Source organism: Scyliorhinus canicula, chromosome 20, assembly GCF_902713615.1.
Source record: "Scyliorhinus canicula chromosome 20, sScyCan1.1, whole genome shotgun sequence".
NCBI classification, from domain to species: Eukaryota; Metazoa; Chordata; class Chondrichthyes; order Carcharhiniformes; family Scyliorhinidae; genus Scyliorhinus; species Scyliorhinus canicula.
Window position 1 is genome coordinate 23,570,236 of NC_052165.1, and position 144,179 is coordinate 23,714,414.

Consider the following 144,179-nt stretch of genomic DNA (forward strand, 5'->3'; position numbering starts at 1 on the left):
TTTTCCCAATGACCGATGTTAGGCTTACTGGTCTATAATTCCCTCTTTTCTCTCTACCTCCCTTTTTGAATATTGCAGTGACATTAACTACCCTCCAATCTGCAGGGACTGTTCCACCTATCCCTTTTCTTATTCCCTTTTCTACCTTTTGTTTTTCTCCTTGCTCCCTCTTTCTCCGACTCCTTACATAGGTTCCCATCCCCCTGGCATATTAGTTTAAACCCTCTCCAACAGTGCATTTTTTCTCTTAAATACCACAAATAAATTATTAGTTCATGCCAGAAACAAAAGTATAGATATATTTACCTTACCAATGTGATTATTAAAATCATCACAATAATCTACTTCTCAGAAATTAATCCTTATTTTATGTCTATCAATCAATTAAAATCAGTAATAATATAAATCTTGCTCATAAAAGTCGATTGTGATTGCTTGTTCTTATGACGCTTTATAGAATCCATAGAACCCCTGCAGTGCAGAAGGAGGCCATTTGGCCCATCGAGTCTGCATAGACCCTCTGAAAGAGCACTCTACCTATGCCCAGCCCCACGCATTATCCCTGTAACCCTGTAACCCCATCTAACCTATGCATCTTTGGACTGTAGGAGGAAACTGGAGCATCCGCAGAACCCCACGCAGCCACGGGGCAAAAGTGCAAACTTCACACAGTCACCCAAGGGCAGAATTGAACCTGAGTTCCTGGCACTGTGGGGCAGCATTGCTAACCATTCTCCCTGTGTTTGCGTGGGTTTCCTTTGGGTGCTCCAGTTTCCTTCCACAGGCCAAAGATGTGCGAGTTAGGTGGATTGGCCATGACCAATGCGCGAGGTTGTTGGGATGTTATGGGGGTGGGGTGGGCTGCTGTTGCCTGGGTGGAGTGCTCCCTCGAAGGGTTGATGCAGACTCGATGGACCGAATGGCCTCCTTCTGCACTGTAGGAATTCTATGCACCTCAGTAGTTGCTGCATGTCCCTTGTCTGAACTCAGGAGTGTTAGCAGAATGCATTAAACCAGGAGTGTGAACAATCTGCGATCACTGAAGTCACAAGGGTTAATCCGTGCATGCTCTGAGCTGGGTGATGTTAGCACTGTGTATCCTCTGAACCTAATAGGGTTGGCAAGGTGCATTCTTTGAACTTGGGAATGTGAATACTGTCAGTTCTCTGAAATCAGCGTTGTGTTAGGACTGTACCTTGTCTGAAATCTGTAGCCTGCCTGACAATGACTGGGTCAAATTACACATTAAAGGGAACTTGAATTACTGTGAAGCAGACAGGATCAAACTACACATTTCATAAAATGTACTGGCCTCAAAAACCCAATTCAGTCATGGTGAGGAAATTGCTCCTGGCACCACTTGGTGTGATACAGTGTGGTGAATGTGATTCACACGGTATTATAATCTGTATATATATGTGTCTATATTGTAAGTGCAGTTGCACTACCTGACCACAGAGTAGCTCTGGGAATACTCGAGAGTTGTACTGGGCTTCTCCTTTGGCTCCGCCCAGGACTCCTCCCCGGGAGCTGCTGTATAAAGATCAGTGCCACAGGTTCAGCCGGCCAGTTCACCGAAAGTTCAACGGCTAACAGGCTGGCTCTGTTGTAAGTATATTAAAACCACTATTCTAATCCTACAAGCACGTGTCCATAGAATTGTTGGTTCCAACATACAGTACGCCGGTGTTTTTCAAACTTTTTTGCCTGGGATCCATTTTTACCAACCGGCCATCCTTCGGGACCCACGCTGCTGACCTTTGGGACCCACGCTAGCCGATCTTTGTAACCCATGCCTGCCGACCTTCGCAACCCACGATTTTCTCTTACCTTTGATGCGACAGATGAGCCTGCTTGGTCCTCACGATCTCACAACAATCATGTTCACAGGAGGCGAGGAATATGAGCCCATCAGGTGCAGAGTTCAGCCGGTTCCTTTGTGCCGTCTTCATTTTTGTGAGGACAGAAAATCCACCTCGCACATGTAGGTCATTGTGAAGGGCAAAAAAAAAAAATGCTATTAGTCCTCAGAGATGCTATTCCAGAATGCTGACAGCCTCATTGATCAAAATTCAGTTTCGTCATTTGGAGCCGGCTGCAAGTTAATAATTGACTCTGGAGTCTCAATCGCAAAGGGATTTTTCACCCACTCCTCTCTCAAACTCTGAAACTTCTCCTCTGGGAAATAGTGACAAAAACTGTTGATCAGTCACCCAGTTGTGGCTGGATAAGGCTCGCCAGTCTATTGACCTTGACCAATACTGTTTTCTTTGATGTGTCAAAGCAGTGTGGGGAACATGTAGTAGTTTGGGCTGTGAACTCGCACTTACGAATGACTTTTCAAATGCACAGATTCCTTTTATGAGAGTGGATAGTTTAGAATAAGGGCCATAAAATAAAATCCATATAGTAAACCAAAGTTTCTGAAGTTTTGGCTGTGTTTATGGAACCAATACAAGCCAGGATTTACATCTTAGCTTTTGTAATTATTTTAATTGAATCTGCCACTATAGTACAAAAAAAGCCATGGGAGATCATTTGGATTAAAATTTTATTTGACCCATTTTCAGTCTTTCTGTTGCTTCCTCATTTCATGAGATTTATCATAGAACCATAGAATTCCTATAGTGCAGAAGGAGACCATTTGTCCATCGAGTCTGCACCGACCCTTCGAAAGACCACCCTATCTAGGCCCAATCCCCGTAACCTCACCTAAGCTGCACATCTTTGGACAATAAGGTGCAATTTCTCAAGACCAATCCACCTAACCTGTAGATTTTGATTGTGGGAGGAAACCAGAGCACCCGGAGGAAACCCACACAGACACGGGGAGAAAGTGCAAACTCTGCATAGTCACCCGAGGTCGGAATTGAACCTGGGTTCCTGGCGCTGTGAGGCAGCAGTGCTAACCAATATGAAACAGCCCACCCCCCCCCCCCCCACCCCTGCGATTCTCCAACCCGCGATGGGCCAAAGTCCCGCTGGTTGTTTGCCAGTCCCACCGGCGTACATTGGACTAGGACCCTTACCGGCAGGACCTGGCGGCACAGGCGGGCTCCGGGGTCCTGGGGGGGCGTGGGGCGATCTGGCCCCGGGGCATACCCCCACGGTGGCCTGGCCTGCGATCGGGGCCCACTGATCCCCGGGCGGGCCTGTGCCAGGGGGGCACTCTTTTCCTACACGTCGGCCATGTCAGCCTCCGTGATGGCTGACGCGTAGGAGAACCACCCCCCCCCCCCCCCCGCGCATGCACGGGGATGACGTCAGTAGTTGCTGACGCTCCCGCGCATGTGCGGACTCGCGTCGGCCAGCGGAGTCCCTTCGGCCCCGGCTGGCCTGGCGTCAAATGCCTTACACGCCGGCCGGCGGGGCGCAATCCACTCCGCCGCGACCTCGCCCCTGAAAGTGCGGAGGATTCTGCACCTTTGGGGCGGGCCGACGCTGGAGTGGTTCATGCCACTCTGTCCCACCGGGACCCCCCGCCCCGCCGGGCATGGGAGAATCCCACCCCACATTTCCATGGGGCAGGATGCAGCAGTGCATCATGGAGCATGCTCCAAAGGGAACGGGAATGGGTGGCAATGGATGTTAATCCATGTTGTCTGGCACCAAGGAACATGCAGTATTGGTAATAGTTCAATGATCTCACATAGGTGTTTAAGGTCAATGGTTGTGTCTTCACAAGACACCTAACCACTAAACCACCAGCCACTCATGCTTTTTAATGCATCCTATCCCCATTTCTCACTCAACAAGAATCCTCAGCAATCAGTAATCAAGTCTTACATTCAGATGCGCCATCTCACCCTCACACACATTCCAATGGCACGAGTCTTACGCCCAAATCTTGCTTCCTTCACATACCTTCACCTATTCAGTAACGGCAGGCATATAACCCAAACACAGTACAACATCAATTATTGACCAACAAGCATTACATCAAATAAGCCAGAGATGGTATGACCTCTTGCTTCCCATTCCACCAAACGTCCCTCAACACACCCTCCCCTTTTTATGTCCTGGTTACAGACATTAAAGAATTGCTGCCTGCCCAGCCGCAACAACATCAGGAAAAGGGAAGGCGTAATATAATTGATGAAGGAGTACCGACAATTGATTTGACATTTGCAACTTCCAGTTCAGATACTGGGACTACAAAACATTTGGAGGCGGGAGATGGGAGGGTCAACATCTGGTAAGTCTCTGTTTCCCTTGACGCTGTCCTCTCCTGCAACTCTCGCTGTTTTGCACACCATTGATGTCTAGCTCATTCAATCATCTAGCTCATATTCTGATATTCTTTCTCTAAGCATCTCTGTCTTTGGACCATCCACTCCTCCTTCAATACAATGGCTTGAATTTTCTGACTCTGCTGTAGTGGTGCCACAGGATGCAATGGGCCAGCTTCCATTGGCTTCAGACAGGATCAGACAATCTCAGGGCAAGAAAATCCCCACCTTTTGATTAAAATCCATGTTTTCGACCAAGCTATTGATCATCCACCGAACATCTCCTCTCTCGTCCGGTCTACATTTTTGTTTCAGATAAAACGTTTACTTTTTTTTGAAGATTCAGGTACCTCCTGTTATCATACTTGTTTGTAATATGTTGTTACTCTTTGCTTTACACTTCCAGATTGGTCTGATGGTTTGATTCAAAAGAAACTACCAATATTCAACTTAAAGCAAATAGGTTTAATTGAATAGTGAATTAAATAATATTGAGATGAGTTTGTTCACTCTTACAGAACTATAACTGGTGATTAAGTAATTCAGAATACGTATTAACTATATTTAACTACATGTGCTAACTATGCTATATCTCCCTAACACCCTGCTGTCTAATCACTCCGGGTTCGAAGAAAGCAAGATCCTCTGAGTTCACATATTTATACATGGATCTGGTGATGCCATCTATTGGTTGTCTTACACTATGATGTAGTCATTAACATTTTATATATCTTCATAATATACATATCACTACACCTCGTGCCTCTTCAAAAATGTTCTTCCCACTGATGACATCTTTCCCCCGCCCCTCCCCACCTTTCCCGGGAGATCTGGGTCACCCAACATGCTCGACCTGTCCCTGGCTCCATGCAGAAAATGGCCAGGTTTCCACCATCTAAAACTGGACAGCTGTTTAGTGTTTGCAACTTGCCAATAAAATTTTAAATGACGCTGCCGCTGTAAATGGTTCAGGCCTCTCGATAGTGGCTGCATGGCACTGTCTTTGCATCCAACGTTGACCAAAATTGAAAATGCCCATTATCCCGGCCCGTCGGGGGTAACGTTAGCTCTCACTGAACATGAGCAGTGAGAGAATGACAGCAGACCAAACACCTCATTCAATTTTCCTCCCATTGACTATATCAGCCTGGGAGTGTAACAAACAGGCGATTTGCTCGTGCCAGTTTTCTTGATCCCTGACGGAAGTTATCATCTCCTTCCATTAAACTTTAATGAATTACTGGCCATTCAACATTCCTCCTCTCCAAGGTGTATAAGATAGGCTTGTTCTTTATCGTGTCTTTTATTTTTATTGATCCATGGCAATTTGAGAATTTGGATGCAGTGAAAAATTCCAGATAATAAAAAAGCTGGCAGCAGTAAAAGTGACCATGAAACTGTCAAATTATCATGAAATCCTGACTGCTTCTCTAACAGCCTTTAGGGGAGGACTTTTAGCTCTGTCTAATAACTGTCAATGTACCATATTTCTTATGTATTTTTAATATAGTTGGCGCTGCTTGGGTATCATCAAATGATGGTTGACCTTTCCAGTTGAAAATGTTTGGATAATATTTGGAAAAATGTTTTTGATTAGGAATATATCTATATCTATCCATATGGAAGGCTGGTTTAGCTCAGTGGGCCAGACAGCTGGCTTTTGATGCAGAACAAGGCCAGCAGCGTTGGTTCAATTCCTGTACCAGCTCACCCGAACAGGCACCAGAATGTGGCAACTAGCAGATTTTCACAGTAACTTCATACTTGTAACAATAACATACTGACGGCGCACGGCGACGAACCGCAGTGGTTGTGCCGTACAACATGGCGCCGTCCATGCGTGGACCCAGCCTGCCAAAAACTGCCCCCTGGCCACCCCGGCCACCCCCCATCAGTCGCCTCAGCCCTCCTGGAGGCCCCCCCCCCAGCCAGCCGCACGGCTCCTGAACGACTGTGGTGCTGCTGGACACAGTCCGCAGCTGTAATGCCAGGTTCCCAAGCTCTCAGATCACACATCATCACACAGTCAGGAACTCGGCCCATCGGTGGGGAAAGCATTGGGCGAGGGCCTTCCGAAAACCCACCAATGCCGTTCCAAGGGCATGCGGCCCAAGACGCGATGACACCATTTCGGAGGGGGCAGAGAACAGAAAGCTGGCGTCAAACTGGCGGCGTACTCCATTTGGACGATTCTTCGCCCAATCGCCAATTACGATATCGGCGTCGGGCACTGGAGAATTCAGCCCTTAATCTTTCAATCTTGGAATTTGATGTTACATTTGAAATTGAATAAAAACAGTAATTATATTCCTTCAAAATGAATTAAAATATTGCTTGTGACCTGGGTAATTTTTATGAACAATTAAAAACAAGAAATTCTTTACTAAATTGATAATTCAATTCAATAATATTTTAGGCGAGATCTTCCGATTGTTCACATCAGTGGGATCTTCCAGTCCTGCCAACGGTGCTCCACCACTGTGGGTTTAACCAACGATGTGAGGTGAATTCAAAGGGAAATCTCGCCCCTGAGAAACTCGCCACAGGAAGACCAGAGAATCTCCCCTTTAAATTTTTTTTACATTTATTGTCACGTGTACCGTGATACAGTGAAAAGTATTGTTTTTTAAATTCACCTATATGTTTTTAGAATTCCCTTTATACCAACGAACCTTACGGGCCACTATTCTAAAAACCGCGAACAGGGAACTTCCTCCCTTACTCCAGTACAGGCCTCTGAGAGTGCTATTCGGGTCAAACTCTCCTTTCAAGTTATCCCCCGGTATAACTCCTACCTTCACTGAAGAATTTTACTTACTTACCCCTTAATGGCATCGATGTCACGGGTCCTGCGTTCTTAAGGAAGTGAAGTAAGCTAATAACCACTTTTTCAGGTTAAATTATTTTATTATTAACATACTCTTTTTATCTCATTAAATTAAAAACATTATTTACTTTTTGATGTTGTCTGGTTGGTTGGTGAGGCCTTCAGACTCTCTCTCTCTCTCTTTCACTTTCAAGCCTCCTGGTCATCTCTCCCGGTGCAGTTTTCTCTTTTCCTCCTCTTCTTTCTTCTGTGGCTGCTTCTCTCCTGCTGCTGCTCCGTCTTCCTTCTGGTCTGGTCTGGTCTGGTCTTTTTGGGCCTTCCCTCTGCTGGGCCTCTGCTCTTGCTGTCTTTCTTGCTTCTTCGGGTGCCGCTGGTGTTCTGCTTCTGGTGTCTTTGTTCTGCTTCTTGCCTCGTGGGGAGAAAAAGGGGAGGAGTCTGAAGTCCACGCTGGTTTCTTTGTTTCAGCTGTTCTGATCGGGACCTCTGATAAGGATCGGACTTCGGGTCTTAAAGGGGCAGTCCATCACAATTTTCCAACAACACAAAGAGATTTTTTAAAACTTTTTTCTTTTGCCTTTTTCCTGCTGCAGGTTGTAATAACCATTCTGATAGACTGAAATTGCTGCCCACAGTTTCTGTGCCCTTCAGCTGCCACCAACCTCTTGTGGGATCTTTCCCTGCACTCTCCCCGATCAGATGTTGGCAGACCTCTATGTTTCAAATGACACATTCTGTATTTTCCAGAACAGTATTGTTCTGCGTACAGTCCAGACAGATCATTCCATACATAAAAAACACAGGACATACATAAATACACAAAGTAATGACGTAGACACAGACATCACGTGAAGCATATGGAGTTCAGTGCGACAACAGTAGAGAAAATGCGTAGAGAGATTAATTCAGTCCATAAGAGGGCCATTCATGAGTGTGGTAACAGCGGGGAAGAAGCTGTTTTTGAATCCGTTAGTGTGTGTTTTCAGATTTTGTATCTCCTGCCCGATGGAAGAGGTTGGAAGAGAGAATATCCTGGGTGGGAAGGGTCTTTGATTGTGCTGCCCACTTTCCCAAGGCAGTTGGAGGTGTAGACAGAGCAAATGGATGAGAGGCAGGTTCACGTGATGGATTTGGGCTGTGTTCATTGAGCTCTCTGGAGTTTCTTACTGTCCTGGGCCGAGCAGTTGACATACCAGGCTGTGATGCAGCCAGATAGGATGCTTTCAAAGGGGGAATTCAGGTGGGCGAATGCTGAGATGGCCCATTTTTACTCAATAAGACTTCAACCTACTTCTGCACATGAGTGTTAGGCATCTAGCCATCCCCCCTCCCCAACATATCACCTATACCACCTCTATATTGCCCATGTCCCATTCAGATCCCTGAGTCTCCTCCATACACTCATGCCTTCTCATATCCTCTCATATCCACTATGTCCACACTATCGACTCACTCAGCATCAACTGTAAACAAAATCAATGAGCCCTAAGAATAAAAGTGGGAAATCTTTAAGATGCTCATGAAACAGTCAAAATAAACATCCATTCAAAAACATTTTTGAGAAACTTTAATCCTCTATGAGTTCATAAAACTGTCAAGTAAATACACAACCGTTCAAATAACATTTCAAAAAGTTTAGTCCCATTAAGTGCATCTAAAACAATAAAAATAAACAAGCGGTCATTCAAAAACCTCTTGAAAAGAACACAGCCTCCTAAGTACTCATAAATCTGTCAATAAAAATAAAACTCACCGTTCCCTTGATAATAATGTCAATAATCCCTGCTGAGCTGAATCTATTCATGGGTTTTGAAGCACAACCAAGCATTGATAAGCAAGTTCCTATGCAAAACTGAATAAACAAAGCCTAGGGAGTAAAATATATTGAAGTTTTTGAAGTATCTTGAACAGAAGGTCATTTATTACATTTCTTCGAAGGCTGAATGGATGGTTGGACCACATACATTAAAACATTTTGAAGGAGCCTGAACAGATGGTCAACTGTGGTACTTCTTCAAATACTGAACAGATGGTTGAACTGAATATATTAAAGTCTATCTAAGTAGTTTGAACAGATGGCCATCTGTGCGTTGCTTCAAAGGCTGAACAGATGGCTGGGCTGTGAATCAATATAATGATTAAAACACTGCGTACAAATGGCATGTTTAGATCTGAACTTCAATACTGTTGAACACAGAAGAGCATTTTATCCACAGAAGGGTCCCAGAGGACTGGAAAGTGGCTAATGTAGCACCACTGTTTAAGGAAGGGAGGAGAAGATGGGAAATTATAGGCCGGTTAGTCTGACTTCAGTCATTGGTAAGATTTTAGAGTCCATTATTAAAGGTGAGATCACGGAGTACTTGGAAATGCATGATAAAATAGGACTGAGTCAGCACAACTTTGTCAAAGGGAGGTTATGTCTGGCAAATCGGTTAGCATTCTTTGAAGAGGTAACAAGGAAGTTAGACAAAGCGGAACCAGTGGACGTGATTTATTTAGATTTCCAGAAGGCCTTTGACAAGGAGACTGCTAAATACGTTAAGAGCCCATGGTGATAAGAATAAGATCCTGGCATGGATAGAGGATTGGCTGACTGGCAGAAGGCAGAGAGTGGGGATAAAGCGACCTTTTTCGGGATGGCAGCTGGTGACTAGTGGTGAGCCTCAGGGGTCTGTGCTGGTGTCGTAATCAATATTTTTCCCGCTTCTGGACTGTGATAGGAAGATTCAACAACGCTCGTTAAGAAAACAAAACAAGACTTTATTTACGAATTACAATTGCATGCTGAATTGGCTGAAACTTGAAGTCGGAGAGCAGTCAAATACAAACTGCTGGGTCCGTCCCAAGTCTGCGCTAGTACAGACAAATAGGACAATATTTATACATTATAGAATCAAGATAACATGAATACAGCTTGGTCAGGAATTTGATCAAAAGTAAAACATAAGTAATAATCATTAAACTGGCGTCACCTTGCTGACCTTTAGAGGACTCGGGGTTTCAAATCATTATCTTGTGTATTTAGTCTGCTCTGGGGTGTGACGACTGAATTTTATCCGAGTTTAGAATCAGCAAGTTTTCGGGTCAAGTTGACCTTGGCTGCTTGTATTTGTGCCTTAGGTTATGCAAAGTCAGTTTAAATTTTATTGTACCAAGAAACTTGACTAGTTTTCCCATCATGTCATTATTTGCTTCGCACAATACCACACTGGGACCACAACTTTTCACAATATACATTAATGATCTGGAAGAAGAAACTGAAGGCACTGTTGCTAAGTTTGCAGATGACACAAAGATCTGTCGAGGGACAGGTAGTATTGAGGAAGCACGAGGAGTTGGACAGGCTAAGAGAGTGGGCAAAGAAGTGGCAGATTGAATACAATGTGAAAAAGTGTGAAGTTATGCACTTTGGAAGGAGGAATGAAAGCATAGACTATTTTCTAAATGGGGAAGTGCTGAGGAAATCAGAAGCACAAAGTCCTTGTTCACGATTCTCTTAAGGTTAATGTGCAGGTTCAGTCAGCTGTTAGGAAGGCAAATGCAATGTTAGCATTCATTCCGAGAGGGTTAGAATACAAGACTAGGGATGTACCTCTGAGGCTGTGTAAGGCTCTGGTCAGACTCCATTAGGAGTATTGTGAGCAGTTTTGGACCCCATATCTAAGGAAGGATGTGCTGGCATTGGAAAGTGTCCAAAGGAGGCTCACAAGAACCTGAAATGAAGAGCTTGTCATATGAGGAATGGTTGAGGACTCTGGGTCTGTACTCCTTGGAGATTAGAAGGATGAGGAGAGGATCTTATTGAAACTTACAGGATACTGCGAGGCCTGGATAGAGTAAACATGGAGAGGATATTTCCTCTTGTAGGAAAAACTAGAACCAGAGGCCACAATCTCAGATTAAAGGGACAATCCTTTAAAACAGAAAGGAGGAGGAATTTCTTCAGCCAGAGGGTGGTGAATCTGTGGAACTCTGCCTCAGAAGGCTGTGGAGGACAAACCACTGAGTGTCTTTAAGACAGAGATCGATAGGTTCTTGGGGATGAGAAAATATTAGCCATGATTGAATGGCGGGGCAGACTTGATGGGCCGAATGGCGTAGTTCTGCTCCTATGTCTTATGGTTTTATAGGGGGCATCTCACAAGGATGAGGATGAGCCGACTCTTTGAGGGATGGATGATGTTTGTGAATGCTGTGGAGGAGGCCCCGCAAATCACGTTCATATGTTTAGGTCCTGTACAAAACTGGAGGGGTATTAGAGGGAGGTCTTCAGGGATAGCTCGCAGGTTCTGCTCGCGAGACTCAAAACAGGTCCCCTGGAAACCATATTCAGGGTGTTGGATCAGCCATGGTTGGAAGCGGGTGCAGAGGCAGATGTCCGAGCCTTCGCCTTGCTGATCACCCGAAGGCGGGTCCTGGTGGGGTGGAGGTCAGTTTCTCCACTCTGTACCTCGGCATGGCGGGGAGACCTGCTGGGGTTATTAATGCTCAGGAAAGTGAGGTCCAAGTTGACGGGAAGGATGGAAGGCTTCTACAACTCATGGGCTTTGTCTATCATACATTTTCAAGAATTTGATGACATTGAATATTAGAGGGGGTGGGCGGTAGCAGGTGGGGGAGTGGGGGTTTGGAATGTATAATTTATTGGTGATTATGTATGGGTTGATGGTGGATTCCAGATTCTTTTTTTTTAGTGTTTTGTACTTAAAATGTTGAGGGATGTTTGGGATAAAGGGATTGTTTCTTTTTTGTCTTTTTTTTGTAAATTTAGAGCGGCCAATTCATTTTTTCCAATTAAGGGGCAATTTGGCATGGCCAATCCGGCTAGCCTGCACATCTTTTTGGCTTGTGGGGGCGAAACCCCACGGAAACACGGGGACAATGTGCAAACTCCACACAGACAGTGACCCAGAATCGAACCTTGGACCTCGGCGCCGTGAGGCAGCAGGGCTAACCCACTGCGCCACCGTGCTGCCCTGGGATAAAGGGATTGTTGGCCAGGTGACTGCCATTGCATTTGTTACTGTTAATTATTTGTTAGTGGGTGTAAATTTGTTGAAAATGTGAACAAGGATGAGAATAAAATAGTTTTTTAAAAACTACATGGGAATCCTGATACTTGTTTTCATGCATGTCAGGTCACGACCTTTATACATTTCCCGTACTGGTTAAAATGGCAGCTGGCGGGAATCAGGTGGCAACCTCAGAATTGCTGTACCCTCGCCCCCCCTCCCCCCCCCCCCCCCCCCCCCGCCCCGCTCAGCCCATCCTCCAGTCTCTTTCAAGCATAGGTTTGACCCACATTGACAACAGCGTCTGGCCCTTTGTCTAACTTTACAGGTACGCCATTAACATAGGATTTTGTCATCACCACCTGGATCAGTAATCTGACCTTTATCAAATTTAATTCCATTGACAACAACTGGTCTGAATTCTGCTGATTCATATATATTCAATGAAATGAGGTCTAAGTCAGATTTGTAAACCCATTATGAAAGAGCGTGGGCGGGTTTCTCTGTCCAGCCAGCCCGGTTTCCCGGCGCAATGCGCCCCCACCAACAGTGGGATTCTCTGTTCCCGCAGCCACCAATGGGATTTCCCACTGTGGGTCACCTCACACCTTTGGGAAACGCGCAGGCGTGGGTGCACTGCCGGCGGGGTGGAGGATCTCGTCGATGGAGAATCCCACAGTATATATTTTCCCATCAGTTTTTAATCGTCCAGCCCAAAGAAAGTTGGTATTTTGGGTCTGTTTCCGTGTTAGTCACATTACCCAAACCACTTCCAATTAACTTGAACTGATTATTTTAAATTAAACATTTTTGCGTAGTAACCAACAAAATAGCTTTCAAAACATGAATGATTATCGTATACCTATTAAACCTTTACGTGATATTCAGATTTCCAAGTGAGTCTCATGTGCGTTTTTGGAGCTGTTTGGAATATATTGCTACAAAGCTGCCATCAAAACAGTATGCAAAAGACAGAAAAATAAATATTGGATCCACAAAACAATCAATTATTTCTCATTGACATTCATGGTAAGCTATTAATTTTATACCAGTTGCTTTTGAGTACTGAATTCAAATATAGTTCTTGGCATATAAGAGAAAACAGACAGCAAACATTGAGTCATTCAAAACAAATGTATGGTTCTTAGGTGTCTAGGAATACTTTGTCTGGAATTATCTGGCCATTGCACTTCACTATTCCTGACGGCAGCGCACCCCCGCCCATGAGTTTCCCGGCACCATGGCACAGCTTCAATGGGAAATCTCATGACAAGCGGCAGGAGTATAGAATCCCACCACCGAGAAGCACAGGCTGGGGACCAGAGAATCCAGTCCTTTGCGTATGAACAAAGGAATTAGGAGCAGGAGTAGGCCACTCGGCCCCTCGAGCCTGGTCCGTCATTCAGTAAGGCCATGGCTGATCTGCCTATAACCCAACCCCACATTCCTTCCTACCCCCGATTATCTTTCACCCTCTTATTGATCAACACAGTAGGGCAGCACAGTAGTACAAGTGGATAGCACTGTGGCTTCACAGCGCCAGGGTCCCAGGTTCGATTCCCCGCTGGGTCACTGTCTGTGCGGAGTCTGCACGTTCTCCCCGTGTCTGCGTGGGTTTCCTCCGGGTACTCCGGCTTCCTCCCACAGTCCAAAGATGTGCAGGTTAGGTGGATTGGCCATGCTAAATTGCCCTTAGTGTCCAAAAAGGTTAGGAAGGGTTATTAGATCACAGGGATAGGGTGGAAGTGAGGGCTTGAGTGTGTCGGTGCAGACTCGGTGGGCCGAATGGCCTCCTACTGCACTGTATGTTCTATGTATGTGTCTATGTAACAATCGAGCTGGCTCAACCTTAAACATTTTGGTTGGATTTTTAATGCAGTCAGAGCACAGACATAATGAATATGTGTATTCTGTGCAGAGTGTATGTAATTCCTTTGCTGTGAACGATTGATGCATTTGCCCAACTATGGGGCCATCCGGGCGTGAAACTGACATTGCGAGTCAGCTGCCCATTACAATAAAATTCCCAGTTTCCTTTCAGAGCAGCTTGATACCAGTCGGCAACTCCAAAATCTACCTTGTGTTCATTACAAGATGTATCACGCAGAAACGGAATTCAGATAGTCCATTTAGAAAGTCAACTGCAAAGTTTCAAGGTGAAATGTTGAAATGTCGTCTCCCCCACCCCTCTTGCCCACCACCCAGCCATGAGGCATGCAAAGAACAAAGAACAGTACAGCACAGGAACGGCCCTTTGGCCTATCTAAACTAAAACCTTCTGCACCTCTGGGATCCATATCCCTCTATTCCCATCCTAATGATGTATTCGTCAAGATGCCTTTTAAAAAAAAATATTTTATTGACTGTATTTTCAAATATATACAGAAAAGAAACATGCAACAGTAAACAATACACAATTATCCCTAGCCCCCCATACCATCACCTCTCCCCTTTTTTACACCCAGGCCCCAAATGTCCACATCAAAACCCAAGTCAAGATGCTCTTAAAGGTCGCTATCGTATCTGCTTCCACCACCTTCCCCGGCAGGGCGTTCCAGGCACTCACCGCCCTCTCCATGAAATATTTGCCTTGCACATCTCCTCTAAACGTTGCCCCTCACACCTTAAACCTATGTCCCCTAATAAAAGTAATTGCCTCTTCTACCCTGGGAAAAAGTGTCAGATATCCACTCTGTCCATGCCATTCATAATTTTGACGTGGAGATGCCGGCGTTGGACTGGGGCGAGCACAGTAAGAAGTCTTACAACACCAGGTTAAAGTCCAACAGGTTTGTTTCAAACACGAGCTTTCGGAGCACTGCTCCTTCCTCAGGTGAATTCAGTGCTTAGTTCAGTTCTTACTGGATTCATAATTTTGTAAACTTCTATCAGGTCGCCCCTCAACCTCCATCGTTCCGGTGAAAACAATCCGAGCTTATCATAGAAGATGGGGTTTGTTTATTAATATAGTCCCCTGCATTAAATAAGGAACATATTGTGAGAACCAGTCACAAGCGATAATTTTTGTCATTCCAGAGGGATTCTGGACAGACTGAGGGGTGAGGGAGGATGGGGATAGGCAGGAAAATGGATTTCAAGCCACAATCAAATCAGCCATGAACTTATTGAATGGTGGAGCAGTGTTGATGGGCCAAATGGACTACTCTTTTTCCTATTTCTTATGTTGTGTATCACAGCGCCAGGGATCCGGGTTCAATTCCAACCTCGGGTGACTGTCTGTGTGGAGTTTGCACATTCTCCCTGTGTCTGCGTGGATTTACCCCGGGAGCTCCGGTTTCCGCCCACAGTCCAAAGACGTGCGGATTAGTGGATTGGCCATGCTAAATTGTCCTTTAGTGTCCAAAAATGGGCAGGTTAGGGGTTAAAGGGATAGGACGGGAGAGTGGACTTCGATAGGGTGTTTTTTCTGAAGGTGGATGCAGACTCGATGGGCCGAATGGCCTCCTTCTGCACTGTCGGAATTCTACGAATTCTAATTCTATGTACTTATTTCTTCCAAATATTTACTATGTAGATGTAATCCTCCACTCCTTCCTCCCTTCCATGGCCCAGCATCCCTCTTGTCTGCGGCAATAGATTCTTAATATGAATGCCAATCTTGGCTCTGTATCATCAGGAACAATGCCGTGGGACATCGGATAGGAGTGAAGAAAATAATTCCATTGACAAGTATGCCAGGACAGATTTGTGCTTGGTCAATTTGTCCTTGCTCAACCTTCGAACCCAACATTGTTACTTTCCCCTCCAGTCATGCTCTGCAAACAAGCGTAAGACCTTGAAACTAACTTTAGCCAAGTATAATTGCAGGAGTGTTCCCTGGGACTCATCAATTCTGGTTGGGCACCTGCAGTCTAATTACTGGCTTCAAACGCAGACCTGAGAATGTAGGTCATTTGGAGAATGCCCTTAGCATTAGTATGTGATTCTGTTCGATAATCACGATAGATTATATTTTGTCAATGGCAGCAGCTTAACGAAATAGCAGTAGCACACAGATATGCTGCAAGATCTTTGAAATGTCCCCGTGCTCTTCAGGGTCTCGTACATATAGCCATTTGTTTTAGTGAATGCAGATACTGCAATCTGACCTAGCTTCTTTCTCAGAGTCAAATAACAGCATCATGCAAATTTCAGAATGCATAGGACAAATTTTATGTTATAATTTTCCTTCGGGCAAAATAAGATGACCAAATCTGATGGCTGATTTTGCTGACAGTCCCACATGTCACGTTCGCTTATTAACCCATCAGCCAGAAACCATTTTTTTCTGAAACTAACTTGGCATAAATTGTACTGTATGCCTTCTTACATTGGCCTATAAACATATTGGTGTGAATTTTGTCAACATTGGCTGAACATTATTGATGCCTGAAGGGAGTAGATCATTTTACTTGTGGGGAAATTCAGCTGAATGTACTTTTCATTACTTGTGCACCTCTAAATTCTTACCCTAACTTTTCTCACACTTTGTGAATCCTTCTTGCATTCTGTTTAAGTGCCCACTTATACACCTGGCAGAGCTAAAAACCAGCAGCATACCAGTTGCAACTTCTTCCAGACCCTTCCATCAAGCAGAATGTTCAGAAGTCTGAAGACCCGCACACCCAGACATAGGAACAGCTTCTTCCCCACAGCTACAAGACTCCTCAACGACTCCCTCTCGGACTGATCTGTCCCCTGTAAGAACACTATTCACAACGCCATATGCTGCTCTTGCTCATGTATTTGCTTTGTTTGGCCCTTGTTCCGCACTGTAACCAATCACTGTTTGTCGATGTACCATTTGTCAATGTTCTCTGTTGATTATTCTCTTTGTCTAGGGGCTGTTTAGCACACTGGGCTAAATCACTGGCTTTGAAAGCAGACCAAGGCAGGTGAGCAGCACGGTTCGATTCTCATAACAGCCTCCCCAAACAGGCACCGGAATGTGGCGAACAGGGGCTTTTCACAGTAACTTCATTGAAGCCTACTCGTGACAATAAGTGATATTAATTTTCATATATGCACTGTGTACGTCCCTCGGCCATAGAAAAATATTTTTCACTGTACTTAGGTACATGTGACAATAAATCAAAACAAATCAAATCAAACTGGCCAGGATTCCCACTGGGAAGCCTGAGCTTTCTTTGGTGAGGCAGCTGCCAGGATCAGCTGACCTAGACAGAGGGGAAGAGGCTGGAAACTTTGAGCACAAAACTCTACAGCTAGGAAGTTGTTTTTAAAGTTTTATGTTTCCTTGCATACCCACGTGGACTTGCTCCTTACAAGATTCAGACTGGCTGATATCCAGACCATGACACTTCCTTATATAAACAGCATGGTAGCACAAGTGGATAGCACTATGGCTTCACAGCACCAGGGTCCCAGTTTCGATTGCTAAGTCACTGTCTGTGCGGAGTCTGCACGTTCTCCCCATGTCTGCGTGGGTTTCCTCCGGGTGCTCCGGTTTCCTCCCACAGTCCAAAGAGGTACAGGTTAGATGGATTGGCCATGATAAATTGCCCTTAGTGACCAAAAATGTTAGGGTGGGTTAGTGGCTTATGGGAATAGGGTGGAAGTGATGGCTTAAGTAGGTCGCTGCAGACTCAATTAGCCGAATGGGCCTCCTTCTGCACTTTATGTTCTATGTTCTATAACCGCTCTTGTGGAGAATAACAGCACTAAATGATGGAGCAAAGGGGACCAGTTACTGCTGTGAGACTTTGCAGCACCTCTCATTGCTGAAGGTTCCTATTTTCCCTTTGACACCAGTCACCTCCCTCTCCCTCAAATCAAGTGATACTCTCAAAACATCAGCCATTCTAATACATGCCATATCACTAAATCTTTTGGCTTCTGAATCACAATCACCTCTGGGAAGACCTAGAAGGAGAGGGGGCAGCAGGTACATGGGAACATTGCAGATTCCAAGCACCCTTCCAAATCACCTTGGACATATATTAGTGTTCAATTGTCACTGGGTCCCTACTAACTGTGGGAGTACATCCCCACATGGACAGCAGCCTCTGACTCGTTTTCTACTGCCTATTCAAGTTTTAATTGTACAATAACTGAATCTTTAAGTCTTTTCAGGTGGTGGGAAATAACTAGGAATTCACTTGTGTTCCTATGTATAGGAACAAACTGAAACTGTGCATGTAGGATTGGGAGGTACTTGTTTGTAATATGTGCCTCTGTAAATGAAAGCTTACACATGTGTAGATATTAGGCTCCAATTCTATCCTTCACCACCTATTTGAAATAGAGCACCAAGTACAATGTCAATTTTCGCATGGACCTTTCTCCCTTAGCCTCTGCAACAAGTGACTTCTTATCCTTTGTGATTTCAACCTACATTTCATCACGGTCGCACTTCTCGGACTTCACAATTAAGGAGCAATTTAGCGCGGCCAATCCACCTAACCTGCACATCTTTGGATTGTGGGGAGACACGGGGAGAATGTACAAACTCACCTTGACTATTCTAATACACTCCCACACTCTACCCTCTGTAAACCTGAGGTCATTCAGAACCCTGCTGACCATGTCCCAATTCACAAGTCCCATTCACCCATTACTCCTGCACCCTTTGGTCCACATTGGCTCCCAGTTAAGCAAGTCTTCAGTTTTAAATTTCTCATCCTTGTTTTTGATTCCCTCCATGGCCTTGCACCTCCCTGCCTCTGCACTCATCTAATCCTGGCCTCTTAACATCCCAATTTTCACGCTTCACAATTGGTGGCCACACTTTCTACGACCTCGCCTGTAAACTCTGGAATTCCTTCACTACACAACTCCATCTCTCTGCATCGCTTTTCCCTTTTGTGGCGCTCTTTAAAACCCATCTCTTCGACCAATCTTTTGGTCATCTGTCCTAATGTATTTAGTGTCAAATCTTGGTACATAATGCCTCTTTTAAAGCATCATGTAAATACAAGTTATTGTTGCAATGTTTCTAGAAAACTGTTCATCGCCACATTCGCAAGGGATAGACAACATATGAAGGCTTTCCAGCTACCCCCACATCTTATGAATGATTAAATAAGAAAATCTATGTTTTGAATAAATAAGAAAAAAGCTCTGTCAGAGATCAACTCAATCAATTAAAACTTCAGAATGCTGCTTAAGTAGTGAATTCCAATGTGGGCACAATTAACGTTCGATTTCTTAACTGTGCCTCCTCTGAACGCTCAATATGCCATTCTTTTTAAAAGATAAATGCTTCTCTTCAAATGGATTTTCTGCCCTCTCCATCCATCCCCAATCCTACCACCATTTTTCGGTTCCTGACAAAGCCCAATCCAGGCTCATTTCACTCACAGTGCATATGTAATCAGGGTTGATCCAGGATGTGTGTGTCAGATTGGCCTTTCCTAGTTGTGTGCAAGCATAGAACTCAGGCTGCCCTGGTCCCATAGCCCAGTGAAGAGTAAGAGAATCTACGTTATCATTTCCTGCAATGGTGATAGAAAGATCAGCTTTCACATTGCTTCTGGGCTGTAGTAGTGCAATAGTTAATGTCGTTGGGCAGCACAGTAGCACAGTGGTTAGCACTGCTGCCTCACAGCGCCGAGGACCCAGGTTCGATCCTGGCTCTGGGTCACTGTCCGTGTGGAGTTTGCACATTCTCCCTGTGTTTGCGTGGGTTCTGCCCCCTCAACCCAAATATGTGCAGGGTAGGTGGATTGGCCACGCTAAATTGCCCCTTAATTGGAAAAAATGAATTGGGTACTCTAAATTTATTTTTTTTAAATAGTTAATGTTGTTTACCAAGGTAACTAGTGCTTACAACTTTCTTAACATTTGGGTGTGTTTCCCCCACGTGGTGTGAATTGATATCCTCTGGAACCTTTCAAAATGGAAGTTGATAGCCACAGAAAAGACATCGAAGTAACAATCCCAGCTTTCTCTGTGTAAAATGGCTGGAAATGTTGCTCCAGAACTTAGCCAGTCTGCTCATTGTAAAACATTGTAAATCATGCATACTGATTAAGAAGACAAAGGTATTCATTCAACATCAAAATATATTCACACTGCATCAGAATATTTTGAATGGCAATTATTTCCTAACATTCCACTTTCCCCCCCAACATCCTTCCAACCACCACCTAGTACCCGCTCCCCCACCCCATGCACCTGACCCAGAAAATGTTTTTCAGTAAGAATCAAGCTGAATATAGCAAGCACTGAGGATGATTGAAAAAGGAGATAAGAAAGCAAAGAAAGGCGATGAATATAGATCAGAAAAAAATAGAACTCAAAAATCCTTTATAAACTGGTGGTTAAAGGAAGGGTGGGCAGCACTCAGAACAGTAAAGATAACTTTAGGGAGGCAGTGGACATTGCTGAGGCACTAAATGAGTATTTTGCATCTGTCTTCACCAGAGAAGACAATACTGCCAATTTAGCAGTATTGAAGGAGTCAGGAGTGACTCGGGGGTCCCCATCCACCATACCCCTGCCTGATTAAAGGTCCCCGCCACCAAACTCACCATGTTGGTGGGTAAAAGATTTCATCCACTAGGAAAAACGTTGAAGCTTTGCGAATCAAAGAAACTGAATTTGTTCCCTTTAAAGAAGAAACACTTAAAGGGAGATAATATTAAACTAGATAACATAAGATAAGATAAAATAAGATAAAGGTGTTCAAAATGATGCTCCTTGGGTAGAGCAAATAAGAGGAAATGTATTACGTGGCAGGAGGTTCGGTAATCAGAAGCATCGGGCGGAATATTCCCTGCATTTGACAAAGTGTGCCAGCGGGTGGGAAATGCGGCACTGAAGCCATTGGTACTAATGGTGGCATTCTCTGCCATATCATTGGGGACAGGGGGAAAGGCCTTAAAGGGATGAGTGGCAACAGCCAGCAACTTAGTTCTCTTAAGATCGGGCATCATTATTAAAGGCCACTCCAGGGCACAAAGGTTCACCAGGACCAACCCCCAGTATGCAACCTCCCCCCACACACAAACCCCCTGCAATTACCCGGGCACTGCACCCTGGTGCTGCTGCCAGGGGACAGTGCTCAGGCAATGCCCAAGCATGACCTTCTTCCACTCTGAGCGATGTGCTCACATGAGCTCCTCTGGGAGGCATGCCTGCACGGGAGACCAGTTGTGATTCGCGCCAGTCGATCCTCACGCTGATGTGAATAGATTTTCTTATGGTGGGGGAAGCATTCAGGAGTAGAGGCTTCATTAAGATATGTAACTATGTTGTAAAGATGTTCCTGACATCAAACATCGCGTGGGCGGGTGGGGGGAAGAGAATCGCGTCAAGCTCTTACATCAGCATGAAACGTGATTCGAGCCTCTTACAAGATTTCCCACTCATCGTCAAACCCGCCCAACAATCGCCTATTGTTAAACAATCAGTTTTTTGTGGTTTAACTCTTCAAAGTAATAAAAATGCTTTTTTGGGGTTCCGTCAGTACTCTTGGGAGGCCAAAGGGGCTTCTTGACCAGTAAAATTTGGGAAACCCTGGTTTAGATAATGAACAATAAGTAAGATACGGCTTATGGGGAAATAATATATGGAGGCTTTTAGGTTCATGTTATGCTCCTGATTCCCAGAGAAGCTTTGAGAAAATAGACATGGGATGCAGAACGTCTGCCCTCACCCTAACCCTCACCCTGACACCATCCTAATGGCACCAGTACTGCTTCAAGCTCCTCATGAGGTGTCTCCCCATGTGGGAGAACAGCAGAGGCAGAAGTAAATTTACTTCAATCCTCACCTTGCTTCTTCTGCCAGTTTCGGCAATGCAATCAATTTATTTGCAGTCTATAACAGAAAAATTTGGCTACTGAATTTATAATTAACAACTATCCCACCACCTACCCTCCCCCGACCCCATGCACTACTATTGCTGTCAATGAAGAAAATGTTGCCGATTAAGTATTTACATCATTCACATGGTACAAATGCCACCAAAAGCATCAGTGTTTGAAATGCTTCTAAAAGGGTTTACCAAAATTATTCTACCCCCAGGCAGGCAATTTACAGCCCCATCTGGATATGGATAGTATTTGTATTAATCATTAAAAAAGATGGAATAATACCTTGAAAGTCTTTGATGCCTGAGGTTAATTAATTATGGTTTCTAAGCAGTGAAACCACATTGAATTCTAACCCTACTAATCAACAAGCTGAGTTCAATTTCTCGGTCCTGTTGGGAGCCGGCATGGAGCAAGGTAGACGTGCAAATTCACATCTGTTTTCCCAGCACCACCATGTGCAGCACGGTAGCATAGTGGTTAGCACAGTGGATTCACAGCCCTAGGATCCCAGGTTTGATTCCCGGCTTGGGTCACTGTCTGCGGAGTCTGCACGTTCTCCACGTGTGTGCGTGGGTTTCCTCCGGGTGCTCCGGTTTCCTCCCACAGTCCAAATATGCAGAGGTTAGGTGGATTGGCCATGCTTACTTGCCCCTAGTGTCCAAAAAAAGGTAGGTGGAGTTGCAGTTTTAAGGTGGAGCTGTGTGTTTGGGAGGGTGCTCGTTCCAGGTAGCCTGTGCAGACTCGATGGGCCAAATGGCCTCCTTCTGCACTGTAAATTCTCTGAATTCTATGAATTCTAGACTGCTCATTGGTTGGTACGTGGACTCTCATTGGTAGGGACATTGCCAGGGAGAATCCACCAGTTGATGGTGACTGATAAGATCTTCTGGTCCCACCAAAGTCTGTGAGCTATAGCATGGCTCCCCACCGCCTCCCCCCGCTGCCCGCACCCCAGCCACCAGATCGACCCCAGCGGGACCAGAACATCCCGCCAGCAGAAGGGGCCAGAAAATCCCGCCCTCAGAAATTCACCTTAATTGTACTCGTTTTCATAGGGCAAAAGGATCACCCTGTGACACAAGGACACATGAAAGACTTGATGTTGGGCCAACTCACTTTTCAGGCATCTGGAGAAGACACCTAAGACAGATGTTAGGCCGCAAATGAAGGGCCTAATATCTGTTCCAGTGCCTGTATGGAAAATCGGGCTCTCCTGAGAGGAGCTGGAGGCGGGGGGGCAGCTCCATTTAGATTGTGTAGATGCAATTTAACCAGTGGCCCCAAATAGAAATATAAGTACAATAATTTTGAAAACTTTGATGAGAAGCCAGAGAGGCAATATTGCTCCTCCCGGTTCCACAGCCTTCCACTCACAAACCTTTCAACTGTTGCAGCCACATTGTCACCTTCACGTCCAAAACTGGACACCAGTCTCGTTCTACTCCATTGTTTTTCTGTGAAGACCCTCAAAGTGTTTTGTACATCTTGCCTATTAATATGTTCTATCTGTACGTACATAAGGAAGCATCCAAAATGTACATGTCAAATAAATGGAACTTTGATGCATTTGGAACATTTGATCAGTTGTAAATCACGGTATTTGTCATTCCGCCGTGGAGAATTCGATAGAACTATTTATTATGATGTTGCTGCCCCAATCCAAAGGGGAAATGATGCACTTGGCAGCTCTTTCAACCAAACAGCTGCATCCTAGCAGATACACTTTGAGTTGGATGACTGCCACATTCTGGCAATGCTGCTAAATGGAATCTGAAAGGTGCCAGGAATATTGAATGTAAGGGAAATGGTTTCCTTGACAGCCACCAGAAGACAATGGCTTCCTGGCTGTCACACACTCCATTGCATTCAGGGGGCTCCCTCTGCAAATTAATTGCTTGGTTTTTTTTTGCAGTTGTTCCCAGTTCATCACGTCGAACTCATCCACAATGGGCACAGCGATATCAGATCTTTTCCCCTCTGATGTTCCACTTTCTCTCTCAATTATATCATAGTCCATATTTACCACTGCAAGAAGTTCTGTCGTGGAGTTTACTCTAACCTATTGTCCACCTTCCAAATTACAATTGGTGAATTTACGATGTTTGATGTCAATTGCAAGGCCGATTTTCTTTTGCCGATCATGCCCATTTTCAATGTAAATGGGTCGTGAGGCAATTATAACTTGAAACAAAGGTCTATCCACTGGCTGCTCCAGCTTGATTTTCAAGTGGGCATTGAAACATGCGGCCAGCCATTCCCAGCCAAAACAGATGGCAGCCATAATTTGATTGAGACACCATGCCCAATGTAGAATGCTAATGCAAATTTGACGTGGTGTATCCGCTCACTGGTCCCTGGTAAGAAGCAACTGAATTCAGCAGTCCCTCCACACTAGTGTAATGACACACAACACTCAAAAAACCATGACTTATTAATGAAAGCCTCCTGAAAATCCACAGGCAAAACCCCATGCTTCTGCACAAACATTAACCAGCTCAACTCAAACCCCCTAAGGATTTAATTGCTACCCTTAAACTATCCTTAAAATTCAGCCCCAATATTTCTCCCATCTGGGTGACACTTAGAACTCCCAACACAGTTGGTCATTCCAGTGCGAGTTGGAGGTCTGTGAATCAGGTTGACCATTTCTGATTCTCCTTGATGACTCCAGAGCAAGATTCCAGCATCTAAGCCTTTTTATTAAAAAAACATGATCAAAAATATGAGAGCATATTTCCTGGATAATTTGGATGGTCACTGCTTGGCATCTTTAGAATCTCTTTCAGCCTGGTTCCTGCCTTGGTCTAGACAAACCCATTCATCGCGATGTTGATTCATGACCAAAACTATGGACCCCATTCAGGTGTGATGTCTCTGACTCCCAAGTTGATATATATGTGATAAAGTCCATTTCTCCTTAGCTGTTTTCGATGTTTGTTTGAATAATGGTTGTAGTCTGAGGCCATCAGCTCTTATGGTCTCCCGGTTTATTTGACTGGATTGTCTGATGGCCCATGTTTTGTCTTTGAAGTGGTAATGCTCTAGTCTCTTGGTTTTGGTATCGATCACAGTGCAGCATGCCTCTGTGGGTTGAGTTTGGCTTGTTTGTTTGCAGTGTTCATGTCCATGAAGCTTTTGGAATTTTATATTTAATAAAAGTCGAGTTGGAGGGGATTCTGATTCTGCAAACTCCACCAGAAGAGGTGACTCAATGTCCCCAATGCTGCAATCATTGTCTACGCAATCGGAATGTCTTTGCCTATTCATTTGTCACAGCTACCCAAACACAGGCCCATTCTGCAATTGTGAATCACAAGAATTGATTTGAAATGTAAAGGTGGAGGAAATACGTGGAGTAAAACACCAATATTGACCTTTTGGGCCAAGTGGTGCAGTTTATATGTTATCCATTTTATTATAGCCTGTAGGGATGAAGATACGTTTAAGTGAAAATGGCCATATATTTTAAATTGGACGTTTCTGTTACTGAGTATTAAATAGCATAAGAACTCAGAGCAGCAGTAGGCAATTCAGCCCCTCGAGCCTGCTCCATCATTCAGTACAATCATGACTGATCTCATCTCGGCCTCAACTCCCATTCTCCATAACCCTTCAACCCATCACTAATTAAAAGTATCTCCTCCTTAAGTTTAATCAATGTCCTGGCATCTACTGCACGCTGAGGGAGTGAATTCTACAGATTTACGACCCTTTGAGGGAAGTAATTTCTCTTCATCTCTGTTTTAAATCTGCTACCCCTTATTCTAAAACTATGACCTCTTGTTCGAAATTGCCCCACAGGAGGCAACATCCAGTCTACGTCTACATTGTCAATACCTTTGATCATCTTATATAGCTCAATTAGATTTCTTCTCATTCTTTTACACTCATAGAATCATAGAATCCCAACAGTGCAGAAGGTGACCATTTGGCCCATCGAATCCACACCAACCCTCCAAACGAACACACTACCTATGCCCATGTCCCCACTCTATCCCTGTAACTCCATCTAACCTTTTGGACAGTAAGGGGCAATTCAGCATGACCAATCCACCGAACTGGAACATCTTTGGACTACGGGAGGAAACCCTGGGGAACCCGGAGGAAACCCACACAGACATGGGGAGAGCATTCAGACTCCACACACACTCACCCAAGGCTGGAATTGAACCCGGCCCCTGGTGCTGTAAGGCAGCATGCTAACCACTGTGCCACCTCATATACTCGAGAGAGTATATGCCTAAACTGCTCAATCTGTCTTCATAACACAAACCCCTCATCTCTGGAATCAATCAAGTGAACCGCCTCTTACCTGCCTCCAATACAACTACATCCTTCCTCAGATAAGGGAACCAAAACTGTCCACCAGTACTCCAGGTGCGGCCTCAACAATGCCTTATACAATTACAGCAACACTTCCCTACTTTTATACTCTATTCCTTTAGCCATAAAGGCCAAAATCCCATTTGCCCTCCTCACCTGCTGTATCTGCATACAGGTGTTCTGCGATTCATGCACGAGGACGCCCAGATATCTCTGACCAAAGCACTCTGAAGTTTGTCTCTATTTAGATAATAAGCTGCCTTTCTGTTTTTCTGGGCAAAATGGATAACCTGACACTTATCCACATTAAACTCCTTCTGCCAACTTTTGGCCCACTCTCCTAACTATCTGTATTCATTTGCAAATTTATTTCCTCATTGCAACTTACTATCCCGCCTATTTTAGTGTTATCTGCAACTTGGGCTATAGCACCTTTTGCCCCTCCATCCAAGTCATTATTATACATTGTAAATAGTTGGGGCCGGAGATCTGAAACCACTAGTTATATCTTGGCAACCAGAAAAGCACCCATTTATCCAGATTCTATTGCCTTCTGTCGGGATGGATTTCAGAAATAAAATATATTGCTGATGCAGTTCCAGTTTCAATGGTTCATGTGAAACTGTTCACATAAATCCTCTTAAACCTTTATGTTGGTATTCTGCACTCAGATCTTACCTGGATTTTAGACTGACACAGTCAGGGTCATCAATTGATCCATTTTATGAAGTGCAATAGACAGATTAACTGGAGATGCACAACACAAATGAATTTGCAAGATTAAACATGCTCCAAAATTGACTTAAACACTTACAATGGGAGTAATATGCGATATAACATAGAAGGACGATGTGCCTCCTAACGTATCAACATTTTGGTGGATATGTACTGTAGCCACCGAAGTTGGCCATTCCCTGAATACAAAATGGAGGAACGCAAAGCATATAGGATAAAATGGACAATGTTTGCAGCGCCAGCAGGCTGCACCTAGCAGGTGTGGATTCTGTCTGCTAAGAAAGCAGACAGCACCGAAACGAACATTCTGCATACTAATGAGGCAATCACCGGGATAATTAGCATGTTAATGGAACGATTCCAGAGACAATGGACACAAATGGGGAAGCAACTGCAACATTGTAAAGGATACCAGACACTCAGGCACCAGCAAGGTTCGAAAACAAAGAGCCTGAAAGCTCGCCCAGTAGCTAAGGAACAGCCTCAGTATTGGGGGGATTCAAACATATCGATTGGGAAGAGACCCAATCGATTCCAAGCAGGTAAGGGAGTCCGCCCAAAGGGGCGCGGATCCCTGGGACCTATAAAAGACAGGTCCCACACATGGTTCAGTCTTCTTGTCCAGCCCTCCTCTCTCCTTGACCAGCCCTCCCCTGCGGACCAGCACCTCGACCAGCTTTTGCCAAGAAGACCTTGAAGGAGAGAGAGGAGAGGTTCGGACAGCAGCCGCCAGCAAGTAAGTGTCTCACAACAATCGCTACCAGAGATAGACACTCCTGACCCCTTTTAACTTATACCAACCTGAAGTCTGCAGACCAGAGCAGAGCAAGAGGCCTTGTTCCCTGACCCGGCAGTTCCTTTGAGATAAGTATTAGTTTATTTAGCGGTAGGAATAGCTTAATCCTTTTAGCATGTGCATGGGTAGTTATTATAATTGTATTATAATAAACTCAGTTGTTTGAACTTACTAATTGGTGTATGGTTTTATTGCTTTGAACTTCACCTTGAACTTGTGGCGGTATCTTAACGATACCTGGCGACTCCAGAGCTAAGTAAAGAAACAGAGCCAAATTGAGTGTTAAGCACACTCACCCAGAATGACCAACAGTACCTCAGGATTCCTTTCTCGTTGGATGTTCAGAGAAGGACCAACAGCAGCGGCAGCAGTATTTAACATTGTGCTCTAACGTGACTCTGTCAAGTATTTGGAACCTGTAACACTTAATTATTCTTGTTCACTGAATGTATATATACTCTGTCTAGTGCTTAAATATAACATGAAAGCAACCAATCACAAGCTTGAGTGACTTGTTTTTCTGCTCACATAGTTATTCAGTGGAGTATTGGCTAGCTGCTTCCAACAGAATGGAAGTCTGACCATTTTTAGAACTGTCAAAAATGCTCAGCAAGTCACTAAACATGGTTTCAAACCACTTTCACCCTATAGGCATGAAGTCCATTAAAGGAAAGGAGGAATGCAAAGCAGAGACCATGAATAAAGCTATTTATTATGTCAGAGACCACGGTCCTGTTAAAGGTTGTAAGCCTGAGCTCATAACTAGATGATAAGAAGAATGATTCTGCCTGGTTGAATAACTGTAGTTTGCATTTCTCTGCATTAAGATGCCTTTCACCATTCTTAAAACCATGGAGAAAGTTAGGGTCACCAATTGCATACTCACATACTCACTGTAGTTTCTTGAACAAAGAAAAAGGTGGCAGTGATGAGAAGGGACAAAAGTTGTTTTCAAAATCAGAAAAAGAGCACTTCAGGTTTCTGCCTGTGGGATCTTGCTGTACGTATATCAGCCACCCTGTCCACTGACAAAAGCAATTTCAAAATAACAAATTGCTTGTAAACCAGTTTGGGATATTTTTGAGGGATGGGCGAGGATGCTATGAAAATTTAATCATTTGGGTCTTTGAAGCCATACAACGAAATGTAGAATAATCCCCAGGTTTCATAGAATTTACAGTGCAGAAGGAGGCCATTCCGCCAATCGACTCTTGGAAAGAGCACCCGACCCAAGCCCACACCTCCACCCTATCCCCATAACCCAGTAACCCCACCCAACACTAAGGGCAATTTTGGACACTAAGGGCAATTTTAGCATAGCCAATCCAACCAACCTGCACACCTTTGTACTGAGTAGGAAACCGGAGCACCCGGAGGAAACCCACGCACACAAGGGGAGAACTTGCAAACTCCGCACAGACAGTGACCAAAGCCGGGAATCGAACCTGGGACCCTGGAGCTGTGAAGCAATTGTACTAACCGCAATGCTACCATGCTGTCCATTTACATACCATTTGTCTTTCTGTCCGCAATATCTTTGTCACTCACCACTTATCACTGGCCCCCAATCCAGCCCCACCGCTCCAGCCCCACACAACAGTATAAATCTGACCCTATTTCCAGTTCTCTCCAGCTGTGCCAAAGAGGTTTGGAGTTGTGACTTTTACTACGTAGGCTCCAAAATCCAGGAGGGCCAGTATAACAGGTCAAACTGTATGCTGGCCATGAAATTGCAAAGTACTCAGGGTAGGCTGTCCAGGTTGTTGGGGTGCATCATAAGCACCCACCCTACTGGATGAAGGGGTATAAGGGTGCATCATGAGCACCCACCATACTGGATGAACAGAAAGCCATAAAAATGCCATCCCTTTCCAATACTGCACAGGAGACCTGGGAAAGGTCTCTTCAAATCTAGAACAACCAAACACTCCAGCTCCAGAACCTGAGGTCAAGTCATCTTTGGATGCTAATTAAATCTTCAAGGCCGTCAATATATTTTTGATCAGGTGTGAGATATGGATCAATCGCAGTTAAGAGGTATGGGTCTACTTGAACAGCTAAATAGGTCTAAAAAGGACTGCATGGCCTATTCCTGCTCCTATATAACCGATTCCCTCCAGGATTAATTACCTGCTCCCTCCACATTTTGGAGTCTTTGCCAGGCAAATAATATCTAACACCTGTTCTCACGAAGCAGAGGTCCTTCAGGACGTGCCATGAGGTGGAGGAATGGAATTTGCCAGTGAATCCCAGGATGCTCCCCAGCCATGATGAAGGGAAGCCAATTGAAAGATCAACATACGGCCCCCCCCAGTGGAATATACCAGCATCATATGAGTGAGACAGAATCACAGAAAAACTTGTTCTGCCTAATTTAGTTGTATACTTTTAAAATGCTATGAACCTATGTGAAATAAACAGACCAGCTCATCCAGCTGTTTTGCAATTTGTCTAACTCATTTAATGACAATTCAGTACCTGCGTAGATAAACATACCTGGAATACAGTGGTGTATAAGGAGCAAACAAATCTTCTTCGTGATCACTCACTAATGCGTATGATTGTCCACCTGAGAAACTCTGTGTCACTGGTCATGGGTTCTGCGGGTCCTTGCGTGGTTGATAAACCCAATCCTCGAGCCATATCTTTGACCCCACATTTGGCAGATGTGTCCAAGAGGTGGAGGTAGTCCTTGTACTCGAGATCGCGCTGGCATTTCTTTCTCCGCCTCCATTTCCGGATCTCCCTTGCGTTCGCAAAGAATTGTGTCCATTCAATCAGGAGGTTCCTCAGGGTAGGTTTCTTCTTTCTGAAGAAGGGTCTCCCAGGCATATATGCTGCATTTCTTGAGGTAAACTTCCAGGTTGTCTTTGAAATTCTTCCTTTGTCCTCCTCTTGTTCAAGTCATCTTCCTTGAGTTGGGCGAAGAAGATTTGCTTTAGCAAATGGGATTTTGGTATCCTAAGCAGATGGTTGGCCCAGCAGAGTTGGCTTTGGATTATCATGGCCTTGAGCCCGTACTCTTGGCTCCTTCAAGGAAGCTGATATTAGTACACCTACCCTCCTACTTGATGTGTTGATGGCACCTCTCCAGAGCCTTGAACTGGTATCTGTAGGTAGTCCAGGTTTCTGAGCCACATAGAAGAGTTGGAAGGATGACTGCCTTGCACACGAGAATCGTAATATCTACACGGATCTCACAGTCACCAAAGACTCTCACCCATAGGCGCTCGTGGATTGGATACGATGTTGGATCTCCACGTCAATGTCAGCCTTAGGTGGTTCCCTGGGTAGGGAAAATGTTCCACTTGTGGGAGGGTTTCTTCATTGATATTGATGGAGGGAGAGATTGGACATTGTCCTGGCGCAGGTTAATAAAGGTCTTACGTCTTCTTGAGGTTGAGGTTGAGAGCAATTCTTCGTTGCGCGTCTGTGAAGGCGTCAAGCATCGTTTGGAGATTCTCTTCTAAAAGAGTGGAGATGGCTTTGTCATCCACACACTGAAGTTCCATGAATGATATCAGTGTTGTTTTCTTCTTCGATTTCAACCGGTTGAGATTGAACAGTTTTCCATTCACCCTGTAGACGATGTCCACTCCATTGAGAAGCTTGTTCTTGGCAAGGCGAAGGATAGTGACACCACCTGGTACATTTTGTCTGACTGCCCCGATCTCCCCCACTGCCCGCCCCCATTTCAGAGTGCCCCTATCATTTTCGACTCCTCCTCTCCCCAACTTTGGGTCTGATCCCTGGCAGTGCCAACCTCAGACCCAGGCACTTTGACACTGCCACCCTGGCAGAACCTCATCGTCCTGGCAGTGCCAGGATGCCCAGGTGGTACTGCCAGGATGCCAAGGTATCTGAGTGACAGTGGGAGTGCCAGGGTGCCACCCAGCCTTGTCGCCAAACATCCTGGGGTCTCTAATGGCCTGGGAGACCCTACCCCAAGTGCCATTATGACTGGTCCATGTTTATGGAAACCAGTACCAAATGGCACCCTGATGAAGTCTCCCAGGCAGGGCCGTTAGGTCCCAGGCTCCAGAAGAATCCTGCAAATGCATATTTAAATAAGCCATACGGCTCATTTAAATATGCTGATCTGGATCACGCAGAGTGAGAGCGAGATCCAGATCACAACGCCTCATGAGATTCCGTTAAATCTGGCAAAGCGTTTTGAGTGCCACAAATCCGATGAAAGACCACTCGCCAGATTCAACAGCTTCGTCCCAACACCAAGTCGGGTGCAACAAGGCTACTAAATTATGCCGCGTGTCTGTGTATTCCAAAGATGATTAATTAGCTCATGTCTGGAAGCTGGCTCAGCCATGGATCCATTGTCCAAGCAATTAATCTAAATGGCCCATCTGCAACAATTGAATACACCAGGTGATTGCTATTGGACATTCTGAATTCTCCCTGTGTACCCGAACAGGCACCGGAATGTGGAGACTAGGGGCTTTTCACAGCAACCTCATTGATTTTGATTTGATTTGATTTGATTTATTATTGTCTCATGTATTACTATACAGTGATAAGTACTGTTTCCAGCATGCTGTACAAACAATGCATATTGTACATAGGGAAGGAAGGAGAGACTGCAGAGTATAGTTTAAAAGAGTTCGAATGAAGTTTTAGAAGCATAGAACATGAGTAAAAGATAGAATTAGAAGGTATGCTGGGCACAGCTTGCAAGAAGTCGCCTTGCTCCAACACCATCTTGGAATGTAAATTGCAGTGTAACTGTGAGCCTACTTGTGACAATAAAGATTATTATTACTATTACTAAATTAGCTGGTGATCTCGAAGCACAGAGGTCATCATTGTCAATTAAATGAATTGAATTGTTTCACTTTATCTTCAAAAAGATTTGCATCTGTGTCCTCCCGGTAGACTTTAATTAATATTTTACTGCAGCGGCTCTTAACATTCTCATCCAAACTTTTATCAAAACGCACACAAAATAATTGAATAGTTTCCTTCAGAGATTCACTTTTACTCTGCAATTGTGCCATTATTGTGTCACAAATAACACCGACAGTCTCAATGATGATCTTCTCTTTCCCCTTTAAAGTAATTTTCTTGTCTCTAGTTTCATTAAAAGAATAAATTCCTGTGCCTTGTTCACTTCTCATCATCAAAGGGTTTTCCGTTACTGTTAGTGCCTCTGCTTCCACTGAGGTGCAGTCATTCCAAACTTCCATGACAAAACTTATAGCTGAGGCTAACAATTAGGAAGCATTCAATAAAGTAATTCTTCAAAGTAAATGGTTGCACAAAACAGTAAAAATTGCAATATTTTACTTTTCAAATTTCTCTGCCAAGTATTTTGCTTAAGCTTTCACACAAGGTTTTTCTGAATTTGATTTGGCTGTGTCTGATAATCATTCCTTTATATCGACAAAGTTCAGAAGACAAGCCTCTTAAAGAGAGTCCCAAGGAAATCAGCAGTTTGACTGTGGCAACATGCCACAGCACTTTCCACCAATAAGAACATTCCTTTTCAAACTGAGCTGATAATGCAGAATCAATTCTTCCAGATAATTTGCACCTTTTAACGAACGCACAATAACCTTAATATGCCGAGTTTCATGATCAGCAATATCTCTCCCAATAGTTCTCCAATACCTATCGACAAATGATTATTCCCCTTTATTAGGGTTAGGGAATAATCTGCAAACGTAACAGTAGACTACCTTAGAGCTTTCCGAAACAAATCAACCAATTTCCCCTTTCCATCGTGCCTTCACCCTCAGGAAATAGAACTCATGAAGATTTCTAAACTTCTTTCGGCCGCGAACCTTAAATTCTTTTCTCAAATTTTCAATGTTATCTATGTTCACTCGTCTGTTTATTACAAAATATTCAATCATACCCAGTGGAACAGATTTTTGCCAAAAGGGCACGTCTTCAGGGCAGGTTTCTTCCCTCACTTCAGCTGCAGAACAATGAGTTTCATCAATAACCAGGGGTGGGATTCTCCAACCCCCCGGGGGGTCGGAGAATCGCCCGGGGCCGGCGTCAATCCCGCCCCCGCCGTGTCCCGAATTTTCCGTCCCCGGAGATTCGGCGGGGCGGGAATCGCGCCGCACCAGTCAGCGGGTCCCCCCCCCACACCGGTCGGCGGGCCCCCCCGCGGCGATTCTCCAGCCCGCGATGGGTCAAAGTCCCGCTGCTGACAGGCCTCTCCCGCCGGCGTGGATAAAATCACCTACCTGACCGGCAGGATTGGCGACACGGGCGGGCTCCGGGGTCCTGGGGGGGGGGGGGGGGGGGGGGCGATCTGACCCTGAGGTGTGCCCCCACAGTGGCCTGGTCCGCGATCGGGGCCCACCGATCGGCCGGCGGGCCTGTGCCGTGGGGGCATTCTTTTTCTTCCGCCTTCACCATGGTCTTCACCATGGCGGAGGCGGAAGAGAACCCCTCCCCAACACATGCGCTGGTATGACGTCAGCAGCCGCTGATGCTCCGGCGCATACACGGACTTACGCCGGCCGGCGAAGTCCTTTCGGCCCCGGCTGCCATGAGAACCACTCCGCCGCGGGCCTAGCCCCTCAATATGAGGGCTTAGCCCCTAAAAGTGCGGAAACTTCCGCACCTTTGGGGCGGTCTGACGGCGGAGTGGTTCACTGCCACTCCGGCATGCCAGGACCCCCCGCCACACCGGGTAGAGGAGAATCCCGGCCCTGTAGTCCCATTCCCATTTCAGAGTCCACTTCCTCTTGTTCATGTTTTTCAGACGATGAGTTGTCTCAGGTTAAAGTCATCAGGCAAGTCACCAGAACCTTTGGCGGATGTTGTTGTTGAGGATAAATATTCAATTTGGGCATTGCACAATACTTAACCTTTTAAAGCAAAGGGCCAAAGTGTCTTTTTGTCTAGCTTTGTCCTCTTGCCTCACTTTCAACTTTCTGCTTTTTTGACTGCCAGATTCATCGGCCGGAAATCTGCGGCCATTCGCTGGTGGTGGTATTCCACGGTCCCAACGGCAGAGCTCCCCCGCCTGCGTGTTTCCCAGCGGTGTGGGGTGGCTTCGATGAGAATTCCCATTAACAACAGCGGGAACACTGGATCCCGCCGCCAGTGAGTGGCGTGCCACCCTATACTACCGGGAATTACGGGCTGGAAGGCCGGAGAATCCTGGAGAATGACCTAAACTCTCGGGTGTGCTCGTGATGGCTCTCTGGCTGTTGCTGCCGGCTATCTGGCCCGGTTGCTGTCCAGCCCTCTCACTCTCAGCCTGGGCCTCTGGTTCAGTTGCCCCGCTGCTCTTCCATTATCGTTATCAGTATCAATATGAGTTTATTGTCAACCCATTTTGTTCAGGAGTATCTATAGAACATTGAACATTAGAACATAGAACATTACAGCGCAGTACAGGCCCTTCGGCCCACGATGTTGCACCGTCCTGTGATACCCTTCTAAAGTCCGTCTACACTATTCCCTTATCATCCATAATAGAACATACATCTGTCACACTCCTAGGCAGGACTTTTATGTGGCATCAGTGAGCAGAATAGGAGGCAGGGGGGCAAAAAGTAGGTGGGAGCACAGGGGGTTTGGCGTGCCTGTTATTCCACACTGCTGTTGGCATTTTACCAATGGTGGGGGCAGCACGGTAGCCTTGTGGATAGCACAATTGCTTCACAGCTCCAGGGTCCCAGGTTCGATTCCGGCTTTGATCACTGTCTGTGCGGAGTCTGCACATCCTCCCCGTGTGTGCGTGGGTTTCCTCCGGGTGCTCCGGTTTCCTCCCACAGTCCAAAGATGTGCAGGTTAGGTGGATTGGCTATGATAAATTGCCCTTAGTGTCCAAAATTGCCCTTGGTGCTGGGTGGGGTTACTGGGTTATGGGGATAGGGTGGAGGTGTTGACCTTGGGTAGGGTTCTCTTTCGAAGAGCCGGTGCAGACTCGATGGGCCAAATGGCTCCTTCAAATGGACCCTGCGCTGTGAAGCCACAGTGCTATCCACTTGTGCTACCGTGCTGCCCTACAGCATGACAGCTACTTAACTGGTCAAATAACAGAGAATGACATAAACCCTGCTCCGAAGAGAGGGAAACTGTATGAATGGAAGCACATTAGTACAGTTTATTTCAAAGGATGAGATATTTATTTCTAGATTCATGTCATTAGAACCATGCTGTCTGTAGAGATAACCTGAGTTTACAATAAGCCAATATAATCTTTAAATCCATTTCTCAGCCACATATTTTTTTTTAAGCAACCTTCGAGACTTTTACATTAATGGTCACAATTGCAACAAAATCCACGATGAGCAAGTGTTCAGCCAGAGTGTAGCGACACCGTCATTGAATTCAAGTCAACCGAATAGGTAAAATAATTACCAGCTGCTTATCTTAATATCCCCACTGATAAATATGCCTCATCGTTCTCTGAAAACTCATTAACAATGCTGTAACAAAAAAAAAACAGACCTTTTTGTTAAAATGTTATTTTGCTTTACTAATTTCACTCCATTCTTTGGGGGAGGGCAACAAAAGAAGCTGGCGGGGGGGGGGGGTTAAGAAAACTGTCATCAAATTTTCTGCCGATTTTAACACCATTTCTGTCACTATTGCTGTTAAGTAACAGAATACAATCTCCTCACCATTCTCATAATTTGCTCCTTTGTCAGTGCTTAGCTGAATGGTCTAACGTCTATCATTTTCATGAATGGCTAGCTTTGCGAACAGTCACATGTTAATTTGTCAAAGCAGCTGTGGGCTGCATTCGCTCCATGGAGACTGAAAATTAATGTTCATTTTATGTGTGGAGAAACTAGCTCCTCAACCCAGAACTTGAGTATGATATTAGAATCTTAATTATAATATGTATGTCACTTTGCACTTCCATTGGTTTGTGGAGTGGCTTTTTACTGCGTTAATGGAAAAGTCATGAATTTACAAACAGATCCATTTACAAACAGATCCTTTGAGATTTGTTATCAGACAGAAAGGGCAGCAATAGACAAGCTATGGATGGTTATAGTAAGCGATTAGAAATTTAAATGCAAACGCTGCTATTTCTGTTATTGGTTAGCTGATTGAGACGATCATTTGGCTTTGTGAAACATTTAATTGAAGACACTTGAGCAAATTTACTTCATAACCGTATCAGCCTCCCCGGACAGGCGCCGGAATGTGGTGACTAGGGGCTTTTCACAGTAACTTCATTGAAGCCTACTCGTGACAATAAGCGATTTTCATTTCATTTCATAAGTATTTTCACCATTTTTATGGAGATGATTTCTTTCCACTAATAGAACTTGCCAACACAAAGACCACTGTACAATTAAAGGAACATGATGGGGTAGAAATTCAGGAGCTTCCAGTTTGGGGTGGCTGAGTGAGGGTGGCGGACAGGAGACATTCTTTGTCCTCAATGCTAAGGCAAAAGCTGCTGCCAGTTTCTGATCTCAAGCCACATTTTCATGATGAGGAATTGAAAGGAAACCAAGACCGAGCTGCTGCCAGCACTGCAACTGTCCACAATAAAAGAAGGATCAGGAAATAGGAATGTGGGAATATCTAGAAGTTGCAGTAGGATGATCAAAGGCCGAGGGTCAGGAGGTAGGAGGCCAGGAATCAGGAGTTGGGAGTTCAAAGACCAGAGAGAGATCGGAGGTCAGGAGGAAGGAAGCTAAGCGTGGGAAGGGGTGGGGTTCAGATAGAAGGTCAGAGAGGTGAATCAGGGGGCCTTGAGGGAAACTGCACCTGCAGAGATCCGGGTGGGGGTGACAGAAGAAGAAAAGGCGCAACCTACGCTCTTTAAGTATGGGGTCCTCCAGGCTCCATATTCAGGTAAGCAAATTTCAGAAGCTTATCTTCTTTGTAGCAGATTTGGTTCATCTAAGTACTCTCTCAGGGCAAAACAATGTTGCAATCAGGTGCCTATAAAATGCCTAATCCATGGACACATCTGCTTTCTTCCTTAACAGGAGTCACACTTCCAACTGGAACAAAGCACATGATTTTTGTCCATCATATTGAGTGCTTAGAAGGCCAGGAGCACCTGAGAAACAGGAGTGACACTACCAAACCTGGAGCCCAACTTTTTTGCAGTGTTGTTTCTTCAATATTATTTCAATATGAAATCTATTAGTAATCAAATTATTTATTCATTCTTTGTGCTTAAAAATGTAATGTTATTGTGCTTTCCTTCTCAATGGAAATATTACATTTTTATTCAGCTTCTCCAATAATGTGAAAAGATAATGCATGAATCCTATCTGAATGTTCTAGTTTTATTAAAGCACCTTGTTCTATTTCTGAAAATGAAAGTCACCATAGTTCTCGAGGCTGTTCTCCCCTTTGACAGAGAGCTGACTGGTGGTGATTTAACCTGAGGGTCACCACACCTCAGGCGAGGGACAACGTTGAGAAGGTGGGGCCTTGATAGATAAGCTGGGTTGGTACAGGAATTAAATCTGTGCTGTGGGCATTGCACTGCATCATGAACCAGCCCTTCAGTTATTTGAGGTCTCTGACCCCCAAGGGGTCGGTTGGGGGAGGAGGTAGTGTTGTGGTATTATCACTGGACATGTAATCCAGAGACTCAAGGTAATGATCTGGTGTTCCAGGTTCAAATCCAAGCCACTGCAAATGGAGGAAATTTGAATTCAATAAACAAAATCGGGTATTAATGATGACCATCAAACAACAAACCCCCAGAGGTATTTCCAAGATTTCTGCCCAATGCTTTTTGAGTTCACTGCAGAATCTAAATTCCTTGTAAATACCATTATGACCGTCCATTTTCCATCACCTACCTTGAGAGAGGTATCCAGAAGATAATTATTCGCTCACCATTTCCTATCTAAATGGTCAAGTTACAAATGGAGCAAAGGCCAGGATAAAATCCTGGAACTCCCTCCCTAACAGCAATGTAGGTATACCTACAATTCAGAGACTGCAGTGGTTCAAGAAGGAGCTCATCACCACCTTCAGAAGGATAACTGGGGATGGGCAATAAATTCTGACCTAGCCAGTGATGCCTACATCTTGCAAATTAATTTTTAAAATAGAATCCTGTCTCAAGGTACATCTCAAAAGACACGGGAGAGATTTATTAGAATGGTATCAGAGATATGGAACTTTTTTCAAATAATTGATTTTCATGGGCAAGCATTTATATTTCCCATCCCTATTTTCCCTTGAGAACTTGGTGGTGATGCCTTCTTGAACTGCTGCAGTCATTGGGATGTAGGGAGACTCACAGTGGAGGGAGTTCCAAGATTGGAACTGAGTGACGATGGTAGATCCAAGTCAGGATGGTGCGTGATTTGGAGAGGAACTAGGAGTAAGTTGTGTTCCTAAATGCCAACTGCCCATTTCCTTCGAGTTGCGATGGACCAGGGGTTTGAGTACTGCTGTTGAAGAAACCTTCGCGAGTTGCTGCCAACTAGTTGATGCACACTGTTGCCACATTGTGCCAGGCGATGAGAGTGAATGATCAAGGTGATGAATGGGTGCCAATCAGTTCTTCGGTTCAGTTATGCGGAGGCTGCAGAAGTTGGGCCTGTTCTTCCTAGAGCAGAGAAAGTTAAGCGGGGACTTTGTAGTAGTGTTCAAACTGATGAAAGGTTCTGATCGAGTAAAATGGGAATGGTAAGTACCTGAAAACAAAAACTAAATTACAGAGCTATGAGTGAGAGCAGAGGAGTGCAGCTAATTAGATAGCTGGAAGATACAGCGCAAACACAATGGGTCTCTTTCAGTGCAATACCAAGTTCTATGATTCTGTAAAGTGACCCAAGAATAATAAGAATTTGTTCTCTAATAGTGTTACAGACAAACCATAGGTTGCCCTGTAAGCCAGCAGCAGCTAGCTGCTGAAATAAGGCTCTAGGGCAGAAAAACTTTGTTTATCTGTGCTCCCTAAATTTGGCGAATATGCAGCAGATGTTAAATTGACACACGTCTCTCTCTCTCTTAGACACACCTACTTGAGAACGCAGAACCAGAGGCAAGCAGATTATTTCAGAGGTGTTGAAGAAAGAAATTAGTCCCGGCCACACCTGTTTTGGACTGAAAAAGGGATGTTTTATTTGCCCAATTTCCAGCGAAAATATCTTGAGCCTGTTTTCTATTGTATGTCCGTTGGTGACTTCCAGGTGTCAAGTGCATGTACCCGAGACAGGCTTTAGATGCCTTGAGTATGCAAACCAAGATCCTCATTTCTATTATACAACTTGGTCGTAAATTTGAAGAAAAATAGACAGATTGTGTGCTGCACGTGTTCTGCTTAATTATTTAAGGAAACCACTGTAGCCTACCAACCATCTTTAAAGAGCTATCTGAAGGCTGCGATAAAAGGGCAAATTAACATCTCTTTTATTTTTACGGTGCAAACAGCAGCTGACTCCATTGGAGCATTATGGCAAGTGGGCTGGACTCACCCTCGTCCCGCCCCCTTCCTCCAGCACTGAGGAAGTACCAAGGGACTGATCTGACAGGGAGCCACATGTTTTTCCTGATACCACAACCTGTGAGCTATTTTGGGACGCTGGTCTGTGGCATGTTGCTCTCCAGATTTTGAAAACGCAGGCCGAGGTCTATATTCCAGCATCTTTCTTTTCACATGTTCCATTCACAAGGTCCATTTTGAGTGGGTTCTCAACGGCACGCAGCCAAGTATCTGTAATCAAGGGAAAAATATGAACATACGTGGGGCCTTCAGTGATCCACTCAGACCATCAATCAATATTCATTAATGTATTAATAATAAATCCTGTTGAATGTGGTATAGTAATAACGGGCTGGATTCTCCATTTGGGAGACTAAGTCCCCATGGTGTTTTACGCCAGGAAAACTGGCGCAAAATGGCCACCAATTCCCTGCTTTGGGGGGTGGCCAGCAGCCAGGCAGCGTAGAGCTCCCAGCTCTAGCTGCCGATACGGCCTGGAATATTGCCGGGTCTGTGGCTGCGCATGGCGGCAGCCAGCAGTGGCTGCGCCGTGTATCATGGCGGAAACAGCCCGCGGACACATCCCGCAAAATTAGTCCCCTCCTTCTTCCAATGCACCCAATGCCCCCGGATCAGCCAACTGTTGCGGCGCTGGACTGAGTCCGCAGCCGCCACGCTGAGTTCCCGACGGATGAGGCCACACGTGTCCCACGCTGTCGGGAACTCGGCCGCCAGGGGCGGAGCATCGCGGGGCGGGCCTCAGGCAATAGAGTACGTCACTTTTCAGGGGATGGAGCATCGCGAAAGCGGCGCCGCCCCCGATTCTATCATCATCGGGGATTCTCCACCCGGTTGCTGAACACGATTTCTGCATCGGGGATCGGAGAATCCAACCCAACATTTGTGATTTTTGCATTTACTTTCTTTTCAAATGCAAACATTTTACTCCATAGATTGTTTGACAACAGAAACTAGGTGAATCTATATTTTCTAGTCCCTCTATGAGTGTGGATCCACATTCAGCCTATCATTAACCTGTGCAGATCTTAAACATAATTGAATTCCCAACAGCATTCATTGTATGTGCTTCACCAAGCGATACTTAATGTCTGGATGCAAAACAACAGCAACTCACATTTATAAAGTGCCTTTAGATTTAAAAAATATCACAAGGTGTTTCACAGACAAAAAAAATAATAATCTTAACCAATGCTACGCAATGTTTTCCCTGCTGCAAATGGTTTGATGATGATCTCAATCTGCATAGGTAGATGTTCCTAAATTCAAGCAGTTATTTGGGTGGTCCCGGTTGTGGGTCTGAAATTCTCTCCACCCAGTGTCCTCGAAATCTACTGCAGCAAATCAATCCCGTAAAATTGGACAGGAGAGTGTGATGAGCCGTAGTGTCACTAGGCAAGTAATCCAGAGATCCACGGGCTCAAATCTTGCCAAGGCAGCTGGTGGAATTTAAATTCAATTAATAAAATCTGGAATTTAAAGCTAGTCTCAGTAAGGGCAATTATGCATCAATTGTCATAAATACCCATCTGCTTCACTAATGCCCTTTAGGGAAGGAAATCTGTTATCCTCACCCCATCTGGCCTACATGTGACTCCAGATTCACAGCAATGTGGTTGACTCTTTTCTACCCTCTGAAATGGCCTGCATAATCATTAAGTTCAAGGGCAATTAGGGATGAGCAACAAGTGCTGGCCTTTCCAGTGACGCCCACATGCCCTGAAGGAATAAAGAAAAGACCATAAAATTCTATCCAGAAGTAAAACAAAATAGAGATCATAGAATTTACAGTGCAGGCCATTCAGCCCATCGACTCTGCACCAGCTCTTGGAAAGAGCCTCCACTTAAGTCCACACCTCCACCCTATCCCTGTAAACCAGTAACCCCACCTAACCTAAGGGCAATTTAGTATGTGTGCGGTTTGCATGGTTTTCAAATAAATGCAAATGTAGCACCTGTGGTGCCAGGCAGCACAGTAGCACAGTGGGTAGCACTATGGCTACACAGTGCCAGGGTCCCAGGTTGATTCCCGGCTTGGGCCACTGTCTGTGCGGGGTCTGCACATTGTCCCTGTGTCTGTGTGGGTTTTATCTGGGTGCTCCCATTTCCTCCCACAAGTCCCGAAAGACATGCTGTTAGGTAATTTGGACATTCTGAACTCTCCTTCTGCGTACCCGAACAGCTGCCGGAATGTGGCGACTAGGGGCTTTTCACAGTAACTTCATTGCAGTGCTAATGTGAGCCTGCTTGTGACAATAAAGAGTATTAAATAAATAATAAAATTTTAAAAATGTCATGGTGCCTTGAATTTTTTTTTAGCTTTTTTTCCCTTGCTCAATCGTATTTTCTCTATCTGTTCAGCTGAAATTTGTTGCCATATTATGATTTCCCAGCCACTGTCCCCTGCAAGTGCCATTTTGCATTGGGAGCACCTGGATGTGGACTTTAAGAGCGGAAATGAAGCTCCAATTCGCTACAATCTGCACAGAAAACATCAAGCAACCTCTCTGTTTACCATGTCAGAAACATTTGGAATTTGCCTCCCCTCTACTCAACATTGACATTGAGTGGCACGGTAGCACAGTGGTTAGTATTGTTGCTTCACAGCGCCAGGGTCCCAGATTCGATTCCCGGATTGGGTCACTGTCTGTGTGGAGTGTGGACATTCGCCTCATGTCCGTGTGAGTTTCCTCCGGGTGCTCCAGTTTCCTCCCACAAGTCCCGAAAGACGGTCAGGTAATTTGGACATTCTGAATTCTATCTCTGTGTACCCGAACAGGTGCCGGAATGTGGCGACTCGGGGCTTTTCACAGTAACTTCATTGCAGTGATAAGCCTACTAGTGACAATAAAGATTCTTAAAAAATTAACCCATCCTAGCAAGAGATTATCAGCTATACTTTCCCAGCATGCTTCAGCAAGAAGATCCTTCACCTGTTGCCAGTGCAACGGAGAAAATCTTCATTGCGTTGGTCAAGATTTTATGGCATTCTCCCACTCTGGGCAAGATTCCTCATTATCAGCGTTAGTTTATAAATTAGTCAGAAAATAACGTCCAAATGTATTATCCCTTTAATTCGGTACATTGTATTGCCCAGATGCACAATGTGAAACGTACCTGCGATTGTGGAAGCTTTTTGACAACTCACGCAGAAGGATTCAGTAGCTTAAGATTTTCATACGTGGCTTGGTAATAAAAGTAAATGTATTAGCTCTGGGCGGTTAATCGTTTTGTTTGGGTGTTGACATACCTTTCGTCATACCCCATAACACGCGGGGCAAATAATAGCTATTTATGCTGATGCCTTAAATGAAAAATGGCTGGATCACTTAGTCTGACTGACGTTAAGTAAAATATTGCCTACGAGTTTGGATGATTCACGATTGTCACCAGCTAACAGTAAAAACGCAGGCAAATGCCCTCATGAGGATGAAAAAAGTTCGTTCTGAAAAATGAACATTTTAATTCAAATGAAAAAATGTTACTTTCAATGAGTAGAAATTATTTTGGTACCGTCTTCCTGGGAATGAATGTGCCTTGTAATTAATAATCCAGAAGCTGCTGCAATCGGCCAATTCCTCTCCATTTCGGTCTCCTTAAATTTCCCACTTTGGACCTCATTCTGTCAATTTCCATATTTCCCTCTGCCACTCACAGCTGTCAAATGCTCATGTTTCCCAACTGCACATTCAGGCTGTAAACAGCGTTTCAGATCTTTGCTCTGAAAAGCTAGCATTGCATCAGAAGTAGAACAGGGTAATAACGTGTAATTAAATCTAACGGACAGAAAGCATAAATAACAAGCTGAAATGCATCAACAGGGTCATTCAACCAGTTCTTCACGCAACGGTTCAAATCCAAACATTACTGAAGGCTAGGTCAGAGAATGACAGATGTGTAATGCCTTCCTCTAAAGGTGGGGGGGTTTATCTGCATGCAAAAATGTTTCTTCCTCTGAATGCACAAACGGTGGTTTATTATATCGGATGGTGAAAATCAAGCAATTTGTCTATTTATAGTCACAGTGTTGCATCCTTCTCTGCTCACAGTGACAGATTATGCCAACCAATACACCCCCCCCCCCCCCCCCCCACCCCCCACACACACATCCTAACTTTTTTTCTCTCCATGGTTGTATGTGCTTTGAAGGTTTCACTTAATTTCGATCCCGTGATCTCCATTACCACTCGAACATCAGACTGCCAATAGAACTTTCCTGCACGGATGCCAGGAGCGTACCTTCATAATGAATTATATTATCAAAATAACTGATGCTAAAAATAGCAGAAGCCATAATCTCCCTTAATGTTTGCAAGATGCAACAAGCAGCGTTAAGCAAGTTAATGTGCGCGTTGCAAGAAAATCATGTGTATTTGTTTGGTGAATTGCAAATGTTGAATGCTCATGAGGGAGAATTTTTCTCAACCGTAGTTACGGATTCCACTGTAGTACGGAACGTGGAGTTTAAAAGAAAAATATGATTTTAAAATTCATGACATGGTGCAGCTCAGTGACGTCTGCGTTGCTTAGGAGACAAGCAACATGCTCCTGGCACCAATTAAACCCTGCCAGACATCCATAGTGCAGTTGTACATTCGGAAGAATCTCTGATTTTCTGTCTGAATGTACAGTCAAAATCAATACAGAAACAAGCTGTACTTAAGTGAACCTAAAAACATGAATTTTGTGTTATTGCTACAGATAACGCAATGTTATAGGAACAACAGGGTGGATTTTTATCTATCATTGGGGAGAAGGGAGTGGGCTCCACTGTCTGCTGGGGTTGGGGTGTGTGTGTGTGTGTGTGGGGGGGGGGGGGGGGGGGGAGGAGATGGGAAGGGGTTAAAGCTCCGCAAAATGACGGCAGATGGGAAACCTGACATGCTTCTTCCGCATATAATAGGGGCATGTTCAGAAACCGCCTTGAAGTTGTCAGGTCAAAGGTTAAATGACCAACTAAGTGGTAATGTTACCATCCATTCTGGTTTTAAAAGCCCCCACAGGGATTTCCTGAGTTGTGTGGATCTTGCCAGGGTACCGGAAGGACAAGAGGTCATTGATCAATGAAACCCACTCGAAAGCATTTAAGCAGAGAAAGTGAACAGCTGCTGCCTTGCCTATATGAAAGATTTGAAGGATTTTATACTCACAGCGTTTGCTTTGTGAGGGTGAATTCTCTTAGTTGCAGGATAGGAGTAGTTTATCGAAATCATGTGGCTTACCTTGCATCTTATTTCCTTCCATTCACACTGGGTGGTAGGCACCTATCTTTGTCCACTATTATTATGTGTGCTGTTGTCATTCCTCCTTCCATCCAGTTTCTGATGTTGTCCATCCATCCAGTCCTTCTGTGACCTGGCCTGTTTCAGATTCTACTTTCGCAAACACCAGACTCTCACTCCGCCTTTTCCAATGGTCGTACTTCCTCAATTGATCTGTGTTCACAATGGGTGTGGGCTGAATCCACCATGAATTGTCATTGAATACATCTTAATGCTGATGATCAACTCAAACTTCAGACTTGGCTTTCTCAGCACTTAAGCCCATCATGGATAGTTCTTCCTTGTCTTTCGGCCATTAGGGTAGTGTCGTCAGCATATCTGATGCTACTTAACTCGCTGTGCCAGGTATTAATAAACTGATCTGATATAGAATCCTGCAATGATACAGAAAGCGGTCATAATAACTCGCTGCGTGAGAGAACATTTCTTCATGTCGTAGCTGATTCTTTTGTCAATCACCTTAAATCTGTGTCCTCGTGTTAGCAACCCCGAAACAATCTCTCCTTATTTACTCCATCAAAAAACATTCATAGTTTTGAACATCTCAATCGAATCTGATCTTAACCTTTATCTTTAAACTTTACAGGGTTAGTTAAGAATATGCAGCTATGCCTTTAGATCCCAGATGTGCTTTTATGATACTTTCTAAGAAATGCAACGGTAGTATCACGCTCTAAGGTTTTGCCTCAGGCTATAACACAGAAGTTACAACACAGAGAGAGGGTATAAAATCCAACTATAATCCACATCAGTCTTTATGCTCCATTTGAGCAGATAGTTGTAATCACACATACCCTCATATTTCTCACCCTCATATTTCTCACATCCTTTTCATCCCAATTCCTGCCCCCACCTATGCACCCTAATTTTGAATGTTGACATAGGGAGGTAGATTTAACCAAAAGTAACTGACATGATTGAGTCGGATTAAGGTCTTAAAAATCAGAGCACTGACACCAACCACCTCCAACTTGCTCCCTTCCAACTTTATAGGAGGTTAGAGACTGCAAGCCACATTGTTTAGCATTTAACTATGGACATCTGGATTGCACAAGCCTTGGGAATCTCAACAGCTAAATCCAGGGAAGGGCTGCCAATCCTGCTGGATTCAGCATACTTACTGTCAAGGGACCATTTGCAATTGGGCAGCCCCGCTTCCTCCACACCTTCCCCGTGAGGATTTCAACCTCCACACCATCCCCCACCCAAAGCCTCCATTCTCTTTCTTGGGCCTCCCTCCCCCACCCAGTCTCCAAGCCTCCGATCAACTCCCGCCCATAGCTTCTGAGTCAGCCACAGAACATTGGAACATGGGCAGGCCATTCCGTCCCTCGTGCCTGTCCCGCCATTCAATCAGATCTTGATGGTCTGTACCTGAACTCCATTTTCCGTCTGATCCACATCCATTAAGCCTGGAAGTGAATTCCAGAGCTTCACACCTCAGAATGCGACAAATGTTCTGCCCTCAGTGCATCCCTTACACAGAGTAGTAGATTTACAAATGTGAAACGTTCCCCCTGTGGTAGCCGCCACACTATTATAAACCAATTTATTGTTTACAATTTTGTTATTCGTGCAGAGAAGAATACTGATCCTGCCTTAACCTTACTTTTGAGATCTGATAACACCAGTTTAAAGTCCAACAGGCTTATTTGAAATCACAAGCTTTTGGAGCGCTGCTCCTTTATCAGGTGAAGTCATTTCATCAGATGAAGGAGCTACACTCCGAAAGCTAGTGATTTCAAACAAACCTGTTGGACTTTAACCTGATGTTGTGAGACTTCTTACTGTGCCCATCCCAGTCCATAATCGGCATCTCCACATCATTACTTTAGAGGAACATCACCTTCTTAAAATAAAATAGATACCATACTTTTAGAATTCTGCATAAATTATTACCTTTTTGACAACATTTGATTAGCTGACATTTTGCATAAGGACTATCATCTTGTGATGACACTCCACTGATTAATTTATTCAATGAAAAATTATGATCTGAACAATAGATTTTCCACTTTGTTGTGTGCAGCCACCCTTTGCTTCAATTTCTGAACAGATGTAGCTCTTGAAGATTGGCAAAAGTTATGACATGCATGAGAAATGAGGGCATTTGTCAAACTGTCTGCAACTACATTTTGCCATTTTTTTCTTAGGTTTAGCTAGACTTTTTTAAAAAATTCCTTGGTAACGTCTTTTTGAAAATTGCAGCTTAAAAATGTAGCATCGTAGATGACTTTCAAAGAGATGAAATATGCTTTAGTGAGAGAAGGAACTGTGTCTCAACCATTCTGAAAGGAAGGGAAGGTGCTAAGATTGCCAACAGGGTTACCCAATGCACTTTGCTTTATTGACTCACAGTGACAGAAAGCATCTGGTATAGTGAAATCCAATTTCATTCCTTACCACACACTGAGACAGAATAGCTGGAAATGGAACTTCCAAGAAATATTCAGACTAGCTGCTGTTTGGTTTGGTCCAGACAACCTACTCTCCAGGTTCACTGCACGACTTGCCCATTTTAAAATTGTAGCCATAGCATCTGCTATCTCCGGAAGCAGGGTTCCCCAGACTGCATGTTGATTTTTCTACTTGAGTTCCGCTAATATTTTTCAAACCACTTCCTTCTTTACAATAATGATTAACATTTCTGCCACATCCTTCTCTGATGTAAAAGCTCAGATCTAAAATATTTGTTCAGTATCTCTGCTATAGCGTAATGCCGCAAAATAAACCTCCTTCATGAAGTAATGCCTACACTACTTGTCACCCATCTTCTCTCTATCTATTCTTTTACTTTTTCTATGCTCATGAAAGCCTTTCCTATTATGTTATGTTATTGTTCCTCGTTCCACACCTAGTGGTGCACTAAGGCAAGTTTTCATCTCTTTCCATAGCTAGTTTTTCGGGAACAGGCCACCAGCCTGTCGCCAGAGGCTTATAACTTGAGGTGCACACACCACATTGGCGTGTTGGGAGGATTTTGCAGGTAGTTGCTCAACCAGTTTGGCCACATTATGAACGCACTTTCCTTGGCCATCAAGTCCTGGAGTGGGACTCGAAACTGAATTTTCTGGCACAAGTCCGGGTGACAGGGTGGCACAGTGGTTAGCGCTGCTGCCTCACAGCACCAGGGACTTGGTTCAATTCTGGCTTTGGGTGATTGTCTGTGTGGAGTCTGCACATTCTCCCCGTGTCTGCATGTGTTTCCACCGGGTGCTCCAGTTTCATCCCACAGTCCAAATATGGGCAGGTTAGGTGGAATGGCCATGATAAATTGTCCCTGAGTGTCCAGCGTGGTGTTGGGGGGAAGCGCGGGGCAGTGGACCGCAGTATGGTGCTCTCTCAGAGAGTTGGTACAGACTCAATGAGTCACGTGGCCCCCTTCTGCACCATAGAGAATCCATAAAGCCCTCCCCCTATTATACTATGTGCAAAGATTTTTTTGTGTTCTCTTTTAATCAGCCTTTCTAGTTTTCTGACACTTTTTATATTCCTCAAAGATACCTTAATAATTTCCCAGTCTTCTCTTTTAAATTTCAGTTTAGTTATAATCCCACTGTTGATCTACAGAAATTTATTATTTGAAGCAATGCATTTTTCTCTGAAATAAATTCACTTGATTTTTCTAAATGCATTTCATATTAGGCAATTTCCCACTACTGATCAATTGTGCTGTTTCTTAGTTTTTCTGCCAAGTTAGTTTTGTCGACATCCCTTCTTAGTTCACTGAATATTTTTCTTTTATCAGCCCAGCACCTTGACCTTTGACTCTTCATTATAATTTTCTATTTTTTCATGGAGTCTGACCATGTTGTGATCGCTATTTCTCATTGTTTTTCTGCTCCCAACAAGAGATTCTTGCTCCACTTTACTTTCCAGCATTACATAGGAAGCAGTCCTTTGCAGCATTTTAAAACCCATTCATCACTTTAACTACATATCTTGCCGTTATTCCTGTCTCTCTTTGGATAGTTAATCACTCAATATTGAGCAGTCACAGATGAAGCAACAGTGCCCACCTCTGGTCTCAAAGCATGCTGCCCATAATAATCCAGAAATCTCTGTGACATGGATTTCCCCCCCCCCCCCCCCCCCCCCCCCCCCCCACAGCAACTTAAATCAGACATCAAGCCAAAGGATCTCCATGGGCAGAATTTTACACTCCCTCCAAGCTGTGTTCCGAGGTGGGGTAAAATTGAATGGACAGGATTACTTCCCAGAACCCGCCCACCCAAACCCAGACGTAATTTCACACTTGGGCTGGCAGGGCCATGTATGGGAAACCTGTCCTTTCATCTAGTAAGGCCCTTAAGTAGCCACTTAAGTGCCCTTTCCCACCCAGCCTCAATCTTTGGACTGGTGGGAGCAGGTGTATGTTGTGTGGGAAATGGACAAGAAAAACCTTTCTCCATCCCAGGCAGTAAGGTGGGGGAAAAACACCGAACCTCCCTTCCCCCCCCGCCCCCCCCCCCCCCCCCCCAGATACAGTGATCGCACCCCCAACCCCCAGACTGTCTCCCATCCTCCCACCCCTAGGTGCCTCTGAAGTTGCCTTTCCAATGGCCGCAGGGTTTAGTTCCAGGCAGACTGCTGCAGTACTGCTCCTCGCCACTGCAGCACTGTGCCTGGCTAGGTTGGAGAGCTGTTGGCCAATCACAGGCAGGGCATCCTTCCAAGGGCGGATGGCGATCCCATCCACTGCCAATTAATGCTCAAATGAGGATTAAATTGCAATGGGATTTTGAGAGTTCGCGGTAGCACGGTACGTGCAGACTCTAGGATGGTGATCGTCGATCACTCACCATTCTTAAAAATCTACCCTAAGTGTCCAACAACAGTGATGTCATCAAGTAGGGTAGACTTCCAATCATATTAAAGTATTCTCATAGCCAGCAAACCAGGAAGCAAAACCAACTGCTTTCCTTCACTTTTGCTTTTTAAGTTTTCACAAAAATATATGATTAAGATACAGACATGGTAATCAAGGAAACATGCCTTAGTTTTGGACAGAACTGGGAACTCCTTCCTGGTTATTTATCGAGAGAGATAGGATGAGAAAAATGGGAGGTGGGGTGCTAATGAATGGTTCACTCAGAATACTGGGATGGAAGGATGTCCGGGGGTGGGGGGGGGGGGGGGGGAGGGGGGGAGGTGCAGCTTTAAAATAGAATCCACGTGGAAAAGTGCCGAAAAATGAAGGGTAGGATACCTCTGGAGTCTGCACATGCGAGTGCAGAAATCCGGGTCTTAGGCTGTATTGTTGAGGTGCCCCAGAATGCAATCTGTTAGAAATCATTAAACTGACAAAAACATCCACAACTATGTTCTTGGTCATTTTACTAAAAACCCCTTGAAAATGTTACATCTTGGTGAATGGGGTGTAACTGGGCTTTTAAAACCATACTGACTTTAGAATTAGTGCTGAACAGCCGAACTGACCCTGCAAGTGTCAATTTACATTTGTTGAATGTTAAATCTCTCTATTATGATAAGAAATTCCACACATATATATATTTTAAATTAAAAGTTTGTACATGGTATTTTAGTTTTGTTTTAGTACCCTGCACATCTTTGGGTTGTGGGGACGAAACCCATGCAAACTCGACATGGACAGTGACATGGACAGTGACCCAGAGCTGGGATTGAACCTGAGACCTCGGCACTGCGAGGTAGCAGTGCTACCCACATGCTGCCCCAAGTGCAATAATAATAACATGCAACATTTTCTATGAGTTCAAGTAGGATGTAGGAATACAAACTAGTTTGTTAGCACATGTTCTTCTGTGGACATGTTAATCTTTACAAAATACAGCAGATTTCTTAAAATGTTAACAGATAATTAGGAGTTGCACTTTTCTAAAGGCTTTCCCCTGATGTGTACTCTAACTTCATAGAAGGATCCACAAAAGCTGGAACAAACATCACGGAGGCCGTTTACTTCCTTCGTCCAAGGTTTTGCTTGGATCCTGCATTGATGTTTCAGAAAAGATCCTGTGGAAATGCAATCAACTGACTCTCAATGCGACTCATCGCCGTGTCATTGGGGCTTAAAGTTCTCCGCTTCACTTAGTGCCACAACTAACTCGAGATCAATTGAGTAATCCTCTGCTTGTTGCTCCATCATTAACCAATCAGCCACTACCACTCCTGGGAAAGTGTAAAGTTATACTTACCGCCTATTACCCTATTACTTTCTGACGAGTGCACAATTAAACAACACACATTTGCCAGGAACAGATGTTTGCTTCAAACTGCATTGTATGTAAGGGTATCAACTTGAAAAAAGGACAATTCATTGAGGATGTGTATGGTGCAGATTATCTAATCACGCATCTGAATATTTAAAATCGGAATCAAAACTTTTTCAATCAGAAAAAAACTAAAGTTAATTTGGTTTCAAATCACACAGGGCAAAGAAGATCCACAGCCCATTTAAACAGGGCATATTGCAGGTTGTCTGATGTTCGACTCAATGTGACTTCTCTATAAACTTAAGTATCCATCTCTGAAATGAACTGCAATCTTGCACTGTAACTGTGAATCACAGCAGTTGAAGGAGACAAGTACCATATTACTGCTGCAGAAATGTCAAACACCATCTGCTGGGGCTCAAAAGCATTACAAAAAATGCCTAACATTTCAAAGAAAATTCAATGTCAAGTGCACATTGCGCCTGCAGAACAGAACCAGGCCATTCGCCCCAACTAGTCTATGCGGCAGCTGGTACTCCACATGAGCCACCTCCTCATCTAACTCTATCTGCATAACCCACTATTCCTTTTTCATAAACATAGCTGTGGCTTCTCCTTCAATGCATCTATGCTCTTACACAATAGGCTTTACTTTTTTTTTATAAATTTAGTGTACCCAATCATTTTTCCAATTAAGGGGCAATTTAGAGTGGCCAATCCACCTAGCTTGCACCTTTTTGGGTTCTGGGGGCGAAACCCACGCAAACACGGGGAGAATGTGCAAACTCCACACGGACAGTGACCCAGAGCCGGGATCGAACCTGGGACCTCGGCGCCGTGAGGCAGCACTGCTACTCACTGCGCCACCGTGCTGCCCTACAATAGGCTTTACTTAACTGAAGTTGCACTTTCACAAATACATCACATGATTCACAACTGCATGATTCAGCAGGAATTGGGACTTGAAATGCCTGAACAGTTCCCCTCCAATGTTTACAGATCGGGTCAGAATTGCCGCAGAGCCTAGATGTGGGGGGAGGGGGGGGGGGGGGGGGGGGGGGGGGGGGATTTAGTCCCTTCCTGGCCCGATCGGAAAGGTTGGCATTTTTGTGGAAGGTGAGAGTAGACAGTGGGATCTTTAAAACACCTGCCCATTTATAATCCAATGCAATTCAGATAAATACATCAGGCAAAAACATCCCAATCATATTTGTACCCTAAGTAGTTGGGTGGTGTAAGAAACTCTTGCTCTGGGCCGAGGTCGTAATGTGATTACTTATATCAATGAGCAAAAGATCGAGTGTCCTTTTTTTGTTTACAGACCTCAAAGCCTGTGGGCTTTTCCCTGCTTCCATCCACCTCAGATATCCTAATTATGTACTAAAGTTTAGGGAGCGATTTAGCTCAGTATGCTAGACAGCTGGTTTGTGATACATTGCAAGGCCAGCAGGGCGGCTTCAATACCCATACCGACTGAGGTTATTCATGAAGGCCCCTGCCTTCTCAACCTTGTCCCTTGCCTGAGGTGTGGTGATCCTCAAGTTAAACCACCATCACTCAGCTCAAAGGGAAAATCAGACTATGGTCATCAGGGACTGTGGCAACTTTAACTATTTACCATAATTATATATTTAATAGTTCAACCTGATGTGACATAACCCCCATGAACTAGAGAGAGAAAACCATTTGTGCCATGAATATTTTCAGAAGGCAATATATCTGAGCCAGGAAACTAAAGGTTGATCTCTGGTCAGAGTTTTCTTGCTGGAAGGGGCCCATAGATAATGTTGCATTAATTTTGAGTCAGAGCCTGTGCATACCATCAATCCCATGCACTGCAGCAACTCACCAGGGTTTCTTCACAGCACCTCTGAAACCTGCCAATTTTTATCACCTGGAAGAATATGAGCAGCAGAATAGGAACATTACCGCCTGCCAAATTCAGCACCAGGTCACACGCCACCCTGTTGTAAAGCTCTATCGCCATCCCCTTACTGTAGCTGGCTCAGTGTCCGGAAGGTGCTCCCTAACTGCCTTGTGGGTGGACCTACACCACACCGACTGCAGCAGTTCAAGAGGCTGTTCCCTTCTCAAAGGTAATTAGAGATGGCATTAAATGCTGGTCTTGCCAGAAATGCCAACAACCCCTGTAATGTTAAATGGAAGACCAGCCTTCGACAGGATTTGGAGCAAGACTCCTTCCTCGGGAGAATTTGATTTCTTTTTACTTCAGAGGCTGGTTGGGCTGTGACTTCAGATTTACACTTCACTTGATGTAGAGTATGTCGTAATATCCACTCATGTATATCATGAGATGCAGACAGGCAGTGATTGACATACAGGATAACCAATGAACACACACGACACAGAACAACCAATCACCAGACAGGACACCACCAATATAAACAGAGTAAAACTGCTTTAAACTCGCAAGCCCTTTCCTGATATTTTTCATTGTCGGCCTCCGCCTGTGGCGTTCTTGCAGCGGACTGGGTGGGAGAATCCAGCCCGTTGCTTTGCTTCTTCATTGGTATCTCTGCAATCTGGATCCCAGTGCATAGTAAAAGGCAATCTTGACAGCATGAAAGGATGTCTACTCTAAAAATCAACGTTTGCATTTTTAGATGTTAATGTTTGATGTCTGCCTGTCTATTAATAGTTATGCACCCACTTTCTGATGGTCTCGTGATGGCTGGGGGCGGGGGGATTTCATTTGAATCCCCAGTCAAAATTCCTCCTCCCCCTGTGAATTCATTGTTATATGAATTCCAAATTTGCAATCAGTGAATCTCAATTCTAACCTGAATAGACTCTGAATTCATAACAGTACTTACTCATCAGCAACCAATGAAAACATAGCTGGCATAGGAAAATGGGAGATCTGACACCACAGCATGTTTCTTTCAAGACCTTCATATAGAGCAGGGGTGGGCAAACGTTTCCGTGCAAGGGCCACATTCAGAAATTCACAATTTTAAAGGGCCGCATAGTATATTAATTAATAGTCCCAGTTGTAACCAATTAGTGTGCGGCATATACCTCAGCACTTCCCCCGGCGGCATCCTGCCTTTAGCCCTCTTTTTCTCTACTTTTCAAATATGGCGCTTCACCCGGTTATGATTCTGGGCGCCTCATATAGAACATAGAACATAGAACTGTACAGCACAGAACAGGCCCTTCGGCCCTCGATGTTGTGCCGAGCAATGATCACCCTACTCAAGTCAACGTATCCACCCTAAACCAGTAACCCAACAGCCCCCCCCCCCCCATTAACCTTATAAAAAATTAAAAAATAAATTAAAAAAATTTAAAATTTTTTTAAAAAATAATTTTTTATGACTTGATCTTGGTGGGCCGCATAAAGACCTTTGGCGGGCCGCATGCGGCCCGCGGGCCATAGTTTGCACACCCCTGATATCGAGTGATCTGTAAATCTAAAGCTATTTAGAGTTTTTGCAGGCAAGATTTGAGAGGGAACTTTATACAAGTGTCAATGTTTTTTTTTGCCTGTTCTCTAAATAAACACTCTTTCGGCCTCAGTTTTAATACTCAACATCCATACAGAATTTGCCCTTTCCCAAGTTCCAGCATTGTAATTTAAGCTTGCAAACCTTGTGAATTTCTGCTTCTCTGTGTCCAAACATTGCTTCCAGAAATAAACCGAGTTTGAATTTCTAATTAATGTGTGTGCTACATAACTATTGTTTTGTCCTCGAACAGTTTGCATTTATTTTCCCATGGAAACGTGCTTACACAGAAATAAACGATCTGTTTAATGCAAATCCCACTTGAGTGTGTTAATTTTCACAAAGTAGTATAGTATTTATGAAACAGCTTTTTTAATTAAGCCACGAATGTGTGATAACTCTTATTGTCTGAGCGTTTGACTCCATGTGCATTTACAGGAATTCAAAATTGTCCCAATTACAGATTTAACAGATTTAATTAACTATTGTTAAACCTCAGTAAAGACTTCAGATAGGAAGAACCAGCTTATTGTATCAGATGCTTCAAAGGAAAAAGAGGGGCGGGTTTCTCCGACCCCCGTTGGGTCGGAGAATCGCCGGGGGGGGGGGGGGGGGTGCGGCGTGAATCCCTCCCCCGCAGCCTGCCAAATTCTCAGTGCCGGAGATTTGTCGGGGGCGGGAATCGCGCCGCGCCAGTTGGTTGCCGCTGGCAGTGGACCCCACGGCGATTCTCCGGCCCATGATGGGCCGATTGGCTGCCCGTTTTTTTTTTGCTGGTCCCGCTGGTGTAAATTAGAGTAGGTCCTTACCGGCGGGACCTGGCGGCCCGGCGATTCTCCAGCCCGCGATGGGCCGAAGTCCCGCACGTTCTATGCAGGTCCCGCTGGCATAAATTGGAGCTGCTCCCTTACCAGCGGGACCTGGTGGAGCGGGCAGGCTCCGGGGTCCTCGGGGGGGGCGTGGGGCGATCTGGCCCTGGGGGGTGCCCCCACGGTGGCCAGGCCTACGATCCGGCCCACCGATTCGCGGGCGGGCCTGTGCCGTGGGGGCACTCTATTTCTACGCGCCGGCCGTGTAAGCCTCCGCAATGGCCGGGGCGAAGATAAACCCCCACTCTGCGCATGCACGGGGATGACGTCAGCAGGTGCTGGCGCTCCTGCGCACGCGCGGACCCGCGCCGGCCAGCAGAATCCCTTCGGCCCCGGCTGGCGCGGCACGATAGGCCTTCCACACCGGCTGGCGGGGCGCAAACCACTCCGCCGCCAGTCTAGCCCCTGAAGGTGCGAAGGATTCCGCACCTTTGGGGCGGCCCGATGCCAGAGTGGTTCCCGCCACTCCACTGCACCATTTCTGCCCGCCCTGCCAATTCCCGGAGAATCCCGCCCAAAGTTCCTAATCAAATTATATGTTTGGGGCCCGCAAACTGTCAGAAGTATCACCTCCTGCACGTCCTCTCCTGTGATCTTGTCCGCGGTAATTAAAAACAGCCATGATGTACTGACTCCAATCCTCAACCCCTTGGTCAAATAGGCCTAGTTCCCCAATGATAGGCATTTCCACTCAGCGTTTAAATAATTCCGACTCTTGCTGGAGCTTCTCTACTTTCTCAACTGTCCCTTCCCCCCTCAATACATAATGACTATCGACTGTGATTCAAAGCTTTTACCTCGTTGCCCATATGGTGGCCTAAGATATACATTGGAGGCTTCCTGTAGTTAACAAAGGGGTTTATTGATGAAAGGCAAAGGCAGATAGGTAACAGCCACAAAACATTATACAACACACCATTACAAGGGGACATAAATTTAAGATAAATGGTGGAAGATATAGGGGGGATGTCAGAGGTAGGTTCTTTACCCAGAGAGTAGTGGGGGCATGGAATGCACTGCCTGTGGAAGTAGTTGAGTCGGAAACGTTAGGGACCTTCAAGCGGCTATTGGATAGGTACATGGATTAGGGTAGAATAATGGAGTGTAGATTAATTTCTTCTTAAGGGCAGCACGGTAGCATTGTGGATAGCACAATTGCTTCACAGCTCCAGGGTCCCAAGTTCGATTTCGACTTGGGTCACTGTCTGTGTGGAGTCTGCACATCCTCCCCGTGTGTGCGTGGGTTTCCTCCGGGTGCTCCGGTTTCCTCCCACAGTCCAAAGATGTGTAGGTTGGGTGGATTGGCCATGATAAATTGCCCTTAGTGTCCAAAATTCTATGATTAACCTAGGATAAAAGTTTGGCACAACATCGTGGGCCGAAGGGCCTGTTCTGTGCTGTATTTCTCTCTCTCTCTCAACAGGTCTTAACACTTCATCACACTCCCCGGGGTCCTGCTGCCAGGGCCCTGTGCAAATGACCACTGGCTGGGGTTCATGCGCTCCTGCACAATGGCCCCGAGCTGGTCACGTGGTCCGAGGTGCCCACTCCCTTAAAGGGGCTGTGCTACCATAATGGTAAGTATAGACAGGGATCAAAATTCTGTTAGTCCTCTTCCATCAGTCGAGGCAGAGTGGGGCCAAGGCCTAAGACATGGACACATAAATTGCAGAGGTAGGAATCAGTTGAGTTGCCTGAAGTTCCCTTAAGAAACCAAAGCCTTCTGCTCCAAATTAAGCCAGCTGGTCGTTCAGAAAGACGACTGATCCCAGACAGGAACCAACAACCTTTCCCTTCGAAACTTCTGCGACGTTTCAAAATACTTCAGTGGAAGTCACAACAGGTAACAGATACTAAGAGTTCTACTGAGACTTACAAAATGTGCTGGGCAGAATTCCCAGGCTCCTCATCTCCACATGGGAGGGAGGGAAGGGTAGAACTGCCCTCTTGACATTGCGGTCAGAGGAGTGGGGTGCAAGCGGAAGGTTCGATCGTGGCCTTTCCATCGGAAGGTTGGGCAAATGGGGTAGAATGGAGGCCGAATTGCTGCCTGCCTAAAATCCTAGCTTCCCTGACTTGATCATTCCGCCTTTAATCTGGACCAAAGGTTTGGTGCCTGTGATTTTTAACCCTTTGAATTGCACCACTATTTTTTGATTTGCTTCTTTTGTTCAAATAGATCCTGAAACATTTCAATTGAATTTATCCCCTGTACATCCCATTGGTTTCTTGTGCAGGCGCAAACATTTTCTCCTTCAGATTTATCAATAGCTTTGAACATAAATGAAAGTGTCATACTTCAGTAATATCTTCATATAGGTGAAGGCAGTTTGAAATACAGGCTCTCATCCTCTGGGAGTGAGAACTGGGTAAACGCAATGCAGTTGCACTACAATCCCACAGGGAGGCAACTACATGCTGTATAATATACTCTGATTCTTCCAAACAGACATCAGACTTCTCTTGCATTCTTTGCTGCTCGTTCTTTTCCCAAAGGGTCCACCATTTAAAGATACCTCATCGGAAAATGACAGTGGCCCTCAGTAACCATCGCTGATCTCCCACCTCATCCCCATCTCTTATCCGATCACTTGTCCATTTCCAATCTGCCTATTCCCTATTTCTCACATTGAGGAATTCCTTAAAGCTGTGTTCCTAGCTTGTAACCCAGGATCCGGTTTGGAGTTTTCTAAAATCTTATCGCTATGATTGCAAAATTCAGCGATGAATTTAACTTTGGGGGAGGGGCAGCTCTGAGGCCTTCTGGGTACTGAATGGAGAAGGTCGCTGTTATTCAAAAAGCGTTAAAATGATATTTGGTAAACAATAGTTGGTAATTATAGCGTGGCCAATAGCAGACCTACTCAAGCTCGCTGCAAGTTCAATGGTGGCAAACCGGAGTTGTTCATGAAGACTTATGGGTTGGAATTGGTGTACATTATGCCTGATTACACTGGTTGGCAGAGTTAAAATTGAAATAAAAGCAGAAAATACTGCAAACACCAACATGTCAGCCAACTTCTCTGGGGAGAATGTTTCCGGTCGAAGACCCTTCATCAGAAATAATTAAGTTCAATTAAATATATTCAGTTAAAATTGTCCCAGAGCGGGAAAAGGGAGATGTGGAAGGCAGGAGAGGGGAATCGAAGGGCATATTGAAGAGACTGTCTTGTGATTGAGGCTACACTTTCAGGGGAATATTAAACAGACTGTCCTGGGACTTTGCAGGCCCTGTTGGAGGGCTCCAGATGACATGCATGTCTTGGTCCTGGTCTTGGGCGGGGAAGGTTTCTCTGGAAAGTAACAGTAGTGCTCAGCATGGTGTGTGAATCTCATAAGGAATTTGGTCCTGGGGTTTTGAGTCATGCATTCCGAGTCACGGGAGGCACCTGCATCCTGTAAGTCAGTTGCTGAAAAGGTGTTGGGATGGTATCGGGTGGTCTCATGGGGGAAGGTGGGGGGGGGGGGGGGGGGGGGGGGTGTTGATAAGAAGAATAGGAATTAGGAGGTGCTAAGTATGGAGGAGGAAAGGCATGACATGGTGGGCGATAGGAGGAGGTTGGAAACTTGTCTCCCAGACAGAAGCACCCCTTTCGAGCTCACTTTGCAATGGTGCAGAAACATAAGCTACAAAGTAATCAAACGGGGATGGGGTCTCAGGGCATGTGGGAGGGTTTGAGTACAGCAATCCTGGGCTAAGTGAAAGGGGGACCTATAACTGTCCTGCTCAACCCATGGATGGCATGGTTCCGCCAAGTGCTGGACTTGATGGTCCCATGCACAATGAGTGAGCTTAGCTGCTTTAGTAATGGGGTACATTCAGGCTAGAACCTATCTAGGTTTAGGTGCTGCAGTGCATATGGTCTTCAATGGCATCTGATCCTGAGTGAGGCATAGTTATTATCAAGGCCGCTGGAGGACGATCAACGTTCTGAGAACTTAGTCTTTTGGTCCGAATGAAGATTCTCGTGAATGCGAGAGGAAAGTTGAGCCATGTCATCCTCCTGGATGATATCATCCTTCAAGGCGTGGCCTTGCAAAATGATGTGTTGACTAAGGGAAAGTCAAAGGCTGGAGACTACATCCTTGCCTTATAAATCAAAGGAGACCATTCCACGAGAACCACCACTAATTACATTATATCCATTCACAGATACAAGGAGGAGTGTAGAATGTAGGCTGCAGGCAACACTACTTTCTTGTTAGCTTTGGTTAGAATGTAGAGAAGAAGGGCCTGATTGTCTATGCTCAGAGTAAACAGTCATCCTGAGGAACAAATGCCAGAGGGACTCCAGGAGTCCCTGAGTCAGACAATGATGAGGAGGGGCCATATCTATGAAGGTGTTTGGCGCAGGAGATGCAATTCATACACGATGATGAGTGAAAGACAGTGCCATTGACGCTTTTGCTTGTCTTGCCATTTGGTAACTCACATTTGCCACATTCTCCAAGAGGAACCCATGCCACATGGATTGGGAGGGCATCCAATACTGGTTGCTTTGAAGGTTCCTGCTGCGCTGATTGATTCTTGGCTGCGAATCCTTCCAGGGCCCCAGTGGGGATCTGAGCAGAATCGTTCAATCAGTGACACAGAAATGAATAAGGGAGGTGGCAGATGCCCTTTTTAGTAAAGCTAAACACAGCGTGCTGTTCCACATGGGTGAAGCAAGCCAGGCTGCCAGAACTTTGAGATTCGTTACAATCTCAGCATTCCCACACATGCAGGGCACCATCGACTACACACATGTGGCCTTGAGAGCTCCCTGCCATAGCCCGAAACATTAATTAAGAGAAAATGATTTCACTCTCTGAATGTCCAGCTAATTTGTAATCACTGAAAGCAGATCCAGCATATTATATTGGGAATTCAGGGAGCTCATACAACTCATACATTTTGGGTTACTCCTAAGTGCCAGCAACATCTGAGGGAGCTTAGCGCTTCGAGGGTTGGCTCTTCGGTGGTAAGTGATCCTCCCACAAGACATGGCTAATGATACCTGTTCATCATCCGCAGAGTGTGTTGAAGGATATTAACAATGCCACACATTTAGCAATTATTATTATTGCTCTATCTAGGCCTCTCAGTATTCTGAAAGTTTTAATAAGATGCCCTCTCATCAATCTGAACTCCATTGAGTACAAAGGTGAATGAAGAGGTGGGTTCCAGAAACACATATATAGACAAAGTCAATGATGCAAGACGATACTTTGAATCCGAGTCTTTGCAGGTAATTAAGTCTTTTAAAGAATTAATTACCTGCAAAGACTTAATTATCTGCAAAGACTCGCATTCAAAGTATCGTCTTGGATCATTGACTTTGCCTATACAGGGTATATGGTTTTCTGGAACCCGCCACTTCATTCACTTGAGGAAGGAGATGCGTTCCGAAAGCTAGTGATTCAAAACAAACCAGTTGGACTTTAACCTGGTGTTGTAAGACTTCTTAAAAAATAACTGGACTGTTCCTCTCTGGTTTGCATATATTTTCTCACATTATACCAAATTGAAAACATACACCAATGAGAACTGGTTACCCTCTGGGTTTTGGCATACATTTGCATTAATATCAGTGGGGTTGTCACACATCACACACTCATTGTCCTCAAGCAGACATTTTAAATTCACCAAACGGAACCAACTTCCATCGTTCAGTATCATGCCTGGGATGAGCAGGAGCTAATAAAGGAATAACATTCAGCCTTAAACATGGGGATGGAAAAATGCTGCAGAGAGGCATGAAAGCCTATGGTGCTCAACAATGAACATTACTTATCCCAAAACTCATAGTCAGAAAATAAACACCATTGCAAAGTGCGCTTTAGTAAAAAGACTCCAACGTTCATCACAACATATCCTTAAAACGCCCACTTTGTGTGACAGCATCAGGATAATCACTAACATTGATGAACAATTCTCATGTGGTCAACTAATATCTCCCTGAGATGCAAGGGTTATCCAACCATCATTTTTATGTAGGAATTGCCTTTGTTCATGTCACAGATGTGAAATTAATGACGATTCACTGGGATGAAATTGAATGACGCTGAACGGAACTGAACTAGAAGATGGAAGGTAGTTGTGTCGGTTCATATTGTACCCTTGAATGAACACAAGACCTTGCATCACATCGATTAGCCATTCAAATCCTGGGACTTGGAGATGGATACACACAAAATATTTTTAAATAATTGTAAGGGCCCTTCCTGTTTGTTGCCTTATTTTTTTCCCTTTGTATTATTTCTGCTGTTACATTTTGATCCATGGATGTTTAATGGAGCTGCAACTTTAAGGTAAAGCAGCCTGTAAGAATCCTGTGCCTTTAATTCAAACTGAGGAATCCAGAAGACTGTGCTGATTTAAACTGGTGATTCCAGATGGACTGGCACCAATGTCAGAGGTTGGCCTGCATAAGTGGTGACTCAGTTTGATTGATTTGGCTGGTGGCCAAAGCATTGGGGCGAAAGGCTGTGCTCTGCTCGGTAACAGGTGGTGATTGATCACACTGGAATGTTTCAGAGCTTCAAGGGTTGCATTTTTGATTTCAGTTTGAATCCTGGCAGGTCTGAGGAAGGACTGCTATCTTCTCCTCTCTCCGTTTTCTCCAGAGACTCTGTGTTTCTGAACTGGCAGGTAACCTGGATGAATCTATGTACAGGAGAACCACTGCGGGCTGTGCAAGCAGGGGAGAACCGATCATCTTTCCTTGCAGAAAAGGTAATAATAATAATAGTCACAAGCAGGCTTCAATGAAGTTACTGTGAAAAGCCCCTAGTTGCCACATTCCGGCACATGTTCGGGGAGGCCGGTACGGGAATTGAACCCGCGCTGCTGGCCTTGTTCTGCATTACAAGTCAGCTGTTTAGCCCACTGTGCTAAACCAGCCCCTGTTCGATGTAAACCAAACCAAAGGTTCATGTAAACCAACCAAGTCTCTCCCCAGAAAAGGCAGAGGCCTAGAAATAAACCAGGAACTGAAAGCAGAGTCTGATGTGAAGCAAAAGGGCCCCTCCAGGAAACGTTATTACTAATACATTTCTAAAGAGAAGATCATTGTAGGCTTCAAACCAAGGACTCTAATCCACCAGCGTGCTGTGAGGAAAGGCTGCTTTTGGCCTTCATCCTTATTTTTTCACTCCTCCCTCCTCTGTGTTTGTCTGTCATGTGTGTGTGGGTAGAGGCTGAAACAGTGAAAGGGATAGCTTGTTAACCAGTTGCATTTATTGCATATTTCATCATTATTCTTGTTATAAATAAACAGGAATTATTTCAACTTACAAACCTCCCTTGAATTCTTCTTCTGCTTCCTCATCAGAGGTGGTCTGGGCTCAGGGCCTGTTAATGGAAAGTAAGTACTTTTCTCTGATATTTCAAGTTTCCTACTTTGAGATGATATGCCAGCTTTAATATTTTGACTAAATTACCTTTGGGGTGTACCAGCGAATAGGAAAGAGACTTTTAAGTTACAGAAATCTCCGACGATAAGCTCTTGCAATACTTGCATAAAACTGATTCAAAATAAATTGTATTTAGCAATGAACTTTTAGAAACTTACAAAATAAGAGCTGCTTAACAAGAATTACCGTGAATTCGAGATAAGTATTACCACTGCAGGTGCCAAATTATTCATGGACCACATAGGCATTCTTCATTTCTGTGCTTCTTATTAATAAATAAACCAATTCTATTCATTTTTTCCCCAAAGGGTTGAAGACTCCCACTTACACATTTCAAAATAAATCACACTGAGGTTCATAGTAAGTTCAGTAACCTTTTCAACATGTGTGCAGTTCACAATGTCACACTATGTTTAACAGGTATTCCTTACAGATGAGAAAACATAATACTGTCACATTTGATGTTGTTTGCTTTCTGAGAGAAGATCTGCACTTTAGAAAGGATGCCAAGGCCACGGAGAGAGTACAGGGAGATTTCCCAACACGGTAACAGGGAGGAAACACTTTAGTTAGGTGCTAAAACTGGAGAAGCCAGGGCTGTTCTCCATATAGCAGAGGAGGCCAGAGGAGATATGATAGAGGTGTTCAAAACCATAAATGGTTTGCAAAGAGTAAATAGTAGGAGTGTTTTACAGCCTCCCAAGATGTCCCCCCCCCCTCTTTAAGACTACTCACTCTGGCTTCTAAAATGTGGAACCTCCACACCCCCCCCCCCCCCCCCCACACCCTGCCATGCCAAGCAGCCCCATCCAAAATTCCCAGATTTATTTGAAGCCCAGAGTCCATCATTCTTCTTCTTCAGGGACTGCCTGTAGTCCTAGCGATGGCCACTACTCCATCCTGGCGCTGCTGGGTGCACAGAGCTGCAGGCCAATCAAATCGGTCAGCAGCCCTCTCGGGCGAGACTTTCTCCCGGATGTCCCACTGCGACACAATTCAGGATGTCCCAGTGTAATATCGCTGTGAGGCAGCCTGGTTTGGGGTGGGCAGTCTGACCATGGACTTTTCTATTGGCAGTGGGGGGGGGGGGGGGGACCACCTCAAGAGAAACTGTTTCCAGGGGCAGTGGTCAGTCACCAGAGCACACGGTTTGGAGGTGATTGATAGAAGAACCAGGGACCACAATAAGAGCAATAAGGCCATTCTCTTCGACACAGTGAGTTGTGGTGTTCTGGAATGCACTGCAAGGATAGCGGTAACAGATTCAATAGGATTTGTAAATAGAGAATTGGATAGGTAATTAAAAGGAAAACATTTGCACCATTGGGGGTAAATTAATTGGCTAGCTCAGCCAACGAACTGAACTAAGAACAATTGAAATGAAATAAAAATCACTTATTGTCACGAGTAGGCTTCAATGAAGTTACTGTGAAAAGCCCCTAGTCGCCACATTCCGGCGCCTGTCCAGGGAGGCTGGTACGGGAATCAAACCGCGCTGCTGGCCTGCTTGGTCTGCTTTAAAAGCCAGTGATTTAGCCTTGTGAGCTAAACCAGCCCCGGCTCAATTGCACCCGTCTGTGCTGTCATATCCCATAGACTGAATTTTTACATATCAAGAAGTGTGAATGGGGGAAGACGTCACAAAGGTCGTAGGGATCCCAGACACTGGGACTGGCAAAGAGTCAGTCAGTGAAGGATGCAAAACAAAGGTGAATGGGTGGACTAATCTTCAAGAGGGTTCGATTGTTGGAGGATGAGGCCAGTTGATGGGTAATGGGTGGAAGAGGATTGAATCTGGAGTATGGTTCACCAGGTGATTGGGGGGAGGGGATTTGGAGGAGGATGACAATCGGGTACATTGCCAATCACAGGGTCCTGGGTATGGAGGGGTGGGGGGGGGGGGTGGTTTGGAGGCCACATGGGGAAGGTTACGACCGATCATGAGCTTTTCTCACACAGGTTTAAAGGTATTCACCTCCTGGATTCATCAACTCCTCAACTGGGCACAGCTGCCAGGTATCCCAAGACCCTGGAAACTCAGTCAACTAGAGTTAAAGTTGAAAAACTGAACGACAATGAGACTCATGGGCCTTATTATCATATTTAACATTCCAACCTGCCTCCTTGAATTGGGCTGGTACATGCACCCAACGCGCTCTAACCCTCCCCCCCCCAACCATTCTCCAGCATCGTCCCCCATCCCCAACCTCCATGACACTAATTCTCCTGGCCTCAGTTAAAGCCAGAAGTAGCTGGGCTGGAGATTGTTTTGCCTTTCCTCTGTAACCAAATAGGTAGTCCTAGATCTGGAATAACACCAAAACAGAACATTTCCCTGACATCTTTCTGAGTCCACATTAACAGTTGCAGTTTTCAATCACTTTGTTCATTTTAAAGTTAAACAGTTTGAATTGACAGTTGTTTTTTTAATGATATTGTGGTGGCTCAATATAATACCAGGTAGAGGGAAGTAATGAAGTACAAAGTGTTTATTAGCAACTATCAAGGGTGATTTATGTACAGGTGCAGAGTCTCTAACATAGGTGTTAACACTCTTGCTCCCAGGTTCATTCTGACAAGAACCCCATTCCCCGGGACCCACACTGGTCCCTCATTGGTCGTGGTTCGTGTGCTTCCACACGATAGGTCCCGAGTCAGTCACATGGACCCGTTGTGGGCATCACTGGAGTTTATTGCCCATCTTAATTTGTCCTTGCAAAGGTAGTGGTGGGCCTTCTTCTTGAAGTGCTACTGACCATATCATGAAAGTACGCCCGCCATATTGTTAGACAGGAAATCCCAAGATTCTTGGCCCAGCCAAAATTTTGAGGTGGTAGAGTTCATAGTTGAGGACTGTCATTCATGTAAATTGGTCATTGCTGACTGGGCCAGCATTTATTGCCCATCCCTGATTGCCCTTGAGGGCCATCTTGGCAAATTGTACTGTATCTGGGTGTTAAATAGGAAACCTTTATTAGCCTTGTATGCCCTCCAGTGACCTTCCTCAAGTTCTGAAGGCCGGAAAATAGACAATCCATTAAACTGGAGCCCAGGGGAGCCCGTCAAGGGGGGGCGGCCACATTGGGACCGGAAGTTCATGCTAGTGGGAATAGCTGGAAAATCCTGCCTGGTCTTAACTATGCTTCCTCAGATTTTCTGGAAAATAGCAATCATATCTACTGCATAAACTGTGCTTTAAACAGTGCAAGAACTCTGTCATCTATTGATATCTTTGAGCCATTCTTCCACAGGAGGAAATTGGTGAAGAAAAGGGCTACTCTTACTGTCAGTTGTTTTATAATAATGGTCTGGATTCTCCGTTTGGGAGACTAAGTGCTGACGCCAGCGGAGCATGCGTGAACTTTCATGACCAAAACATCGGCGTGAAACCCTCACCAATTCCGGTACCGGCGAGGGGCTAACACCAGCGCCGACTGAAAGCTCTGTGGACCATGCCGAAAATGGCCGGAGAATGGCCGGATCCCAGGCCGCGCATGCGCATGGCTGACGACTTGCACCGGTTGTACCATACAACATGGGCCAGCCATGCGCGAACCCAGCCTGCCAACCGTGACCCCACAGCTCAGCCCTTGACCACCTCCCGCCTGTCCCCCAGCCTGAGCAGAAGTTTCCCGGCCAGCGGCATGGATCCCGGCCGTGTGTGGCGGCGCTGGACACAGTCCGCCGGCGGCACGCCGGGTTCCCGCACGCTCGGGAACTCGGCCCATCGGGGGAGGAGCATTGCGGGTGGGCCGGCCGATGATGTGCCAATGCTGTTGAAATTGTGCGCAGCGCGCATCATGATGATGCCAGTCTGGAGGGGTGGAGCATAGCGGACCGACATCAAACCAGTGCCGGGCGCAATTCCAGCATTGGAATCCATTCTCCGCCCGATTGCCGATCACGATTTCGGCGGTGGATGACGGAGAAACCAGCCCAATATCTTTATTAGTGTCACAAGTAGGCTTACATTATACTGTTACTGTGAAAATCCCCTCGTTGCCACATCTGGCGCCTGTTCAGGTACACGGAGGGAGAATTCAGAATGTCCAATTCACCCTATAATCATGTCTTTCGGGACTTGTGGGAGGAAACTGGAGCAGCCGAAGGGACCCACACTCACACGTGGAGAACGTTCAGACTCCTCGCAGACAGTGACCTAGGCCGGGAATCGAACCCAGAACCCTGGCCCTGTGAAGCAACAGTGAGTCATTAATGGGTCATTAAGTATGTTCAAGGTGAGATAGACAGATTTTTAATTGGTATGGGATAAGGCAGGAAAGTGGAGTTGAGGACTATCATATCAAATCAGTCATCGCCTCATTGAATGGTGGAGCAGGCCTGATGGGCCGAATGGCCTACTTGTGCTCCTCCATCTTGTGATCGTCTGGTCTTATCGAAACCAATGACTAAGTTCAAGCTCAGGCTGCTGCGATTGTGTGGGTGTGCACTGCAGAATTCAAAAATGTCACAGCAATTCAGCATTCAATGCAGCCCTGCAGCAGGGTTCTCCAATTCCTGAGGCACCATCCCCGGGGAAGCAAAGTGACGACATGAAATACGGCTGTCCCTATTCGGGATGATGGCATTTTCCCTTCCACCACTGCCATCCTGCCAGTGCCCTTGCTGCTGCCTGCCACCTAGCCAGCCCAGGCTATCGCTGACCATGTCAAGATTGGTACAGTCATAGAGTTTTACAGAAAGAGGCCCATTCGGCCCATTGCCTCTGCACCGACCATCAGTCAGTCACCTATCTATTCTAATCCCATTTTCCAGCATTTGATCCATAGCCTTGTAGGCTATGACGTTTCAAGCGCCCATCTAAATGCTTCTTAAATGTTGTCAGTGTTCCCACCTCTACCACCCTTTCAGGCAGTGAATTCCAGATTCCTCAAATCCCCTCTAAATCACCAGCCCCTTCCCTCATATCGATACTCCTTGATTATTGACCCCTCTGCTAAAGTTTATTCCTATCTATCCGATCTATGTCCTTCTTAATTTTATACACCTCAGTGAAAACCCCCTCAACCACAGAGGTCAGGGTGCCATCTTTAAAGGGCGTCCGAACCTGCACGGAAAATAAACTCCTCCCTAATCCCCTGATGACACAGAGGGTCTCTCCCCCCCCCCCCCCCCCCCCCCCCCCCACATGCATTAAGGTGGACACCCCCACCACGGTGGTATTAGCAGCACCCCTCCCCCCGCACCACAACTCTTCCCCCCCCCCCCCCCCTTCCCACCACCACAGCAATGTCAGGGGCACTCTCCCACTCCTCCAAACCCCCCCCCCCCCCCCCCGTCATGGCACTGCCAATCTAGCACTGTTTCCTGGCAGGGCTAACGTGCGCCAGAGGGTAGTGCCAGGGGGTAGTGCCAGGGCATGGCCTGGGTACGTCCCTTCCCCTTCCCCCAACCCCCCCAAGAGGTATGAATATTTAATGAGGGGGGAATCAGTCAGAAAAAGGTCACACAGTAATAATCCCTTGGAGTTTTGCACTGTCAAATCAGTGTTGTATACTGACTGAAAACATAGGCTGCCTGTTCTGGTTTATTCCAGCAGCAGTGGTTTACTGCAAGTGGATTAACACCATCAACAATCATGGGTGTGATTTTCCCCGCCCAAGTGTATGGATTGCTGATACTATTTTACAATCCCAGGTGCACCCAGAAAGCGACACAATCAATCCCAATTTCTCACCTAAGTTTCTCTTACTTTGAAGCTGCCGACTGGCCTAGACTGACCACTGGGTGGCAGTATAAAACAGTGTTTTAGCAGCATTTTACTGATTAACATGACTGGAAGGCCCAAAATGTCCTGATTTCTGGGTTTGAGGGATGGGCTGGGGGAAAACCTCTCAGAAGTTCCCAGGGAAGGCTTTATGAGGCAATTGTCCATAAATGCTAATACCCCCTGGACAATTGCACAATGCTGGGATTTAAATCGCTAAATTTGGTTGGTTCTTTCAGGATTACTCTGATAGTTACTCAGTAAAAGTTGGAAGAAATAAAACTTTTTCTAACTTCAGCATAACAATTTTAAATAGCCAGACTGATCCCTGCACGTGACACCACCCAAACCCCGAGAGGTCTTCCCACCCTAATGACTAATCACCCCCACAGTATTCCCCACAACTCGACCCCCATGGATTCACCTGACCCCAACCCGTATGAAACTCCCCCTCCCCCACCTCAACCTATTTCCCCACCCAACCCATGGGCCCGACTCTCATCCCTGACCCGACTCCCCCGATGTCCTACACCCACTCCAGGCGTCCAAGCCCCACACTGTTTCTGACCTCCGACCCCTCCCCCCACCACCCGACATCCCTGACCACCGATCCACCCACCCATAGCCTGCTCACTCCCCGAACCTCCGATCCCTCCAACCCCTGACCTCTGACCCTCCCATCCATCCTCCGATACCCCCACTCCGCCAACATCTGGTTCCCCCCTATCCCTCCAACCTCCAATCCCCGTGCAACCTTCGACCACCACCCTGACCTCCGACCTTCCCGACCACCCAAATCCCACCACGTCACTTGGACACTAACCTTGCTGACCTTTCAATTTCACTGGGTTCACCTGATTTACGGCAGGAGATCCCAGTGTGGTTAAAAAAAAAAGGGGGCCTGGTCTCCCTGAATCCTAAGCTGCTGGTCTCCGCTGCAGTCTGCAGAACTTTTCCAATGCCGGCCCCAACCAGTTCCGACCATCGGAAGTTTCAGCGCTATTTTCAAGAGCACTTAAGTGCTCATTAAGTTCTTACAATGACAGCGGGTCATCGTTTTCTGACGCTAGTTCGATATTATGGCCTCAGAGTGGACATCAAACAGGCTCCATGTTATGTTTCTCGGTCTTTCTTATATTTGAGTCCTGCATCTTGGGTTACTTTTTTAAAATTCCCACATCCTATGAATGAATTTAAAAAATAAATTGCCCATTCTTAGTTGCCCTTGGCTTGCCAGACTGTTTCAGAGGGCATTTAAGAGTCAAGCACATTGCTGTGGGTCTGGAGTCACATGGAGGCCAGACTGGGCAAGGGTGGTAGATTTCCTAAAGGACGTGAGTGAACCAGATGGGTTTTTATGACAATGGTTTCATGGTCATCGTCAGACTTTTACTTCCAGGTTTTTTATTGAATTTAAATATCACCATCTGCCGTGGTGGGATTTGAACCCAGGTACCCAGAGCATTACCCTGGGTCTCTGGATTACCAGTGCAGTGACAATACCAGTGCGCCACCGCCTCCCCATGCCACTTCCTCTCCAAGGCAAGTCCCTACTTTTTATGCCTCTGTCAGGTGTGGCTCAGTTGGCAACATGTTCATTTCTGAGTCAGGGGTTTGTGGGTTTAAGTCCCACATAGATCAAGGCTGACATTCCAGTGCACCATTGCAGGTGCTGCGTTCTAACGAAGGTTCAATGCCCAGAAACGGGGAGCGGGTTATTCCAGCTGTTCCCGCCAGTGGCTTCCTCTGACTCTGCTGATGAGCAAACTGGGCAAATTGCCATCGGTGGGACTGGAGAATCCTAGGGGTAGTCAATGGTGAGCTGCCTCTACCGCAGGAAAACTCACCACTCGGAGACTTGGGTATAGGGCGGGGTCTGGAAAATCCCAGCCATTAATTCTATATTTTTTTCTCCGAGGTCTGCAGAGTATTTTCCAGCACTCGTTCGTCTTTATTATAGATTCCCAATAGCTGCAGTATTTTGCATTTATAAATATTCCGCTGTTACAAAACCTCCACCGCCCCCCCCCCCCCCCCCCCCGCCCCCCCCATCCTCCCTGTCTACTTATATAATGTGAAAGCTCACTGAAACGTTCTGCTTTTTGATGAATATTTCACTTGCTCAGCTCAGCTACAACGAGAGACCCCTATGCAGCTTGTGCCTTTTTGTAAGTCTTGACAATTTGCCAAGGCTCATTGGAAATTCATTACTTCTGTCCTTGTTCAAAAAATATCAGGCTGTTACATTCATAATTGGACTAATCGCAAAACCTGTATTAATTTAGAAACCGAGTGTTAGACTACTTCGTAAGCTTGTTACCAGGGAGACCATGGCAACAATCGTCAGAATATACACAAGAAAATAGCTCAGAGGCTGCTGGTGGCATTTTGAAATCCCATGCACTGTGCCTCAATTAAAGAATTAACCGTAAAAGCAAAACAAGACGGGAGTTCTTCGTATTTGCCCCCTTCATGCTGATCGAAATTCACAATGCCTTAAAGCCTGTTTGCAGATATTATCATAAGTTCAGCTTCTTTCAAATTGTTTTACGTAAGTTAATCAATATTGAATTGATGCAGTTATTTACTCAGTGTAACCAGGGAGCTCGAGGGCAAATATTTAGAGCGCCTTCCCCGAAAGCAAGATGATTGCATCTGTAACTTTACCAGAAGCTGTCCAGCAGAACCTCCCCCCCACGTCCCCCCTCCCCGCCCTCAGGAACTTGCCCTAAGAAGTTGACCATGGACATCATTGGATTGGTCCATGATGATGCACGGCAAAATATTGCAGTGGTTTCCCGCTGTCTTCTGACCAGGAAACTCTCTCATTCTTTACCGCCTGCTAGCAGGCCTATTTGAAGGATTTACCGGCTGAGAATCAACCTGTTTGGCTGTATTATGCACATAGCACCTTTGGTGATTGTCCTTTAAGGGCAGCACAGCAGAAGAGGGTCACCTGGCTTGAGGGACCAATTGAGACTGAGGGTGGGTAATCACTCCAAGGGGTTGGGTCCTACCTTAGGTAGAAGACATGTAGAGGACGTGTAGCGACTAGTGCAGCCAATGAGCTGCTCCAGGGCAGTAGGGGCCTACCGGCCTCTGCACAGTTTTTCCTTGGTGTCCCTGACCAAGTCTGTTAGTGTGCAATCATTGTACTTTCTATGGCCATTAAATCCAGGGAGCTGACCTTGAACCTGGGCTCCTGGCCCAGAGATAGAGTCACAACCTTTGCACTAGAAGACCTCCCCCTGGACAGCAGATAATTCTTAATGAACAAAATTGGGCAAATAAGATTAATTTGACAGAGTTCATTATCTGGGTGCTGGTCACAGTATCAATTTAGTGTTTAAAGATATATTAACACCCATTGGAAATGTGTTACTTTCTGATGATGAATAGTAGCAATAATATCCCTACAATGCATGTTAGCACTATAAAATTAATACAATCTGCTTGCATTATTTCTAACAACTCAATAAAAAGAAGAACAATTAGTGAGTTTATGTTAAAGAGCTATGGGCTAATGACTTAATAATTGCAGTGCAGGAAATGTAATAGAAATTTATCAATAAAATTTGAGTATGGTAATAAAGATTCTCTGTGGTAGATGCAAAACACCAGGTTGATACAATATTAATAAGCATTACATGTCTGTCAACATGAGCATCTGCACATTTAGTGACTTGATTATACAGTAATAAAATGCAATGTAATAGAATTACCAATTAAGTCTGCTGAAAAGGTTTACTGGACAATAAAAGTTAACATCATTGGATAAATGCTAATGAGCAGAATGCAAGTACACCATCTTCAAGGCGCAAGTTAGGAGTATGGTACTCAATAACCTGGACGGATGCCACTCCAACCATTCAAGAAGTTCAAACATCATCCAAGACAACGTAAAAACAAACTACTTAACCAACACTGATCAACAACTCTAAGCATTCACTGCATCTACCGCTAATGCATTGTGGCTGCAGTTGGCACTGTCTATGAGATTAATTTAATCATCTGTGTCCTCTTCGAGAGGAGGCTCGCAAGCAATGGGAAATGGTCCACATTTTGCTGTTGGTCTTAATCATTTGGGGAGGTGTTTTGATGTGGAGATGTTTGGAAGGGGACCTTCATTTCCTGAAATAACAGAAAATGCTGGATAAATGTAGCAGTTCAGGCAGCATCCATGGAGAGAAAGAGAGTTCACATTTCGAGGCCATTGACCCTTCTACAGAACAGTTCAGATTAGGGTTCAGACGCTGCCAGCCAGGCCTGCTGAGTTTATCCAACACTTTAGTTTCCTGGGTGCTCAGCGAAAGACTCATTTTCTCATACACTTTAGAGAAGGAGTTGGCAATGACCTGGAGCTCAGCTTCTGAGTGAGCGCGCACACAAGTGTCATCTGCATACAGGAACTCAGTGACTGAGGTTGGAATGATTCTGGCTTTTGGATTGAAGGCAGCGTAGGGTAAACAGTGTCCGTGCCTGTGGGTGGTATGCTGGAGGTGAAGTGCTGTACTGCAACGAGGAAGATAGAGTGCAGGGTGTTGTGATGACAGGAAATTGTTTGACCTCAGTCTTCACTGAGATCGGTTCTGTGGTGGCCGCGTTGCTGAGGATCATGGCTTGCATGTCATTGTAGAGTATTCCGGAGGGCAGGTCAAATTTGAGGAATATAATTCATAAGGCTTCACAGTTGACGAATCAAAGACTTTAGTGAGGCTGTAATATCCCATGTACTGCAGCTAGAGCTGTTCTTTTTATTATTCTTGGATATGGCGGGCAGTGAGGTGGTGTCTCCCGATGGATGAAAACCACACTGCTACTCTGGAAGGAGCTTGAGGCCTCCAACATGCCAGCTCAACCTTTGACCGATTGTCTTTGACCGACTGAGGAAACGAGTATTTGGGGACCAGGACACATCCATCGTCAAGGCACTAGTCATTCAGCACCAGCTCCACTGGGCAGGACAGAGTGTCCACAGACTCCCGAAGGAACTGCTCTACTCATAACTCAAGTGCAGTAGGAGACTCCCAGGAGGACAGTAGAAATGTTTTAGGGATGCCCTCAAATCATCCCTGACAAGGTCAAATGTTCCCGCCAGATCTATGGAGTCCGACTTGTGGCTGACTAAAATAGAGACTCATTTGGGAAGGCACAGAACACATTGAGAAACTTTGTCGAGATCAGACAGGTAATGTCAAGGCCTCAAATCTCCAAACAACTCATCTACCGATGCTTCAACCACCACCTGCCCTGCACATGTCAGAGCGCACAGATCAAGCATTGGACTTTTCAACTAATTCAGAACCCATCTGAACCGTAGTTGAAGCAAGTCATCATTCATCCCAGGAGTTGCCTAAGGAGAAGGTCGATAAGATGGCTTCCAGCAATTCACCAAGGTTACTTTGAAAGCACCTCCCAATCCCACACCCTTTACCAACTCAAACAAGGGCAGCAAGCATGTGGGGGACACCATTGCCTGAAAATTCCCCTCCAAGTCACAAACCATGCTGTCTTGGGACTATATTCCTTCGTTGTCACTGTAGTCCAAAATTCTACCACTCTTATCTAACAGCACTATCACACAGACTGCAGCTGTTCAATCATCTCAAGGACAATTAGTGTCAAGCAATTATTGCCAGAGATGCCAACACTCCATGAATGAATAATTTAAAGATGCTTCAATATTACATCAGTATTGTAGGTTGGATAGAATCATAGAATCCCTGCAGTGCAGAAGGAGCCCATTCGGCCCATTGAATCTGCACCCACTCTTTGAAAGACCACCCTAACTAGGCCCAATCCCCTGTGCTAAGCCTGAAACCCCAGGATAAAATCAACTTTCTGCGGATGCTGGAATCTTGCTCATGTATTTGCTTTGTTTGGCCCCTTGTTCCGCACTGTAACCAATCACTGTTTGTTGATGTACCATTTGTCAATGTTCTCTGTTGGTTTTTTTTTTTGTCTAGTATGTACGTACTGTGTACGTTTCCTCGGCCGCAGAAAAATACTTTTCACTTTACTTCAGTACATGTGACAATAAATCAAATCAAATCAAATTCAATCAAATCTGAAACCATCGAGAAAATGCTGGAAAATCTCAGCAGGTCCGGCAGCATCTGTACGGAGAGAAAAGAGCTAATATTTCGAGTCCAGATAGCCCTTTGTCAAAGCTGTGACAAAGAGTCACCTGGACTCGAAACGTCAGCTCTTTTCTCTCCCTGCAGATGCTGCCGGACCTGCTGAGATTTTCCAGCATTTTCTCTTTGGTTCCTGAAACCCCACCCTAAGTGGCAACTTAGCATTGTCAATCCGCCTAACCTACATATCTTTGGACTCTGGGAAGAAAGTAAAGCATCCGTAGGAAACCCATGCAGACACAAGAAGAATGTGCAAACTCCACACAGTCACCCAAGGTCAGAATCGAATCTGCGTCCCTTGCACTGGGAGACCATGCCACTATATTCCAAGGGGAAGTGGTGGTGTCATCGTATTGTCACTGGACTAGTTATCCACATATCCAGGGTAATGCTCTGGAGACTCGAGTTTGAATCCTATCGAATGATGACCAGGAAACCATTCTTAGTTGTCGTAAAACCTATCTGGTTTGGAAGGTAGTCTGCCATCCTTGTCTGGTCAACATGTCACTCCAGATCCGCAGCAATGTAGTTGACTCTTAAATGTCCTCTGAAATGGCCCAGCAAGGCTAATCAGTTCAAGGGTGTTATAGAGTGTTACAGTAATCTTCCTATTTGATTATAGTATGGATGCTTTTAACAAGTGTGAGCATGCGCATGTGACATCACTGTGAGTGCAGGCTTGCACGTGTTTTCACGAGGAGCTTGTGTATAGTTGTGTATAGCGGCTGCTGGTGTCTGAAGTCAAGCGATGGCGGGAGAATCCTACCTGAAGTCTTTGCTCATACAGTGAACCAAATTGCCCATCTTTCAGCCGGTCATGTGTGAGTGCAAATATGTGCAGTGTTTACTACAGGGTTAATGACAAGACTTCGAAGCTTTACTGCAAAACATGCCTGCTGTAGAAAAGCTGGAAGGTAAATTGTGTAGGAGGAAATAATTTGCGGCCAACATACTCATCTGACATAACATAAGGTAACACAGGTTAGTCATATACTGCCAAATCTGACAAGGTCTTCTCAGTAGTTGGGTGAGATTTTCTAATCCCGCCCACCTCGAGACCGGACATTCCCACCCTAGGTCAAAGGAGCTTTCAAAGATCCGTCAAATTGTCCATCCCGCCGGCGATGATCCCCGTGGCCGTCGGAGCGGGTAAATTTACCCAGAGTGTGGACTTTTCCTGAAGCACCAAAAAAGAGCCATCATCCTTCTTCACAATTTATCCTTCAGAAACTATGTCTGGTGGATTTACACACCTCTGATCTATTGTTCAAATGATTTTGAAAGATGCAGAAAACGTTTGCCGCTAAAAATCCCCTCTCTCCAATATTAGGCCGCTGCAGACCTTCAAATCCCTGTCACAACATTGGGTATCAGTTCCCTTCCTCTATTAAAAAAAAGGGAGCTTCCAATGGCGGCTGTGGTGTGACAACAGCAACTGCTGCTTATGTTCAATTGGAACCCAACCCAGGATCGCAGCAAGATCAGGAATTCTCTGTTACATTTAATTCTTGCCCGTTCCATGGTGTACATGTTTCTTGAATTTAGCACAGTGGTACGATTAAATAAAAATCAATTTGTTTTGAGAATGCAGGCACGCTTCTGTCGCCAAAAGAGGGCATGCTTTCATCAGTTTCTTCATCCTCAGCCTTAAAATACAATTTATCATCTGACTTCAGCTGCTTACTTTCAACACCATGCTAATGAGGGTTTCAGATACCGTGACATTTGGGAAATGATACTTATTGTTATGGAAACTACAATAATCATTTTCTTTTGTTCCAGAATTGGGCTTTGCCGTTAACCTGAATGAAAATTTCATTCTGCAATGAAGGGTCCAGATATGTATTTCTAATTCGACTGTTTTTAAAATTACATTCAGTATTTGTGTTCATATTAAAACTGTAAAACTTCGGAATAATCAACATTCTCCAAAATAAAATAAAGATAATTCTATACTTGCCCCTGCAGTCCACTGACTGAGTATTTCCAAGGGTCATAAATATCCAGCAAGTCGTGGAAGTGCAGAGCATGTACAGAAAGTCATTGCCAGCATTATGTCTTAGTATTTGCTGCCAAGTAATTAAATTACTGCCGTAACAACAATTATTTTATTTTGAAAGTAGCCAACAATGGAGCTCAACATTCTGTAATCAGAAGGAGGGCAGTAAGTTGTTGGCCAAGGTAGATTTGTCCTTTGTAGATTCAGCTGGACAATGTTCAGCACCCACTTAAAGGTCATTAAATTTAGCTGTTGAACCTTGAGTGGAATGGCAGAGAGATCGTGACACGTTTTAAGCGTACATTAAATAAGGATAAAAAGTGTAAAACAAAAGCCAGCAGTTAGGTAAAGGCAAGGAGGAAAACATTTGCAAATGGTGAGATTTGAAATAAAAAAACAGAAAATGCTGGGTGTCAGCTTGCTAACGAGGTCAGCCAAAAAACACACAGGGGCCAAAGTCAACTAAAAAGTATTAAGTCAAATTATCTGTGATGTCTGGTTTCTGACAGTCCTGGGGCAAGAGATGGCAGAAAGTTCACCTGTAGGACACATAAATTTGGGGTAGAACTTATAGGGCTAAATTCTCCGAGGTTCCGTGGCGTTTTACGTGGGAAAAATCGGCGCCGCCACAGCACCGATCCTCCGACCAGTGAGGGGCTTGCTATGTAAATCGTGCAGCATCCACAAAATAAACGGCCGGAGATTTGCCGGGTCCGTGGCCGAGCATCATACGGCGACGACACGTAGCGGTCGGCCGTACAAGAAGGAGCCGACCATGCGCAGAGCCGACCTGCCAGATAGTGACCCTCTGCACACCGACCTGCCAGCCGCCACCGGGCCCCCGAGCCCTCGCTGAAGCCCCCCCGGCCACCGGCACGGTCCTGCCTGACTGTGGGTGGCGCTGTACACAGTACGTAGCCGCCACGCCAGGTTGCCGCACGGCTGGGACCACACGTCCCCCACGCTGTCATGAACTTGGCCCGTTGGGGGTGTAACATCGGGGGAAGGCCTTCAGGTGATATCCTGAGGCCGTCGCAACGCCGTGCGGTGTACACCGCGATGACGCCGTTTTGGAGGGGGCGGAGCATGCACAACTTGTGTAAAATAGGTGCTGCCCGATTTGGTCATAAAAATGGATTATCCGCCCGATCACCGATTATAATATCGGTGTCTGGAAATGGAGAACCTCGCCCATAGTGACTTTAGCATTGGAGAAGAGCCCATCATTTCATCTCTATGAAAAGAATTGCCCGACAGATGTTTTAATTTTAAGTAAAAGATTTATATTGCATCTGTTTCCTCCATTCATAGAGAGTGAATAAACCTGGATGTAAACTGGTAAGATTGGGGGTGGGGGGGGATCCTGCTGTATCCTCTGACAGTCCTCATCGCTATCCGCAATTCCACCAACCTTTGTGTCGTCTGCAAACTTACTAATCAGACCAGTTATATTTTCCTCCAAATCATTTATATATACTACGAACAGCAAAGGTCCCAACACTGATCCCTGCGGAACACCAGTAGTCACCCCCCTCCAATCAGAAAATCACCCTTCCATTGCTACTCTCTGCCTCCTATGACCCAGCCAGTTCTGTATCCATCTTGCCAGCTCACCTCTGATCCCGTGTGACTTCACCTTTTGTACCTTTTCTGCCTTGAGGGACCTTGTCAAAGGTCTTACTGAAGTCCATATAGACAACATCCACTGCCCTACCTGCATCAATCATTCTTGTGACCTCCTCGAAAAACTCTATCAAGTTAGTGAGACACGACCGCCCCTTCACAAAACCATGCTGCCTCTCACTAATACGTCCATTTGCTTCCAAATGGGAGTAGATCCTGTCTTGAAGAATTCTCTCCAGTAATTTCCCTACCACTGACATAAGGCGCACTGGCCTGTAGTTCCCTGGATTATCCCTGTTACCCTTCTTAAACAAAGGAACAACATTGGCTATTCTCCATCCTCCAGTACATCACCTGAAGACAGTGAGGATCCAAAGATTTCTGTCAAGGCCTCAGCAATTTCCTCTCTTGCCTCCTTCAGTATTCTGGGGTAGATCCCATCAGGCCCTGGGGACTTATCCACCTTAATATTTTTCAAGACGCCCAACATCTCGTCTTTTTGGATCTCAATGTGACCCAGACTATCTACACACCCTTCTCCAGACTGAACCTTCACCAATTCCTTCTCTTCGGTAAATGCTGATGCAATGTATTCATTTAGTACCTCGCCCATTTCCTCTGGCTCCACACATAGATTCCACCCCTGTCCTTTAGTGGGCTAACCCTTTCCCTGGATACCCTCTTGCTTTTTATGTACGTATAAAAAGCCTAGGAATTTTCCTTAAGCCTATTTGCCAACGACTTTTCGTGACCCCTTTTAGTCCTCCTGACTCCTTGCTTAAGTTCCTTGCTACTTTCCTAATGTTCCAAGCAGGCTTCGTCTGTTCCCAGCCTTCTAGCCCTGACAAATGTCTCCTTTTTCTTTTTGACGAGGCCTACAATATCTCTCGTTATCATCATCATCATAGAATTTACAGTGCAGAAAGGAGGCTATTCGGCCCATCGAGTCTGCACCGGCTCTTGGAAAGAGCACCCTACCCAAGGTCAACACCTCCACCCTATCCCCATAACCCAGTAACCAAACCCAACACTAAGGGCAATTTTGGACACTAAGGGCAATTTATCATGGCCAATCCACCGAACCTGCACATCTTTGGACTGTGGGAGGAAACCGGAGGACCCAAGGTTCACGAAATTTGCCGTATTTATCCTTCTTGCTCACAGGAACATGCCGGTCCTGAATTCCTTTCAACTGACATTTGAAAGCCTTCCACATGTCAAATGTTGATTTACCCTCAAACATCCGCCCCCAATCTAGGTTCTACAGTTCCCACCTAATATTGTTATAATTAGCCTTCCCCCAACTTAGCACATTCGCCTTAGGGCCACTCTTATCCTTGTCCACCAGCACTTTAAAACTTACTGAATTGTGGTCACTGTTCCCAAAATGTTCCCCTACTGAAACTTCTACCACCTGGCCGGGCTCATTCCCCAATACCAGCTCCAGTACAGCCCCTTCCCTAGTTGGACTATCTACATATAATTTTAAGAAGCCCTCCTGGATGCGAGAGACATGAGTGTTGACAGTGAATAAAGAAATGGTCACCTCCCAAAGGCCCAGAAAGAGATAAGGGCACGGTTAAGTTGTATGTATGCAAATGCACAGAGTATAGTCAACAGAATTGGTGAAATGGAAGCAGGAATTGCTCAAGGGGCAATAGTAGCATTGACAGAAACATAGCTCAAGCCAGGACAGGGCAGGATACTTAACATCCCGGTTTAGTAGAAACAGGGTGGGTAAAAAGGGAGGAGTGTAGCACACCTGGTCAAAGATAGTAACATAGCTCTTGAACGAGAAGCAGTTCCTGAATTAGAATCTATATAGTTGGAGATGAGAAACAGGAAAGGAGCAGTTACCTTGTTTGGTTTTGCAATAGTCCTCCAAATAGTGGGGAGGAAGTGGAAAAGAGCATTAGTAGGCAGATTATGAAAACCTGCAGGGTAAGTAGCGTTGTGATAGCTGTGGATATCAATTACCCTAATGTCGACTGGGAAATGGGTAGCATGTGGGGCTGGAAGGGGAGCAATTCCTGCAGTGTGTGTAGGAGAACTTTCTGGAACAGTACATTTCCAGTCCTCCAAGGGAGCAAGCGGGGGGTGCTGGATCTGGTGCTAGGAAATTAGGCAGAGCAGGTGGAGAACATTAGAGTGGGGGAGCCATTTAGCAGTAGCGATCATAATATAATACAATTCAATATTAAGTTGGAAAAGAATAAAAATCAGTCACGGATTGAGAGCGCAGACTGAAAAAGGGCAAATTGTAGGGGTCTAAAAGTTGAACTGGAGCAGGTTGATAGGAAACTTATTTTGATGGATAAAACAGTGGATGAAAACTGGAAGACTTTCAAAGGAGAGATAAATAGGGTGCACATTGGAGATGGACCCATGTTAAATAAATGCGGGGTATCCAAAGCTAGTGTTCCCTGAGTAACTATGGATATTGATGGCAAAATAAGGAAGAAAAAGAGGCATATGATGTATGCTGGAATAATACGAGCAATAGAAATCAGGAAGAGTATTTCAAATGCAGGAGAGAGGCTACGGTTGGAATAAGGAAGACTAAGATGGGGCATGAGGAAAGCTTGGCAGGCTGCGCTAAAACAAATGGCAAAATATTCTTCAAGCATATTAATGGTAAAAGATTAGTGGAGGATAGAGTAGGGCCCACAAGGGAAAAGCAGGGTAAACTGCTCACTGAAATGGAGTGTATGGCAATGGTACTAAATGAGAACTTTGTTTCGGTCTTTACCAAAGTAGAAGATGGTGACAATGGCCCAGTTGAAAATGTGACCTCTCTGAACACAGCATTAGACCCAGGAGAATGGAGGATTGTAAATATGATGTCATTGCTTGAGAAACGGGCAAAGGATAACCCAGGAAACTACGGACCTGTCAGCTTGACATCAATAGCGTGAAAACCAATGGAGGCCATAGTGCGGGATGAAGTACACTTAGAGAAAAATAAGTTAATACTAGACAGTCAACATGGCTTTGTCAAGGGCAGGTCATGTCTGACAAATTTAATTGAGTTCTTTGATGAGGTGACACAGGCAATGGATGAAGGCAGTGCTGTGGACTCTCAGGAAGCATTTGATGTAGTGCCACATGGCAGATTGGTTACCAAATTAAAAATGTTTGGGATGAGATGGGTCCTTGGCAGTATGGAACCCGCGCGGTGTTGGCCTGAGTGGCACGCATGGTCAGCACCACCATGGTGTGGGGGGGGGGGCATGTGGTCATGGGTGAGTGGGATATGGGTTGGTACCAGGGGCACAGTGCTGCCTGCTCACCCTGGTCGCCCTGACGAGGTTGTGCAGTTTTGTTCCTGCAGGCCGGTCAGGAAGGTGTTACTGGTGACATTGACCACCTCTGGTATCTGTTCTCTGACTCGGCGATCGATAGCAGCTGGTAGCTGCTTCTCGGGCCAGGGTACAGGGTGGCCTGTCTCTCCTCCACACCTTCCAGGATGGTCGCCAGTTCTGCATTGGTGAAGTTAAGTGCCGCCCATCTTGCTGCCATCTTGTTGGCAGGGATGGTGTGTGTGGGGAGTGAAGCGTGTATATGCAGCCCCTTGAGTGTCAATCATGAATCCGGCGAATTCAGCACCTTTTCCCATTGGAATCGATTGTGATCCATGTGGTGCCGATGCTAGCTCCTCAACAGTTGCTGAATGGGTCCAGGTCAGGCGCCAGTTTTGCTGTTGTGGAAGTCCACGAATCCTGTCCCGGAGTCAACACTTCGGCCCCGGGACGGAGAATCCAACCTTTCACCAGAACATGCTTCCAAATTGCTTTTGTGTCTCTGTGAGGTGAGATGATCTTCTAGAAGGATGTGGCTTCCCATTCTCCCACCTTACTGTCCCTTGGAACTAGATCCAGACTCTACACCCAACTTACACTGAATTCTCTTCACTGTAATATGCAGAGTTATGTACTAGCAAATGAGACAACATCAATGTAATTTTAATGCAGCAGACTTACTGTCAGGCTATTATCCTTCATTCCTGGGGACTTCATTTGTTCTGTTTATGTAGTGTAGGCATATGGAATTGATAAGATATTTGATTGGAAGGTTATTTGGTCAGAGTGGAGATGACAGCAGTGTGTGTTTTCAGCAGCTCATCAAGACTAAATAAAGAATTCATAAAATATGATGTCTATGCAACCCATTTTTGTACTTGCACAACAAAGTAATGAAATACAAACAAAGTTTTAGTGGACAAAGTAACATGACAGGAAAATATTTTGTAAAACTTATTGCATTAAATATTGGACCTTGACAACTGCAAGATGAATGTGCTTGGTAACAGAAACTTTCAATTGGTCACTGTTCAGTGCTAATCTGATACCAGAGCCAATTAGGTTCACAGAATTCCAAAGCAGTGTTGATCACCGACCCTGGCTCCCATCGTGGAATAATCTCTCAGCGTCCACCAGATAAAACCCTTCTGAATTTTGTAGATTTCAATGAGATCACCTCGCATCTTTTTAAATGCCACAGAATATAAACCCAATTTACTCAACCCCCTCACCCCTGGTAAGAATTTAGTGAACCTTCACTGACTGCCTCCAATGCAAGTACTTCCCTATGTTATACTCCATCTGCTATCATGTTGCCCAATCACTTAACCTGTCTCTATCTCTTTACAGCCTCAATGTGTCCTCCCTGCAGCTTACCTTTCCATCTGGCTTGGTATCATCTGCAAACTTAGACAGATTAATCTGGGGCCGGGTTTCTCCCGTGAAATAGGCACAGTCCGAAAGCGGACGGGAAAAATCAACGTTTGACCTGCCAACGGACATTGGTGACTTTTTCTGCCATGTCGTGCTGCACTTTGTTGAAAAAAATTGAGAGACGTGGGTTTCACATCGGATCACTGATGCGTCAGTAATCTGGGCGCCATATTTAAAGGACACCCCTGCACAAAGCTACCACTCCCTCTGAGGGATCAAAAGATGCAGGAAAGTCAAGGCTTCAAAATTGAGGAAACATGCTGTCCTCAAATTCAGTGACATCTCTCCTGAGCATTGGGAGACGCTGGAGGCCTGCCACAATATCCCCTAGCCCCCCCCCCCCCCCCCCCCCCACCCCAAGGGCAAACAACCTCATCCAAGATGATTAGTCCAACATGGGATGTGGGGACAGCAGTGGTGAGCACTAGTGCCCTGCAAATGGGGACAGTCATGCATTGCAGGAAGAGGTTGAATGATCTCTTCCGTTCCGCTAGGGTAAATCACCCTTCCCATCATTCTCAACTCACACCCTCACAAACCCATCATACGTCCACACAGATCTCATTCACTGCCAGCTTAAGATAGATCACTGCTGGGCAGCACGGTGGCACAGTGGTTAGCATTGCGGCCTCACGGCGCTGAGGACCCGGGTTCGAATCCCGGCCCTGGGTCACTGTCCATGTGGAGTTTGCACATTCTCCCCGTGTTTGCGTGGGTTTCACCCCCACCACCCAAAGATGTGCAGGGTAGGTGAAATGGCCACGCTAAAATTGCCCCTTAATTGGAAAAAATAATTGGGTACTCTTAAATTTATTTTAAAAAAAGATAGATCACTGCTCATTCTCCCACACATTCATCCAGGCAACTGCGGTAGTGTCTGGCTATTCCCAATATCCTCTTCCTATGACCCCCATCAGCTCCAGCTCCACATGTTGAGGAGGATGCCACTGTCCACAACAGGACCCTAAAATCAGGCCAGGTCCCTCGAGGTCTCGGCCTTCCAGAGGACTCCCTCCAAGGCCATCACAGTCAACAAGGCATAGGGGGTCAGCAGGCCCCCTCCATCTCCACGATGGATGTCGGAGATGCACCAAGATGTTGCGAAATGTTTAGGAAAGTCAAGAATATGTAGTTGCACATCATGGGCACAGGCATTAATAATTGGATATAATATCATCAATAGAAATACAGTCATAATCATGTCTCCTTTTTATAGTGAGGTGTGTCATTCAGAAGTGACACCTTGGTCCCTACACAAAATGTAGTCAGCAGACACAGTCCATGCCATCTCCACTGTGCAGTGTACAACCCTCTGGCCACAGTGATTGTCTTGTCCCAAAGTCACTTCACACATGCCTGCAGCTTGAGGTGGATTGTGTTTATGACAAGAATATAGTGCCCTGGCATTACTGGGTCACGTGATTTTCGGCGGAATTCTCCAACCTCCTCCGCCCCACACCATGGGAGGAGGTATCTCATCTTTGGCTGCTGGTAGGATCTTCTGGTCCTGCCAAAGTCGATAGCGATTTACAGTCCTCGCCCATGCCACAGTCGGGAAACTGCGGCGGGGTCGAATTTGGCGGCATTTGAATATCACGCCAGCAGGAAGGGCCAGAGAATGCCGCCTGTTATGTGTTTTTTTGAGCTGGGGTTGTCCCCTCCCCTTCGCCTTGTTGTCCACATACTGAACTGATGGATATATAATGCTGAAGGGAACAGGTGATTATTGACCCACTCTCTGTTTTCTATTCATTAACCAAACCTCCATCCATGCTCATATCTTGCCCCCAACTCCATGAACGCTTACCTTGCCAATTAACCTTTTGTGTGGCTCTTTATCAAATGTCTTATAAAATTATGGTAAACTACATTTACTGGTTTCCTTTTATCCACCCTACTAGTTACACCCTCAAAAAACTCGAATAAATGTGTTAAATAGAATTTCCCTTTCATAAAACCATGTTGACGAATCACACTAATCGTTCTAATCATGCTATTGTTTTCAAAGTGCATTGTTAGAGCTTCCTTAATAATGGATTCCAGAACATTCCTAAATGGTGTTAGACTAACTGACCTGTAAATCATTGTTTTTCTCTCACTCCTTTCTTGAAAACTGCTGTGACATTTGCTAACTTCCAGTCTGGTGGAACTGTATCTGAATCGCAGGAAGTTTGGAAAATCATAGCTAACACATCCATTATCGCTACACCTATCTGCTTTTGAACCCGTGGGTGTAGGCCTAGGGTCCCGGGATTTGTTGGAAGTTTGTTCCTTAAGTTTCTTCGAAACATTGAGCGTGATTTAACAGGACAGAAACCGGGTCCCGTTTTGGATGCGTTTAGCGGTATGTATCTCGGCACCTGCAGCACCAAGAACGACACTGCTCTTTAACGGCACTTTGCCATCTCTTTTGGCCTCAGTGAGGAACGCCCAGCCAAGACCTCACTTACATCATTTCCTGCATTGACGGGCTCAGCTTGCCAGTACAGGAAGAGTATTCACAGAACGGGGCACCATTTTTAAATGCCGTCCTGATCTTCTTCCCCCCCCCCCCCCCCCCCCTCTCAGCCCACCATGGCCTCTGGACAACCCCACCACTGCACCAAACCTACCTCTTATGGGGTCCTCGTGCACCCCCTCCCCACACCTTAAAGGTGAGGCACCAAAGGCCCGTTGTCTGGCAATGGCAACCTGGCATCTGGGCACCTTGGCACTGCCAGCTTGGCACCCTAGCAGTCCCTATGCTGTTCTGGTAATGCCACCAGGGCACCCTGACAGAGCCAGGGTGTCAGTGGGCATGCAAGAGTGCCACCCTGTTCAAAGCCCGACGGTCCAGAGTTCTTTAATTGCCTGAGAGACCCCGTATTACGTCTAATCCATGGAAGCCAGTGATAAACAGTGCCATGGCAAGGTCTCCCGGATGAGTCCATCAATTTAAGGGCCACGGTAAAATCTGGCACAAACATATTTTAATGAGCCGAATGCGTGCCAGTGAGGGAGAGCTCCAGATCGCGACACCTCGCAAAGTTTGGTTGAATCTCATGAGGCTTTTCAAGCATTGCCAATCTTAGAACATAGAACATAGAACAGTACAGCACGGAACAGGCCCTTCGGCCCTTGATGTTGTGCCGAGCTTCGTCCGAAACCAAGATCAAGCAATCCCACTCCCTGTCATTCTGGTGTGCTCCATGTGCCTATCCAATAACTGCTTGAAAGTTCCTAAAGTGTCCAACTCCACTATCACAGCAGGCAGTCCATTCCACACCCTAACCACTCTCTGAGTAAAGAACCTACCTCGGACATCCCTCCTATATCTCCCACCCTGAACCTTACAGTTATGTCCCCTTGTACCAGCTACATCCACCCGAGGAAATAGTCTCTGAACGTCCACTCTATCTATCCCACTGATCATCTTATAAACCTCTATTAAGTCGCCTCTCATCCTCCTCGCTCCAAAGAGAAAAGCCCTAGCTCCCTCAACCTTTCCTCATAAGACCTACCCTCCAAACCAGGCAGCATCCTGGTAAATCTCCTTTGCACCCTTTCCAATGCTTCCACATCCCTCCTATAGTGAGGTGATCAGAACTGCACACAATACTACAAATGTAGTCTCACCAGGGTCTTGTACAGTTACAGCATAATCCCACGGCTCTTAAACTCAAGCCCCCTGTTAATAAACGCTAACACACTATAGGCCTTCTTCAGGGCTCTATCCACTTGAGTGGCAACCTTCAGAGATCTGTGGACATGAACCCCAAGATCTTTCTGTTCCTCCACAATCCTCAGAACCCTGCCGTTGACCCTGTAATCCGCAAATCTGCCCTAACAAAATGAATCACCTCACACTTATCAGGGTTAAACTCCATCTGCCATTTTTTGGCCCAGCTCTGCATCCTATCAATGTCTCTTTGCAGCCTACAACAGCCCTCCACCTCATCCACTACTCTACCAATCTTGGTGTCATCAGCAAATTTACTGACCCACCCTTCAGCCCCCTCCTCCAAGTCATTTATAAAAATCACAAATAGCAGAGGACCCAGTACTGATCCCTGTGGTACACTGCTGGTAACTGGTCTCCAGTCCGAAAATTTTCCATCGACCACCACCCTCTGTGTGATAGCCAGTTACTTATCCAATTGGCCAAATTTCCCTCTATCCCACACATCCATGAGCCGACTATGGGGAACCTTATCAAACGCCTTACTGAAATCCATGTATACGACATCAACTGCTCTACTTTCATCTACACACTTAGTTACCTCCTCAAGAATTCAATCACATTTGTGAGGCAAGACTTACCCTTCACGAATCCGTGTTGACTATCCCGGATTAAACTGCATCTTTCCAAATGGTCATTAATCCTATCCCTCAGGACCTTTTCCATTAACTTACCGACCACCGAGTAAGACTAACCGGCCTATAATTACCAGGGTCATTCCTATTCCCTTTCTTGAACAGCGGAACAACATTAGCCACTCTCCAGTCCTCTGGCACTATCCCCGAGGACAGTGAGGACCCAAAGATCAAAGTCAAAGGCTCTGCAATCTCATCCCTTGCCTCCCAAAGAATCCTAGGCTATATCCCATCTGGCCCAGGGGACTTGTCGACCCTCAGGTTTTTTAAAATTGCTACTACATCTTCCCTCAGAACATCTACCTTCTCCAGCCTACCCAACTGTATCACACTTTCATCCTCAAAAACATAGCCCCTCTCCTTGGTGAACAATGAAGAAAAATATTCATTCAACGCCTCTCTGATCTCTTGAATGAATGAAGGAAAATTGTTTATTGTCACAAGTAGGCTTCAAATGAAGTTACTGTGAAAAGCCCCTAGTCGCCACATTCCTGCGCCTGTTCAGGGAGGCTGGTACGGGAATTGAACCGTGCTGCTGGCCTGCCTTGGTCTGCTTTCAAAGCCAGTGATTTAGCCTTGTGCTAAACCAGCCCCAGTCTTCTGACTCCATGCACAAGTTCCCACTACTGTCCTTGACCAGCCCTAACCTCACCCTGGTCATTCTTTTATTTCTCACATAAGAGTAAAAAGCCTTGGGGTTTTCCTTGATCCGACCCGCCAAGGACTTCTCATACCCCCTCCTAGCTCTCCTAAGCCCTTTTTTCAGCTCATTCCTTGCTACCTTGTAACCCTCAAGCAACCCAACTGAACCTTGTTTTCTCATCCTTGCATACGCTTCCTTTTTCCTCTTGACAAGCCATTCAACCTCTTTTGTGAACCATGGTTCCCTCACACGGCCATTTCCTCCCTGCCTGACAGGCGCATACCTATCAAGGACACGCAGTATTTTTTCCTTGAACAAGCTCCGCTTTTCATTTGTGCCTTTCCCTGACAGTTTCTGTTCATATCTTATGCTCCCTAATTCTTGCCTAATCGCATCATAATTACCACTCCCCCAATTATAAACCTTGCCCTGCCGTATGGCCCTATCCCTCTCCATTGCAATAGTGAAAGACACCGAATCGTGGTTGTGGTGATATGCATCACTGTAGATACACAAGGGGTTAATGTAAGTACACGTAGACTAGCTAGACACTAGAGGGAGCACCAGAGACATGACACACAGACACTCAACCAATAGGTCAGTAAGATAAGACACAACCAATGGGCATTCACGATACACACAGAGGTGACACTGCCACAGGGGGGCATTACACCAACCCATATACAAAGGACACAGCACACATGATCTTCCTCTTTCCAGTGGAGACACTCAGTGGGTTCAGACACAGGGTTGATTCAACATCACACCCACCACATGGATTGTAGCAGACTGGTTTGTCAGTCTGAGTAGCTATAGAAGGACTAACTTGTGTCCAAGTTTGCAGATGACACTGAGATGAGTGGTAAAGCGAAAAGTGCAGAAGATACTGGAAGTCTGCAGAGGGATTTGGATAGGTTAAGCGAATGGGCTAGGGTCTGGCAGATGGAATACAATGTTGACAAATGTGAGGTTATCCATTTGGTAGGAATAACAGCAAACGGGATTATTATTTAAACGATAAAATATTAAAGCATGCCGCTGTGCAGAGAGACTTGGGTGTGCTAGTGCATGAGTCACAGAAGGTTGGTTTACAGGTGCAACAGGTGATTAAGAAGGCAATTGGAATTTTGTCCTTCATTGCTAGAGGGATGGAGTTTAAGACTAGGGAGGTTATGTTGCAATTGTATAAGGTGTTAGTGAGGCCACACCTGGAGTATTGTGTTCAGTTTTGGTCTCCTTACTTGAGAAAGGACATACTGGCACTGGAGGGCGTGCAGAGGAGATTCACTAGGTTAATCCCAGAGTTGAAGGGGTTGGATTATGAGGAGAGGTTGAGTAGACTGGGACTGTACTTGTTGGAATTTAGAAGGATGAGGGGGGATCTTATAGAAACATTTAAAATTATGAATAGATAGGATAGATGCAGGCAGGTTTTTTCCACTGGCGGGTGAAAACAGAACTAGGGGACATAGCCTCAAAATAAGGGGAAGTAGATTTAGGACTGAGTTTAGGAGGAACTTCTTCACCCAAAGGGTTGTGAATCTATGGAATTCCTTGCCCAGTGAAGCAGTTGAGGCTCCTTCATTACATGTTTTTAAGGTAAAGATAGATAGTTTTTTGAAGAATAAAGGGATTAAGGGTTATGGTGTTCGGGCCGGAAAGTGGAGCTGAGTCCACAAAAGATCAGCCATGATCTAATTAAATGGCGGAGCAGGCTTGAGGGGCCAGATGGCCTACTCCTGCTCCTAGTTCTTATGTTCTTATGTTCTAACAGTAGTGGCGAACCCGAGTAGGAGAATTGTAAATAATTCAATAAACGTGTTGAAGTCATCTCCACGTCTGAACCTTCCTTTGTCAGAGTGCACATTAAGGAAGCCGCTTATGCTACTCCAAGAGCATAACAAGACAGTGGTCACTATCTCCAAAGTGCTCTCCCACAAAACAATCCAAAACTTGGCCCGGTTCATTACCCAGTATCAAATTCAATGTGGTCCCACCTCTTGTCGGCCTACCCATATATTGTGTCAGGAGACCCTCCTGCACACACTGTACAAAAAGTGCCCCATCCGAACTGTTAGACCTGTAGAGGTTCCAATCAATATTTGGAAAGTTAAAGTCACCCATGACAACTACACTGAGACCTCTGCACCTATCCATAATCTGCTTTGCAATTTCTTCCTCCATATCTCTATTACTGTTTGGGGGCCTATAGAAAACTCCTAACAACGTGACCGCTCCTTTCCTATTTCTAACTTCAGCCCATATTACCTCAGTAGGCAGATGCCCTTGCCTTTCTGCAGCTGTTAAACTACCTTTGATTAACAATGCTACTGCTCCACCTCTTTTACCATCTTCCCTACTCTTACTGAAACATCTATACCCTGGACCTTCCAACAACCATTCCTTTTCCTGTTCTAACCATGGGCGGGATTCTCCCCTACCCGGCGTGACGGGGGGTCCCGGTGTAGGGGAGTGGCGCCAACCACTCCAGGGTCGGGCCTCCCCAAAGGTGGGGAATTCTCCGCACCTTTGGGGGCCAGCCCCGCGCCGGAGCGGTTGGCACCACGCCGACTGGCACAAAAAAACCGGCGCCAGCGGCCTTTCAGGCCCGCCGCCCGGCAGCGGGGCTGGCCGAAAGGCTTTCGCTGGTCGGCGCATGCGCGAAGTGGGTTTCTCTTCCGCTTCCGCCATGGCGGAGACCGTGGAGGCGGCGGAGGAGAAAGAGTGCACCCAGGGCACTGGCCCGGTGTCTGAGCGGGGGGCCCCGATCGCGGGCCTGGCCACCGTGGGGGCACCCCCCGGGGTCCGATCGCCCCACGGCCCCCCCAGGACCCCGGGGGCCTGGTCACGGCGCCGATCCCACTGCCACCAGAGGTGGTTCAAACCTCGGCGGTGGGAGAGGCCCCCCAGCGGCGGGACTTCGGCCCATCTGGGCCGGAGAATCGCCGCAGGGGCCTCGCCAATCGGAGTGCCGTGATTCCCACCCCTGCCAATTCCCGGGTGGCAGAGATTCTCCGCCACCCGGGAATTGGCAGGGGCAGGATTTTCGGCGGCCCCAGCCGATTCTCCGACCCTGCTGGGGGTCGGAGAATTTCGCCCCATGTCTCCGTAATGGCCACAACATCGTAGTCCCAAGTACCAATCCATGCTCCAAGTTCACCTACCTTATTCCGGATGCTCCTTGCATTAAAGTAGACACACTTCAACCCACCTTCCTGTCTGCCGGTACACTCCTGCGACCTTGATACCCTTCTCAGTACCTCACTACACTCAACACTGGCTTCTGGACTACAGCTCGTTTTCCCATCCCCTGACAAATTAGTTTAAACCCCCCGAAGAGCCATAGCAAATTTTCCTTCCAGGATATTGGTACCCCTCTGGTTCAGATGCAAACCGTCCTGTCTGTACAGGTCCCACCTTCCCCAGAATGTGCTCCAATTATCCACATACCTGAAACCCTCCCTCCTACACCATCCCTGCAGCCACGTGTTTATCTGCACTCTCTCCCTGTTCCTCAACTCGCTCGCACGTGGCACCGGCAACAAACCAGGGAGGAAATGGCCGTGTGAGGGAACCATGGTCCCTCGCAAGATTCAACGGCCTCATTGCGTCACCAAAATAAGGCACAATGAGGCTATCAAATTGCGTCCAATAGCTCTACTCATATAGATTTCCTCACTTTTTAGTCTCTCAGTTTTTGCCTAGTTCTGGTATCGAACTTGTCTTCTGCCATAAAGATAGACCCAAAATATCTGTTCAATGCCTCTGCCATTCTGTCATTCCCAATGATAATTTTTTATTTCTCTACTTCTAAGGAACCAATGCTTACTTGAGCTACTCTCTTCATTTTTAAATACTAATAAGAGATCTTCCAATCTATTCTTATATTCATATCAAATTTTGTCTTAGATTCTATTTTTTCATTTTTATCAACTTTTTGGTGGTTCTTTGCTGGTTTCTAGAACATTCCCAATCCTCAGACTCACTGCTGTTTTTGCAACATAGTAAACCTCTTCTTTAATCCAGTACTATTCAGTGAGTGAGCCAGGACTGAGTCCTTCTTGCTGAGGTTTTGTTCTTCAGTGGAATGCATTTTGTTGAACATTTTAGGTGGTGTTTCACACCTCCCCCGCCAGCAGGATTTTTCAGTCTGGTGGAAATCAATGAAGATTTGAATGGTTGTCCGTATTTTCCAGCCCTTGCCCTGTAATTCGGGAACTGTAAAATCCCGCCTTTTAAATTGTTACTTGAAATATTTCCCATTGTTCATTTACCTCCCTACCTCTTAGTCTAATTACTCAATTAATCTAAACCACTTCTTATGTAATTGGCTTTGCTTCAGGTTTTGATCTATGTCTGTAATTGAAATCTGTCATTTCCAAGCTCAACATGGAATTGAATGGTATTATTGTCATTATTTCTCAGTGGATCTTTTACTGTGACATTACTGATGAACCCTACTTCATTACACTATACTAGATTTAAGAATTATTTACCCTTAGTTCCTACTAAGTATTGCTCCAAGAAACTATCATGAAAACATTCCACAAACCCATCTTCTAGACCACCCTTGCCAATTTTATTGTCCCAATCGATATAAAGATTAAAGTCCCCCACAATTATTACAAATCCTTTGTTGCAAGCTCCAATAATCTCTTGATTAATTTTCTGCCCAACAATATAAGTACAGTTAGAGGGCCTATAAACTACTCCCAGCAGCGTTTTCAAACTCTTGCTATTCCCAATTTCCACCCGTATGGTTTCTACTCCATGATCTTCAGAGGCCAGATTCTTCTCACTAAAGGCCTTGGGTGAGATTCTCCCTTTTGGGGGTAAGTCCCCATGCCCACCGGAAAACGGGCGAGAATCATTCCGGAATTTTTTGTCGAAACACCAGGGTGATTCTTTATTTCCCAGTGGGATAGCAGAGCCCTGGCCTGCGTCCCACAACTCTGGCTGCCGGCAGGTCCTTGCTGTCCAGACCGTGCGGCCACGCACGGCCGCCGCAAGCGGCAGCTCACTTCGGCAAGGCGCCGCCGACATGGCGGAGCCACACACCAGGCCCACGCGGAGTAAGGTAATTCCCCCCCAAATCACGATGGATCGCCGATCGGTGGCCCCCGATCGCGGGCCTGGCCACCGCTGAGGCCCGCCAGAGTCAGATACCCCCGGCTCCCACCAGGACCGCGGCCACGGGTCCGAGCTCCCGTCGGGTGGTACCAGATGTAAACTACACCAGCGGGAGTTCGGCCTGTTCCAACGGCCCTCGACCGGCGCCGCGTCGACCGCGCACGTGCGACTGGCAGGTCCAGGAAGAATCGCGGAAGCGCTATTGCGCCGGATTTCCGGCGTGAACGACTATTCTCCGCGCTCCCGCCAGGCTCTGATTCCGGCGCGGAGTGTCGGAGAATCCCGCCCCTGAGTCAGGGCTACACCTCCTTCTTTGACACTCTATTTGTCCTTCCAAAATATTGTCTACCGTGGAATATATATTTCAGAATTGTGATCAACTTGTAACCATGTATCTGTACAGTTGGCAGTGTCCATTTCAGGCAAGTGGAAAGTATCCCCAGAAAGAACAATTTGTAATTGTCTGATGCAATGAAAAGATTTAAAAACAGCAGGTGAAATATTATTTTTGGGCAGTCAAGGGAAGTCCTCCCTCCCAAACCTAACAATTGTTTTCCTGGAGTTAGTAGACAGCAGCCAGGCACCTATTTAGAGTGTGAAACTCATTAGCAGCATGGTAATGAGGCCCAAACCTGAATTTAGTTTGTACTTCACACCAGCGTAAATGGAAGTGGAGGGCGGTGGGGGGTGGCGTAACAGGAGTTGCGGGAACACCAACTCCATGCACAGTTGAGATAAAAGATAGATTCAGACTAATGGTCAAGCATAGTTCGCTGATCCAAGAAGTGATTAGCATGTGGAGATCATAACAACCAGGAATGCAACACTTCTGCTGTCAGTATACTTTCACTTAATAAAGGAAAGTGATGCATGCATTTAATCAACTTGTTATTAACATGCACCTTCCTGAAATTTGTAAATGTCTTGCAATGTGCATTTTCCTTTGTCAAGAATAGTTCATGACCTCGCCCATCCATATCTCTATAATCTCCACCACCAGCCTTCCAACACTCAATGATCGCTACACTCCCCTAGTTCTGGCTTCCTGTGCATTAATTCCCTACTTTCATTCCTCCACCATGCGCAGCCATGCTTTCTACTTCCTGGGTCTGGTGCTCTGGAATTCCTTCCTTAAACCTCTCTGCTTCTCCAACATCTTTCTCTTCCGTTAGATTGGACCAGGTGAAGAGACAATTAGATGCAGACACGAAGGGATTGGGGGAGAAGGGCAATATAAGAAATTGGATCGGTGGAGTTTAACCTCTGAAGGAGGAGTGTGTTTCTTGGATCCAACAGCCTGTTGATATTCCAAATTAAATTGTTCGTATGGAAGTATGAATTATTTTGCAGAACGCTATTGGTCAAAGCAACAAAATAGTCGACAGGGGAAGCTCAGTAGAAGCTCTTTCTAAGACTCACTGAAAAGAATTAATGCACATACATATTGTTATTAATATACTGTGATTCTCGACATGACAATACAGGTATAGCATACAGTCTGCCAAAAATGTTTTCCACTATGTATATTTAGAACTGCAGATCTCATTCTGTGTTTTTTGGCATGTAGAGCTGTGTTATATTGGCATGCCAGTGCTAAACAAATGCTGGGCATATGGAGAAAACGCTAAAATTATTCGTCTTTGAAATGCAGCCTATTAATTTTCATTTTTTTTCGACTGCAGAACGTTAGGTTATTAAAATCCTTTGCTCTGATGTCTGAGACATAATTCCGACACAATTGCAAATGGTCCCTTCGACAAATTATAGCGTTTCACAGTATCTGAACAAGACGAGCAGTGGGTTCAACATGGCAAGCACTCCTCTGCACAGCCGATCATTTATTCTGACAGAAAGCCTTAGCAAGGTCTCTGCCCTTTTTTGCATGAGTGGGTAGAAGCTTTCCTGAACAGTGAAGAGGAGGATATCTCCACATTGCAGGTTTCAGTTGACCTGTCATTTGCTGCCAGATGACAGAATTGTGTGCACGATTCTATACACGATTGGAATTTTAATTTCCATAAGCTACGAGAGTTCAACACGACTACTCAGGGATGCAATAGATACATTTAATCGGCACCTTACTGAGATTTAGAAATAGATTGTGGTCTGCTGTGATTTTTATTTTGTTGAGAGCCGCCCATGACCTTGTCCGCCCATATATCTCGGCAACCTCCACCTTTCCCACGGCCCTCCAAGATCTCTGCATTCCTCCGATTCTGGCCTCTTGCGCAATCTCTATTTTAATCATTCCACCGCTGGCGGCCCTGCCTTCAGCCACCTCGGCCTAAAGCTCTGCAACTCCCTCTTCGTGCCTCACCTCTTCTCTACCTCTCTTCCATGAAACTTTGTTCAAGCTTTTGATCACCTGCCTTTCTTCTCGCCTTAAGTTGCTCGGTGTCAACTTTCATTTGATCATGCTTCTCTGAAAGGCCTTGGGCCATTTTATGACATTAAAGGTGCTACATACATACATTGACAGGTCGTGCATTGCCCCGTTTATAATTCAAAAAGCAAATAAAGGCTTCCAAAAATAATAGTCAAGCTGTTGTGTACTGGTAATCATGAGACTGGGAGAAGATACTGACAGTATATTCCAGGAGACCATTTTCAAAGGTATTCAAAGGTTGTGACTAAATCCTGCATCTGTAATTTAAATGCCCAAATTCAGGATACTAATAAGAGTCAAACTCTCAGCAGTTGCCATTACTCTTCTGAAACGTACAGCATCTTCTGGAATCTGCAAATGTACCATTAAACATGAAATGCAAAGGGACTCCGCCAGCTGGTGCAGGTCCGCACATGCGCGGGAGCATCAGCAGGTGCTGACATCATCCCCGCACATGCGCGGGGGTGGGGTTCAGCTTCGCGCCGGCCATCGCGGATGCTGACACGGCCGACGCGTAGGTAACAGGCCCGCCTGCGGATCGGTGGGCCCCGATCGCGGGCCAGGCTACCGTGGGGGCGCCCCCCCCCCCGGGACCTGATCACTCCGCACCTCCCCGAGGACCCCAGAGCCCGCCTGCGCCGCCAGATCCCACCGATCAGGGACCTACTCTAATTTACGCCCGCGAGACCTGCATAGAACTGGCGGGACTTTGGCCCATCGCGGGCCGGAGAATTGCCGGGGGGCCGCTGCCACCGACCGCCAATCGGCACGGCGCGATTCCCCCCCCTGCCAATTCTCCGCCGCCGGGGAATTCGGCAGCAAGCGGGGGTGGGATTCACACCGCCTCCCCCGGCGATTCTCCGACCTGGCGTGGGGCCGGAGAATTCCGCCCCACGTCCTTCACCATGGGCTATGCTGTTGAGATCCTTCCATTCTCCCACCCCCTGCCCCTGCAATTACTTAAAAGCCACAAAACTGATGAGAACTTGATATTTTATGCATTTAGCCTGGCTGTAGAACATTGAAAATTGTTGCACTTTGTTGAGAGAGTTCTAACTGGGTTTTCAACAGGGCAATCAGTTTGTAAATACTCATGAATGACTTCTCTGGTCCTGAAAAGTCAATTTTATATTTGTGGATTGTCTAATTGCTTTAAAAATTGAAAAATATCTGCATACTTTTAGTTTAAAGAAAAAATGTTTAAATTTCGGTTTAGAATCACAGAACTATAGAAATAATACAGCACTGAAGGGGGCCATTCAGCCCATCTTGTCCATGCAGACACAAAACACACAGTTGCCCTTTCTAATCCCAACGTCCTGCACCAGACCTATTGCCCTGAAGCTTACTTAAGGTGCGGATACAGGTACTTTTTAGAAGAGTTTATGTCTCTGCCTCCAACAGACAGCGAATTCTAAACACCCACTGCCCTCTGTGTGAAATCCTTTTTCCTCATGTGAGGTAATGCATTTTGGTAGGTTTAATATAGAGGGGAAATATACCGTAAATGGCAAAACTCGTGGGAATATAGAAATTCTGGTCGCAACACTACCAGAAGGGTATCGGGGCTTTGGAGAGGGTGCAGAGGAGGTTTACCAGGATGTTGCCTGGTCTGGAGGGTGTCAGCTATGCGGAGAGGCTGAATAGACTTGGACTGCTTTCATTAGAACGATGGAGGTTGAGGGGTGACCTGATAGAGGTCTACAAGGTTATGAAGGGCATGGATAGAGTGGATGCTCAGGCACTCTTTTCCAGAGTGGAGGGGTCAGTTACCAGGGGGATAGGTTTAAGGTCTGTGGGGGAAAGTTTAGAGGAGATGTGCGAGGCAGGTTTTTTACACAGAGGGTGGTGAGTGCCTGGAACGCGTTGCCAAGGGAGGTTGTGGAAGCAGATACATTAACGGCATTCAAAAGGCATCTTGATAAATACATGGATAGGATGTGTATAGAGGGTACGGCACAAGGAAGTGCTGAGGGTTTTGGCCAAGGTTGGTATCATGACCGGTACAGGGCCGAAGGGCTTGTTCCTGTGCTGTATTGTTCTTTGTTCTTTGTTCATGCCACCTCTAATCCTTCTGCCATTTAGCTTGAATCTACGACCCCAGGCCTTTGAACATTCTGCCAAGAGAAACAGGTTCCTCCTGCCGACTCCATCTCCCTCATAATTCTGTAGATCTCAATCATGTAACCCCTCAACCTTCTCTGTTCCAAGGGAACAGCCCAAACCTCTCCAGTCTCTCCTCATAGCTACAATTTCCCAGCCCTGGCAGCATTCTAGTAAATCTTCTCTGCACTTTCTCCACAGCAATTACATCCTTCCTGCAACGTGGTAACCAGAACTACACACAATACTCCAGTTGTGGCCTCACCAATGTCTTACACAATTCCATTGTTATTATATCCCTACTTTTGTATTCTATACCTCAGCCTTCTTTACAATCTTAACTACCTGTACTGGTGCCTTTCGGAACCTGTGCACTTTTTTTTTACATAGAATTTACAGTGCAGAAGGAGGCCATTCGGCCCATCGAGTCTGCACCGACTCTTGGAAAGAGCACCCTACCCCCTATCCAAGGTCAACACGGGGCAGCACGGTAGCATTGTGGATAGCACAATCGCTTCACAGCTCCAGGGTCCCAGGTTTGATTCCAGCGTTGGTCACTGTCTGTGCGGAGTCTGCACATCCTCCCCGTGCGTGCGTGGGTTTCCTCCGGGTGCTCCGGTTTCCTCCCACAGTCCAAAGATGTGCAGGTTAGGTGGATTGGCCATGATAAATTGCCCTTAGTGTCCAAAATTGCCCTTAGTGTTGTGTGGGGTTACTGGGTTATGGGGTTACTGGGTTATGGGGATAGGGTGGAGGTATTAACCTTGGGTAGGGTGCTCATTCCAGGAGCCGGTGAAGACTCGATGGGCCGAATGGCCTCCTTCTGCGCTGTAAATTCTATGTAAAAAAAAAAACACCTTCACCCTATCCCCATAACTCAGTAACCCCACCCAACACTAAGGGCAATTTTGGACACTAAGGGCAATTTATCATGGCCAATCCACCTAACCCGCACATCTTTGGACTGTGGGAGGAAACCGGAGCACCCGGCGGAAACCCACGCACACACGGGGAGGATGTGCATACTCCGCACAGACAGTAACCTAAGCCGGAATCGAACCTGGGACCCTGGAGCTGTGAAGCGATTGTGCTATCCACAATGCTACCGTGCTGCCAACTTGTGCGCCAAGATTCTCAGTTAATTTACCTCTTTCGGTATATTCCCATTTATTGTGTATTCTCTTTAACTCTATTACCTCACACTTATCAGAGTTAAATATCATCTGTCACTTTCCTGCCCATTTTGGAGTTTATCAGCCATCCTCTACATTACCCTCTACACGTCCAATTTTCGTGTCATTTGCAAATTTCTCTGCAAAAATGCCTCTACTGGACCTGATGCAGTCGTAGCCTCCTGAATGAAACATTTCTTACGGCAATAGAGATGCACACATCGTTGGAGATAACATCATGACCACAGGTGTTATGCTTTGGCACAAACAATTACAGCAGCTCATGTTAATGAGACACCATTACTGGTAATCATCCAAGGCACATGAGCACATGTAACCCCACACTGTCTTGTGAAGAATAAAAGTTCCACATTCAAAATGCACTTTCAGGAAAGAGCTGGACAATTACTGGATGGTTTGGAATATCTGAGGTTGGGGGAGGAGGATAGGGCCACATTGGAGGGGATGATAGGGGAACAGGAAATATAGGAAGCGATTTGGAAGATGCAGTGAGCAAAGATAGCAGGGCTGAATGGGTTTACGTTGGTGTACTGCAAAAAATATAGGGATAGGTTGGCGCCGCTGATGGTGGGGATGTTTGAGGAGGTGATAGGGGAGGGGCGTTGCCACAGACTTTGAGGCAGGCATCGTTATCCTTGTTGCTCAAGAAAGGTAAGGATCTCGATCGCAGAGTGTGGGTCGTATCGGCCCATATCACTCTTGAATGTGGATTCTTAGATACTGCCGAATTAGCAGTAGGTTAGAGAAGTGTCTCCCGAAAGTGATAGGGGAAGATCAGACGGGGTTTGTAAGATGGAGGCAGCTTTTTTTAAACATTAGGAGAATTCTGAATGTAGTTATGACACCGGCGGAGGGGAGGGAGACAGAGGTAATCGTGCCACTGGACACCGAGAAGGCGTTTGACCAGACAGAGTGGGGATATTTGATGGTGGTTTTGGAGCGGTTTGGGACTGGGGCTCGGTCTGTGGATTGGGTAAAATTACTTAACCCCCTTTTTTTTATTGTCACAAGTATGAAGTTACTGTGGAAAGCCCCTCGTCGCCACATTCCGGCGCCTGTTCGGGTAAGCTGATAGGGGAATTGAACCCACGCTGCTGGTCTTGTTCTGCATCATAAACCAGTGTCTAGCCCACTGAGCGAAGCGAGGAAGCCAAGGGCGAGGAAGCCCCTCCCCTATCACCTCCTCAAACATCCCCACCATCAGCGGCGCCAACCTATCCCTATATTTTTTGCATGAATAATATGAATGCTTGGTATTTTGCTCCTCATCAAGGGACCACGCCGGGATGTCCTCTGCCCTGCCTGTTCATTGCTTTTGGCCATTGTGTTGAGAAATTCGGAGGTGTGGAGGGGGATTGTGCGGGGCAGAGGGGGGAGGCGGGGGTGGAGCATAGGGTATCCTTGTACGCAGCCGACTTTCCACAATATGTGTCGGGACCGAATGCACAATGGGTGGTACGCTAGAGCTGCTTCGAGTTTTTGGGTCTTTTTCGGGGTATAAATTACATTTAGATAAAAGTGAATATTTTACGATTTCCCATAAGACCATAAGACATAGGAGCAGAATTAGGCCACTCGGACCATCGGGTCTGCTCTGACGATCAATCATGGCTGATATTTTTCTCATCCCCATTCTCCTGCCATCTCCACACAACCGCTGATCCCCTGGTCCCAGCCAGGGGTGGGAGCAGGGGTAGGGGGGCTGTCATTCCATAGGGCGGTAACCCATTATTCACACCTGGGGGTGCAGTTGGCATGAGAGTGGGCGGGGTGGCTCCGTAGAGGTAACATTACTAGTTGGGTTGGGAGGGTGAAAGCGCATTTGGCAAGATGGGATTGTTTTCCCCTGTCACCGGCAGGTCGGGTACAGGCAATAAAGATGCATGTGTTGCCATGGTTTTAGTTCATTTTTCAATGCCTGCTGATCTCGTTATCAAAGGCGTTTTTTAAGGAAGTAGAAAAGATGATTACCTTGTTCATTTTGGGAAGAAGGTGGCTAGGATTAAAAAGGTACTGTTGCAGAGAGGACGGCAGTCAGTGGGGATGGGTTTCCCAAATCTACCGTATTATTACTGGGCGGCGAATGCTGAGACGTTGAGGGGCTGGGTTAGAGGGGGGGGGACTCCCAGTAGGTCAGAATGGAGGGGGGTCTATGCAGGGGGACGGGGCTGTGGGCGTTGGCAACACTGCCGCTCCCCATAGCCCGGGAAAATATTCAAGGAGTCCGGTGGTAGAATATCTTGAGGCAGTTACGCTAGCACTTTATGTTGTGAGCGGGGTCAGTGTCAGATATGCTGGTCTGCCTGTAAGAGAGATGGTAGATGAGTTCATGAACAGGCTGAACACAACATTGCAATCAGCCACTATGAATGGCAGACTGTGATATAGCTTAACCATATTGTCTTCCTGGGAGAGGCAAATCTCACTCCTCCCCTGCCAATTTGGCAAATTCCTTCTTGAATTTGGGAGCTCCTGGACGTTGGCCATTTCTCCTCCAGTCTGGGATCTCTCCTTCTGGTTGTGGGCAAGCTTTGTCTGCATGAAGACAAATGGATGGAACATGATAGGAAGGGATGGAGCAGAGATTGGGAAGGATGAATGCCTACTGTGTGTGCTGATCCCTCCGCAGTAAGGGCTGAAGGTGCTGTTTGTGCAGGATGGTAGATGAGGAGCTGATACTTCCTCGGCTAATATAGTGTGAGATCCCTGAGCTGTGTGATGCTTTGAGTACATAATGCCATGATGAGAGGGTGAGTTTGGAGTGAGCTGAAGATTAAGTTCCCCTTGAGGTGTGGATGAGATTATTCATCCCCTTTCTGCACTGGATGGCATTTCTCTGGTGATTGCCAGCTGTTATGGGCCAGCGTTTAGAGAACACCAAAGTGTATCATGGAGTTCACCTGACCCACAACTTTTGATAGATTTTGGTTATGGGGAGCACAAGGACCCACTCTACCGGTATGATGCAACAGAGATCCAAAGTACTTTTAAAACAAAACAATATTTATTCTATGAATCCAGTTAACATTTTATAAACACACAGTAAGCATCTTAGCAACTATCAACTCAAATACTCCTCCCAAAAAATACAGTACGCTATAAGCAACCCTTAATCTTTCCTAGCAACATCCATAAGACAAATACCCTCTTTAACAAAGACAGCAGGTTTAAATTTTCTACTGAGAGCAGTTATCACTTTTAAATTACCAAGTAGATAGAATAGAATAGAACAGTACAGCACAGAACAGGCCCTTCAGCTCTCGATGCTGTGCCGAGCAATTATCACCCTACTCAAGTCAACGTATCCACCCTATACCAGTAACCCAACAACCCCCCCATTAACCTTATTTTTTAGGACACTAAGGCAATTTAGCATAGCCAATCCACCTAACCCGCACGTCTTTGGACTGTGGGAGGAAACCGGAGCACCCGGAGGAAACCCACGCACACACGGAGAGGACGTGCAGACAGTGACCCAGCCGGAATTGAACCTGGGACCCTGGAGCTGTGAAGCATTTATGCTAACCACCATGCTACCATGCTGCCCCAAAGTGATCTGAAGACATCCTTGCATGGAGAGAGAGATCAAAATTACACCTTGTTTGGCTGGATGCAGCTCCAACTCTGAAACTAAAACACAGACACGCACCAGTTTTTTTCTCAAAGTGAAAGTAAAAAGCCACAGACCAAAACCCAGCTCCACACACACTCTGACATCACTGCAGCTATTTGATAAACACCCATTTCTTAAAGGTACTCTCACATGACACAGCAGAGCTGATCTCCTTCCCAACTGCCTCAACTTGTGGGAAACCCCAGACCACAGGGGCCTGGCCTCATGGTGAGTACGGTGACCGTCGTCATTTTGGACGCCTCGTAAAGGAGAAAAACCCAGGAGTGCAGGGGCGCATCCACAAGGTAAGTATGATTGATCCTGCAGGCGGTGGGGGAGACAGAAACCCCCATTAGAATAGTCACCTGGAAAATCCAGGAATTTAACGGCCCAGTGAAAAGATCCAGGGTCTTTGCTCATCTGAAAAGTATGAAAGCTGGCATAGTCTACCTCCAGGAGACCCACCTGAGAGAGAAGGACCGACTGTGGCTAAGAAAGAGCTGAGTGGTGTCCTGGATATAGCACCAGTGGCCCTTGTAAATGTGTACACTCCCAACTGGGACAATGTGGAATTCATGAAAAAGACCATGGCTGAAATCGTTCACATAGACATGCACTGACTCATCATAGGGGGGAGTTTAACTGTGCACAGGATCATGGATAGACAGATCAAACCCCAAATTGGGGAAAAAATAAAACATGGCTCAGGAACTGGACATGCTCATGGAGCAGATGGGGGGGGGGGGGGGAGTGGACCCATGGAGGTTCACACAACCAGGGGAAAAGGAGTTCTCCTTCTTCTCCCAGGTACACAGGGTCTACAATGGGATCGACTTCTTTGTAATGGATAAAGCGGTGCTACCAAGCATAGTGGGGGCAGAGTACTCTGCAGTCACAATCTTCGACCACCCTCCACATGACCTGGATGTGAGGTTGGAGACGGGCCAGCACAACGTTCCCCCATGGAGACTTCCCTGGCCAACAAGGCATTCTGCAAATGGATATCACAGGCCATAGATGGGTAAGTTTCTAACAACCAGAATGGCCAGGTCTCATCTGGGAGGTGCTGAAGGCAGTGATAAGGGAGGAATTTATTGCGTACAAGGCACACAAAGATAGGAAGGAGAAGGTGGCTGGACAACAACTGGTTGGCTCCACACTGGAGGTGGAACAGTGATACTCCACAGCCCTGGCTCTAGAGCTATTGACAGAGGGGAAAAAGCTACAAATGGACTTTGAACTGGTCTTCACATGGAAAGCAGTGCACTGACTTTGCCAGACATGGGAAGACCTTTTAGGAACAAGGAGAAAAAGCCAGCCGCCTGCTGGCTCACCAGCTGAGAAAGCAGACAACCACGAGGGAAATAGCTCAGATTAGTCACAGCAACGGCAGGCTAGTCACCACGCCGGAAAGGGTCAACAAGCCATTTGTGATCTTCTACCAGAGGCTGCGTACTTCCGAGACCCCCCCCCTCAATAGACTGACAGGCCAGTCATGGGAGAGGATAGGAAACAGAGTCTGGAAGCACCATTAACTGGGAGAAGCCATTGAGAGTATCAACTCCACGCAGGCGGGGAAGGCACCGGGGGCCAGATGGAGTCCTAGTGGATGTCTACAAAAAATGCCCCCCAACATTGGCCCCTTACTTGTGGGAGATGTTTGCAACTGGCTGATAAGGGCTCCCTACCGCCGACACTAGCGTAAGCCTCAATATCACTGACACCCAAAATGAACAAAGACCCGACTGAGTGCGGAACGCAAACCCTGGCAAAGCGGCTGAAGAGCTGCCTGCCAGAGGTAGTCACGGGAGACCAGGCGGGCTTTGTCAAGGGCAGGCAGCTAACATCGAACATCAGGCACCTGCTGAACGTGATAACTCAGCCCAATCCATGGAGCAAACACCAGAAGTTAAGTTACATATTGCATAACTTCCAGTTTGTCTTTGTCAAATTTCTTTTCTCCCTTTTTGCACGGTCATGCAATATGTAACTGAACTTAGGAGTTGAATTGTGAAATATAAGACGTGAAAACCAATAAAAACATTTTTTTAAAAAGGAAGTTCTGCCACATGTACCAGCTAAGGCCTTTGGGAAGAGCAGAAGAAGCTTCGATACGGAGCAGGAAATGGGTGTGAAGGGGAAATAGTGGACTTAGTTTTGGGTCAGTCAGATAGAACACAGACAATTGATCACTTAGAGAATAAAGGAAGAAAGAATTGGCTTTTGGTGGGTGAGTGCGGGTGGGGGTGGGGGGGGGGGGAGGGCATTCTCTGCTCCCGTTCATTTGGATGGATTTGTTTACAACAGTGGAAAATCCCATGAAAGGCCTAAATCTCGTTTCACATCCACATGGGGGGCAGTCAGTGCCTAATCCGTGCTGAGCGGGGTCATATGGGGCACAGCTGGTAATGCATTGTGGGGCGGGGCTGGGGGAGCGAGTTCACTGGTGAACATTTGTGCACTGGGGTGGCCTTTAAAAAAATGGCCCCCTCCATCTGTAAAAGACTATATCGTTGGAGGGGTGCCAGTGTGAGGTCACGGGACCCGCCCCTTGAAGATGTTTCTTCTACGTTCCCAATGATACGGCAGAGAAAACTGCTGATGGTGCCGATGGTTTAAGCACCGCTTTTCCCGACTCTGTTGCACTCTGCCAAATACAGGTAAAGTTCTTTCACAACCTTGGAACGTTGAAGTAAGGGCATTTGGGAGTGCTACAATTCAGGGGATATGACAGTCAGTCTGCACACAGCAGTGGCACGCTAACAGCAGTCAATTAAATGACAATTAAATGTTTTAGTGATGTTGGTTGAGGCAACAATTAATTCTCTACTTTTCTCTCTCCGCAGTTGCTGTCTGACCTGCCGAGAATCTCCAGCATTTTCTGTTCAGATTTCCGGCATCTGTGGTATTCTGCTTTTGAATTGATTCCCAGTCCTGGGTCCAATGCAGTTTACCACAAATTGTTCAATAGATATAACCGTGACAATTTCAACAGTTGGCTTGGTTAGATGTTGGCAGCAACGTGGAGAAATATATCTCCATGTGCACGACTATTAATATTGCATTCGTGGCACACACTGCTCCTGTCAAAATATTAAATTGTTCTATGAAATTGTTACCAAGGATAATTGTACATATTTATCCATATTGGAACGAATTGTTCATCTCATATATATAGCAAAGGTAATAAAAATATTGAACTGACTAAATGCAAGGCATAAAGCAAAAATGGCACACGTTCATTTTACCTATTAATAAAATTAGACACTCTGGGCAAAGTGCTCACTGAGCAGCACAGAGTGCAAAATTATTAAAGCTTTAATGGATAACTAGGAGCAGCTAGCAACCGTGAAGGTCATAGTGGTCAACCAAGTTCCCTCGAAATGAAAGAAAATGTAAATTGTATCTGTCAGTTGCTTCACCTGGCACGGTGGTCAGGATTTTTGTTTCGGGGTCAAGACCCCAATGTTACGATCAATTTGTGCCGGGATTAGTCACTGGAAACTATTTTCCAGAGGATGTCCAAGTAGTGGCTGGAGGTGCACTCAATATCCAATTCAGGAAGGTTCCCAATGGTGTTGGGGGCAATGGGAGGACCTCCAGCTCTTTAAGTGTCACTCAATGTGGAGATGCCCTCCCAGCACTTGCAATTTTTTTTTAAATGGCCGCAACATGCCAGACTGATCTTTTGCTGGGGAAGTTCCTCCACAGGGAAGCCAGCTGTACTAATTGAGGGAATGGGGGTGAGGGTGGGGGGGGGGGGGGTACTTGGATGTTATGGACTGCTATTGCTACTGCCCATACCACACACCCACCCCATTCCCCAACCCCTCAGTTAACTATGAGGAGGTCATCACCTCACATCAATCTGGCCCCTGAGGAGGAGCCTGGGGCCTGCCTGCTGACCAGCAAATTCCAGTCAGCACAAGAAATGTGGCTTAATGGGCCCCGTAATAGGTTTTGTCGCCAACCCATTAATTTGTGGGCAAGTAGCCATTTTGCACATGGCCTGGCTTACTCAAACCAGTCCAGGAGCTGGAGCCCTGCCAGGGAAACCCATGCCCCAATGCATCAGACAATTCCTGACACTCCCATCTCCGTTCCCGCTCACATCTCACGACAAAAATCCTGTTCTCACAACATGGCAACATGTTTGAATCTCACAAAGAATGTTTCCATGCCTCTTATCTCCGAGTGCATTTTTGGGTCAGAGGTTGTCATCCAGGAGCTAAAGTGAAGGTGGGGGAACCATAAATGTAAATTTCCCAGCCAAATGCGATTCTGAATGGCGGAAGATGGAGCAGGTTTGAGGGGCCGAATGGCCTATTCCTTCTCGTAATGCATGCATTCCTACGATCCAACAGCATGAAAAGTAATGCTGGGCTCAGCCTTTAAAACGCCTGCTGCAATTTTTTGAGTTTGATATCTTCAGCAAGGCGCGTATCAGCACCTCTCACGGCTCCGCCTCATTCCAGATGGTTTCACACAGTTGCAGTCTCCCCAGAAACCTTGGTTCCCACTCGCAGTTTCAGAAGGAATGATACCGAGGGATGGATTGTATCCCGCATGGAAACACACTCAGATTGGCCAGCAGCTCAATCAGTCCCGGCAGCTCCAGGAAGGCATCAGTGGCAGGTTGCTGGGGCTACAGGAACAGAGGAATATTGAGGCCCATGGATCACCGGAGCAGGTAAGTCTAGGATTGTGGGCTCGCAGGTTAGGGAGATGGGCCAGGGTTGAGGAGGGGTGTTGTTGTTTTGGGACAGGTAGGAAGGAAGAAGGGGGGGGAGGGGGGGGTTGAAGCTAAGGCATCAGCTAAGGGCAACGCCCAAAGAACAAACCATCCCACCCTCGCTGCCCTTCAAAGTTTTTTAAAAAATTTAGAGTACCCAATTCCTTTTTGCAATTCAAGGGCAACTTAGCGTGGCCAATTCACTTACCCTGCACTTTGGGTTGTTGGGGTGAAACCCACTCAGACACGGGGAGAATGTGCAAACTCCACACGGACATTGACCCGGGGCTGGGATCGAACCCGGATCCGCAGCGGCATGAGGCAGCAGTGCTAACCACTGCACCACCGTGCCTGCCCTTTAAAGAATTAAGTTTAAAAATCGGATTTCCCACTGCCACCCTGCTGCCTAACCCAAATATTTTATGGTGTGGACAGCGTACTAACAGCATCATTGGCTTAATAATGATCCAAATTAACTCTTAATTATTCATTTAAATAGGGCAGGCAAATGTCAACTTCAGCTCACCTCCCCCCCCCCCCCCCCCCCCCAACCCCCAACCCCCACCCCCCCGCCACATGTTATGGAGGATAGTTCGGGGTGGAGGGCAGTGATGTGGGCAGGAATGTGGTGGGATTTGGGCAGGAAGGTAGTGGGATGACCCGATTCACATTGCAAACACCCCCACCAGGGCCACATAAAATCCAGCCCTAAGTCTTAATATGCTTAGAAACTGAAGGGTCAGTTCCCTCTTAGTTTCCCTTTTCAATTTAGGTCAGTCTCAATAAATACATGTTTTAAAACAACGGATTCCATCACAGTGGATAAAATCCTCGATCAGAATAAGTTTTGATGTGGAGATGCCAGCGTTGGACTGGGATGGGCGCAGTAAGACGTCTTACAGCACCGGGTGAAAGTCCAACAGGTTTATTTGGAATCACAAGTTTTCAGAGTGTAGCTCCTTCATCAGGCGAGAATGTTTTGTCAGTAGAATCATAGAATTTACAGTGCAGAAGGAGGCCATTTGGCCCATCAACTCTGCACCGACCCTTGGAAATAGCACCCCTCTTAACCCCACCTAACCTTTTTTGGGGAGAAAGGCAATTTAGCGTAGCCAATCCACCTCACCTGCACATCTTTGGACTGTGGGAGGAAACCGGAGCACCTGGTGGAAACCCACACACACACACGGGGAGAACGTGCAGACTCAGCACAGACAGTGACCCAAGCCGGGAATCGAACCTGCGACGCTGAAGCTGTAAAGCAACAGTGCTAACCGCTGTGCTACCGTGACCCCTGGAGCAGCCTGAGATCTATTAAAAAAAAACGACAGAACATAGACTCAAACTGTATGGTTTATAGTTTCTGAAAAATGAAAATTGCTTATTGTCACAAGTAGGCTTCAAATGAAGTTATTGTGAAGGCCCGCGCCGGAGTGGTTTCCGCTCCTCCAGCCGGCGCGAACGGCCTTTGGCGCCCCATCAGCCGGCACGAATGGCCTTTGGCGCCCCGCCAGCCGGGGCCAAAAGGCCTTCGCCGGTCGGCGGAAATCCGCGCATGCGCCGGTGTGTCAGTGGCTGCTGACGTCATCCCGGCACATGCGCGGGGATGGGGTCTCTTCCGCCTCCGCCATAGTGGAGACCGTGGCAGAGGCGGTGGGCCCCGATTGCGGGCCAGGCCACCGTGGGGGCACCCCCCCCCCCGGACCAGACCTCCCCGTGCCCCACCCAGGACCCCGGCGCCCGCCCGCGCCGCCAATCCCGCCGGCACCAGACGTGCTTTGATTCCTGCCGGCGGGAAAGGGTTGTCAGCGACGGGACTTTGACCCATCGCGGGCTGGAAAATCGCCGCGGGGGACCCGCCGACCAGCGCGGTGCGATTCCCGCCCCCGCCAATTCCCGGGTGGCGGAGAATTCGGGCCACGGCGGGGGCGGGACTGATGCCGGCCCCGGCCGATTCTCCGACCCCCTGGGGGGTTCACCCCGGATTCGCCTAGCAATATGCATCTAAGTGGAGTCTACTGTGATTATAACTTGTGTCCCCATATCTGCTTCATTATCTGTTGGTTTAATCATTGTACTTCAGAGTGCGAAGCTATTTATTAGAACAGGAGCAAGTGTCATTATAATTACCTCAAGTGACACAAAAGCTTGAAAGAGAATGTCACTCGGCAGAACCACCCATCTGAAAGCTCGTAGGGCAGAACCGATAATTAATATGCGCTCCAAATCTATCCAAAATGCAGCTCTTACAACACACTTGCAATTTTTTTAGACGTGAGATGTCAGTGACTATGATATCATTTTAATCAACACAGGGTTGTTACTTATACTGGTTTGCATTCACATTTGTCTGGTACCTGAAACTGGAGTTGCTGATGTTTGCTTGCCTCTTTGCAATGCTACAAAGCTCTAAAATGTGGTACTCTCTGCTGACTGTTCGATCAAACAAAGGACGATCAAACAAAGGAGTTACCATGGCAACCACTTGTCAGAGTATTCATGAAATTTTGTACAATAGTGAACAAAAAAAACACAGAAAACCAAATCCTGATGCATGCTTTGATATTTAATGAGTTCTGATTGTTCGGAACTAAATGTTGCAGAGGCTCAAAACGGCACAACATTTTGTTAATATATAGGTGACATCATTTATACTTTGATAACTAGTCTAATGTCTCAAATGCCAGTCAAGAGTCTATTCCACGAGCAAGGTTTTACTTAAAGCGCGTTGTCATGAAAAATTGATGCTAATATTAATATAGACATTCTACCGGCATCTTTAGTCATGGATAAATTGTAGAGCTCTTGTCCCTGAGTCAGTGTTGTGGGGTTCCAGTCCACCTCCAGCACACAATCCCGGCTCACCCTCCAGTGCAGTAGTGAGGGAGTGCTGCACTGTCAGAGGTGCCACTTTTCACGAGGGAGGTTATCGCAATATCAGCCTTCTGAGGTGGACGTAAACGACCCTATGGCACTATTGGGTGCAAGAGCAATGGAACACTTCCTGGATTTCTGGCCTGTGCATATCCCTAAACCAACATCATGAAGAGAGGGATTTCCTGACAATCAATTAGCGTGCTGCTAATTGTGAGATCTGCTGTGTGAGAATTGGTTGCAATGTTTCCAAAATTGCAACAGTCGCTACATTTCATTGGCTGCACAGCACTTTGGAACAACCGAAGGGCATGAAAGGTATTAATAAAATGCAAGTTATTTTAATATTTATATTTCAAGGAGATTAAATAATGCCGATCCCCCTGTAGAATCTTGTCTGGAAATTGTGAATTTCCTAAATAATGTTTGATTATTTTCTCCACTATAATCCTTAGTTTTTCTCTCTGAATGGCCTGTATATCTGAGAATCGTAGAATTTACAGCGCAGAAGGAGGCCATTCGGCCCAGCGTGTCTGCACCAATCCCTGGAACGAGCACCCCACCCAAGCCCACACCTCCACCTCATCCCCGCAACCCAGTAATCCCACCTAACGTTTTGGACACCAAGGGGCAATTTAGCATGGCCAATCCATCTAACTGGCACATCTTTGGGCTGTGGGAGGAAACCAGAGCACCCGGAGGAAACCCACGCAGACACAGGGCAAACTCCACCCAAGGCCGGAATTGAACCTGGGTCCCTGGAGCTGTGAGGTATCAGTGCTAACTACTGTGCCATATCTTAAGGTAAATGTGATTGTCATAGGCTGAACATTGCTACTAACATGCTTTGGATGCTTTATCAGTAACACAGGAAACATATCTCAGATGCAGAGAATGATATTCCCTTCCTATAGTCTCATTTCCCTCCTCTTTGCAGATAAAACACCAGATTAATGAAACCTGTTCCTAAGAAAGCCGAACTTAACTGTCACTTATGTCTAGAGGTCAACATTCAGTCTTCAAAATAAGAGTTGTCAATATTGTGGTTGTCAGATTGCTGGAATATACTCGTTGGATGTTCACCACCACAATAGATATCGTTGAGTGTTGTGGGCAAGAGTTTAAAATTATTTTCCTTCAGAACCTGACCTAATTTCCCAATGACAAATTGGGTCCCCCGCAGGGTCGGAGAATAGCCCGGGGCCGGAGTAAATCCCGCCCCTGCCGTGGCCGGAATTCTCCGCCACCCGGGAATTGGCGGGGGCGGGAATCACGCCTCGCCGATTGGCGAGGCCCCTGCGGCGATTCTGCGGCGATTCTCCGGCCCGCGATGGGCCGAAGTCCCGCCGCTGGGAGGCCTCTCCCGCCGCCTTGGTTTGAACCACCTCTGGTGGCGGCAGGATCGGCGGCGCAAGCGGGTACCCGGGGTCCTGGGGAAGAGCGGGGTGATCGGACCCCAGGGGGTGCCCCCACGGTGGCCAGGCCCACGATCGGGGCCCACCGATCGGCGGGCGGGCCAGTGCTGTGGGAGCACTCTTTTTCTTCCGCCGCTGCCATGGCCTCCACCATGGCTGAGGTGGAAGAGAATCTCCCAGCGTGCATGCGCCGGTGGTGACGTCAGTGGCAGCCGGGCGGCGGGCGTCAAAGGTCGCTGGAGCCGGTTTGGGCGCTAGTCGGTGTGGTGCCAACCGCTCCGGCGTGGGCCTAGCCCCTCAATGTGAGGGCTTGGCCCCTAAAGGTGCAAAGAATTCTGCACCTTTGGGGAGGCCCGACACCGGAGTGGTTGGCGCCACTGCACTACGCTGGGACCCCCCCCCCCCCCCCCCCCCCCCCCGCCCCGCCGGGTAGGGGAGAATTTCGCCCCATATTTCTAGTGACGTGAAATTGAAAAAAATGGAAGAAAGGAAGAGTGCAAGAAAGAACTTGCATTTATATAGTGGGTGGGATTAGTCAGCCCCGCCTGTGAATGGGGTTGTCTGGTCTTGCTGAAAGTCAATGAACTTTTGGCTGTCTCGCTCTATCCCCAACCCAGCTCCCACCACAGAAGGGCTGGAGAATCCCACCAGTGCCTTCCATGATATCTCAAAATGCTTTACAGCCAATAAAACTATTTTTGAAGTGCGGTCGTCACTGCTGTAATGTAGGGAAGTAGGGCAGCAAATTTTCACAAAGGACAGCCTCACAAAGCACAAGATACATGACTAAATAAACTGTGTAAATGATTTTGGTTGTGGGACAAATATTGGCAAGGACACCAGAAGAACGTCCCCAACCCTTCTTTGGAATGTGCTGTCGGACTTTTTTTGGATCCACTCCCGGGGTAGAAGGAGTCTCCTTTTAAGATCATATCTGAAAGATAGCATTCGTATCAGTGCAACTTTTCTACAGCACTCTACTGAAATGTCAACCTGGGTCACATCGTCAAGTCCCAGGACTGGAATTTGAACCGCTGACCTTTGACTCACAGCCTAGAGTACTACCACTGAGAAAAGGTTGGCAGAAAAGGTAGCAATTCTTTAAAAAGAACAATGCAAGGCTTTCAGACAAAAATAAGCAACTGTGGAGTTGAAACAATACAGCTGAAACAAACTCACTTCTTGTTGGTTCAGGAACAATGGGAGAAATTAGGGGAAATGGTTATGTTGGAGTTCTGAGTATAAGACATTAGTTAGGCCTTAGATGGAGTATTGCATGTAGTTCTGGGTGTTGCACATTAGGAAAGATATGAAGCCATTAGAGAGAGCGCAGAAAAGGTTTATGAGAATGATTTCAGGGCTGTGAAGATAGATTGGAGAAGATGGGATTCTTTTGGTTGGGGACGATCGATGTCTGAGGGGAGAGTTGATAGAAGTGTTCAAAATCAGGAAGGGCCTGGACAGAGCAGATTGGGGAAACTGTTCCCATTGGCAGAAGGGTCAAGAACCAGAGGGCACAGATTTAAGGTAATTGGGAAAAGAAGCAAAAGCGATCCCAAATATAGTGGGATCTGGGCATTCAGGTCCATGGTTGCATGAAAGTGACAATGCAGCTGAATAGGATGGACAAGAAACCATACGGCATTGCTTGCCTTCATCGGCAGGGGCATTGAGTACAAGAGTTGGCAGGTCATGTTGCAGTTGTATAAAACTTTAGTTGGGCCACATTTGGAATATTGTGTGGCAGTTCTGGTCACCACACTACCAGGAGGGTGTGGATGCTTTGGAGAGTGCAATGAACGTTTACCAGGATGTTGCCTGGTCTGGAGCGTGTTGACTATGAGGAGAAGTTGAATAAATTCCGATTGTTTTTGTTGGAAAGACGAAAGCTGAGGGGAGCCTGATTGAGGTCGACAAAATTACGAGGAGGTATAGGCAGGGTGAATAGTCAGAAGCTTTTTCCCAGGGTGGAAGATTCAATTAAAAGGGGGCACAGATTCAAGGTGAGAGGGGAAAAGTTTAGGGGAGATGTGCGGGGAAAATTTTTCACGTAGAGGGTGGTGGGATCCTAGAATGAATTGCCAGTGGAGATGATGGAGGCAGGCACAATAGCAACGTTTAAGATGTATCTTGATAGACACATGAACGGAGCAGGGACTGGAGGGATACAGATCAATTGGGCAATAAGTAGTAGGTCCAAATCAGGAATCTGGATCAGCACAGGTTTGGTGGGCCGAAGGGCCTGTTCCTGTGCTGCAATGTTCTTTGATATTAGAAAAAAAACGTTTTCGGAGTGGTTAGGGTCGGGAGTGCATTGCCTGAGAGTGTGGTGGAGGCAGATTCAATTGAGGCATTCAAGAGGGAATTAGATGAGTCCTTAAAAGGAAGTTATGTGCAGGGTTATAGAGAGAGGGCAGGAAAATGGCACTCAGTTCAAATACTTAATTGGAGAGCTGGTGCAGACCCGATGGGCTGAATGGCCTCCTTCTGCGCTATGATAATAACTCTGTGTTGCTAAGTTCTAGATGTCTAGATGTTGAATTCTACAATTTTCTGGAAAAAAAACACCTTGTCCTCCAGTCAAACAGAGACAGTAGTTCAAATAGAAATATGTTAATACCAGCTGCTGTGAAATTTATTCAAACATAAGTACCATTATTGCACATCAGACAATTAGTTCCCAGGATACTGATCATCACAACAACTGAACGGTTTGTAGGGGGAAATAAGATTATTGTGCAAATGCTAACTGGATTCAAAATAAATGTGCACTGAAGTTCTGAACATTGCTTGAGGCACCAAACAGATGTTGTTTTCAGGTACAGCAAAGCTGGCAAAGGCTTTCTTGCCAACATAATACTGAAATCAGAACATGTCCCACATCAGTGCAATAATGGAGCCTCTCAAGAGGACAGGCTCCTTTTCTGAAAGTGAAGTTGAAGCATATGTCTATGATTTATTAATGCATCTCTCAAAGCAACAAGAAATGTTGCAATCAAATTAAACTAAGCTGCAGCCTTGATTTGTTAATTATATTACTGAACTTATGAATTGAATAGAAACAAATTTAAATGGAATCCATTTTGTCTGACAAAAGTCACCTTCAAGTATCTCATGAGTTTTATGACTTCCTAATTAATTATTTTGGACATGCAGGTATATTGATTGATGCTATCACCGTGATGTCGTGTTATGCTTCTAAAATGAATAAATCTGCCTGTTTCCAGACAAACAAACATCACATGACAGTCAGTTAAATCTCACCTGCAATGTTTTGCCAAAAATGAATTTTATTCTATTTTGTAGTTGAATAATTTGCCTGACATGAAGTTTGAGTGTGATGCAATTCTTTGAAGCACATAACCTTTAAGTGTGGAATTAATATTTGAAGTGCAGATAATAAACGCCGAAAACCTATTTTTATCCGTGTCATTCAGTGAAAAACTTACACCCAACCTTAAATTTTCAGTAAATTAAGGTGTCCCAACAGTCAATCAATAGCAATTTTTTTGACCTAATTTCGTAGTACAGTGGTTAGCACGGTTGCTTCACAGCTGCAGGGTCCCGGGTTTGATTCCCGGCTTGGGTCACTGTCTGTGCGGAGTCCGCACGTTCTCCCCTTGTCTGCATGGGTTTCCTCCAGATGCTCCGGTTTCCTCCCACACGTCCCGAAAGACGTGCTTGTTAGATGATTTAGACACTCTGAATTCCTCCTCTGTGTACCCGAACAGGCGCCGGAGTGTGGCGACTAGGGTATTTTCACAGTAACTTCATTGCAGTGTTAATGTCAGCCTACTTGTGACAATAATAAAAATTATTATTATTATGATAAGAATGCTTCCCAATGATGATCGAGATCAGGAAATATTGCATGATATCAATGGAACAAGAAGATAAATTAAAAAATAATTGTTCTTTCTCTTCCTGCACCTAATGGCAGACTTTCTTCTGTTAGCAAATTGAGGTTTCTTTTTCCCTGTAGAAGGTCCTGAGCCTGTCACCCAAGGTGATAGCTTGAGGGGCACTAGTTTGCATGACTGACTGGTCTCTCCTACTCCCGCCACCTGCCGTTGACAAGTGTTGGAAGGATTTTCCTGGTTGCTACTCAACCTGACGGCTGCATTATGAATGCAAATTCCTTGGCCACCATGTCCTGGGTTGGAATTGGAAGCCAGAGCTTCGGGCTCAGAGGCAGGAATACTACCCATTGTGCCGTAAGACCTCCTATTAAAGGATAGTGGTGGATATAATTTGCATTAAGGGGCATGTTACATGAACTTAAATTCATGGAATTGGTTTAAGGTTGTGTTGAAAGATCTGAACCTGCACATTTTATAAACATAGAAACAGCAGCAGGCTACTTAGCCTATTCTACTATTGAATGAGATGGCGATTGGCCTGATTGATCTGCCATGTAAACCCACATCTTTGCCTGTGTCCATATTCCTTAACTGTTTTGTTTAACAAAAATCTATCAATCTCCATTTTACAAAATTGTCCTTTGCAGACGAGAGTTCCAAACATAACCACAGTTTGCATGAAGAGGGGTTCACTAATTTCAATCCTGTGCTAATTTTTTACCTTGTTTTCTCGTTCTCCTCTCCACCAGCAGCAGAAAGGTTCTCCTAATTTACCCTGGATGTTCCCCGTAACATCTGAAAATCTTTGATTAAATCACCCCTTAGGCTTCTAAATTCCATGGAGTATAACCTGGGTTGTTGTATCTGTTCCTGGAGCTAACCCTCTGGGGTCCAGATATAATTCGAGTAAATCTACACTGTACTCACTCCAAGGCCAACATACACTTCTTAAAGGCGATAATGAAGTTCAAATGCAATATTTCATTAACTGTTTTTCTGAAAATGGGTCCATCTGTTACAACCACTAAGGTTTCCTATAGATATAGGGGCAATTCTCCAAAATGGATCCCAAGTGTTCGTGCCGTCGTGAACAACGCCGTGTTTCATGACGGCGCGAAACGGGCTCGGGACGATTGATTCTGGCTCTCACAGGGGCCCAGCACGGCGCTGGAGCGGTTCACACTGCTCCAGCCTCCCTTCCCAGTGCCAAATGGGTGCCACGCCAACCCGCACATGCGCAGTTGGTCTGCGCCAACTCGCGCATGCGCAGGGGGACTTCTTCAATGCTCCAGCTCCGGCTCAACATGGCGCGAGGGTTCTGGGGCTAGAAGAGGAAGAAATTAAGCCCGGGGAGGGAGAGACCGGCCAGCCGGTTGGTGAGCCTCGATCGCGGGCCAGGCTCCATTGGAGGCCCCCCCCCCCTTTCCTGGTGAAGGAGTGCTTTTCCCCACCCCACACGCCGCCCCACCCACCGTTCGCGCAGAGTTCCCGCCGGCGAGCGACCACGGGGTTCGGAGAATCGCGTCCATAATGTAAGTAGTTGAAAATGGTTAAAAGTATTCACAGTAACCATCTCCACGCATGAAAAAAAAGTACAAAAAGTTAATAAACCTGATGTTATCATGACCTTATTATAAAGTTTATATTTGTAAAGTATATTTATAAATTCACTCATTAAGATCTAAGAAATGCTACGTAAGACACTATCATGTACCCTTTATTACCACACACTTATTTTGCAATGGTCTCAAAGTCATGCAGGTTGTTATAATGACATTTTCTAATAGCCCTGTGAAATGTGAACTGTAGAGTTTATGACACTCATGTCTCCAATATTAATGTGGCTATAAAAATAAACCTGGTGCCAATTTATGACATCTTTTCCTTCAAACGTCAGGATTGGTGTTTCAACACACAACGGAGTCGAGTTTGATTTATGGTAGACCTGCTGGTGAAGTTCACTGATCCATCAGTCCGTTTCCAAACACCCAGGATTTCCCCATAATGCTCAGGTCTGGAGATTATTGCTGTGGGCCCTGGAGGAGCAGTTCCGAGAGGGTAGGATGTGGGGTGGAGTGGGGGAAATGATGTGACAGAAACTGATAAGTCAGTTTCCCGGCTGTGTAAAATTACAGTGTGATCTTCTGCTCTCTGTCACCATGGCCGGGTGCAATTCCCACCAGAGGTCCTTGGTAAACCTATTTGCATTCCGTTAATGGGATGTAGATGAAGGCCCGACCAGAAGCGCGCACCCTCCTCCCTCCCCCCACCAGCCCAATAGTCCACACTGTCAATGGGAAATTGTGCCAATCTAGAATACAACACAGCAGCACTTACCTGAATAAAACCTGGGGCTGCCTCCAGAGTTCAAGATGGAGGACCAACCCAGAAACACGCAGTGATGGGTGAGGGAGAACATCTATAGAATGGATCATCCAGCTTCAGATTCCTCGAGGTGGCCCAGCTTCTTCCTTCATGAGTTCTATCTTCTTTCTTCAACAATGGGTCTGCAAAATCTGGGCTCCTTTTAAAAATGGCGCCCAGATATGATGGTGAGGCATGAGACATCCTGACCGACTTGCCATCTGAAACATCACCAAACCCTACATGCCTACTTCATGAGGCATGGGTCACGTAATATAGAGGGAATTCCCAGCAGCCTCCATACTGCAAAACACTCCACACTCGCCCTCAGCACAGGACTTTCCACAGGAAAATTCCATCCATCCACATTTTATGTTTGCACCATCACTCTATTGTAGAAGTGTATTTGACCTTGTTTTAGGATATGTTTTTATGTCCTGGTATAAACAACTGAAGACAAAGAAAAATTAGTTAGATTTATGGTAGACCTGCTGGTGAAGTTCACTGATCCATCAGTCCATTTCCAAACACCCAGGATTTCCCCATAATGCTGGAGATTATTGCTGTGGGCCCTGGAGGAGCACATCCGAGGGGGTATGATGTGGGGTGGAGTGGGGGAAATGATGTGACAGAAGCTGCTAAGTCAGTTTCCCGGCTGTGTAAAATGACAGTCTGATCTTCTGCTCTCCGTCACCATAGCCAATTAGAATTAGAATAGTACAGCACAGAACAGGCCCTTCGGCCCTCGATGTTGTGCCGAGCAATGATCACCCTACTCAAGCCCACGTATACCTATACCAGTAACCCAACAACCCCCATTAACCTTATTTTTTAGGACACTAAGGGCAATTTAGCCTGGCCAATCCACCTAACCCGCACATCTTTGGACTGTGGGAGGAAACCGGAGCACCCGAAGGAAACCCACGCACACATGGGGAGGATGTGCAGACTCCGCACAGACAGTGACCCAGCCGGGAATCGAACCTGGGACCCTGGAGCTGTGAAGCATTTATGCTAACCACCATGCTACCGTGCTGCCCTAAGCTGCCCAATATCGTAATACTAAACCAATATCAGTTTCAGTGTCATTGCAGACTAAATTAAATTGAGGAAATCCTGGATCATGGGTGTACAATCCACTGGAAAGAATTAAAAGCCCTACCATATTTCACAATTCCTACAATTTGACAAACTGCACACATCATCGATAAAGCTGATGTTACCACTGGTTGGTATGGTTCCAGACCAGAACCCCAGCTCAATCGATTGTAACTTTTATTTTTTGTTACAAGATGTGGATAAACAGAGTCACAAGACTGATAATTAACTTTTAATAAAAGAATAAAACACTCATTAAACATGAAAAAAATAACTATAATGCACCCCTCCTTCACCCCTGCGATACCTTTAAGGATATACACAGATATGTAAGGATTACACAAGTTATAAAATATATCTTATATTCCAATGTTCTCAGTTAAATACACATTCCAATTAAATCAATGTGGTCAGACACTCTGAAACCTAATGACAGATGCCACCCAAACAACCTCTATGGGTTTCTCATCCAACCTCCCAAGACACTTGTTACACTGTGAACCAACAAGTCTCACTGGAACTCTGACTTTCACATGAGTGTTTCCAAAATCCACCCCCGAAGAACATGATTTGAATCTTTGTCCAAATAATGCTTACTCTCAGATGCCTTCACCAAGGATCCACATCCAGGAATTCAACCTCTCCTTCCAGTATTCCTCTGTCCTGGGACAACATGTACAATCAAGCTTCCACCCAATCTCTCAGGCATCCTGCCACACCAGCAGAATACGGTAGCACAAGTGGATAGCATTCTGGCTTCACATCGCCAGGGTCCCAGGTTCGATTCCCTGCTGGGTCACTGTCTGTGCGGAGTCTGCACGTTCTCACCATGTCTGTGTGGGTTTCCTCTGGGTGCTCCGGTTTCCTCCCACAGTCCAAAGATGTGCAGGTTAGGTGAATTGGCCATGATAAATTGCCCTTAGTGACCAAAAAGGTTAGGAGGGAACAAAGAAAAGAACAAAGAAAATTACAGCACAGGAACAGGCCCTTCGGCCCTCCCAGCCTGCGCCGATCCAGATCCTTTATCTAAACCTGTCACCTATTTTGCAAGGATCTACTTCCCTCTGTTCCCCGCCCTTTCATATATCTGTCCAGATGCATCTTAAATGATGCTATCGTGCCCGCCTCTACCACCTCCGCTGGCAAAGCGTTCCAGGCACCCACCACCCTCTGCGTAAAAAACTTTCCACGCACATCTCCCTTAAACTTTCCCCCTCTCACCTTGAAATCGTGACCCCTTGTAATTGACACCCCCACTCTTGGAAAAAGCTTGTTGCCATCCACCCTGCCCATACCTCTCATAATTTTGTAAACCTCAATCAGGTCTCCCCTCAACCTCCGACTTTCAACGAAAACAATCCTAATCTACTCAACCTTTCTTCATATCTAGCACCCTCCATACCAGGCAACATCCTGGTGAACCTCCTCTGCATCCTCTCTAAAGCATCCACATCCTTCTGGTAATGTGGCAACCAGAACTGCACGCAGTATTCCAAATGTGGTCTAACCAAAGTCCTATACAACTGTAACATGACCTGCCAACTCTTGTACTCAATACCCCGTCCGATGAAGGCAAGCATGCTGTATGCCTTCTTGACCACTCTATCGACCTGTGTTGCCCCCTTCAGGGTACAATGGACCTGAACTCACAGATCTCTCTGATCATCAATTTTCCCCACGATGCTTCCATTGACCATATAGTCCGCTCTTGAATTAGATCTTCCAAAATGCATCACCTCGCATTTGCCTGGATTGAACTCCATCTGCCATTTCTCTGCCCAACTCTCCAATCTATCTATATTTTGCTGTATTCTCTGACAGTCCTCCTCGCTATCTGCAACTCCACCAATCTTAGTATCATCTGCAAACTTGCTCATCAGACCACCTATACCTTCCTCCAGGTCATTTATGTATATCACAAACAACAGTGGTCCGAGCACAGATCCCAGTGGAACACCACTAGTCACTTTTCTCCATTTTGAGACACTCCTTTCCACCACTACTCTCTGTCTCCTGTTGCCCAGCCAGTTCTTTATCCATCTAGCTAGTACACCCTGAACCCCACACAATTTCACTTTTTCCATCAACCTGCCATGGGAAAGATAGGGATTATTGGGTTACGGGGATAGGGTGGAAGTGAGGGCTTAAGTGGGTCGGTGCAGACTCGATGGGCCGAATGGCCTCCTTCTGCACTGTATGTTCTAAGTTCTAACACCACTGCTTCTCAGGCTGTATTATGGTGTCACAGGCCTTCTGATTAGTTCTGATGTCTGGCTTCGCACTAGCTGATTTTGCCTGGTCTGCACCTTGCAGCTCTGTCTTTAACTGGAAGTCCCTCTCCACCCCTTTTTGCTAACTTTAGTGAACAGTACCTTGTTCATATTTAGATTCATTATTCCATTTACTTGTTTCTTCCTGGCAATCATCTTAATTGCCTGATTTCTGACTTCCCTTCAGTTTATGAGAAGAGATTATACAAATTAGGCCTGATTTCTCTGGAATTTAGAAGGTTAAGAGGTGATCTGATCGAAGTATTCCATCTATTAACAAGGAACGACGTGGTAGATAAAGATAGTTTGCACTGGTTGGAGATTCTAGAACTAGGAGACATAGTCTAGAAATTAGGGCCAGACCATTCATGAGATGTTAGGAAGCATTGCAATACAGAAATTATGGTATATGTTTGGAACTCTTTTCCACAAAAGCCAATTGATGCTAAATAAGTTGTATATTTAATCTGAGATAGATACATTTAGTTAAGCAAAGGTATTAAGGGATATGAGCCAAAGGCCGGTAGATGGAGTTAGGCCACAGATTAGCCATGATCTCATTGAATGACAGAGCAGGCCCGAGGCCTGAGTGGTCTACTATTCCTATGCTCCTATGCTTCGGGACTTGCTTTCTGACCCTTACTTTATTTTCCTGCCTCAATTTGCAATGTCTGTGAACAGCATCTTGTTTCTTGAGTTACCTGGTTCCAACTGAAAACAACTGCTTCTACCTTTTAGTGTGGTTGCTAAGCAGCAGCTTAAGTTTTTTTGCCTCTATGATTGCTTTTACATCATAAACCTTTCATTACAGTGCAGGCAAGGTACTTTATAAACCTTGAATTGCAATGTAGGCAAGCTTAAATTGAAACTAAATCCCCAAGACATGCAGGCAGTATTTATTTAACATGAAGCTCACTGAAGTTTTAATGTTTTCTCAGCGCATGAATACAAAAACACAAAATAAGCTTAAACGTAAACTTATACCTTATTTCTCATACCCACCTACAGATATGTTTTTTTAACTATCTCAATTTCCTAACAGTGAAAAGAATTGGCTCTGTGCATTAAACCACCTCAACATTCATGTGCAGGATCATGATATGCAAATCAGAGAGGTCTGCAATCCTTATGCACACCATCTATTTCTGGTTTGTGGCCTTGAATTAGTTTTTTCACTTTCCATGCTTTACCGCATTTTATACACACCAATTTTAATTTAATTGGGCTCGGTTGAAGAGCATTGACCTTAATGTAGCAGCATGAGGATCACAACGAGGATATTAGCTCTGCTGTATTTTCACATACAGATTCATATCAGTGGTTATCTTGAGAAAATATTTGGGAAATGTATTACCTTGGGTATGATTGGGCATGCCTTTTATATTTATTGTATATACTTTGCAACTGTGGTCCAGGCATGCAGCTAACTATTTATGAATATAAATGGTTTGTTTCCAATATTAGGACTATGGTGTGATTTTCCCACCACATTGCACCCGCCCCATTTCCATTACATCAGGTGCACAGCAGGAGCACCTAAAATGGACATCACGGCAGATGCCGAGCCACATGTAATGTACCCGACCAGCATCGCCCGGCGTGAACTGGTCTCCAACTGCTCAATTGCAAAGTAAGTGCTACCAGAATCACCCAACTTAATGGCTGCAGCATTCCACCATCTACTCCTCATGGACTGACCCGTATATATTTTTAAAATTTAACTTTGGACTTACCCCAAATTCTAATCTGTGTTGCGTTTCTTCGACTAAGCAGCAGAAAGCCATGGGTCACTGAAAATAGTTTCTTTGCACACGTACCTCTTTTGAAATATCCTGACGGAACTCGGGATGAGAGCAGCAGCCTCAGGCCTAGGTTGAGGCAGAATGCGTAGGCCCCAGAGTGGTGCAGGAAGAGTGGAGCCATGCCTCCATGTGGCAGCGTCAGATTAGGACTGGCCATTGAGGATGAGTTGTCAAAGAGCAAATTTGAAGTGAAGACAGAGACAGCCCAAGCCTTCCCTGCTATGATTCAGGTATGTTGCAGCTACTTTGAAATCTTTTTTTAAATTATTTCTTTTGAACAACTAATGCTACTGTTCGTGGCTCATTTAAAGTGTAGTTTTTAATTTTTGTCATGATTTAAGATGCTTATTATTCAATATCCATAGGTGAATGTAGATTTAAAACAAATAACAAAACCTATGAAACTACTATATAAATCTGCACCATAATATTATTTAACTTTACGTGTGACATGCTTAAAAGTGTTCATATGTTTTAATTTAGAAGATGACAGCTCAAAATTTCATCATGAAGAAGAGAAGTCAAAACTGCATGGACGGTGAGTTGGATACAGGGTGTGAATATATAGATAAAGTAATTGCCAAAACTTCTAATCCTGTTTTCTGATTGTAAAAGTTAAAGGGAATAATGGTTGTTCTGCCGAGTCCGTTTTTGATGTGTCAAATGCAATCTTCATAACACACAGCGAAGTCTTCTTCATGACTGCTTGCTAACTTTCTGAGGCTGTCAAAAATGCAGTAACATTGATTATGCTCTGAAGTAGCCTGTCACGTATAAATAACACTGTCACCTTGGTACCTTTCTGAGGTGCCATAAAATTCTGTTACCATGACGATGGTTCTGACCTGGTCTTAAGAGTCACAATGGAAAACGTCCCCTCGGGCCCAAGCTTTCCACTGCCTCTGTGCTTGACATTTCCATTTCTTTCTGCAAGAAAAGCAGACCCATAATGCTCAGGGGTGTTCACTGACTGGTCATCACTGGTGGCCGCACCACCCGCTTCTCATCGACATGCTCCTTTTTAAATCGGTCTGTGTAGCTGGCCACCGACTTGATGCAAAACCGTGTATTAATATTCAATGCCATCCAATCCCCGAAAGAGTACTGTGAATGACACCCATGAATTGTCGACAGCCCCCCCCCCATCCATCCTGTCAGACTCCTCCCAAATGTAATGTTTTAAGTACAAAACGTTGATACCATGTTAACATTTCAGCTGGAGTATAACATTTTGTTTAATAACTATCTTACCTTTTCCAAATCTCTTGCAATAAAACATATTTTTCTGTTTAATACAACAAAAATATATTTTTTACTTCAATGCAACAGCTTTTTGTCTTCTTGTAAATAGGGCAGGGAGTGGAAGGAGGTGAGGGAGGGCAGAGGAGGGAAGGGAGGGGTGAGGAAGGGGGAGGGAGGGAAGGGAGGTAGGGGATGGAGGGAGGGATGGAGGTAGGGTTCAGTGCCCAAAAGCAGAAGATGCCAGGCGATCCCTTGAATCACCTGGAGTCTGGGCTTCCTCACCTGCACCAGGAGGTATGTCTGCATCAGACTCCATATTGCCATCCTCCAGCTCCTCCATTTATGCTGGCAAGGCATCTTCCGGATTGATGCTCAGTCCATGTTGAAGGGAAAGGTTGTGCAATGCACAACACACTACACCTGTCATGATTTTCACCTTCACTGCAGCACAGCAGATAGAGTTCGCCTTCAGGTCTTCCTTCAACATTTCACAAAGGCGTCCATTCCTTCTTTGCTGACGGGCAGTCTCCTGGCTCAAATCTCCTCTGACATAATTTCATATGATATCCTTTGTCTGTACACCGTCAGGGGTGGGTAACTTATTCACCTCATCACCAGGTGGACATGTAGACTGACTCTTCTCTCACGCGCCTACATCAAAGCCTCAGAAGAACTTCAGTGATTTTAAGAAGCTAAGCTAAGAGAATGATGTACCAGTGGCAGTGGATATAACTCCAAATTTTGAATCTGCAATACCTGTCAGAGAGATAGTTCACATCAGCTCACAGGAGGCTTGCAGACATCAACTAAGGCATTAAACTTTGTTAAAGCATTTGAAGTAATCACTGAGGTTTGTAATGATCAAAATTACCTCAGCATGACTCTTAAATCACACAGCTTAAAATACATTGCAAAATCCAACTGTACTTTAGTTGAAGCTTATTACATACACTCCAAACCCACTCTATCCATTATAGCTCCTTTAAAGGAATAAACATCCTTATGACAAAGCAAAGTTTAAAACAATCTTTGACTTTCTGTGACTCCAAAACCACTTTATACATCAAAGTACTGTTTAATGGAATTAACAGCCTCATGACAAACTAAGGATTAATATACATCTTTCTTTCACTTTATGTGCATTTTAAACATATTTATGAACACTATTATAAAAGATGAACCCATCGAAAAATAGACGTTGACATCTCCTGCCTCTGCTCACTGATTCTGGATGGGGAAAAATAAACAAGCATAAAAACATTCCTAACATTGGGGCAAAACGGCCAAATTGGCGCTTTTCTGTGATTACATCGTCAGCTGCTTCTGCACAGCATTTACAACAAAGGACTTGAAAAACCACAGGAATGGAAGGTTGAACTTGCCGCGCTTTCAGTACATGTGTCCGTGCGTCGGGACTTCCTCAAAGTCCCAGTGTGCATGTGCGACATATGGGCCGGGATTCTCCGATCCACCGCCGGGTTGGGGAATCAACGGGGGGGGGGGGGCCAAAATCGCACCACGCCGTGGAGGCCCGTTGACTTGGCCGCGGGATCAGAGAATCCCGGCCATGATCTCCATATGCCAACACAGAAGCTATGAGCCAATACTATTTCATTCTCACAGCTCAGTCACCAATAAACTCATTCTATCTTTAACTCATGAAATCCTCGTCAATTTATCTCATTTTAAAACATAAATACATTTGGGCTGGGGACATGTGTGTCCTAGCGAAGGGATTCTTCTTAAAGTAAAGTCGCCATCATCCCAGATGACCAGAGAATGTTTTATCCTTTGATGGGGAAGGAGATGACTGGTGGTGATTTAAGTTGAGGGTCACCACAACTCAGGCAAGGAGCAAGGTTGAGAAGGTGGGGCCTTCATATATAACCTCAGCCGGTATGGGAATTGAACCCTCGCTCCAAATCACAAACCAACTGTCCAGCCAACTGAGCTACACCGGTGCCTGAAATTCGAATTTCAGGAAAAAGAAGAGGAAAGTGAGGCAAGAAAAGAAAGGACACAACGAGAAGAGTAAATTTCAGGAATGAGAAAAGGAAAAGTAAACAGGGAGACAGAAAGACAAACGGGGAGAGAAGAAAGAAAAGGAAAGGGAGTTTGAACGAAACAGCTGGAGCTAACCTACTGTATCCCATGAAGAGACACCAGTGGCTCAGAGTTAAGGGCTGAGGCAACCCAGTTTGCTCATTTGATGAAATAGAGGTGGAAGCCTTCTTTATCTCTTTCGAGCAGTTGGCACAGCAGTTGAAGTGGCCAACTCAAGAGTGGTCCCTATTCCTGCAGAGTAAGCTTTCAGGGTGCTCAGGTGGTATATTCCCGCTTGCCTGAGGAAAGCGTCACTTATTATAATAAGGCAGTGAAAGGGGATATGTGAAGTGCGTACCAGTTAGTGTTGGAGGTGTACCATCAGAAACTACCCAGAAAAAGGCCCGACCAGGCATACCTGGAATTTGAAAGGCTTAACCAACTTTCTTTTGACCAATGGGTATGCGCACATAGCACAGAAACTACTTGTGAAAATGTCTGTGAAATAATTCTGCTTGAGGAGTTTAAAAACTCCATATCCTTCCAATAAGAACACACCAAGTGGAGCAGAGGGTTACAGCGGCCAGGCTGGTCGTCACACTGGCCAACAAATGTGAGCTGATCCACAGACCCTTGTTCTAGAATAATCCCTCCCCAATCGCCGCGGACAACAGCAAAGGATAAAGATGGAGAAAGTGACAGGAATCTGAGCACCCAAGGGACAGAAAGGATGGTGTGGAGATGGAAAGAGAGGCAAAGAAGCCTGTGTGCTTTAACTGTCGAAAGGCAAGGCATGTCTGGTAGGCTATGGAAAAAAACAATGGGATTTATTGGAGCATATACACTCTGTACAGAGAATGGGAGTCAGTCACAGAGCTTAGCAAACCAGGCTGCAGATCTGCTACAGCTGCAAACCCCTGTAAGGGTGAATGAAGTTAAATGAATCCCTGAGAGTCACTAGGCTTTTGTATCTGAAGGAAGGTTGGGCGGACGTCCCATGACTGAGGTGAGTAAGCCTGTAGTGATGTTGAGGGATTCAGGGGTCAGCTAAACACTACTTTTTAAAATTCATTCATGGGGTAATCATCTCTGGCTAGGCCAGCATTTATTACGCATCCCTAGTTGCCCTTGTGAAGATGGTGGTGAGTTTCGAACGCTGCAGCTCCTGAGGTGTAGGTACACCTACAGTGCTGTTAGGGAGGGAGTTCCACGATTGTGACCCAGCGACAATAAAGAAATAGCGATATGTTTCCAAATCAAGACAGTGAGTGACTTGGAGGGGAACTTTCAGGTGGTGGTGTTCCCAGGTATCTGCCGCTCTTGACCGTCTAGATGATAGTGGTTGTGGGTTTGGAATGTGCTGTTTAAGAAGCCTTGGTGAGTTACTGCAGTGCAGCATGTAGATAGTACATACGGCTGTCAATGTTCGTTGTTGATGGAGGTTTTGAATCATAGAATCATAGAACTTACAGTGCAGAAGGAGTCCATTCGGTCTATCAAGTCTGCACCGGCCCCCGGAAAGAGCACCCTACATAAGCTCACACCCCCACCCCATCCCTGTAACCCCATCTAACATTTTTTGGACACTAAGGACAATTTATCATGGCCAATACACCTAACCTTCATATCTTTGGATTGTGTCAGGAAACCGGAGCACCTGGAAGAAACCCACACAGACACGGGGAGAATGTGCAGACTCCACACCGACAGTGATGCAAGCCGTGAATCGAACCTGGGATCCTGGAGCTATGAACCGACAGTGCTGCCGTGCCGCCCGTATGTCGAATGTTTGTGAAAGGAGGAACAATGAAGAGAGCTGCTTTGTCCTGGGTGGTGTTGAGCTTCTTGAGTGTTGTTGGAGCTGCCCTCATCCAGGGAAGTGGAGAGAATGTCATTACATTTCTGACTTGTGCCTTGTAGGTGGTTGACAGGTTTTAGGGGGAGGGGGTCAGGAGGTGAGCTACTCACTGCAGGATTCCTAGTCTTTGACCTGCCCTGGTAGCCACAGTATTAATGTGGCTAGTCCAGTTCAGTTTCTGATCAATGGTAACCCCCAAGATGTTGATTGTGGGGATTCAGCGATGGTAATGCCATTCAATGTCAAGGGGCGATGGTGAAATCCTCTCTTGTAGGAGATGGTCGTTGCCTGACACTTGTGTGCCATGAATGTAACTTGCCATTTGTCAGCCTAAGCCTGGATATTGTCCAGGTCTTGCTGCATTTGGGCACACACTGCTTCATTAGCTGTGGAGTTGTGAATGGTGCTGAACATTGTGCAGTCATCCGCAAACACCCCCGCTTCTGACATTATGATGGAAGGCAGGTCATTGATGAAACAGCTGAAGATGGTTGGGCCTCGGACTCTACCCTGAGGAACTCCTGCAGTGATGTCTTGGAGCTGAGATGATTGACCTCCAAACACCACAACCATCTTTCTTTGTGCCAGGTATGATTCTAACCAGGGGAGAGTTTTCCTCCTGATTCCCATTGACTCCAATTTAGATAGGGCTCCTTGATGCCATACTTTGCCAAATGCTGTCCTGGCATTAATGTGACCTATTGTGAGTCTAACTAATCAGTGCCAACATCACTTTGGATGCATCATCACTAAGTACACTAGAAAGTATCCTGCATAGGTTTTTCCACCATATTGAAGCTACATGTCTGTTCATTTCTTGATGAATCAATTGAGGCTTGGCAGGAAAGCTGCTCAAAGGCAGAAGCTGTGTATGAGACCAGGTATTCATAGAACCATGGTTCAGCGCCTGCCACGATAAGGATGTGAGGGGACAAGCAAGTATTGCACCTCCAACTGGTGCAGTCAACCATTAATGAAGTATGATACTCTGGTCAAGAAAGCAGCAGTAATACACTGACTCATTCTTCAATGCTGCTCCTGAGGAGTGCCTCATACCTTAGAACATAGAACATAGAACATTACAGCGCAGTACGGGCCATTCGGCCCTCGATGTTGCGCCGACCCGTGAAACCATCTGAAGCCTATCTGATCTACACTATTCCATTTTCATCCATATGTCTATCCAGTGACCACTTAAATGCCCTTGAATTTGGCGAGTCTACTACTGTTGCAGGCAGGGCGTTCCACACCCCTACTACTCTCTGAGTAAAGAAACTGCCTCTGACATCTGTCCTATATCTACCACCCCTCAATTTAAAGCTATGTCCCCTCGTGTTCGTCATCACCATCCGAGGAAAAAGACTCTCACTGTCCACCCTATCTAACCTTCTGACTATCTTATATGTCTCTATTAAGTCACCTCTCAGCCTCCTCCTCTCTAACGAAAACAACCTCAAGTCCCTGAGCCTTTCCTCGTAAGACCTTCCCTCCATACCAGGCAACATCCTAGTAAATCTCTTCTGAACCCTTTCCAAAGCTTCCACATCCTTCCTATAGTGTGGTGACCAGAACTGCACGCAGTACTCCAGGTGTGGCCACACCAGAGTTTTGTACAGCTGCAGCATGAACTCGTGGCTCCGAAACTCAATCTCCATACTGATAAAGGCTAGCACACCATATGCCTTCTTAACAGCCCTATTAACCTGGGTGGCAACTTTTAGGGATTTATGTACCTGGATGCCGAGATCTCTCTGTTCATCTACACTACCAAGAATCTTGCCATTAGCCCAGTACTCTGCATTCCTGTTACTCCTTCAAAAGTGAACCACCTCACATTTTTCCGCATTAAACTCCATCTGCCACCTCTCAGCCCAACTCTGCAGCTTATCTATGTCCCTCTGTAACCTATAACATCCTTCAGCACTATCCACAACTCCACCGACCTTCGTGTCATCTGCAAATTTACTAACCCATCCTTCTACACCCTCTTCCAGGTCATTTATAAAAATGACAAACAGCAGTGGCCCCAAAACAGATCCTTGCGGTACACCACTAGTAACTGAACTCCAGGATGAACCATCAACCACCACCCTCTGTCATCTTTCAGCTAGCCAATTACTGATCCAAACCGCTAAATCACCTTCAATCCCATACTTCCGTATTTTCTGCAATAGCCTACCGTGGGGAACCTTATCAAATGCCTTACTGCAATCCATATACACCACATCAACCTCTTTACCCTCATCCACCTGTTTGGTCACCTTCTCAAAAAACTCAATAAGGTTTGTGAGGCATGGCCTACCCTTCACAAAACCGTGTTGAGTATCGCTAATCAACTTGTTCTTTTCAAGATGATTATAAACCCTATCTCTTATAACCTTTTCCAACATTTTACCCACAACCGAAGTAAGGCAGCCTAAATGGCCAGCAAGGATGCAAATTCCTGCTCGGCAGCCGTCTATTGTAACTATCCTTTGTGCATAGAGGGGAGAATAGCAATATCTCATTCGGGTTACCAGCAACATGTCACTGGTGTTTGGGTTTCTTATCAATCAGTTTTTAAAAGCCCTGTGAGCCAATACTGCAACAACTGCTGTGGTTCAAATTGACCATGAGACCACAAGGCATAGGAGCAGAAGTAGGCCATTCAGCCCATCCAGTCTGCTTCACCATTCACTGAGATCATGGCTGATCTGATATCACCTCCACTTTCCCATCTTATCCCCATAACCCTGATTCCCTTACTGATTAAGAATCTGTCTATCTCAGCCTTGAACATACTTAACATACTTAACAACCCAGCCTCTACAGTCCTCTGCAGTAAAGAATTCCATAGATTTACTACCCTCTGAGGGAAGAAATTACTCCTCATCTCAGCTTTAAATGGGAGGCCCCTTAGACTGAGATTATTCCCTCTGGTCCTACACTCTCCCACAAGAGGAAAATCCTCTCAGCATCTACCCTGTCAAGCCCGCTGAGAATCCTATATGTCTCAAGTGATTGGACAAGTGATGAGAAACTTACTGGCCGGGATTTTCTCAGCCCGGGGCCGGGCCGGAGAATTGCCACAACCGGCGCGAATCGCGCTATGCCTCCCCGACGCTGGGATGCGGAGAATAGGCGCCATTGGCGCCGGCACGGTCAGCGCCAGCCAGGAGCCGCTCTACGGGGCCCACCCCGGCGATTCTCCGCCCGGGATGGGCCGAGCGGCCGTACCGAAAAACCCAAGTCCCGCTGGCGCCGTTCTAATCTGCTCTTAGCCGGCGGGACCTCGGAGTGGAAGGGTCCGCAGGCGGCCTGTGGGAGGGAAGTGGGGGGGTGCCTTCGGTGTGGCCTGGCCCAGCGAGATCAGAGCCCACCGATTGGCGGGTGGGCCTCTCGGGCTGGGGGCCTCCTTTCTTCCGCGCCGGCCCCTATAGCCCTACACCATGTTGCATCAGGGCAGGCACGGAGAGGGGAGCCGCTGCGCATGCACGCGTTGCCGCCGGTGCCACTGCGCATGCGCGCGTTGGCGCCACTGTCACTGTGCATGCGCAGACCCCGCGGCCCCGGGATCAGCAGCTGGACCAGCGTGGGTCGCTCCAGTGCCGTGCTGGCCCCCTGTAAGGGCCAGAATTGCTGATCCTGAAGCCATGTTGACGGCGTCGGGAAACGCAACGGCGTTTACGACAGCGTCAATACTTAGCCTCAGGATCAGAGAATCCCACCCTCTATTCCTCTGTGATGGAAAGCCATATAGTTTCATTGCTTTTATATCAGGTGTACTTCTGTGCATGCTTGTGGGTAGCGAGGTCTTGCGTGTCGCAATTTGGGAGATAATTGCTCTAATGAACTGAATGATTATAGGCGATGAGAATTTCTATCACATGTCATTTTCACAACCCCACAACCATTGCTAAATCATTATGGACTACATTGATTTATTACAATTAATGCAATTAGAATCCAGGAATCATCTGTGATACCTGGCAAGGTTGATCATGTAGAAAGGGTCACTAAAGAATCTATTTCTACTCAATCCATTTCCATTTTTTAGACTGGTATTAACTCCACTGAGCTCCTCGCCTGGCTTTTGTTTGAGTTTTCTTGTACCACTGGTATTTTGTCTGTTCTCTCGACAAAAACGAATACAACATTTTTATTTCAACCTGAGTCCTGCCCAGCAGGGTGGCACAGTGGTTAGCACTGCCACCTCACAGCTCCAGGATCCCCCGGGGTTCGATTCCGACGTGACTGTCTGTGTGGAGTTTTCACATTCTCCCCTTGTCTCCCCAAGGCAGCACCGTAGCACAGTGGCTAGCACAGTGGCTTATCAGATGAGCCCTGTGCACCACCTTGGACTGGATGACACTGAGCCAAGCACAGGAGGACATGAAGTGGACTCTACAAAGAGCCTCTCTGCAAAACTCATCATCTAGAATAGAACCCAGTTCACCCTCCCATTGTAAGTTCCCGTTATCTACCAGAGCTATTTACATTGACATGATCTGACAATAAACACCTAAGATACTCCCCCATCAGATCCAGACAAAAATAAAATCCTCTTCAACACGGGGGAAAGTAGTGCCTTGTGCAAACATCACGGAACTGGAAAGATCTGAACAAATTGGTCGCAGGGAGTTGAAATCTTTCCGACAGTCCTTCAAAACTGGTAAACCTTCCCTCCACAAACAAGTCCCCAAGTTTCTCCAGCCCCATTCCCGTCCTGAACATCGATTCCAAGCTCACGACCGCAAAGAGATGGTTCCCACAGATTGGGGCTAATAATGACAAGGAACTCAATTTAAAGTGCCTCCAGTCCCTCGGGGTGGATATCACCACCAGACTTGAAGAAAATCTCGCAGGAGAGAACAGAAATGAGGCAGTAACCAAAGCACCCAAACTAGAGCCGCTACAAGACTCTGCCTCCATCTATCCCCAAATGGAACCTGGATCCCGAAGCCACCCCAGCACTTTCTCAATGTTACCAGTCCATTAATAAAATAATAAATTAGACAAAGCCATCCCACCCGACTGTCTATCCCTCTGGAGAAACACCCTAAAGGTTCTTGGGGTATTGCCTGCATGAATAAAAGAGGACACTAACTTGTTAAGATTGTTAATGTATTGGGTGAATGTGGCACTTAGCTGCAGGGCACCATTATGAGAATCTGCCTATATCTCAGGTAGGACTCAGGTTGAAATAAAAATGTTGTATCCGTTTTTGGCGAGAGGACAAAGACAAAATACCAATAGTACAAGAAAACTCAAACAAAAGCCAGATGCTGCCTACTGCTGTGTTTCGAGAACATCATCTGGCTATTTTTCTCTGCCCATGGTTATGCTGGAATATCCCCACCCCCGTTTGCTCTACAACACTCTAGATGGCAAAGTTGTACAGGATACATCAAACTCTGATTACCTCTTTGTACAATCCCACTTTGCAAGTCAAGTTTCATTAAACCCATGTACGAACATTTTGCAAACAGTCACATAAGTCTTCATGGCAAGATGATTTTCTAATTGGCAGACAGATTAGTTGTTTAAGAATCATTATAGCATCACAAAAAAATAAATTTGAGAATCATGCACACGTTTCCTGTACAAATATCCAAGATGGCGCCAGAGTGTGGCGACTCTCTGCGAGCCCTCCCAAACAGATCCTCTTTTTACGGCTCTTATAACCATGCACCCTATTATGTATTTTATTTTATTTTCATGTGCTAAATGATCTGTTTGAGCAGTTCATAGAAAAATACTTTTCACTAAACCTCGGTTCATGTGGCAATAAACAAATCCAATTCAATAATATTCTAAGATCCAGAGCAGATATGTCCAATGATCAGAACTGATGCTTCAAGATGCCTATAATGTGATCAATGCCATTCATCTGCTTACTGCTGCTTCACCTTTAAGTGAAGCACCAAATCACAGCTCCAACCAGAATCTGCTAGAAAGGTGAAGGAATAGATATTTCACGATTCACACTTTCCAACAAAAGGCAAGTGTGGAATCCAATTTACAATTTTCCCTGCTTATCCATATGGATTAGCACCAAATGACCATTTCTTCATTTTGGTCCCAAGAAGTCTAGCTATATTTTTCCAAATAAAAATAGCAAATGTCATCATTCAAGTTTCTTCAGACAAGCTGTTGAATTCATAGTTTTATATCTCTGTCATCAGGCGCATCTAAATTCCTGTGGGGAGACAGGATTTCTTTTTAAAAATCAATCTTATATATCTGTTATGTGCAGTGGTTTTTAAAAGGAGAACAGACAATAAGAAATAAGATTGCACCACTCATTATTTTCTTTGGGACTTGTGAGTCTCATTTTGCTTCAGGACAGCATCTGAAGCAATTTTTGGAAAGTGTCTGAGGAGGCGGAAAGGAAGAAAAACTCGCTTACATTCAGATATAACCTTCCATGATCTCAGAAAGTTCCAAAGCACTCTATAGCTAATTATGTACTTTGGTCGCATAATTGGAAATATAAGCAAAAAAAATAAATTCATCACCTGCCCTCCGACCGTGACACTGGCACCGTCACCCCCCCCCCCCCCCCCCCCCCGCCGCACCCCCCCCCCCCCCCCCCCCCCCCCCACCACGCACTGCGGGTCCCTGGCAGCAGAGGGTGTGAACAATGGGCAAATGCCGTTGACAGCAGTGTGACCGTAAGATCCCGCTGCTGGCCAACTCGAGCCGCCTTCACCACCCAAAGCACGCCACTGGGGGTACCCATTAACTGGACCGAATGTACGTTTACAAAGAAAAATACCGAGGATGCTGAAAGTCTGAAATCAAAGGCAGAAAGTATTGGAAACACGCAGCAGGCCAGCACTTGTAACTTGATTGCAGTGTTAATGTAAGCCTACTTTAAAGATTATTATTATTATTTCCATGTCTGGCTAGTTTCGGAGAATGGGAAAGGAGGCCGCTCGGGAACACCAAGTGCTGCTGTTTGGAAATTTTAGGTACCATTCAGGAAATGTGAATTTCAGAACATTTTTGCCAAACAGCTACATTTTGGACCCCCCCCCCCCCCCCCCCCCCCCCCCCCCCCCGCCAAATCACACTTGCAGAGTGGAAATTTGGAGCACGGATTCACGGATTCATGGACTGGAGGTGGCAAGAGTATAAAAGTATAAAAGTTTAGCAAAACTGATGTTGCTTTCTTTACAGTTCATCATGAAATGTTGTAGCATGAGTTATATTTGTGTTTACTAAAGTGAGTGATGCTTGTGCTGTTGTTGGAAAAGATAAAAAAAAACATTAAATAACGTGTTTGCCAGGTTGTTACTTCTGCCAGCTGTCAAGCGAAAGAACATCATTGTAAAAAATGAGGAAGTTTTCGTGTGCATTTGAACAGATTATTCACTGGGTAATGTGTTATTCTGTATGGTACAATAAATGCTCACCCAGTGTGAAATCAGTAGTTAATTGTTCAAACTCTGCCCATTGTTGCCATTAAATATTTGCAGAAGAGTTTAGTAACGTTTGACTGTTTTAAAGCTATGGCAGAAGTAGAAACTGTTGGCTGTCTTCAAATCCACTAATGGATTATTAATTACAGGATTTGCTTACATCGCTGGGGAGGGGAATATTAGTTTCAAGACATGGCTGCCTTCAAAGGCACTAATGATTCCACACTGCAGGGTTAGTTTACACAGCTATCTTGTAGAATGTGAGTTTGATGGCTTTGACAAATTGATAAATTGAACTTTCAAATGTTATATGCCTTGTGAGTTCTTTTTATAAACTGTAGTAGGTTGGGATAAGGAGGATGTGGGGTAGATGAGTACAGGGGTTGAAGGTGGGCGAAGGGAGGGTGAAGTGTAGTAAGAGGGTTAAGTGGGTGAGTTGTGGGAGTTGCTTTATGTAGATCGACAGAACTGGACCAATGTCTCAGCGAACAGAAACGAGACTTTAAACCTGGTCACCTTGGCATCAACCTGCCTCTGTTGCTGCCTCAGGCCTGTTGCATTCAATGGTAGGCCTGACGCCAGGCTACCCAAAGGTAAGATTCCTATCTGCCTGTACTAGGATAGGGGCACATTGCAACGTTGGGGATAATTCCAGACTGCCAATTCCATGATGAAATTCTGGCCCATTAACTCAGCAGCGTATCTTCCCACCGAAAACACACTTAGAGTTAAAAGCCATCCCTTGGAATGAGAACCTGGTCCTATTTATCCAGAATTAACAAGGCCAAATGTAACACCTCTAATATTGAAATACAGAACTCAGTGTAAACAGGATCAAGCTCGTATCCTTACTCATCTTTAAGGATTAGTTCCTTGCGGGGAAGTGTTTTAAACAACTCAATCCTTGGGTGAAGCATACATCGCACTTCAGAATAATAGTCCTCCACATCCAAATATTGGGCGGGATTCCCCCATACCTGGCGTGACGGGGGGTCCCGGTGTAGGGGAGTGGCGCCAACCACTCCGGGGTCGGACCTCCCTAAAGGTGGGGAATTCTCCCCACCTCTGGGGGCTAGCCCCGCGCCGGAGCGGTTGGCACAAGAAGACTGACGCAAAAAACCGGCGCCCCCGGCAGCGGGGCTGGCCGAAAGGCTTCCACCGGTCGGCGCATGCGCGATGTGGGTTTCTCTTCCGCTTCTGCCATGGCGGAGGCCGTGGCGGCCGCGGAAGAGAAATAGTGCACCCAGGGCATTGGCCCGGAGTCTGAGCGGGGGGCCCCGATCGCGGGCCTGGCCACCGTGAGGGCACCCCCCGGGGTCCGATCGCCCCCCCACCCCCCCCCCCCCCCCCCAGGACCCCGGGGGCCTGCTCGTGCCGCCGATCCCGCCATTACCAGTGGTGGTTCAAACCTCGGTGGCGGGAGAAGCTTCCCAGCGGCGGGACTTCGGCCCATCGCGGGCCGGAGAATCACCGCAGGGGCCTCACCGATCGGAGTGGTGAGATTCCTGCCGCCGCCACTTCCCGGGTGGCGGAGATTCTCTGCCACGAGGAGGCCGGATTTTCGGCGGCCCCAGGCGGTTCTCCGACCCTGCTGGGGGTCGGAGAATTTTGCCCATTGATAGTGAAGAGTCAGCTCACTTCATTGAAAAATGATTACAATAATCAATCAGTCAAACGCAAGCGCCAATCGCTTAAATTAGCAATTGCTACTCTGCTGATTTCAAACGGAACCATAGGAGGGGAGGGCGTGTATGGAGAAGTTGTCTCTCCGTGTGTGGAAAAAATTAGGATGCAACACGACAAGTGAGAAATCAATTGGGCGTTTGTGCATGCAAAGTGAGTAGGCAGGAGTTTGTTCTTCCTAATTTTGTTCTGTGGAAACGTCTCACTGATGCTGTGTCACTTGCATCTGAAAAAGCTCGACGTGAGCAATAACCTATTATTAGTCAGATCAAATAAATAGCGTAATGACTGGTTCTTTGAAAACTTAAACACAGTTCAAGGCAATACACCGAAGTCAATCGGATTCCAGTCAAGCCTGACTGCATTTTTGGCTGGGAGATGATCAAAAGCTCACAAAACAAATGTGAACATTCGCAAATGCAACTTTTATTGTCAGTTTGTAAAACGGAATACTGGAGGCAGCGAGTAAGTAAGCACAAGGTGATTTCTGACCTATTGGTGGAATGCTGCCACTAGCAATGTATTTTAACTTTAATTTTCATTTCTTAATTTAAAATTTGCAAAGCCGCATGGAGCATTTTTCCCTACAAACCTTTCAAACTTCAAAGAAAATGCGATCACCCCTCAATAAACCGGAGAAAATAAAACATTTATTGTTTTTATGTTACTTGATATGCAGTTAAACAGGGGCCCAGAGAACAAGGCTATTACAGAGAGATTAATTAATAATGGCTTTGTTAGTATGATGGAGACAGCCACATCGTCATCCATTCTATCCATATTTCACCTGAGGTTTATATTTTTTTTACAGAATATCTCAATGGATTATTTAGCATGCAGGTGCAAGCATGCAAGATGTTGAATGGTCTGTTGGCCTTCATCGCAAGGGGATTTGAGTACTGGAGTAATTATGTCTTGCAGCATTTGTGCTGAGCCTTGGTGAGACCTCACTTGTAGTATTGTGTACAGTTTGGTGCCATTATCTATGGAGGAATATACTTGCCATAGAAGGAGTGCAACAGAGGTACACCAGATTGATTACTGGGTTGGCATGATTTTCTTATGAGGACAGGTTGGGGAGATTGGGTCTGTATCGTCTAGAGTTTCGGGGGAATGAGGGGTGACCTCATTGAAACTTTAAAAATTCTTACAGTGAGTGGCAGGGTGGATGTAGATGACATGCTTCCCCTGGCTGGTGAGGCTAAAACCAGGGGACCTCATCTCAGGATTGGGGTTGGCCATTTAGGACTGAGATGAGGAGAAAATTCTTCGGTCAGAGGGTGGTGAATATTTGGAACTCTCTAGCCGAGACAGCTGTGGAAGCTCAATCATTGAGCCTGTTCTAAACGAAAATCAATGTATTTCAGGAGACCAATGACATCAAGGGATATGAGGATAGTGGTGTTGAGGTAGATGATCAGCCATAACGAATGACAGAGAACAGGCTAATGAACTGAATAGCCTATTGCTGTTCCTATGTGCCTATTGGAACACTGCTCTTTAACCTCTGGATCAATTGACCTGTGGGCTAATTTTGGATGCATAACCATCGGTCTGTATAAAACATGTGTCCAACCGGGAGGCCCAAGGATTCACCTGAAAGTGGGGCTTCGTGTGTTGCGCATGAAGATGTGGCAGCTCTCAGGTAAGTCCTGGTCTGGGGTAGGATAGCAGAGAGGGGGAGGCAGGTCAGGAGAATAACTGAGGGTAACGGCGTTAGAAAGAGCCGTGGAGCCAGTAGGAGAATTTCCTGCTTATGGGTCCAAATCAAGCTGCAACCGCACCAATGAGTTTATTATTTTGCTGATGGTCACTTACACGCCCACAACTGCCAAGAAATACTGATTTGGCCTGTGCTTCTTTCCATTCAGGGAAACTCAGTTTAGGAGGGAGTTTCCAAAACAGACATTTGGCCCCTGCTAAACGAGTGGAAGTGGCTTCAGGCCTGTTAGGCAGTTACCCTGCACCTACAAATCTGCCTTTACCAATATGGTGGCGTGCATAACGCTAGCGTAGATCAGGCACAGTACATTATGCCACACAATCAATCTTTTTTACCCACATTTCCATCCAAAGAACAGCAGGACTTGGACCAATTTATAATCCTTGGAAACTGGTTCCTGAGATTAATGGGATGAGTTCCATCTCTCTGATAATGGTAAGGATCCTTCATAGAGAAGGGTTCCTGGTAAATTTAAACCACACTCGTTGAGCGCCTCAGTCGCGCACTGCCAAACCAGGTTCGAACGTACACTCAAAGTTGGCAGTATGGTTTCAGAGTCAGATCAGCTATATCTTTTTATTTCTTTTTTTAAAAATAAATTTAGAGTACCCAATTCTTTTTTTTCCAATTAAGGGTCAATTTAGCATGGCTAATTTATCTACCCTGCACATATTTATGGGTTGTGGGGGGGGGTGAGACCCACGCAGACACGGGGAGAATGTGCAAACTGCACACAGACAGTGACCTGGGGCCGGGCTTGAACCTGGGACCTCGGCGCCATGAGGCAGCAGTGCTAACCACTGTGCCACCGTGCTGCCTCAGGTCAGCTATATCTGACACTCCAGTGCTCTGAAGCCGGGAAATGTTCAATCATCTCACCCTGGCACATTCACGAACGTCTTGGGCTTTGCACTGATTCGAGGATAACACAGTCTGACAAACACTTCACCAGGTTTTAACACATTTAATGCTCGGAGGGTTTCAAAATCTTCTGGTTGTCTCCTAACCAGCCAGCACTTGAGTGCCGACTGCAAAATAACTCCTTTCGTTGTTGAGTAGGGTACAGTTGACATACAACTTGAAGAAAAAGAATGTATAAATCGAAGTGAAAAGAATTGTTTGTAGTCAGCAATTGACACTTAAAAGAAATGGTGAGTGCTGTTTAATCCATTAACACCTTCAATAACTTTCTGACAATGAAGGCCAAGATTGGCTTCCAATTGGGCTCCAGTAAATTGTTCCTTTACTGCAGAATAAATTACCTTTGCTGTGACAATATTGTGCTGAATACCGGGGGCGCGATTCTCCCAGAGAGGGAGAAATCGTAAGGCTGGCGTCAAATCCGGGCGGGTTTGACGCCAGCCTCCCCCTCCCCGACCGGGAACCGATTCTGGTCCCCGGTCGGGGCTAGCATGCCGCCGCCGTAAACTCCGGCATTTATTAATTTCGTTAAGCCCGCTTGCCAGAGTTTGCGCCGGCTGACGCGTCACATGACATCAGCCGCGCATGCGCGGATTGGAAGACTCCAACCCGTGCATGCGCGGATGACGTCATCGCGCATTTGCGCGAAACCCGCGCATGCGCGGGCTGGGATGCCCCTCAGCCGCCCCGCGAAGTGATACAGCGGGGCGGCGGAAGGACAAAGAGTGCGCGGGTATCGGACCCGCTGCCCGCGATCGGTGCCCACCGATTGCGGGCCCGTGGTACTGCCGTGCCAATCGGTGCCATGGTTTTAAAAATCGGCACTTTACGGCCGTTTTTACGAACGGCCAGACCAGGTGTGTTTGCCGTTCGTAAAAACAGCCGTAAAGGGCTTGGACTTCGGCCCATCGGCCAGCTGAGAATCGGGAGTCGGGCGTGGGGGGGGGGGGGGGAGAATAGCGGGAGGGCGTCAGACTAGCGTGGCCGTAAAATTTTACGAACCCCGCTATTCTCCGCACCGTCGTGAGTGCGGAGAATTGCGCCCCATGTTTTTTTCATTCTACAGGCGGAGATTTGTGGTGTGTTTCTGATATCAGTCAAATTGGTGAGGTGAATAAATCTGACTCCTGTTGCAAAACGTTGATCAATTAAAGCTAACGGGTACCGTGCCAGTCAGCTATTGCTGTTTCTCGCAAAGGAGACTGACGCAAATAGAGTACCATACTTGCACGCCCGCCGGATTCCGTTTATCAAAATCGGTGACCTTTCATTTTCTTGACTCTGTAACCCGATCCTGTGCCTCACAGGGACCTGCAGATGAATGAGATCTGTTGCCACTGGAGAGAGAGAGAGAGAGAGCTGCTGGCACTCAAATCAGAATGCAGACGATGAATATTGTGCAGGCACACAAAGCAAACTGGAGAGACGAGAAAACTAATATGTCACTTAATGTTCAACTGCCCCCACTGCCAATTCATTTCTTCTCTCGTTTTCTCTCCACAGGGTAAATGTTTATTAAATATTTTGTCCAATCTCCTACTGGAGAACGTGACAGGATTCTTCCAAGCTTAATGGAATCCAATGTAAATTTATAACACACATTTTTATTCAATTTCCTCAGTTTTGTCTTTTCTTTTAAGCTAAATGGGGTAAAAGTTGGGGGGGGGGGGGGGTTCGTGTTCATCCTGTACTAAAACTTTGCACACATGACATTTTCCAGTTCGATCAGCAGTAAATTGTTGGGCAGCATGGTAGCACAAGTGGATAGCACTGTGGCTTCACAGCGCCAGGATCCCAGGTTCGATTCCCTGCTGGGTCACTGGCTGTGTGGAGTCTGCACGTTCTCCACGTGTCTGCGTGGGTTTCCTCTGGGTGCTCTGGTTTCCTCCCACAGTCCAAAGGCGTGCAGGTTAGGTGGATTGGCCATGCTAAATTACCCTTTGTGGTTAAGGAGGGGTTAGGAGGGGTTATTGAGTTGCGGGGATAGGGTGTCAGTGGGTTGGTGCAGATTCGATGGGCCGAATGGCCTCCTTCTGCACTGTATGTTCTATGTTCTCTTCGGTACTAATTGAATCATGGGTCATTTTCTTTTCAATTTTCTATTGTTAATGATTATTCTACCCACAGATATTTTCATTAACCAAATTAGACTAATTTGGAGAGAAATACATTCCACAAAATTGACCCCAAAAGATTCTGCACAGTAAATGATTTCATTGTGATTTCATGGTAATTGATCTGTCCAGTGCACTCAGTTATGGCTTCCGCGGGTTGCAGAAATCCTTTGACTTTAATCTCTGTTGCATTGACTAAAGGACTCTTATTTTCTATTCATCATTATTCCTGGGAACTCTAACACACAAGAGCCAAAAAAAACAGCAGCTCTGCCCGAAATAATATTTCATGCAGGAGTTAGTGTTCAACCCTGAAGTCTACTTTTCTTGAAAATCTTCTAACCTAATCCTACATTAACACCTTCCAGTGTGAAGTCACAAATGGGACAACAACACCTGATGGCCTGAATTCTCCGGGTGTTGGGATTCCTTTTCCCGCCGGCAGCACACGCCCACCCGTGAGTTTCCTGGAGGTGAGGGGTGGCGTCAATGGGAAATACCATTGGCAAGCGGGGGGAGTAGAGAATACGCCCATTAGTGAATGGCATGCAGCTGAGAAACACGCCCTTGGGAGAACAAAGAATCCCACCCAATGTGTATCATGCACCATTGACATAATAAAATGTCCCATGGAGCTCCACAGGAACATTATAATGCAATATTTAACCCTGGACAAACTACGACAGCTGCCTGCTAGCCTCCTGAAAGACGGTGAATCTGTGGCCTTTTGACACCAGTTTTCCTTGGCATAAAAGACCCCAGTTTTCACGGATGCGTGGGGACATAGTCCCAAAAACGCCCCCCCCCCTCCCCTCCCCCCCCCCCCCCCCCCCCCCCCCCCCCCCCGCACTTCCGGGTCAGAGGCTGCACATGCGCATGACAGTGGTCTCCAGCGGCAGACTCAGCCCACGGACCTGGACCGTCGAAATTGTACCCCGCATCGGCCACTCGCCTGCCCGGGACGACCCGCAAACGTAGCCCCCAGTCCCGAATGAAGACCCCCTGCCCTCCGATCGGCACTCGCCCAACTGTGGCTGCCCCGGACTGAGTCCGCAGCCGCCACGCGAGTATCACAGATGGTGGGACCATGTTATGACCACGCCGTCGGGAATTCGGCCGGTCGGGGGCGGAGAATTGCGGGGCGGTCCTCAGGCAATGGCCTGAGGCGGTGGATACTCGGCGCAGCGTACGCCTAGAGTGCGCCGATTTTCGGGGTGGGGAGAATTGCAAAACCGGTGCCGGTCCCGATTTTGTGCACGAAATCAGATTCTCCGCCCCGTTGCCGAACGCAATTTCGCCGTCGGGGTGCGGAGAATCCAGCCCCATAGCTTCCGGTAGAACTGGAAAATTCCTACCGCGAACGAGAACGGAAGATTTCGGCCAAAGGAATTAGGAAAACAAAATAATACATAAAATAGATAAACATTAAATGAATAGAATATGGTAACATTCACAATTAGAAATAGATGACCACAAAAGGAATATAATTACAAACCTAATTTATAAGTTTTTGAAACTTTTTATCAATAAAATAAAACAGGATTTTAATATATAGAATTTAAATATATAGGATTTAAATATAATGGGAAAAAGTTATGAATTAGCACAGAGCTGTGTGAAACAGTCTTTTAGGGAAGGAAATCTGTCGTCCTTACCTTGTATGGCCTACATGTGACTCCAAACCCACAGCAATGTCGTTGACTCTCAAACGCCCCCTGAAATGGCCATGCAAGCTACTCAGTTGAGGGCGCTAAGGGATGGGCAATGAATGTTGGCCCAGCCAGCGACTCCCACATGCCTTGAATGA

General features: G+C 46.0%; 1 long non-coding RNA gene across 1 annotated transcript; it reads right to left on the reverse strand.

Moving 5' to 3' along the window:
* Positions 1-40,010: 40,010 nt before the first annotated feature.
* Positions 40,011-110,101, reverse strand: LOC119955245. Its single transcript, XR_005458417.1, has 4 exons — positions 110,060-110,101; positions 45,348-45,781; positions 43,639-43,846; positions 40,011-40,338 (listed from the first exon to the last, which is right to left on the reverse strand). It is a non-coding gene; the product is annotated as an uncharacterized LOC119955245 (long non-coding RNA).
* Positions 110,102-144,179: the final 34,078 nt, after the last annotated feature.